Raw genomic sequence first — 135,567 nt, 5'->3', positions numbered from 1 at the left:
TGAGAGCATTTTGATCGATCAAACGGACGAGTACTATGAAATCACACCAGCAAGTACCTTGTTTCAAAGGAATGTTCATTGTCTCGCGATTTGAGTTCTAATCAGCCGATGAAATGCAGGAACCGCTGCCTCCTTTCCAAAGTCAGTCTATTAGAAAGACCCGCTTCTGTTTTGACCGTTGTAAATCTAAAAGCTCATATGTACGAGCTAAAGCTAGGACACGAAAAAAATCAAGCGTGATTGACGACACTTCGGGAAATGAACACATTTTGACACCGGTAACTCATGAGCAGAAATTGTCCATCAGGAGGGACAAAAAGAAGAATGGCGACGAGATTCCCATGTTCGATACCGCACGCACGCATGGAATCCGACATCATACAAAAAAGGGTTGAATCAGGAAGATCAGAGTGGTGAGAGCTTACTGGAACTTCACCATTAATCGCGCATTAAACAAATGTGCAGGTTCGTTTCAGCTCGAGCATGTCTTCTGCAACTGCCCAATTTTGTTCTGGGTGTCTCCGCTTTAGTAATGGGCAAGTGTATGCCGATTTCAGCTCGTGGGAGATGTGGATTTCGGTGTCCTTGTTGAATTGGCTCATTGGTGAAGCTGTTCGATCATATTGAATACGAGTTTGGTGGTTGAAGTATTCGAATTTCGGTAGTTAGAGATAGTGATTCGATACAAGATGGAAATAGGATTCGCATGAACAAACTAGTTCTCATGTAAAATGATTCATCTCTTCTGATCATGTTCGATGTTGCGACGAACTAGTGAATGGTGAATGTTTTCGAATTCCGTTGGGACATGGGAAGAATGGGGCAAGGGTTTGGATTATGTATTGGAAGAGCAATTGCAATTCGGCAAAATTCAATGACGGACACAGTTTTCTCGTTCGAGAGAATAGTAATGTAAGAATCCAAGAACCACATGACATTCTCATTTTGAAGAAGTACCTCTGTAACCATTAATCAAAATATGCTCTTACTCGTTTATGTGAATTGTTAGTGCATGCTTTCCTCGGTGATGCTTATAACAGGTAAGACTACCATATTGAAGATATTAGGAGGGAAGCATTTGGTGGGAGCCTCACATGGTCCGCGTGCTCGGGAGATCGGCATTCCATGACATGGCTTTGGCATCTTCCGGGGATCTCTGTTACCTTGGAGGAGAGGCAAGTTCTCTTCTCTCCTGATCTTGTTGTCGGACCGCAGTTCCTTGTGATGCGGCATTTGAGCTGATGCTGTTCTCTTCTGCTTTGTTCTTTATAAGTTGTATGCTACTGCTTCGCATTCTGCGACTGGGGATTGGAGGGAGAGATTAATCCTGATGTGATTACTATACTTACCTAGTAAACTATGCATCTCCTGATATAATTGTTCCTTTCTTGTTTCCTATTTCATTCCGCAGTGGAGACGAGAAGTTGCTTTTGCGGTCTTTGAAGTTCCGATACAGATGGATGTCTCTGCTGAGAAAAATGATATTCCGGGTCGTAGGTATAGATCCACAAAGAAGAGCTCAGCTAATCAAGGTGAAACAATAACTTTCAGGACAGCAAATGATTCGAAAAATTCCAACGGAAAAAGGGAAAGAAACTCAGATGAAATTTTGAAGCATCTGCCAAATGTATATGATGGGCATTCATGAAGCTTACACCGAAAGCTATATATATATATGCTAGTAGTTCTACCATTTACGAGAAAGTAGCTGGCTTGGTCATTTACTTTCTAAGGTGCTAGACATTGATTTATCCTGGCGAATGCATAAGGTTTCTGATGGCCAGAGAAGGCCGAGTGCAAATTTGTACGGGACTCCTCGAGCCATTCAAGGTGCCTGCACCTTTTAATTCATGCAAGAGATGAGGAACGGCAGAGAAGGAAAGAGAGGAAGGCAAAAGGTCTCCCTGAGTACGAACAGCAAATCGATGGAAGCCGGGTCACCGGTGATCCAGCTTGTGTTGCTGCCCAGCCATTGATTAACGGTTGGGCTGGTGGAAGGTTGCACTCTACCATTCCTGGTGAAGAAAATTACTTCTTCAGCTCAACAGTCAAGCACAGACATCTCCAAAACTTTTCACGCAGAATAATCCCCACATTGGTGGAAGGCCGGCTTTCAGGGTTTCACCGGTTCTTCCTTTTTATCTGTAGTGAGTGATCGTCATTGATCATGAATCAGAAAGGAAGAGCCTTGAGTGGCTTCAGAAGTGAAGAGCACATTGCAGCAAACTAGAGTTTGATTCTTCCATAAAATTCTTAATGCATGATACATAGATTAAACTCCTGGCATTTGCACCAGAGCTATAAGCTCGACAGAGACCGGAAACCTAAAAGACAGAGAAGATGCACGAACACGATCAGATGCCTGAGAACTAGCGAAACTGCATCAAAACTTTGTTGATACCCGACCAAGAAGTCAGATCAAATTGTCTTCTTGTATGCAAAATACTCAATTGTGATCATGTTGACCGTCGCCGCCATTTCCGTGTGCCTGAAACTGCAACTCCAAGTCTTCTTTCTCTCTATTCTTCGCTGCTGCTTCCATCTTCTCGGCGATGTTTGCTTGTTTTACCTCCTTATCCTTTCCCCAGAGAACAGAGTAGAGCCCGGCAATGATCAATACAGACCCCACCAATCTACAATCAAAAGAAATGAAGTACTCTAGGTGAACACTTTACTGCAATTTATAGACAGCTCCAAAATAGTAGAATTTTGTATAGGTAACACGGTCGGATGCGTACGTTCCCACGAACAATTTCTCGCGAAGAAGTGCCCAACTCAGGATAGCCGTGATGACGAGCAATAAAGGGCTGAAGACGGAGGTGTACAAAGGACCCTTCCTCTGGACGCACCAGGTCATAACGCAGAATGCCACGGCCGAACATACGAAACCCTGAATTTGAATTAAAATCAGCATGATTTTTGTCCACAGAATTTCCTAACAAGTTACTGTTGCACAAAAGCTAAACGAGAGCCCTCCATTATTTGCCAAAGTTCTTTCAATATCCACGACACGGTACCGCATAAACAGCTGAGATGAGCCGGATTCCAGATCTTAGTGACCATGCGGCAACACGGTGTTCCACAGCTGCACTGACGGCCGCACACTCGACGCTGGCCATGAGACACATCAATGTTGTGGTGGTGTAAGGAGCTGGAAACTTAGTACTCAGTTTCGCCTAAATGTACACGAAACAAGCATCAGAAAAGTGAAGCGCACTCTTAAACTCTCTCTTCCATGACAATGCTCGATACTCGAATTGGTTTACGAAAAGTGAAGTGCAACACTTGTCCTAGCAAATTTGGACATGAATTAGTTATTTATAGAGACAAGTGCACTGGAAGTCTTAAAACTTGTAACGAAAGCGTAATTAAATCTTAAAAATTTCAAAAAGTGTAATCAAGTCCTAAAACTTATCACGAAAGTGAAATCGAGTCTTAAACTTTTAAAGCGTGCAATCAAGTACTAAAGCTTGTCATGAAAATGCACTCCAGTGTAAAAACTTTCAAAAAGCGCAATCAATTGAAGGACTTGACTTCATTAATCCGATAAGTTTTAAGACTTGATTGCACTTTTTAAAAATTTTAAGACTCAATTACACCTTCGTAGCAAGTTTTAGAACTTCCAATGCACTTATCCTTTATTTATATAATTTGACGAAAAGCATAATTGCAAAATATAAATCTGGGATAGAAGCAAAATAAGTCTTTTCGAAGTTGCTAACTTAAAATTTCAATATGAATATTCAGTATTAATGTTTTTCCTCACTTGGATGATGAACCACAGTGCCCAGGCAGCAGAGCTAGCAAAGAGAAGGAAAGGTCCCAAGAAGAAGTTGCCCTTCTTGGTAGGGTGTTCGTCTGTCATTTTCTCTGCGTACTTCCAGTGGATGGCCGAGCTACCGATTCCGATCTCGGGTCCATGGTAAAACGAGAGTAGCATCGCTCCACCCACGCAGACAAGTGTCCCGATCACTTTCGCCTGCCCCGCCTTCGACTTGATTCCAAGCGATTCTTGTCTATCCAAGACAAATCACGAAAACAGTGGACAGATTGATTTGAGGGCGATTGCATATGGACAAGTAGTTCCAAATGCAGCATTCGAACAACTAAGTTAAGGAGCAAAAAGGACTATGGGACGAAGTAGTGCTATCGGACGCACCTGAAGATCAGTGCAAACAAGAACGTCACGGCCGGGAGGATATTGCCCAGCGCGCACGCGATCGTGGGCGTGGAATTGTTCAGGCCGACGAAATAGAAAACTGGATTCATGAAAGCCCTGCACATTTTTCAGGGAACCTCCAGGTCATGAGCTATAGTTTTTTCGGCAATCTGAATCATGATGATAAATAATGGCACAGGGTGAGTCCTAGTGCAATGTCGGGAAAACTGCAAAAAAAAAATCCTAAACCTTTTGCACTTCCGCCAATTCAGTCCTAATTTTTTTAAATTCGTCGATTCGGTCATCAACATTTCAACTTTTACTGATTTAGTCCTATCGGCCGGAAGTCGCTGAATAAAGATCACATGATTAACTCCAAAATAAGTATTCAAGATTAAGATTCGAGGGATGTCTTACATACCCGGTGAGAGAACACATAAAGATCTGGAGCAGTATTGGGGCTGTGATTTTGGGTCTTGTCTTCCTGTAATGGACCATAAGCAATGTCAATATTCTCGAAATCATTCATTCAATTTTACCAAGCCACAATCGCTCTCCATATTCTTAAATGACGTTCAAGGATCCAAACTAAAATGAAACTCTTGGACATGATAAAACACCGCATTGGATTTTCATAGTTAAAGTGAACTCTTTTCGATAGAGGTAAGAATGGTTTCGCTAGATATGCTAGGTGTTCAAATTACCGGAAACTCATGGTAATTTCATACCCATCTGGGTATCTATCATTTTTCAAGTCCTAGAAGAAATCTATCATATCATGACGTGAGGGAATTTTTGGTCAACAATTAGCGCGCAACTTTCACCATTCTCCGCATCACAATTGGTTTTTCCCTGTGATGCAAAAAATTCGTGTGTCGTGTACGGGGGGAATTTCCTCGTGAAGTGGGAGGTGACGTGGCAGCCATGCAGGCTCACCCAATCAAGCCGTTTCAAAATGGGTCAAGTCATTAAAGGAGCTCGTCCCACTCCTCCTTAATGAGCTTGACTTGTCATGGATGAGGGCCTCTAATTAACTTAGCTTAGGGTTTCGGTCTCACTTAAGCTCCATAGTGAGACAAAAGAAAAAAGATAAAAAAAAAAAACAACACACGAGAAGTTGTACTTAGATACATTCAGATCCATTTAAAATTAACCTAAATTTTCTTTCTATTCCTTATCGATAAACCGACCGTGTTTAATCTACTGTGAGAATAATAGTCTATTTTGACCTAAAAAAAATAAAAAAATTATAAATTATAAATTGTGGTGGGTCCACTCTTTCGAGAGTGCGTGGCTTGCAACATAACGTTGTTTTTATATTCGGTCAAAAATTGTTATGTTATCAAAATTCTGTAATTTATCGGTGCATTTGTTGTTTTTTTTTTTTTTTTTTGCAAACCGCCGTACGACCATCACCTTAAAAGAAGTGGAAAGAGACTCCTGTTTTTGGGGGGTTAATAGACAAAAGAACAAAAGCAAATCAACCTTTCTTAACTTTTTGGGGTTAATAGACAAAACAAAATCTGTGTGTATTGGTCAATTTGAGCAGAAGTTAGAAGCTCTCTCTCTCTCTCTCTCTCTCTCTCTCTCTCCCTAGAGCTTGTGTGACGCTTACGTTAGTCTTGGAGACCCAAACCAGAAGCCATGCATGACCAGATAAGCACTCGAGAAATTACCATGGAAGCTAACGATGCATGCAAGAACTGAGAAGAACGTCATTTTCCACACGACATCAAGATTTTAGTCATCCTTTTGTCGCAGAAGACGGTATGCATCGAAGATGGGGAAAAAAAAAAAAAAGTTTTCTCTCGACGGAAGTCGTTTGAGGTTACCTCTCCAGGATAAGAGCGAAAGGGATGGTGGCGAGGGTGGCGAAGATTTGGCGATAGGTGACGAGCACGAAAGGGTTCATCCCGCTGTCCATGGCCAGCTTAGACGTTATGTTCATCCCCGCGTAGCCAACTTGCACCATGACCATGGCCAACAATGGCATGAAATCTACACTTCCCATTTCTTCTCTCTCTCTCTTCTTCTTCTTCTTAGACTATATGCTGATCTTCTTTGGACAGATTCTAGAGAGAGAGAGAGAGAGAGAGCTTCAATTTAAAGGAGAGAGAGAGAGAGAGAAGATGCAAGTGCAACAGAAAGGTAGCTCTTTTTTGAGTTTTATGGGGAGAAAGAAGAGATGGGTCCATCATAAATGAAAATGAAAGAGAGAGAGAGAGAGGGTCCAAGAAACATGACTTGCAACAGGTGGGCGCATGCAAGGGACAAGGGGCTGCCACTACAATCTAATAAAAGCTATTGCGCCTTTCAGTTAGAATTCCCTTGCTATCCTAACATCCGATGGTCTGAAAATCTCGTATACTAAAGTCATTTGAGCGATACTGATTTGGCCTTCAAACTAGTCGATTCCAATGATAGATTGTCACATCCTCAATCAGTTACATCATATTCTCAACGACACTCTGCCACACTAATACTATGTGTGTATATATATGTGTGTGTGTGTGAATTTCATTAGTCAGTCTCAACGCACACTACCTTTTTTTATATATATATTTTGGAAAAATGACGCAAATGGTCCATCAACTTTGATTATATGTGCAATGTGATCCATGAACCTTTAATTTATTCAATGTGGTCCACGGACTTTAGCTCCAATGTACAATATCGTCCTTTAACTTTCGAGTTGTTCAATATGATTTTTGGACTATTGGTACATGTTTAATTTAGTTCCCCGACTGTAAGAAAATGTTTAATATTATCACGGAACTTGAATTACTAGAAGGGTAGTATAGCTCATGACTAGATTTGAGTATTCACAAAAAATCAGGGACTGCATTGAACAAATTGAAACTCCATATACGACATTGCACGTTAGGCCAAATTCAGGATACATATGTGCTAATCTGGCTTGTCCCACACACAAGCCTTCAAGCAACCAAACAAGGCTTGAGTGCGTAGCAAAATATGTAGCTAAGAAAGGCTGATGATGGAAGTCATCCGTGGGCTTGTGGTGATCTCTCTCGTAGCGAATTTCACGTGAATCGATTACTCATTGCGTTTGCTACGAGTTGTCGTATAAGCTAGCGCGTTTGACAATAAAGTTCATTGCCAATATGAAAAATAATCATGAGGTTTCCAAGGCATTAGCTCTCATGATTGGTGGTTTGATTTAGCTCGTTGCAAGGGGTTGCTCGACCCAATTGTGATGGGGGTGCGCTTAATGCGCTACAGCTCCAGCATAGAGACCAGACATTGGCAAATGAAAAATTCAAGAGAGTTTATTTGTCAGAATATATACCAAATTCCAGAACGTTATCCTCGTGATAAATTTATTCCAAATTAATTATCATCTCATGAAAATGTTCAAAACCAGCACCCCATAACCGCCTTTGTTTCAAATTAATTTGTGTCTCACGAAAAATCCTTAACTGATACCACTAGCTCAAATGTACTCTCCATGTTAGATCGCAAACTGCTAACGGAGCATAGAATTGTCTTGGGGCTATCGGTTTGAAAGTTTTCGGGAAAGGAAAATTAGTTCGGATATAAATGTGTCATGACATGCTAGTTTAGGATTTTTAATGGCATTAACCTAATTTGTTATGTATGCGTGGCCAAAATAAAAAAAAAAATCGTTCCTAAATGTTTGCTAATCCAGAAGAGGGTGCACAAATTTGAAGTTTTGAACTGAAACCTACCCGGTTGGCCAAAGAAGAGAACTAATACCCTACACGGTTCGCTCAAACATCCATCTACTCTGGATTTTGAAAAAAACAAGACAAAACAGCCTTAATTGATGAATTGAACCTCATAATTACTACGTTTTGGGATTCTGGTGCTGCTTCATTAATGGAACATCCTCCACATCGAGTCTCTCAAAACCTGGCTAGAAAACAAAGTCGACCGAACCCAGATCACAAGATCACAATTCAAGTCCCATTCATGATCTCTCTTCCTCACGATCCATCTGTCCCATTCTTGAAAGTAGGGCTCAACAAGTCACTCCCTTCAATGAATACTAATTTCATTTGTAACGAATCTATTATTGAGTTATGTACCTGTAAATTATTACAAACCAAGGCAAATACAAGCCCATAAAATTTTTCTTGTAATAAAAAAGTTGTCAATAGGTGCATGGCTATATGTCAATGGGCACAACAGGGGCTACATAGTATTTTTCATTTTAAGATTTGATATTACTCCACTTCATCTTGCACTACAATTCACTAATAAAAAATGGACTTTGCTTGCACAATAATTTTTGGATGACCGTGAGAATAACAGTATGTTGTTATATATAAAATGAGGATCTCGTTTCTGTTTTCCTCTAGCTCTATTCTAAGTAACCAAAACCGGCCTAAGAATTGATACAACTACACAATAGAAGTATTACATTAACAGAAAATTAGGCAAGTTACTTACCTATGTACTCCACACAAAAATAAACCCTTTGACATTTTTTTAAGCTCGAACTTGACCACAAACTCTCATTCTTGCAATAATATCTCTAACAACATAGACGAAGTCATAATTCAAGCGGTCCTAATAAAACATCAACCGACTCCACTCAAGAAGTACATCCTATTTCAAAATCAAGCTTGGCGATGACTATTCATTCCTTGCTGTGAGTCCCATTAGATTATACTGACGGACTTCAGACGAAAAATGCTGAGCAATGAAGGAAAAATCAGTGTTCAATTAGGAAAGGGTGAAAAAAAAAACACACACACACACACACATTGAGAAGCATCTTTGGTGAGGGCAAAGTGAAGCTCTTCTTTTTCCGCCATAGTGGGTCTATAACCATGCATTGCGTAAAAATTTATCATATTATGGCTCTGTTTGTTTCGCAAAAAATTAAGTTCATTACACAAACAATTTGTGTTCAAACATTTGTGTAAATGCTGGATGTACTTTTTTGTTCATTGATTTTTGTTAGTGACATGAGCGATCATTTTTCGAAATCACTCAATTTTTCTCGAAACAAACGGAGCCAATGTGTGATTTGGACTCCATCGCAATGCTGACAGCTGACAAGCCATGATGGAGATGAAACTCTTTCTTTCTAACGTGTGGTGGTCTCAAATGGAAACAATTCAACTCAGGAACCGAATCGAGAACCAGTTTTTCTTGAGTAGCACGGTTTTCTCTCTTCATCTTTTTTTCCTTTCTTTGTTAAAAAAGATTATACATACGTTGAAGATGGGTTTCAAATGTAGGAAGTTTCGAAATCCATCAACGCCTTAATCACTATGCCACATATTGTTCACACGGCATGTATCCAAAAACAATAGTTGTATGAGTTAAAGTTAGCCCTGATTTCTAGGTCAACCAAGAAAAAATCGGCCAGTTTGGGTTTCAAGCTGGTTCCTAAGGGTGCATATGGTAACGCTCCAGAAACGCGTATGGTGTTCCCAAAGTGTTCCGGGAACACTTTTCAGAAATTGGAACACTTTTGGAGCAGAAACGAGAAACAAAAAATATTTGTTTCTTTGTTTCCGGAACACTTTTTATCAAAGCTTTTGAACACATTTTATAACGCAAGAGGAACACTTTTTGCAACCTTTTGTTCCCGGACTACTCCTTCACACTTTCAAAGACGACGACTTTTTATCAAAGCTTTTGAACACATTTTTTTTTTGTAGTTACCAAACGCGTATCTATTCCCAAAAATCGTAGCCGGGAACAGAAACAGAAAAAAGTGTTTCTGTTCCAAAAGTTGTTCCGGGAACAGAAACGTTACCATACACACCCTAAGAGAACCGACTCTAATGAGGCAAGTTTCAAGATTTTGATTTGGGGCCAACTCATCCTAAAACATATATCATCCCTACCCTTATCCCAACAAATCATTCCTTACCACAATGGTAGTTACCGTTGTCTGACGAGTGACCATTACTTTGATGTTTCCTTTGACGGAGTGAGTGTCGGCATATTGAGATTCAGAGAGGGCAATCACTAGGGGCCCTATACTTAATAGTTTTATATTCAGTTTCTGAGAGGCTTTTATCCAATTCTATCCTATCAATAGATCTGATCACGAGCTTGATGGCTCATTGGGCACTCAGGCCTGAGCCCGCTCATTTAAGCCCGCCTGGCTTAGTAAGACCAAATCATGTTACGAACGAAACGTAGTACATTCATATGATGCTCATGCCCAACTAAATATGCAAAGAGATGAGATCTCAAAGGGGTGTCTTTCAAGTAGATGACTTTCAATGAAGGACTGCTCTCCAATTATGCTGGGATTACTAACTCTTGAGGTGTCAACATGTGCAATCGGTTAGAATATGAGAAAACATGGACCCGGGAAGTCGAATCTTATTTGGATTGTTATTTAAGCGACTCATGAACATCACTTTGGATCTTGCCGGCTTTCGCCGTTTGCGTGCAGATGAAGCTGGGACTCCGAGTCTTCTTTCTCGTGGTGCTTGGCTGATGCTTCCACCGCGTCGTTGATTCTTGCTTCCTCTGCGTCCTTGCCTTTACCCCACAGAACGGAGTAGAGCCCGACAATAATGAACACAGCCCCCACCAATCTGAAATTCAGAAGGAAACAAAGAAATCTCAATTACTGCATCATTGCCAATTTGTAGATCCTCGGAGATTGTACTCCTTCGCATTTTATATATCCTAACTTAATGTTGCCATAGAAGGGATACGTACGTTCCGACATATAATTTCTCACGAAGGAGTGCCCAGCTCAGTAGGGTCGACATAACGAGCAACAAAGGGCTGAAGACGGAGGTATAGAGCGGGCCTTTTCGGTGGACACACCAGATCATAACACAGAAGGCGACCGCAGAACACACAACACCCTAAAATTGAATAACCATCAGTATTACCTTTGTACAAACCTATTTCCCATACTATTGATGCATGAAGAATCACAATAAAGCCACTCGAATATTTGCTGAAGTTCATTCAATATACAAGAAGCGTACAGCGTAGAAAACTGCAATGAGGCGGATCACAGATCTCAGTGACCAGGCAGCAACATTATGCTCACTAGCAGCACCAACGATCAAACATTCGATGCTGGCCATGAGACACATCAGCGTTGTGGTAGTGTACGGAGCCGGAAATTTAGGACTCAATTTCGCCTAAATTTGTTACAAAACAAGCATCAGGAGATTGAAGCACACTGTCAAACTTCCTCATTGAGATAAGTTTGTTCCCCAAGAAGAAAGATGTAGGAAACACTCAAAAAAGTAAAAAAAAAAAAAAAAAAAAAAAAGAAGAAGAAGAAGAAATATTTCACTTACTTGGATGATGAACCAAAGTGCCCAGCTAGAAGTGCTGCAAAAGAGAAGGCAAGGTCCCAAGAAAGAGTGGCTTTTGTGGATGGAGCGTTTATTTGTCATTTCCTCGGCATATTTCCAATGAATGCCGGAGTTGCTACCTGCAATGGTGTGGCCATGGTAAAATGAGAGCAGCATCGCTCCGCCCACGCATAGCAGTGTTCCGATCACTTTCGCTCGCCCTGCCTTTGTCTTGATACCAAAGGACTCTTGTCTATCCAAAAACATTAACAGATTATGCGAAAAACACATTAAAGAGTCAGAACAGAAGAACCCCATTGCATTTTGCTGAGGAGTTCCGAACAGGTTCGAACAAATAGATCAGTACAATACCCGAAGATCAGGGCGAACACAAATGTCACAGGTAAGAGGGTATTGGTCATTGCGCCTGCGATCATGGGACTTGAATTGTTCAGGCCCACAAAAAAGAAAACTTGGTTCATGAAAGCCCTGCACATTTCGGTTGAACCCTCAATTCCACAAACATCTTTTCTATTCCTCTCTCTCAACTCTTGAGGGGTAGAGAAGGGCATTGATCTTCTCGTGCATTAGAACGCTACGTGTCTGCATTTGTGTTTGTGTTTGTATTGTAGCAAACGATGCAATAAGCATTGGCAAATTAGGTTGAACTCGTGATTCCTAGGACATAGTGGTGGATGCTTACTTACCCAGTGATGGAACATAAAAATATATGGAACAGGATTGGCACTGTAATCTTCGGTCTTGTCTTCCTGTAATGGACAATATGAGGAATATGGAATAGCCTCAGAGTCGAAAATCGACTACGTTACGATAATCTGTATAAGGGTATTCATGTATTGAATTTTCCAAAGAGAGAGAGAAAGTTTATGTATTGAAGAAACTGGTACATCTACTGATACCACTAATTCTACGGCAAAGGCACATATTGCAATTGCTGCTTTCAGAACTCTTTTGCCTAAGGAAAGAACCCTAGGACATACACATGCATCTGGTAAAGTAGGAAAAATTCATCAGTATTTCTGTTTTCAGATTTTCACTTTGGTAATGCATTTTTCTTCAAATAGGTAAACAGGTCTATCTCGTTTCTTAATTATGGACATAATGAATATAAAATGAAACTCGAGGAAATGAACACCATTTTTCATTTCTCAGAAAACCCTTTTTCTCAGATAGATAAATTGTCTAAATAGCATTTTTTTCTTTCCATAGCCCAACAAAAGAAGGAAGTGAAAATGAGAGATTTAGCTTGGGTGAGCTTGTCCAATTGGATGCACCATTACCAAGACAAACCACTTATCCATAAGTGGTAAACAAAATTTTCATAAACAAAGATGGTTTTAATTGGTAAATTGGTTGCCAAATCTAGGAAATCTATAATCACTTCAAGTTTGGTGTATTGATTTTTGGAAGAATTGCCAAAAAAAAGTCTCAAATTTATTGCAAATGTGCCAATTCAGTTCTATAACTTTTTTTTTTTGTTAATTTAGTCTTATACCTTTTATATTTGTGCCAATTTAGTCCATCCGATCAATTTTAGCTGGAAATTGCTGATGTGGGCAGCCGGCCCCGACGTTGATAATTTTAGTAATTTTTTTTCCTTGTTTTTCCTTCTTTTTTCCTCTAGGTTCGGTGATCGGTCGGAGGAAGAAGGAAGGGAAGACAAAAAAAAAGGGAAAGAAAAATATTAAAATATTATTAAATATGTCTACATTAGTGCCATGTATGAAACCCTTCTAGGTCAGCGATATCCGACAAAAATTGGTTGGATGGATTGAATTGGCACAAATGCAAAAAGTTAACGACTCAATTGACCAAAAAAAGTTTAGGATTAAATTGACACAAATATAATAGATTTATAAATTTTTTGGAATTTTCCCACTAGTTTTCAAATATAAGAAATCTACGACTTTGTAAGACATTTTTTTTTCAATGGACAAATAAATAAATAGTACACTTCTTTTATTTGTATTTTTTAAAATTATTTTGGTCCCACACCTTATTTAGGGAAAATTCCAAAAAAGGGCCCAAAGTAATTTTGTTTTCTCAAATAAGGGTCCCGAATGAATCCTATTTCAAATAAGAATATAAAATGATATGGTATGTTTCAAATAAGGACCTAAAGTGGTCATAGTGTTTCAAAAAAGGATTTGGCCTAAAGGATATTTTCGTCATTTTCCATTTTGATTTTTTTTTTTTTCATTTTTTTCCTATTTTTTCCTTTTTCTATTTTTTAGAAGTTAAAAAAAAAGGAGCAAGAAGATACAAGCGGGAGGGGGATGCCCTCCCGCTTGTGGCCGCCGCCCTATCGCCGGTGGGGCCACGTCCATGGCCTATGGGGTCACCGGCCTCGCCGACTAGTGGTGAGGGCCTGGTAGCGGCGACCAAGACCCGGCTTTGATCGAGGGCGGCGGCTCGCCCTCGGACTTGGGCAAGGGTCGGTGACCTTGCCCAGATTTGGGAGAGGGCTGCGGCCCTCTCCCGTTTCTGGCAAGGGCCACCGAGCCCTCGCCTGCGGTCGGCGGGATCGCCGGCCCTCGTCGAGGTGGCGAAGACCCCGCTGTCATTGGGGCGACGACCATTGGAAGGAGGGCTTGCCCTCCCTCCTTTGTGTGTGTCTTTTTCTTTCTTTCTTTCTTTTTAAATTTTTTGCTAATTTTTAAGGAAAGAGAAAAAAATATTCTAATAAAAAAGAAAAAAATATCAAATAAGTAAAAAGATAAAAATTCCCTTGAAATCAAGCCATTTTTTGAGATTTTATGATCATTTCAAACCTTTATTTGAAACAATATTCACTTCAGACCTTTATTTGAGAAAGTAATGGCATTTCAAAACCTTATTTGAAATAAAGTTCACTTGAGACCTTTATTTGAGAAAACGAGAGGACTTCGGGCCCTTATTTGAAAATTTTCCCCTATTTATAATGCGATTCCCACACCAACTTTTCCTCTAAAGTGAGATGTGGCGTGGCAGTTGGCACTCATGCATGTGTCAATTCAATCCATTTGGTCAATTTTGGCCTAAAATGCACGGTTGTTATAAGAAATCTTCACGTGGACAGTTTTAATAAATTTTTAATTTATATATATTTTATTTTCTTTGTTTTTCCTTCCTTTTTCCTCTAGGTCCGGCAACCGGTTAGAGGAAGGAGGAAGCGAAGACAAAAAGAACAAAAAATAAATATAAAATTTTAAAAATATTAAAATTGTCCACGTCAGCGTTGTCCGTGCCACGTAGGATGGTCGGTATCCACGTAGGATAGTCGGTATTCACGTCAGCGATGTTCGGTTAAAACTTAGCTGGATGGATTGAATTGGCACAAATGTAAACGATTTAGGATTCAATTAGCAATAGGTTTACGACCTTTTTGGAATTTTCCCATTGGTTTTCAAATATAAGAAATCTACAGCGATTTTGCAAGACAATTTTTTTTTTTCAATGGACAAATAAATAGTACACTTTTTTTATGTGTATTTTTTTAAATTATTTTGGTCCCACACGTTATTTATAATGCGAATCCCACCCCAGCTTTTCCGCTAAAGCGAGGGGCGGCGTGGCAGTTGGCACCCATGCATGGCCACCTTCATCAGCCGTTTCAATTCGAGTCCGTCAGTTCGGCCAACCAAAACATGAAGCAAGTAATTAAGAACTCCTTCACTATTCCTTAAACGACCTCGTACTACTACTACTACTACAGCAAAGCTCTAATCCATGCTTTAATCAAGTTTGAGCAGAAGTCAACAAACAATCCGGAGATCATGCCTAATTGCACATCACATTATAGTAGTGAACTCAAAAAGAAAATATGATCCAAATGGAATGGAGTTGCTTGATTACATTGATTATTTACCTCTCCAAGAGAAGAGCGAAAGGGGTGGTGGCGACGGTGGCGATGATCTGGCGGTAGGTGACGAGCACAAAAGGGTGTATCCCGTCGTCCATTGCCAGCTTCGATATGAAGCTCATTCCCGCGTATCCCACTTGCACAATCACCATGGCTAAGAATGGCATTGGATCGAAATTTGCCATTTCTTCTCTCCCTCTATAGATCCTCTCTGAACTGATCTCAGAGATCAGAGAGAGAGAGAGAGAGAGAGAGAGAGAGAGAGAGAGAGAGATGGAAAGAGACCCTCAATCCGAAGAAGAGCGGGAGAGATGCACAACGCAACAGGAAGGTAGCTCCTCCGGTTTTTGAGTTCCATTGAATTCCGTTCCACTATAAATTAAGGTTAGAGAGGGAGAGAGAGAGATGTGCACTGCAACACTTGTTGGCGTGCATTGGACGAGGGTCACCAGATTCTGAAAATTAAAACTGATGTCATTGGCTTTCAGTCTTGAGTTTTTCTTAGGGCTTTGGCATCTTCTTCTGGCTTGGATTTGCATTTAGAAGCATTGAAGCGACGACATATATCGGCGGATTGTCCAAGTTTAATGGTGGCTTAACGTGGGCGAGTTGATCATCTCTCTCGCATAGCAAAGTTCTAGTGAATGGCTTCATTCCTAGCTCCAAGCGCAGCACCCGTCTCATTACGTATAATGTTCATTTTCTTTTTTATAAAAAAAAAATGTGAAGTGGTGCCTCAGTGGCCACTAGTTCAATACTGGGGTGATGAAATAACGATAGCTGAAATCTGGCTTGATGTGCAATGTAGTCCCTACATTTTGAATTTGTCTAATGTCGCTCTTGAACTTTAGCCATGTGCAATATCACCTACGAACTTGTAATCTATTCAATGTGGTCCTTGGATTTTTAGTAAATGTTCAATTTAACCACCGGATTTTATGAAAATGTTCATTGTTGTCTCCGAACTTGAACTAATGCAAGGACATTATTGAACATTTTCATACAGTGCAAGGACTAAATTGAATAGGTATCAGCAATCGAAAGACTAGATTGAACAAATTACAAGTTTATGGACGACATTGAACATTGGAATGAAGTTCGGGGACCACATTGAACATTATGTTAAAGTTCGGGGACTACATTGCACCGGCCAAAATTCAGAGACCGTTTATGTTGATATTTATCTAATAACATACTTTTTGGGCAATTGTAATCCATGAATCTCTACTTGGTTTTATGTCAAAATTTTAGTTTTATGAAGAGAATAATTTACTTCTCCCTTCGTAAAAGGACAAAAAGAACTTTGCGAAGGTAAGCGAAAGGTCCAGAATTTTTTCCTTCTTTTTTGGTTCTATCATGAAGAAAGTCGGTAACACTGTTCTCAGTCCCCCCATTCAATACGATTTCATATATGTAGAGAATAGGTGAGTTTTTGATGAAAAATGTAAGCAAGCCTTCGACTTGTTGTACAAGGACGCATTTTTCGGTTTCTTGGAGAAGGAGGACTATCCGTATCCCGACCTAACTTGCGCGTGTAGCCAAACACCCCCCCGGGCGGGAACAAGGATTAACCAGTTCAACTCCAATTATCGTGAAATCCAACTCAATCACATCGCATGTTTGTCATTCTAACAATGTCCGTGTCACGTATCTCGATGTCTAAGTCATCTTCAACCTATTAAAGTATGGCGATATAGTAATGTTATGGAGAAAAAGAATTCTAATTTTATGATTACATATCTAGACTTGACATGCGATTTCGCGAATCTTGATGTCACCATGGCCAATTCATTTGTAACTTCCAATTTCGAATTTATGTTGGTGAATTGAAACGTGGGATTAGTTTTTTTTTTTTTTTCAACATTGGTTATTGAACACATTAGTGGATTGGACATATTCATTTCCCGTCACCATGGGCTTGATGGTTTGTCCACAAGAGTTCTGAATTACTTCTGTTCACCATGTCCAGCAGCACAGGATGAAGAAGAACAAGAAGAATACCTTCTCCTCAATGCCTTCAATGCTCCGTCGCAACGACCCTAGAGCAAGCACAGATCCTTCGAGCCCAAACTTCCAGAAGGAAAGGATGTCTAAGAGCGGTCAAGTGTGTGCGAGAGCGAGCAAATCTGTGTGAGAGAATGAGCGATCACTCGCTCATTCTTGACAAAGAAAAGTTCGGAACAGAATCAGGATTGGATTAAAATTTATGATTTTTTTTTAGAAGGAACTAGGCCTATATAAAGAGATCGTTTAGGTAAGATTTTTTTTTTTTGCATTTATAAAAAGGACTATTATATAAATGAGTTGATCATTAATGGATTCGACTTATTAGCGTTTTAAGGACGCTTTTTTCACGCAGTGTGCAACCACAAACTGTAACTCGGTCTTCAGAGTTCGTGAATCGAAATCGATCTATAAAGCTGGTCTCTCTTGCTACAATTTATTGTACCAACAATCGTAATTCACTTCTAGTAGAACTCGCGATCTCTATTGCCTTCAACCGAAAAGTATACTTTACACGAGACAAGCTTTTGATCGGACGGCTGACACAGCACATGATCTAATTGCCGATGTTGACAAAACTAAAGTCACGGGAAGGCATTGTCACCAATTAATTAAGGGGTAGTTTGCTCTATTTACTCGAAAAACTTGTGACATGAGTCTTAAGCTGCATTCTTCGACAATCAATAATATGCCCTTAAACTATTTCGTCCGAACTTTATGACGTCCGAAAAAAATAATCTCTCTGATGGGAAAGATGGACTTCACATCATCTTTGAATGGTTACTATCGAGTAGGCACGTATAGTAGCGACCCGCATTTAGAGTGAGTCGGTGATTCGACTCAATCGACACTTTTCTGGTCAGCAAAAAAGTCAAGTGAGCCACGTAAGCCGCCGAAATTTTCTATTTTTGTGGTGAGCCGACCGGCCCTGTGCCACGTCACCTCCGCTCCGACCCACCTAACTCAGCAACACCCGCCATTTAAAACCGTTCGCCGACGCTGGTGGGGGTGGTTATGGGGGAGAAAATGGCGCCGACCGTGGAAATCAACGGCCTTAGTTTCACGTACCCGGGGATCGACGGCCATCCTCCGCCTGGGTCCAAACCTCTCATCGACGACTTCTCTCTCACCCTCGATTCCGGCGACCGCTGTCTCCTCGTCGGATCCAACGGCGCAGGTTCGTTTCAACTCAAGCATGTCTTCTGCAGCTCCCCAATTTTTGTTCTGGGCGTCTCTGTTTTTGTAATGGACAAGTGTGTGCGGATCGCAGCTTGTGGGAGATTTGGATCTTGGTGTCCCTGTTGAATTGGCTCATTGGCGAAGCTGGTTGATCATATTGAACTTGAGTTTGGTGGTTGAAGTATTCGAATTTCGGTAGTTGGAGATAGTGATTCGATTTAAGATGAAAATAGGGTTTAATTTTGCAAGAGGGGAGAATCAACGAATTCTCATGCACAATGATGTCTCTCTTCTGATCGCGTTCGTGCTGGGATGAACTAGTGAATTGCGAATGTTTATTGACATGATATGCGTTGGGACATTAGAAGATTGGGGCAAGGGTTCTGAAGTGGTAATTGGGAGAGAGTATATGATTTGGCAAAATTCAATGATGGGCACATGCAGTTTCTCGTTCGAGAATAGTGGTGTAAGAATCTAAGAACCACATGGCTGGCACCCTCATTTTGAAGCAGGGGTAAATCTGTTGTAACCATGAATATGAATTGTGCTCCCAGTCATTTATGTGAATTCTTAGTGTATATTCGTCCTCGATGATGCTTATAACAGGTAAGACTACCATATTGAAGATATTAGGAGGGAAGCATATGGTGGAGCCTCACATGGTCCGTGTGCTTGGGAGATCCGCATTCCATGACACGGCTTTGACATCTTCTGGGGATCTCTGTTACCTTGGAGGAGAGGTGAATTCTCTTCTCTCCTGATCTTGTTGTTGGACCGCCCACTTCGTTTTGGTACTGCGTTTGCGCTGATGGTGACTCTGAAAAGTTGTTAATTTGGATTGTAATATCCCTTCTCTTCTGCTTTTTGTGATAAGTTGTATGCTACAGCTTTGCATTCTGCGATTGGTGACTAGAGGGAGAGATTAATTCTGATGTGATTATTATCCTTCTCCAGTAAACTATACAATTCCTGATATAATTGTTTCTTGTTTCCTTTTTCCTTTTCATTCTGCAGTGGAGACGAGAAGTTGCTTTTGCGGGCTTTGAAGTTCCTATACAGATGGATGTCTCTGCTGAGAAAATGATATTTGGGGTGGCAGGTATTGATCCACAAAGAAGAGCTGAGCTAATCAAGGTGAAACAATGACTTTCGGGAGAGAAAATGATTCAGAAACAGTTTTTTTTTTCAAAAAAGAAATGCTGAATTTTAAAATATATACCAAATGTATATGCTGGACTTTAATATGCCTTATGCAAAAATATGTATGCTTTTATTATTATGAGAAAGTAGATGACTTGGTCATTTGATTGTTCAGGTGCTAGACATTGATTTATCCTGGAGAATGCATAAGGTTTCTGATGGACAGAGAAGGCGAGTGCAAATCTGTATGGGACTCCTGAAGCCATTCAAGGTGCCTCCACCTTTAATTCATGCAAACACGGAGCCCGAAGAGTTCTTTATGTTTAAAGAAGATGCCCTGTTATTCCGGTTTTGGATTTTGGAAGTTCTTGTTGTTCACTTTTGCTAGTTTTGCCCTTTCGAGTACTCATGGATTACATCCTTCCAAAAGTAGGTGCTGCTTCTTGATGAGATAACAGTGGACCTCGATGTGTTAGCAAGGGCTGATCTTTTAAAGTTTCTCAGAAAGGAATGTGAAGAGAGAGGTTCGACAATTATCTATGCCACCCATATCTTTGATGGCCTAGATGATTGGCCCACACATCTTGTATGTAGTTATCTATTTCTCAACTTAAGTTGATCATTTCGCTTTCTCTATATCAGTGCTGGGATAAACTATAAAAAGTTTGCATGGCATATTCCTTGTCAAAGCAAATTTATCGCTCCTTTTACTCAGGTGTATGTGGCTCATGGAAAGTTGCAGTTGGCAATGCCGATTGATAAGGTTAAGGAGAGTAGCAAACTGTCTCTGATGGTAAGTTTTCCATTCATAGTGGTCTTGTGTTTTTTTAACTTGGTCAACATAGATGTTTGATCTATCATGACAACTATCTTTGCAGAGGACGGTAGAGAGTTGGCTGAGGAGAGAAAGAGATGAGGAACGACAGAGAAGGAAAGAGAGGAGGGCAAAAGGTCTCCCCGAGTATGAACAGCAAATCGATGGAAGCCGGGTCGCCGGTGATCCGGCTCGCATTGCCGCACGGCCGTTGAATAACGGTTGGGCTGGTGGAAGGTTGCACTCTACTATTGCTGGTGAAGAAAGTTGCTTCTTCAGCTCAAACAGAGTTCTCAGACAGTAGTCAAACACGGACATCCTCGAAACATTTCAAGCATAATAATTCCCTCATTGATGAAGGTTAGCTTCAGAGGTTTCATTGGTTTTGCCTTAGTTTATATGCTGATTTGATAGTCAAACGAAAACCATCCAAAGAGGGGAAAGTGTTCAGTAATATTTTCCCTTTTCGGCTGAAGAAAGCATTCAGAAGCATCTTGCTATTTTATTTGGAGATATTTCGGTTTCTTATTCTTTTCATTTGTTAGTTATATTTTTCCATAAGATGGGCTTTGCAAGTTGTAACAGACCTCTTCCTATTCGACTAGTCCTAATTTGGCGCCTGGGATGAGTTGTACCATCTTGTCTATTGCTGGAAACTAAAGAAAAGTTTGATTATGCATTCGAAAGGTGTTTCGATTGCACTGCTTTGTGAAGTCCCGTCTGCTGTTCGGTCTGATGCAATCCTGATTGGCATTTCCTTGCCAATTGACTTTGGATTTTACATGATCTTTGGTAGTGAGTGATCGTCATTGATCCTGAGAGTAGCCTGGGATGAGTCGTACCATCTTGTCTATTGCTGGAAACTAAAGAAAAGTTTGATTATGCATTCGAAAGGTGTTTCGATTGCACTGCTTTGTGAAGTCCCGTCTGCTGCTCAGTCTGATGCAATCCTGATTGGCATTTCCTTGCCAAATGACTTTGGATTTACATGATCTGTGGTGGCAAGTGATCGTCATTGATCCCGATAGTAGTCAGAAATGGAAGAGCTTTGAGTGGTTTTAGAAGGGAAAAGCACGTTGCAGCAACTAGAGTTGATTCTTCCATAAAGTTCATAGCGTGCTATTTCTTAATATGAGAAAACATAAGTAAACGTGCCTCCGCTTGAGCATGGTCTTCTTCGTCCAAAAAGAATATATAATGGATCGTTTTCTTGTAGGGGTCATAGTCAATTGTGGTCATGTTGAACGTTGCTGCCGTTTCTGTGCCGGAAGCTGCAACTCCAAGTCTTCTTTCTCCCTACACTCCTCTGCTGCTTCCATCTCCTCTGCGATCTTTGCTTTATTTGCGTTGTTCGCTTGTTTTTCCTCCATATCCTTTCCCCATAGGACAGAGTAGAGCCCGGCAATGATCAATGCAGACCCCACCAATCTGAAATCAAAAGACATGACGAAATGAAGAACTCTCGGTGAATGATTTGTTGCGAATTTGTAGACAGTTCTAGCATCAAATGGGATTGCGAAAGCCAAAACCGTGGCACTGTCGAATACGCACATCCCGACAAACAATTTCTCTTGAAGAAGCGCCCAGCTCAGGATGGCTGTGATGACTAGCATCAAAGGGCTGAAGATCGAGGTGTACAGAGGACCCTTTCTCTTGATGCACCAGGACATAACGCAAATCGCCAGGGCCGAACATACGAAACCCTGTGCTCAACTCGCGTTACTTTTTGTCCACAAAATTGCCTAATAAATTATTGCTGCATAAATACTAAACGAGAGCTCTCCATTAGTTGCTATAGTTCGATCAATGTCCCACGACACTTTACCGCATAAATAGTTGAGATCAGCCGGATTCCGGACCTCAGCGACCATCCAGCGACATGGTGTTCAACAGCTGCACCAACTGCCGCACACTCGATGCTGGCCATGAGACACATTAATGTCGTGGTAGTGTGAGGAGCCGGAAACTTAGTATTCAGTTTCGCCTGAGTGCACCATGAAACACGCATCAGGAAATTGAACTCTCAGACTCTCTCTTCGATGACAATGCTCAACACTACGAAATTTGACAAGTGAAGTGCAACACTTGTTCTAGCAACTTTGGCCATGGATTAGTTCCTTTCATGAACTGATGATAGGAACAATTTCAGATAATACTGTAACAGAAGTCAAATGAATGTTTTCCTCACTTGGATGATGAACCAGAGTGCCCAGGCAGCAGAGCTAGCGAAAATCAAAACGGGTCCCAGCAAGAAGTTGCTCTTGTGGGTGGAATGTCTTTCTGTCATTTTCTCCGCGTATGTCCAATGAATCCTAGAGTGACCGATGCCGATGTAGGGTCCGTGGTAAAAAGAAAGTAGCATCGTTCCGCCCACGCAAACGAGCGTCCCAATCACTTTCGCCTGCCCCGCCTTTGACTTGATTCCAAGCGTTTCTTGCCTGTACAAATCACGGCATATGTGAACAGATTGTTGAATACGGATTACAGATTGTACTAGTAGGTCCAAATGCAGCATTCGAACAACTAACTTAAGAAAAAAAAGGGATGGGACGAAGTAGCGCTGTCGGAGGCACCTGAAGATCAGTGCAAACAGGAAAGTAATGGCCGGGAGGATATTGCTCAGTGCGCACGCGATCGTGGGCGTGGAATTGTTCAGGCCAACGAAATAGAACACTTGGTTCATGAACACCCTGCACATTTTTTTTGTGGAAGCCCAGCTCATGATTAGCTCCAAATAGAAGACTTGGTTCATCAAATTTTCTTTTGATTTTACTTCTTACTCACCCAGTGACAGAACATAGAAAGATCTGGAGCAGAATTGGGGCCGTGATTTTGGGTCTTGTCTTCCTATAATGGAACCTCAGGAATGTGAATAAACTCGAATCATTCTTTTGATGATGTTAGAGAATTAAAATCAAATGAAAAGTTCTCGAGATGAAACACAGCCCTAGATTTTTCGATTTTTCAAGAAAACTCATTTTGACGAAGGTAACAAAATTCTCACGAACGCGAGTGGTTTCAATTGATATATTTTGCTTTACTAATTATGGGAAGCTTAAACCCATTTCGCCGGGGGGTACCGCTTTTCGATTGTCAGAAATCTATGGTTATCATATGAGACAACTTTTGTCAACAACGGCACACATGTTGATCTCGTCCTACTACAGCACAATTCAAGTCCAGACAAAAAACTTCCTAGTACAAGGGAGGTGACGCGGCAGCCATGCAGCCCCACCTAATCCTGCCGTTCAATTGGTCCAGTAATTAAGCCTCTAATTAACTTAGCTTGCTTAGGGTTTCTGCCTCCATTCAAGCCCTACAGCATACACTTACCCAGCGACAGGAAAACAAGAGTAGCGGACTTAAATATTTGCAGATCCATTTGAACTATAACCTAAATATTCTCTCTAATTTTCTGTTTTATTTTGGCAAACAACCTTGCCATCATTAATTTAAAAGAAAAGGAAAGAGCATACGCATGACCAAAATGAGCACTCAAGAAATTTTCGCTATCCTTGCTAACAATGCGTGCGTGCATGTTGGGAAAAACGATGAAGAAGAACATCATTTTCGTCGCAAGCCCAGATTTATTCATCTTTTCATTGCAGAGGAAGCTGTGCGCATTGACGATCGGCAAACAAGAGCATTATTGATGGAGTTTTTTCAGAGATACCTCTCCAGGAAATGAGCAAAGGGGAAGGTGGCGAGGGTGGCGAAGATCTGGCGGTAGGTGACGAGCACGAAGGGGCTCATCCCGCTGTCCATGGCCAGCTTCGACGTTATGGTCATTCCCGCGAAACCCACCTGCACGATCACCATGGCCAGGAGGGGCAAGAAATCTACATTTGCCATTTCCTTTGTTTCTCCTGGTTCTCTCTCTCTCTCTCTCTCTCTGAGCTTGTACACTGATCTTCTTTGGATAGATTCCAGAGAGAGAGAGGGAGAGAGAAAGAGAGAGGCTGCGGAAAGATGCAAGAGAGAGGTTCAATATAAAGGGGAGGGAGAGAAAGCTATAGCTCTTTTCGAGTTTCGTGGGAAAGAAGGGAGTGAGATAGAGATGACTTGCAGCACTCGGGCGCATGCATGGGACAAGGCCTGCCACTGTAACTTACTAAAAGCTGTTCCGCCTTTCAGTCATAATTCCCATTGTCTTATTAATGCCGTGTATCACGAAAGATTGCCGCATTAAGCCCTACGATCGAATGTGATTAGACCTCCATACAAAGTTGACCAGTATAATGCATTGTGGCATCATTATTCGATCTAACTCATCCTCGCAATAGTAGTCCGTTACGTTGTCCGATAAGTATCAAATTTATTAATCAGCATCGGCGCGCTCGTTCTTTTTCCATTTGTGATCGTCTCTCTCCTTCCCTCTCTCTCCTCACATTTTCAAGCCTTCGAGCTTGAGTGCATAGGAAGGTATGGCAAAAACAAGGACGTGCCCCAAAAAATCTGCTTCTCCTCGTGTCCTTCTCCATGCATGCATTGTCATTTCACATAGCTTAGACAAGCTTTGATGATAAGAATCATTTCTGTTCATGCAAAAAATAGGGGGTTCGTGGTGATCTCCTTTAGAGCGAATTTCATGTGAATCGGTTATGCATTGCGTTGGCTACAAGTGCCGGATTCGTGTGAGCATGTATAAATTCATTTATGTGAAGAAACATAATTAGTGGCTTTCCATCTTTTGACTTGCATTAAGTTTTTCGATTATGACATGAATGTGGTTCTTGGGTATTAACTCACATGATTAGTGGTCCAATTTTTTTTGGTCGAATTAGTGGTCCATTTAGCTCAATGCAGTTGTAATGGGGGATGGATTAAGAAACCACAGCTCCTATATAGACTAGACAAATGGAAATACCACTAAAACTTAAAAATCGCACCCTCATGCCACATTTCATCTAGCAAAAAAAATGTCAGACGGGTAACCCTAAACGCACTTCAACCAAACTAATTTTCCGTCTTATAATAATCCCAAACCGGTACCCCTTGTCTCCACCCTCCACGTCAGATCCCAGACTGCTGTCGGATGGTAAATTTGGGTCAGGCTGCAGTTTTGGAATTTTTCATCGGACAAAAAATTAATTCAGTGTGAATGAGTCATGGGGCACCGGTTTGAAATCTTTTGCCAAAGCGAAAATCAGTACGGGATAAACATGTCATAGGGCGCCGGTTTGGGTTTTCGTTGCTATCGACCTTATTTTATGCTTGCAAGAAAAGAAAGAAGAAAACAGTGGGTGCACAAGTTTGAAGTCTTGAACCCATGCCTACCTGTTGGCCAAAGGAAAGGGCCAATGTCCTACACGGTTCGCTTAAGTATCCATCTGCTCCATATTTCGGCAAAAAACAAAATACTCTTGATTAAGCAATCCAACCTCGATCCAACCTTATAATTACTACATTTGGTATTCCGGTGCATCATCAATGGAACCTCCTCCTCATCGGGTCTCTCGAAACCTGGCTAAAAGACAAAGTTCACCGAACCCTAAGTCGCAATTCGAAGTCCCATTCATGGTTGCGGTTCGTCATTCCTCTTCCCCCTGATCCATCTGTCTCCCTGATTTCCCCGGGAGATCAATATCTGACGTCCAAGTTTGGTTTAGGAAAGAAGAAAGGAAACGATGAGACTGAATTTTAGGGAAAAAAATCGGGAATAAACATGAGTTAGGAACCAGAACAGGAAGTGACTCCTAGGTTTTCCCTTTTAACTTTGGGCTTGCGTTTTCTACTGGAAGCAAGAGGACGAGAGGGAGAGAGGGAAAAGGAGATATAGAGGCGAAGAAAGTGATAATCCGTGCTTTGGAAGCACAAGTGAAATTGATTTGAAGAGAAAATAGTCGGATTATACTGAGAACAACAGGGAAATTGTCCAAAAAGTTTTAAACCTATTACATTTTCGCCAATTCAGTCCTAATCTTTCAATTTTGCCAATTGGGTCATAAACCTTTTAATAATTTGTCAACTGAGTTCATCTAACTAATTACCCTCGAAAAATGGTTACGTGGATATTATGGGTGATTGGTTCCGGGATGGGTAGTTCCCACCCTAAAATCGAGAACAGCTCGCTAGAGACCAGTCCCGCAAAATGCGAACCGTGAATCACCCGCTAGTTTCATGGATCCACCCGAGAACCAAACCACCGGTCCGGTTCAATTCTCGGATGGATCCATGGTACCCATCTTACCGAGCACCGACATCAATTAAAAAAGATGCATGAGTGAACCAGGATCTAGTAGAAGTAAAACTATGAGAGCCTAGTCGAAATTCAAGGCCTTGATAGGTCAAAATACTTGAGAGATTGAGATATTTTTAGGTGCAAGATCCAACGAAAAATCATTGAATCTATAAAGTACAAAAAAGCTGAGAATATTCCAAGTTGTAGAAGTAAAACTGCTATTCCAATAGTCCTGGGAATCACATGAATCAAAATTTAAGGGAGATATCTTCCATTAAAAAAAAATATATCTATATTATATAAACATGGCTGGTCCGGTTGGATAATTTCCACTTGAAATCGGGAACGAAACCAGTACCCCCGGTTCCAAAGAGATTGGAACCGGTATCTGCCGCTTATCATCCAAAATCAGCTGGTTGGTACGATCTGGTCCGGTTTGGGTGGATCCCCATTTTTTGCTCACCCCTAGTGAATACCTAGTTAGGGTCGACCGTCCGACGTGGCTGGACCGATGTTGATGTGAACACTAAATATCAAATTGACGATGTGTTTCTTTTTTCCTTTTTTAAAGTAGAAAAAGCCTCTTGACCTTTCGCATCTTTTGTCCTAAATCAATTGAAAGCTCTTCTTGCCCCAAATCAGTTGCTCACTCACATTATTGGCTGGATTGGCTCTGATTGGGTATCCATGTAAGCATCTCTCGGGATAAATTGATTGGGTTGACTCAATTGATAAATTGTCAAAATGTTTATGACTCATTTAGCAAAATTGAAAGTTTATGATTGAATTAGTAAAATCGCAATAAATTACATTTTTTTGGATAATGGCCCCTAATAATAACCGCATTAATCTTCTATTAACGTTTATTAAGCTCGGTACACTTTCATGTAACTTGTTAGAGCTTCTACATTTTACGTAGTGCCCCAATTTACGGGTACAAGCATGTCCACGGATGGCGTTAAACTTTTCCAATTTGGTATGATTCTCTCCAACCGAGATCATTAACGCATCCAAATTGTGAATCACGCATCTGTAAATTCTTGTTCATTATGCTTTGGACTTTTTATTTTATTTTATTTTATGTTTGTAGATTATTACAAAGCTAAGCATATTCCTACTTATGAAAATGCATTCACCACTTCACATTTTTCTTCCCATAGAAAGTTGTCAATAGGTGGGTGGTTATATGTCAATATTGGGATCTCATTTTCATTCGACTAACTATTCTAGGTAGCCAAAAGAGGCCATAGGATTCACACAACTAAACAATTGAGGTACTATGTTACTAAAAAGAGAGGGGGGGAAAGACAATTTAGTTATTTATATACAAAATAAGAAGTAAACCCATCGGCACTTTTTAAGTTCAACCTTTACTCCGAATTTTTATTCTTTCAGTGACTCTTCTAAGAAAATAGACGAAATCATAATTCGAGCGACCATAACAATTAGGGATAAATGCACTAGAAGTTCTAAAACTTATCGCGAAAATGCAATTGAGTCCTAAAACTTGCATAAAGTACAATCAAATTTTAAAACTTGCTAAATTGATGCAATCGAGTCCTTCATTAACTCTATTCAATTTGGCTAGTGAAAAATGCTGATGTGGTTTGTTTTGTTATTTCCTCACTCCAACGTAGTGATGACATAACTAAAACATGAAATATAAGGCTAAAAACGACACCGTTTTGGTCCAAAATTAGTTTTTTGATACATAATTACTTTATGTTATATTAAAATAAGTAAAATTTACGCAAAAAAAAAAAAGATGCAGGCAAGGGCCCTCGTCGTCGCCACCCCACCCCCCCCCAACCAATCGCCAGGAAGGGCCGGTGATCGTGGGAAAATGGTTGGCAAGCGAGAGCCCGCGACCAGGGCGGATCGGCCCATGCCCGGGTCTTGCTAAATGCCACCAATGGTGGGGGTCGGTCAATAGTGGCAGTGCTTGGTCGGACCCGGGTGAGGGCTAACAATCCTTGCCTGATCCGGTTGAGGGTTGCAATCTTCGCCGAGATCCGAGCGACGCAGGCCCGGGCCAACCATTCCCCCACTATTGTCGGCCCCTCCCAAGGATGGCGGGACAACGACGGCGATGGCTACAAGCACTTGCCTGCGTATTCCTTTTATTTTGGAATTTTACTTATTTTTTAATAGAACTTAAATAAGATTTGTATTAAAAATCATACGTAGACTCAAAATGATGTCGTTTTGGCGACTTCAGCATGCATAGCATAGGAAAAATATTTAAAAAAAAAAAAACAACGTAGGCATTTTTCGTTAGCCAAATTGGACGGACTTAACAAAATGACTCGATTGTATCGCTTTGATAAGATTTAGGACTTAATTGCATTTTTTGCAAGTTTTAGAATCTAATTGCACCCTCGGGATAAGTTTTAGAATTTCGAATCTACTCATCCCTAATAATTAATGTCAACCACCTCCAAACAAGAAAGACCTCATATTTCAAAATCAAGCTTAAATTTCTTTCATTTTATCGCCATTTGAATTTATTTCCAAAGCTAAGTCTGCAAACATATTCTCTCTCTCCAATTAAAACATCTCGTTTCTTTTTCTTCTTTGCTTGAAAGAAAGAAAGAAAGAATAGATATGTTGGAGATTGGTTTCGAACCTAGAAGCTTAGGAAATTAATCAATGCCTTAATCAAAGATGTGTTTTGTAAGAACAAGAATAACTAAATAAATCATAGAAAAATGAATGAGCGAAACATGAGAGGGATAAACAAATGCACATATATATAGATGAAAAAGGAAGACCAATTCGGATTCTTTAAACGAAAAAGGTCAACCCATACCCATTAAACCGGCCCCTTTCCAGTGGCCCGGATTAGCGATCGGCCCATGAAATTCGATTGAAAGGAAAAGCCCGGCCCCTCCTCTATTTCCCTCTCCTCTTCTATCTCTCTGGTTTTTTTTAATCGATTTTTTTGGTAAATGTAATAGTCTAATTTTTATTTATTTATATGCCATCACTACACGATCTTTTAATAGGATTTTTGTTTAAAAAAATCACAATATGATAGAGTTAAGTACACTGAAAATACTAGGAAGGCGAACTCTTGGACAATGGAGTATAAGTTTGTTTTAGAGGGTGTGGAAGAAGCGCTAGGGTGACAAAAAGACTTTTGAGAGGAGTAAGGGCATTTTTGTCTTTTAGTAATAGTGAAAGGCAATCCAATAGTACGTTAATAAGTAAAGTTCTCTTACTGATGGTATATTTTAGGGTAATATCGTCCATTCAAAATGACAAGGACATCTGTATAGGCGTAAAAACCGAATCAAACTGCGAATCGAACCGAGCTAAAAGTTTGTGCATTTTAGTTCGATTCGATTTTTGATTCGAATAATTGAAAAATAACCATTTTTTTTTGCAGTTCAATATTAACCAAAAATCACCATTCTTTTTTCTTTTTTCTTTCTTTTCTTTTCTTTTTTTCATTTTTAGGGCAAAGAGCACGTGGGGCCGCCAGCCGTGGGCGAGGGGTCGCGGCCCTTGCTCACCCTAGCAGGCCATAGGGAGGGCGGGCGAGGCCGCAACGCCCTCGCCAACCTTAGTGAGTAGCCGTGACTCGTCATCCACGGCCGGCGAGGGCCGTGCTGGTGGCTCACCCGGAACCAAAAAAGAAAAAAAGAAAAGAAAAGAAAAGAAAGAAAAAGGAAAAATAATAATAATAATCAGAAAAAAAAAATCGAAAATCGAACTGGATTTTTTGTTAAGTTCATATTCAGTCCAAGATGAGATTTGGCTTAGTTCAAGTTGACATCCAAATGATTCAATTCGGTTCGATTTTCTTGAAAAATCAAATTGAGTTGAATCATTGACATCCCCAATGTTTGCAAATATATTTGGAATGAAAAACGCACAAGCCCCGAGAACTTACATTGAGATGTGTCTTGGCCAAAAAGGAAAAAAAAAAGTATCATGAGAGACGAATATGCCGCAATTGGACTTATTATGACTACTAATTACCGGAGTACACCCTACAAGTTAACAAGATCTGGGCTTGCCATGGAAAATGGATTAATTCTAACATTACCCTTATATGTGAAGTGCATATTTTGACAGAACCTTTTCCATCATTCAAATATTCAATCGAATTTCTCTGTTTAGAACAAACACATATGAGAAAAAAGGGAGTTAATAAGATTAGTTGAAAAAGGACAAATCAGAGTTTTGGCACCTTAATTTTTAAACCTACAGCAACAAACATGAAATTTCGTCCCCTAGGCGAGACCTAAAGTGACAAAACCAGTTTTGTCTATCATTCTTAGTAACCATTCTTCACCGGCATTTTTTTTTTTGGGACAAAAAATTATCGAAATTTGGCTATTTGGTTCGTCAATCATTCCGATAGCTTCAATTCATGAAAAGCGACAAGTTACTTAATTTTGGGTTTGACAAAAAAAAACTTAAATTTGGATAATATGTGGGGTGGGATCAAATTGCATCACTGTAAGCAAAACAAAACTTAACACTTAAAACGATAAACCTTGGACTTCAAATATGATACTACTACTACAATATCTTTATAGGAAGGGTTAAATCCCAAGCTACTGTTCACAGTATATTTACTCCAAATTTGCCTCACAAGAAATTTCAAACCGATAAATCCCTTACTCAAATCAACGATATCTTTTTCGGAAGGGTTAAATCCCAAGCTGCTATCCCACAATATTTTTATTCCAAATGCTTCTCACAAAAAATTGCGAACCGACATCCATTATCCAAATCTACCATTGGTTAGAATGACGTTCAATATCCCATTAATCTACTCAGAGAGGATTAAGGTGACTCATTTAATAAGATGACTAACACATGCATTATAGTATACACGAGCAATTTGGAGAAAAATATAGCAATGCGGAAATGCATGGAGAAAAAAAATATAATAATTTTATATATATAAAAAATATAATATATCTTGTATTTACATGTATCTATATTTGGTCTCCTATTTAAGGAATCTTGATGTCACTATGGAAAATTCATCATAACTTCAAATTACGAGTTTATGTTGGTGTATTTTTTTTTTTGGTAAATATGTTGGTCTATTTTTTTTTTTGGGTCCAAAAATATGTTGGTCTATTTGAATGTGTGATTAATGAAAAATGTTGAAGAAGAGAAAATTATTCCCACAGAGCGTTGAGATTCGCTAAACAGGATGCCAAATGTCGATATATGTAAAACGAGACATTGATATTATATCCATGTATTTCTGCATTGTCATAGTAAGCGGCCTTCACAGTTGTCATCTTAGTGTGCTTGAACAGCTAAAATATATTATTCCTCATATATGTTTTAGCCATATTACCAAATGAAGCCACCTTATTCCTCCTTAAATAGATTGATTCATCGTGCCTCTGTATTCACAATTCAAAATAAAAAACAAAGGCTACAAGTATGAACTCGTCCAATAGACTTTTAGGGATATTCATGATCATTGCTGCCCTCCTGAAAGCTTGCTCAGGAGAAACCCATGTCGAGACAACAGCTTACCCGGAGAGTAACGCTGACCATTCATTGCAAATCCAAGGATGGCGACGACCTTGGCGTTTAGCAGATCCCTCCTGTTGGCATGTGGGAATTTCATTTTAGGCCCCTATCTCCGAGTCCCGCCCTCTTCTCTTGTAGCTTCCAATGGCCTGGTCAACTTTACTATTTTGATATATATGTTGAGAAAAGAGATGACCCGTGATGTTTTGACAAGTGTCAGTGGTATATACTGCCTACAGGTCCGTGTCTTGAGAGGACAATGTGTGAAAAGTGGAACTCCTGAAATTACCCAGGGTAATTTATGCCTATACCACTCTATAACAATCTGATTATTGAATATGAATAAGATGTGATAAGCTCTCTTTTGGGTGAAATTGTAATATTTGATGGATATCTTTTAATGGTTTTTTTTATTACACTTTTTCATGGTGTTTTTTTGTTTTTTTTTTCACTTTTTCATGGTGTTGATGCGTCAATATCTATTGCCTTCACTTGTTTAACACTCGACAAAATAAAACAAAATAAATCTTAATAGATGTTATCTGAGAGGAGCATGGTTGGTTGGTTCTATCTCTAGCAAAACTAAAACAAAATAAAATGAAGAAAAAAAGGGAAAAAAAAATCTTAAATGAAGAGTGGAACCGATCAAGGAAAATGTAGGCAGTTCAATGTAAAAGGGGATGTCAGAAGCCAATAAAAGCCAATATAACATCGTCGACAGGTGACCATTGAGATTCAGACCAATTCATGCTCCAAACAAAATACAAGACGATTTATATGATAATGAGGCCTCACTAATTATGCAAAGATATGAGATCTCAAAGGGGTGTCATTCAAGTAAATGACTTTCAATGAAGGACTGCCCTCCAATTATTCCAGGAGTTCCAATTCTTGAGGTGTCAACATGTGCAATCAGAATGGAGAAATCACGACCTGAGAAGTCGAATTGGATCGGATCGTTATTCAAGCGACTCAGGAACATCGGTTCGGATCCTGCCGGCTTTCGTTGTTTGCGTGAGGATGAGGCTGCAACTCCGAGTCTTCTTTCTCGTGGTACTTGCCTGCTTCTTCCATGTCGGCAGTGATTCTCGCTTTCTCTGCTTCCTTGCCCTTGCCCCACAGAACGAAGTAGAGCCCGGCAATGATGAACACAACCCCTAACGACCTAAAATCCAAAGGGAAACAAAGAAAATCTCAGTAAATACATCATTATCAATTTGTAGCCGGCCCTCAAAATTTGTTCAACTTCACATTTTGATATATCTTAACCTAACTTTACCATAAAATGAATACGTACGTTCCAACGTATAGTTTGTCGTGGAGTGCCCAGCTCAGGAGGGTCGACATGACAAGCAACAAAGGGCTGAAGACAGAGGTATGGAGCGGGCCTTTTATGTGGACACACCAGGACATGATGCAGAACGCGAGCCCAGAACACACAATACCCTGAAATTGAAAAACCATTACCACACCTTTGTGCGAAACATTTCCCACACTATTGACGCACGAGAGCCACAATAGGGCCACTCTACTATTTGTTGAAGTTCATTCAATGTCTAGGACGCGTACTGCATAGAAAACTGCAATGAGCCGGATCGTGGATCTCAAGGACCAGGCAGCAAAATTGCATTCAGTAACAGCACCGACGATCGAACATTCGATGCTAGCCATGAGACACGCTAGCATTGTGGTTGTGTAAGGAGCTGGAAATTTACGGCTCAATTTCACCTGAACTTGATACGAAACAATCATTAGGAGATTGAAGCGAACAACTTCCTATTTGATATAAATTTCTTCCCGCAGAAGAGAGATATAGAAAATAACCGTAGAAGCCAAAAAAAGGAAATGTTTCATTCACCTGAATGATGAGCCAAAGAGCCCAGCTAGAAGTGCTACCAAAGAGAAGGCAAGGTCCCAATATGGAGTGGCTTTTGTGGGTCGAGCGTTTATCTGTCATTTTATCTGCATAGCTCCAATGAATACCAGAGTTACTTTCTGCAATGGTGTGACCATGGTAAAACGAGAGCAGCATTGCTCCACCCACGCATAGTAGCGTTCCGGTCATTTTCGCTCGCCCCGCTTTTGTCTTCATTTCGAACAATTCTTGTCTATCCAAAAGCATTCATTGATTAGGCGATTGCATTTTGCTTAGTAGTTTCGAACGGGGTCGGACAAATAGATCAAGGATGAGAATATACGGTACTTGAAGATCAGGGCGAGCACAAACGTCACGGCAGGGAGGGTATTGGTCATTGCTCCTGCGATCATGGGATTCGCATTGTTCAGGCCCATAAAAAACAAAACTTGGTTCATGGAAGCCCTGCACAATTTGGTTGAACTTTCAATTCCACGAAATGTTATTATTGTTATTTTTTTGTTTCCTCTCGAGTCTTGAGGTGCGGAGACGAGCACAAATTTTTTACATGCGTCAAAACATTATTTTTTTGGATTTTGCACGTGTTTCTGATGATATGAGAATTAATAGATGAGCTCGAACTAGTGCCTCATTGACAAAGATTCTGATCCAAAAAAGTAATTTTAATTAGAATCGTATTTTCTGATTCTTTTCTTTGGATGATTTTTAGTGAATCAAAACACATTTGGTATATGCACAAAATTTCTGTTCACGAATAGAAATGTGCTTGGTAACTATACAAATTTATATTCCCGAAAACAACCAGGTGGCAAGAATTCTTTTTTTTTTTTAAATTTAAATTTAATTTTTATTTTTATTTTTTTCAAAAATTTTCAATTTTTTTTTTACATTTTTTTTATTTTCCCTCCATTTTTATTTTTTAATTTTTTTTAATTTTTTAATTTTCTTGAATTTTTAATTTCCCCTCCTTTTAAAATTTTTTTTTAATTTTTTTGTTAAATTTTAAAGCTTATTTTTTAGTTTAATTTAAAAAAACTTATTTAAAAAATTAGTTGTTAGTAAATTTTTAAATCTAATTTTAACTTCTTCTTTTTTTAAGTTCAGGAGTTGACTTGGAAGCCCACGTTAAAAGTGATTCTTTTTTTTCCAGAATCAACTTTTTTTATTCTTTTTTTGCTCCAAAATTATTCTTAGGAATATGATCAGAATCAAAATCATTTACGTTACTAAACGTATTTTTTATCTTTTTTATTTCGAGGAGCATAATCAGAAAATTAGAATCGTTGCCAAATAGACTCTTAGTGACTATAGTGCACGACTGAGATTTTTGTTCTTTTTGGTTGAGCACGACTAAGAATAGAATGGTAACAACATAATCAATTCCAAATCAATGCAAAATCAAGAGATGGAAGCTTACTTACCCAAGAAGGGAAACTAAGAAAATATGGAACAGGATTCGCACTGTAATCTTCGGCCTTGTCTTCCTATGATGGACAATAATCATGAATAACAAATAAATTCGAATTCAAATTTGACTATGGTATGATAATCATGATGAGGGTACTCATGTATTCAATTTGCCTAAGAAGAGAAACTTTCTCATGTATTGGAAAAACCTGAACAGGTCTCCTGATAGCACTAATTCTATGCAAAGCCATATTGCTACTTTCAGAACTCCTTTGCCTAAGGAAAGAACCCTAAAATATACATGCGTCTGGTCCAGGAGAAATTCTTCAATATTTTCTATTTTCAGGTATTCACTTTGTTAGTGCATTTTTCCTTAGACACATGCACCCGTTTATTTCGTTTCTTAATGATGTTATATAATACATTTAAAATGAAACTTGAGGAAGTGAACACCAAATTTCATTTTTAGAAAACCCTTCTTTGATGAATAGATAGATTGCCTAAACCCAAAAATAGAAGAAAAGAGAAAAAGTGAGACATTTAGTTGGGGTGATTTTATCCAATTGGGTCCATTATTACCGAGACAAACCACTTATGCATAAGTGGTGAACAAAAATTCCACAAGGTTAGATGGTTTCAATTGGTATATTAATTGCCAAATCTAGGAAATCTATAATCATTTCGCTTCAAGGGAAAAATTGTTCAAAAAATTATAAATTTATTGCATTTTTGTCAATTCAGTCTTAATCATTTTCACGTTTTGCCAATTGAGTCTTTCTAGTCAATTTTGGTCAGAAATCATAAAAATGAACGTCTGCCATTCTACATAGCACGGTTGGCGCTGTTGTGGACAATTGTTAATAATATTTTAACGTAATTTGGAAGTTTCTATTATTTACTATTTTATTTTTCCTTTTTTTTCTTTTCTTCCTCACTTTCTGGCTGGCCACCGCAAAAAAAGTGAAGAAAAAAATAGAAAAAGAAAATAAAAATTCAAAAATACATTAAGATGTTGTTAAAAATTATTCAAATCAACGCCGACCGTGCCACGTAGGACAGCCGATGTTCATGTCGGTAATTTCCAGTCAATGGGCTCAATTGGCACAACGTAATTGAGTTTGAAACTGAATTGGCAAAAATGGGCTAGATTTAGGACTTTTTGAACAATTTTCCTGATTTTCCGGTATAAGAAATGAACAATGTCTTTGTAAGAGACAAGTTGTTTTAAAATAGACATGATAAAGTGTTTTGTATTTTTGCATCATAATTGCTATGTCCCACGTCATTTAGAATGCGAGTCTCACACCAACTTCTCCCCTAAAGTGCTGTGTGACGTGGCACCCATGCACGGCCACCTTAATTAGCCGTTTCAATAAGTCCATGATCATGGCCAAACGTGCGACCAAAAAAAATATTAAAAGAAGAACTTCTTGGCCAAACGAAAGATGAGTCAAAGAACTTCTTCACTACTCCTTAAACGACCTCGTACTACAGCCTCTTAGCTTCGCTCTGCTTTAGGGTTTTGACCTCACACAAAGGTCTCATCCATGCTTTGATCAAGTTTGAGCAGAAGTCAAAACACAATAGTTCTTGCGAACCAAGAAACATGCATGACCGCTGAACACTAATCGTAATCCCCAACCAAAGTTTGACTCACCATCATCACCAGGAAAGCAGTGCAGCACGCAGTCATGTAAAACGGAATTAAAAGAAACATCATTTTTCCAATAAACCCGAGTTTTTCTTCCCGATGGAGAAGCCGGTATATTTTCAGTTGTGTTACCTTTCCAGGAAAAGAGCGAAAGGGACGATGGCAATGGTAGCAATGATCTGGCGATAGGTGACGAGCACGATAGGGTTCATTCCATCGTCCATGGCCAGCTTTGATACCAAGCTCAATCCTGCAAATCCCACTTGTACAAGCACCATGGCCAAGATGGCATCAGATCGAAACTTCCCATTTCTTTTATGTTATCTCTTTCCGTCTCTCTCGCGGGCTATATCAATCTTCTCTGGGCTGACTCCAGAGATGAGAGAGAGAGAGAGAGAGATGCAAAATGCCACGGAAAGGTAGCTCCTACAGTTTCATGAACAACGAAAGAGATGGTTCCACAGTAAATGTATTGTTACAGAGAGACAGAAAGAGGGACCTATTGCAACACCTGTTGGCATGCATGGGACAAGGGTTGCCAGATTGTGAAAATTAAGTGATATTATCGCTTTCAGTTATGAGCTTCTCTTTGGTTGGCTGCTTCTTCTTCTTCTTCTTGTTCTCTGTGGCTTGCATCGGCATTTAGAAGCATCCCAGCGACCAAACAGCTTTGCTAAAATGGAAAAAAGGGGAGAGACCAAAATTGCTTTTGCTATGAATGTGCCACTTCGAAGATGAACCGCAATGCCAAGGCAGCAGAGCTAGCAAAGAGAAGGAAAGGTCCAAGAAGAAGTTGCTTTTGTTGGTGTGCTGGTTTGGTATTTGTTTGTCATTTTCTCTCTGCACACCTCCAATGAATGCCCAAGTTACCGATTCGGATGTTGCGTCCATGGTAAAACGAGAGTAGCGTCCCTCCGCTCACACAAACCGGCGTCTCGATCGCTTTCGCCTTCAGCTTGATTCCAAGTGATTCCTGTCTATCCAAGACAAATCGCCGAAAATGCGAACAGGTCTTTTAAGGGTGAATGTGTAATGACTAGTAGGGTACTTATTAAGCTTGTGAACAGTACTGGATGACTAATTTGATAAGTTGAGAGGCTAGATTGAACAAATTGATAGTTTAAGAACTAAATTGAATATTTAGGAATAATTCAGAGGTCACATTAAGGGAACACAAGCCCAAGGATGACATCGCATATTGGATTATAGTGTAGGCATTATTAGTATCGTTTTCCTTTCAATAAATCCCCTTCATTGATTTCTTACGGAAATATCTATGGTCCCGTTTGGTTAAAAAAGAAGAAAGGAAACAATGAGGATGAGTTTTACTAAGGAAAAAGAATGGGAATTGATTCCTAGCTTACTGTGTTTGGTATTATTTTGGAATTGAATCTATATTATAAATTTTACATTTTGTAAATCCTTATAGACCTAAGCTAATTACATACTTGTGAAATGCACTTACCATTTCGAGTTTTCTTCTCGTAAAAAGCTGTCAATAGGTACATTGCTCTATGTTAATGGAAACAAGGTAATATAATATGCTTTTCATTCAAGATTTGATAGCACACACCTTCATCTCAGGCTACCAAAGACCATTAAGAAATACAGGGGGAAATCGTCAAAAAAGTCATAAACCTTTCATACTTTTTTCAATTCAGTCCTAAACCTATTAAATTTGACTATTCAGTCCTAAACCATTTCACTTGTGCCAATTCAATTCTATTTACCGAAAATCGTTGACGTGGACATCGGCGACAATTTTTAATAATTTTTATTTAAAAAAATCGATTTTTTTTTTTTGGGTTTGCTAACTTTAAGGCTGGTGACCCTTGCCGGATTAGGGCCGGCGGGGGTCGCCGGCATTGAAGCTAACAAGGTAAAAAAAAAAAAGGAAAAATATATTTTTTCAAATAAAAATTATTAAATATTATCCATATCGGCTCCGGCGGTGTCATGTAAGACAGTTGGCATCTATGTTAGCGATTTCCGGCGAATAGGATTGAATCGGTGCAAAGTGAAAAGGTTTAGAACTGAATCGGCAAACTTAAAAGGTTTAGGACTTAATTGGCAAAAGTGTAAAGGTTTATGACTTTTTTGACAATTTTTCCCGAAATACAATCTCGTTTCTATGTTGTGAAATTTTTTTGTGGGACGAAAATTAAATTGCACAAATAACGTGTCGGCGTGTCGAGTACCAGTATCGGTGCTACTTAGGTTGTACCGGATTGGGATTCAACCCGTCCTAAAAACATGTCGTTATCTTAGTAAATTGAAGACCTCTCTTAGGACCAACTGCCAAACCTAAATCATGTCGTAATCATGTTTGAAGTCCAAAAATTTAATCGTTTAACCGTTAAGCTTTGTTTTGCTCCTAGTGATGCAAATTTGGTCCCAGCCAACATTTTATCCAAATTTTGCCGCATTGTCGCTTTTCATGGACAGGAGCTACCCGAATGTCTTTAACGAACCAACACCGCCAAACACAAGATTTAGATAGTTTCTTTTATCTCAAAAATAATTGTCATGACAGGATGGTTATTAAGACTGGTATACGAAATTGATTTACAAAATGAGTCGACACATTTATATAGGAAACCAAAATTTTCAACCAATCTTAGTAAGCTGGGAAAAATTATCCAAAAAGTCATAAACTTATTGCACTTGTGCCAATTCAGTCCTAAACTTTTTATTTGTGTCAATTCAGTCTTAAACCTTTTGACAACTTGTCGGTTCAGTCCTAAACATGTCAATTATGCCAATTTGATCCTAAACCTCTTAATGATTTGCCAAACTAGTTGTAAACCTTTTCACGAATTATCAATTTAGTCATTCCGGCAAATTATTCAAATAATAGGTTTAGGACTAAAATGGCAAAATTTCAAAAGATTTAGGACTAAATTAGTAAAAATTTAAAAGGTTTAGGAATAAAGTGGTAAGTTGTCAAAATGTTTAGGACTGAATCGGCACGATTGAAAGGTTTAGGACTAAATTGGTACAAGTGCAACAAGTTTAGGACATTTTTGGTAATTTTCCAGTAAGTTTAGCATTGCTCGAATGTATTTGTCCTAAATGGAGTGAATGATGGAGGCTTCACTTAAAATTGGTACCTATACCTTATAATTCCATTTTGTGGTTCTTCAAATTTTCTTTTTACAGTGAATATGCGGTAATTTTACACATATATAGCTGCATCTTCAGCATTTACTCCCGCACCATTTCCTTGGCTTAGTTATACTTTACATGCTTCTTTAATTGCTAAAAGTTAATACCGATCCCAATTTATTCAGTATTTGTGATCAAAATAGGAAGAAATTGAATATTCTTTTTCTTTTCCAAGTAACATTTCATTCATTTTTACAAGAAAACGGATAGAAACATCGCAGTCCAATTTCTACAATTGCAAAATAAAATAAGTTGCAAATAGCAATATTAATAATTAAAATAAGGATAGAGGTTATACGCTCAAAGAGAAATCCATGTCTTTAAACCAAAATCGCCAACCGATCACCAAATTCGTCTTCAATAATGAGCACACATCGATCCGTTGATATGGCTTTGCCTTTAGGCGTTGTTATATTGCAATTTCCACAGGTGCAATACTTGGCATTTGCAACAAGATGAAAGATTCCGAGTTCTATAAGATGCTCTTCTTGAGTGATCCGCGCACTACATCCATAGATAATTTCTTTTCTTTCCTTCATTTCAATCCAATTCGGCTGATGCTATTTACTTCAATTACTCTCAAATTCACCTCTTTCTAGAAATTACCAAGGACAATTAATAATAGTGGTTATCAACTTTTCTTCGATTAAATTCCTATATAATTTCGCATTACCAACTCTTTTTTGAGTTATCTACCAATTTTCATTTAGCCTTTTCAATTACCAGCTTCGATCTCTTATTTGAGACGAAAACAAATTTGACTTGTCATGCGCCACCATTCTTTTATCTGTTTTACCAAAGAATTACATTTACGAACCACTATATGAAATTAAAAACCTTTATTGGCACGATTTCCAAAATTTTCCCCAAGTAAGATACCAGGTATCGTTTTGAGTTGCCTTTTCTCATTTGAAAAATAATCTAATATTAATAACCAATAAAATTATTTTATGAAATGGTTATTGAACTTATGATGATTCACACGAAAGATTTTACCGAAATAAGTTTGATTACGAAAGAGTAAAGTTTGCTGCTAACGGTACATTACTACCTGAAGTTATGGTTCATTACTATATGAAGTTACTTAATAAAATTGATAAAATTTACCATGAATCACAGAATCAGTAAAGTTTACTACAAACAAATGATGTTCACACAAATTATGATCTTGATGAATGTGGTACATCACAAAATAGATGAAGTTACTCATAATAACCATACTCTACCACATGAAATTTTATTTAAATTTGTCCGTAAAAGATTTACTAAAAATGAGATGCACTTTGCCTTGGTTTACCACAAATAAATTTCTGAACCGTTACACGAAGTTAGGGATGCCCATGGGCCCCCAGTTAACCAGTAATAAAATAAGACATCCCTACATTTTTTATTATTCTGATTGAACGGAATTAACAGAAAAACTTGATTAAACCAATTTGACAAGTTTCGGAACTTGATTTCACTTTTTGAAAGTCTTAGGACTTAATTACACTTTTGTTTAAGACTTCCAATACCTTTTATCCCAATTCTTTTAATAAAAGATAAAAGTTGCTAACATAAAAGTTGCTCAATTTCATTATAAGAAAATTATTGGTCAAGTGATTATGTTGTTTGTTCATATTAAAACAAGTTTTTTTTTTCTACCAAATATTAAAACTAGTTCAATTGTCGGTGGACGCAAAAGAAATTTAGTTTAAAAGAGGCTTCAAATCCTATTTAGAACCAGCTTCAAACCGGGAATCGAAACTTTCCATAAAATCATTAATTACTATTTACAAATCCTTGTAATTATGCCATTGCCTAAATTTTAGAAAATTGCTCTTTTCAATTCATTTACTAGATCAACAAAAAAAGAAAAAGAAAATTATGCTACCTTTTGTGCATCTGCTAGGAAAACTGCGTCTCACGTGTCACTTTCATGCATGTCACGTGCCGCTTTCATGATAAAAAAAAAAGAATTAAAAGAAAACATTAACTACATACCACTCCAAAGTATCTTGTAATCCAATTTGGTGCCTCGGATTAAAGAGAAATGCTTGGAGGACCGTCACTTTCCGCAAACTTAAAAGATTTTCTCAGGACAAATTTTTGAGGTTTAGAGCGGGTCTTTTCTGTTGACACACCAAGACATAATGCTGAAAGCAAGTGCAGAACACACAACACCCCGTAATGGAATAACCATTAGCACTACTTTTGTGCAAACATTTTCCATACTATTGACGCTCGAAGAGTCACAATAAGCCACTCCCATATTTGTTAAAGTTCATTCAATGTGCATGACACATACCGCATAGACAACTACAATGAGCTGGATCCTGGATCTAGTGACTAGGTAGCAATATTGTGTTTCGTAGTAGCATCGACGATCGCACATTCAGCCAGGAGACATATTACTCTTATGGTCGTGTAAGGAGCTAGAAATCTGGGGTCAACTTCGCCTGTATTTATTATAAAACAAGTATTAGGAGATCGAAGTGAACTCTCAAATTTCCGTTTTGAGATAAATTAGATACCCCAGAAAAAGGATATGAAAAAACATTCATAGAAGCAAAAGAACGAAATGTTTCATTTACTTGGATAATGAACCAAAGTGCACAGTCCGAAACACTACAAAGGAGAAGGCAAGGTCCCAAGAAAGAGTGGCTTAGGTGAAAGAGTGGCTTATGTTGGTGCACCATTTACCTGTCATGTTCGTTGCATACCACCGGTGAGTGTGAGAGCTACTACCCGCTGCAACGGTGTGCCCATTATAAAACAAGAGCACTGTCTCTCCATCCACGCACAGCAATGTTCCAACCACTTTGGCTCACCCTTGATACCAAGCGATTCTTACCTATGCAAAATCATTTCATATATCACGCCAAAAACAAACTAAAGTCAGAACATAAGAAACTTATTGCATTTTGCCTAATAGTTGAGAACGGATTTGAACAAATAGATTAAGGATATTGACGATAAAGTACCCGAAGATCAAGGCAAACAAAAATGTTAGGGCTGGGAGCGTATTCATCATGGCGCTCAAGCTCAAGGGACTTGAAATGTTCGGGGCCATAAAAAAGAAAGCTTGACTCATGAAAGCCCCTACACAATTCAGTTGAACCGTTTCAATTCTCAAGGTGCGGAAAAGAGTATGATCTTCCTATCAATTTCAAATCAATGCCAAATCAAGAGATGGAAGCTTCCTTACGGATGAAGCATAGAAAAATATGGAATAGGATTGCATCGGCTAGTTAGTATAAATTTTTCATAATCCATCCAACTTAGTACAAGTTGTTCACATTTTTGTCCTGGCTAGTTAAGTATATTGCAAATAAATCCTCACCTCACTCCCCCAAAGTTCAATTTCGCGCCCTGATCGTATAATCATAAATGAAAGTGGTACGTGAGATGCACGGAAGTTGCACATGAAATGCACGTGCTCCCGGCCAATGTATAGTATATTTTGTTGTTGATTTGGGAAATGGCTTGAAATAAAATGACATTCTAAACTTTGGGCAATAACATAATTACAAAAATTTGGAGATGGTAATGAAGGAAATTGTGAAAATTGGAGAGACTAGATTGAACAAATTAAAAGTTTCGGGACTAGATTAAACATTTAGCAGTAATTTAAAAAAGTACATTGAATTCATTAAAAACCAAAGAATGAAATAGAATATTAGGCCAAAGATTGAGGACTATTTATATTATTTTACCTTCCTAAAAATATGGACCAGTTTTTCTTCATCTCTTAATGATGGTACATAGATTTGGAATGGAACTCAAGGAAATGAAGACCACTTTTATTCTCTAGAAAAGCCTTTTTCGTCCACAAAATTTGCTAATAAATCAGTGTTGCACAAAAGCTAAACAAGAGGCCGCATAACTGCTCCTTCCATCTTTGATGATTTTGCCTCCATGTCCTTTCCCCGTAGAGTTAGAGTAGAGCCCGACAGGAAAAATTATCCAAAAAGTCCTAAATTTGTACGGCGGCCAATTCAATTCCGAATCATTTGATTGTACCAATTTAGTCATAAATCTTTTAATAATTTATCGATTTAATCTTAAACCTTTTGATTGTATCAATTTAATCCTAGACATTTTCAATTATAAAATATCACTTCATTTTGATTCATTTCCTAGATCAACAAAAAGACAAATTATGCTATCTTTCTCGCATCTGTTGGGAAAACATGCAACTCATGTGCCACTTCCGTGCATATCACGTGGCACTTTCTCGTGCACGTCACGTGCCACTTTCGTGATAAGAAGGAATTTAAAAAAAAAGGCATTATTAACTACGTACCACTCCAAGATTAGAGTGAACGGGTTGGTAATGATGGTGGCGACGATCTGGCGATAGGTGACCAGCACAAAAGGGCTTATGCCATCTTGGGCCTCGGGCCCAAACCATGCATAAACGTAAATATAAACATCATTAACTACGTACCACTCCAAGATAAGACTGATTTTTGTCGTGTATAAACATAAATATAAGAAAAGAAAACATTATGGGCTTTTAAAGGCCAATTCTTGGGCCTCGGGCACGAACCATGCCGTCCCAACTTAGAGCATGCCGAGCCTAGATTGTACTCGTTTTCGACTTTCCGAAAGACCCCCAACCGAGCAAACCATTATGATGGCATCTCGTGCCTAAAACATGCCCATTTTCACTAGTGAATCAAATTGAGAACCATTACGATGCCGTGATAAGACTAAAGAACTAAATAAGTCGATCAACACGTACCAAATGCTCATAAATTTAGAACACACTTTAGTGAGAGCGACAAGAATTACTAGTAATCCTTTTATTATTACCAAATTGGGAGATAATCAATATTTAAATGAAAACAATGGTCTTCTCTCTGTTCATATTTGTTCATATTACATGTGCATGTGTTAATACATTTTGGCCCGGGTCGATCTCGTCTCGATCTTTGCAATGGCGCTCGTTCAACGAGGATACTCGGGAATGGGTATCTTGTCGAAGTTGGCCATGGACGACAGTGCAAACCCACTTGTGCTCGTCACCTACCGTTAAATCGTGTCCACCATCGCCACCGCCCTGTTCGCTCTTCTCTTAGAATGATACGTGTGTTGATGATCTTTCCTTTCTAAATCTTAGATCTTTTGTTGGTGGTCTCACTATGAGTTGAAGTGGGGCGATCGTTTCATGAACACTCTGATCTTCTTTCTAACTCTTATCTTCTGACGTTGTATCTCAAAAACTTTGTTCTTGTGGCAATGAGACTGATTACTCTGTACAGGACAAATCACCTAAGAGGACTCGGTAGATTCTCGTTGTTTTTACCACACGATACGGTCATTAGGTGAAGAAGTGTTCGTGTAAAATTTATGGAGGTCAAGACAAAGTAGTAGTCAAGGGTGGTCTGTAGCCATTGACATACGGTTTTCGACCTCAACGAGACAGTATTAGAGACTTAATTACTTGGGTTACGAGCCAACATTATTATGGCCCATAGGGTTGACCCAAGGAAATACGAAGTCCGCATGTGGGCTTTTTAGGAATCTGGGCTCAGCATGCTCTAGTTGGGACGGCAAGGTTTGGGTCCGAGGCCCATTTTAAAAGCCCATATTCATCAATCGGTTCAAAATGTCTTAAAAGCGGGCCTTGCCATGGGGCCCACGTATTGGGACCGACAAAATGGGCCCATTGGGTTGGTTGGTACGTTTGCTCTACTCATCTTAGGGAACTTCGTATGTTGTCTGTGGCTCTGGTAAGATTCACGGTTGCTCCATTATGCAAAAGTGTAAGCTTGAGCGAGTAAATTGTGTTCATAATCTCTATTATTACAAGTCCAGCCCAAATGCATGTGTGCATTTCGGTTTTTCATTACATAGGAATTTTATCTTCTTTGGCAAATTGAATCCAACAATAACCTTGAGTCGAGTTTTGGTTTCGAGTACATCTGATATTCTTAAATATTGTCCATCACAAGATGACAAGACCAAAGATCACGTTACCAATCCTTATAAGCTTAGTTTGCTCTTTTCATTTTGAAAGAACTACAGGAAGCAGCTTCCGTTTCTCTCGTAGAACTTGTTAATGTGTCGTATTCACTTGACCTCCATTATAAATTGGTATCTTGATTACACCTATCAATTGCAACTGAAACCCCGAAAGGGTGGGAGGGAGAGAGAGGGGGCCAGTGTCTGGTTTGGTTTGAGGTTTGGTTTATTTGGCTCGTTTTGTCCCTATCTTGCAGACATTGTGAGAAACAGAGAAGTTGTCCTGGGGAGAGTACATTATCATCACAAAAAAAATTAAATTGGTAGGACAATTGATAGTAGTAGCAGTAAAGATAAGTTATGAACATTTAATTTTATAAAACCTTATTTAAAATTCGATGCTATAGCACGTATATGTATAGCTCATATATCGCACAAAAATTGCACGTCTATTAAGGGAAATGAAAGCAAGTTTTCTTTATAATTGAATCCAACTAGACTCTGCTTATTAAACTTAAGTGGACGTATTCGTTAAATTGCAATTTATTAGCTTAATTAAATAAGCTATGGATGATTTTTTGGTAATATATATAGTCTTATATTTTCTTATCACCGAGGTTAACTCAATGCTCATTATCACCCTAGCTGTGATTAAAAAGAAAGCGATGTTGGTGACGATCCAGTCGCTAGGGACGGGCACAAGAGGGTCCATGCCAATGTCCATGGCCAACTTCAATGTGAAGCCGATTCCCTCGTAATCCCATTTGCACCATCATCGTGGCCAAGAACATCATCAGATTAAAATTCACCATTTCTTTTTATATTCTCTCTTTCTCGAGCTATGTTAATCTTCTCATAGATGAAAGAGGGATGGGATGGAAAGGGAGAGGTGAGAGATTATAAAGAAATGTCAACCAGCTACTTACGGACCAACTATCAAATTTGGAGCAACAAGACAACAAATGTATCAAAGAGATTATTCGAGAACTTCAAAATCTCTCTAATAATAAGATGGATTAATTAGGAATAAACTTCCACAATAATATCATATCGATAACATAGACTAATAAGAAAATTTCGACTTCTCAATCTTTCAAAATACTTATGAAAATTTAATTCTATAAAATTTTGTTTAGAATTCGATATATAGTGCATATATATGGCCCCTATATTGCACGAATATTGCACGTCTCTTTCGTCGTCGTTGGATTTGCAATGAACTATTAGAGTGGCTCCATCTGGCAAACTGTTGTAGATGATAACATGCGTCCCACCCTGAACAACTCCGACACAGCTAGTTAGCAGCAAAGAACAAATAAACACGAGCTTTGCTGATGAATTCATCGTCCAGGGATATCTTTGCTCCAATTTCAACATCATTAGGCTATTTAAGGAGGAATAATGGAGGATATTGAATCTTGCCAACTTGACATAACCATTTAACCTTTTCAGATCAGAATTTCCATACTGGCTTTCATATTTTCCTTTTCTGCATTGGGATGAATTTCCATATAAGATCAACGACTAATCATGTATAATAGCACGGTGGGTCCCTCATTTCCCATATTACCTTTTATTATTTTGTTCCGTTTTACTTTCGATAAGAATTTGCCATATTACCTTTTAGAGCCGCTATTTCCACGTCTCCATTTGCTTATCCACGCCCTCAAAGTTTAAAATGACTAAACAACCCACGGTGTTAGAAAGTGTTAACAAGCGAAGGCACGAAAGATATCTTCACACGCCACTACCATGAAATGACATCCACTAACCACTTTTATTTCACCCAAAGGAGGAGCTTACAATGTTATTTCATCCATAGCCATACATCACATTGTAACAAACTGGTATGGGCACAAATATCCCCAAGAAAATTTAGGACTTCCATTTTTCACATAGCGTCTTATTAAGACACGGTCCATCAGGCAGTATAGACCACGGACACACATCGTCACATCGCTCAAAATCTCTATGCTCATCATATATATCAAAATAATGAGATTGACCGGGCCATTGAAAGCTGCCAAAGAAGAGGGTACGACCGAAAAGTTGAGGCTTGAAATGAAATTGCCACATGCCACTAGGAGGGATCTGCTGAACGCCGAGATCGTCGTTCTTGGATTTGCAATGAACAGTTAACGTCACACTTCCGGGTAAATTGTTGAAGATTTGGACATGGGTTGTTCCACCTATGTATACACCTCCGGAGCAAACTTATAGAAGGACATGAATGATCATGAATACCACAAGAAGTCTAACCGATGAGATCATATTTGTAACTTTGATTTTTCTTTTGAAATATGAATGCAAAGGGACGGTGGACTGATCAATTTAAGGAGGAATAAGGTGGCTTCATTTGGTAAGATGGCTAAAACACGTATGAAGAGTATACACCAGCTATACATATTTTTTTTTGGCAAGTATACACCAGCCTTTTTGTTTTTTTGGGCAAGTATTCGCTAGCTATTCAAGTGCTAAGATAGAATCTTAATTTATTTAGCAAACCTTAATTTTATGGAAACTTTAGAACCCAAGAGAAGGGCCTGAACATCATTCTAAATACGATGCCAAGTATGGATATATGCAAAACACAATATAGATAGAGACCTTTTCTCCATTCATTTCTACATTGTCATATTTCCATGACCTTCTCATTTGTCATCTTAGCGCTCGAATAGATGGTAAATACTCCTCATACATGGTTTAGCCATCTTACCAAATGAAGCATCTTAATCCTTTTTAAGGAGATTACATTTATGAACACATGTCTACATGATGTGGACATCTCAATTTTCTCGACAAGTCAGACTTAGAAAAACTGGAGATTCGAGATCCCTAATTGTGACAGGAATTGTTTGTTAAAAGAAAATTGACCAAGCATTTGTAGCATCTCAATTGCATGTAGAAGTTAGAATCATTGTATTTCATTAGTAATTAAGCACAATTTGTCACTAAGTCAAGAGTTGATTTCTAGGTTGACTCGTCAATCAAAACATAATTGCCATACAGAGTAAAAATGTTGAACGAGCACGGATCCGATAGTCAGAGTGAAGCCTTCAAGAAGCTCCTCCAATCTCCTTTGAAACTGGATTGCGATTAAAGTGATGGTTGGATTTTCAAGATAAATTCAACTCGTGCATTTTTAGTCAAATTAAGGCTAACATTTTAATTAAATCCAATTTAGGCAACCCGAGGGAATTTGAAAAATAAAAAACATTCGTGAGGACCCGGGTCAACCTTTCTTGACTGTGATTGATCCGATCCTATAGAGCCCAATAATATCGGCCCATCGAGGATCAAACCCAAGCTCATATCCCATCAAGGAGTCGGCCCCTACACCCCATATTTCCAAAATTCCCACCTCGTCAAGTAACTCTTTCTATTACCAATGAGTCATTTCCTTGATTACAAGAGAACCAGGACCCACTCATCTATTTATGTTCTCTCTAATTCTTTATCATCATTGTCTAACCAATGGGATTAGAATAAGAATATTTTCTCTCTTCTCTCACTAATGAGATTTCACCTTGATCCCCAAGACAAAACGTAGCCATAGATCAATTAAAAATCAAATGGTGGAGATTAGGCGATAAAAAATAATTCCATTTCTCCTATAGAAAAGGTTGGCGGAAACACACATGGGGATATACACATTTGCTCTGAAGTTTTCGAATTAGAAAAAGCTCTCTCAAACTCTTTAAACTCTTTATCTCGCTCTCTCTCGGTACCTCGCGGTTGTGGCTCCTCTGCAGGGATTCCTTTAATTCTGGTAGCCGTCAGTCACTATAAAGGCATGTCCTCCTTGCACCGATGTCCTTAGCTCGGTTAGAGCTCCTTCATGTCGGTCGATCGCTCGTTTGTCCGCTGGAAAACTTTTTAGTCAACTGTCTTTTATTCCGTTCAATTCAAAAGTAGGGTTTTTTGATTGATTGAAATAATACTTATGGGATCATCCGATTATCCTATCTCAATCATAGTGCAAAATTTAAGAGCAGTATTCATCTATTGTTGATTTCAAGGATAGGAGGTGATGAGATTTTTGAAGCACTACGTCAATTGACGATGAATCTCTTCTAGCATGACCTTCAGACTGAGAAATTGTTGAAGAATCATGGTTAGCACACATAGGCTTGATGATTCCTTACCAGCCGAGACTATTCTTTTATTTTCTTGCGCTCATTTTGCCTGGACTTTGATGATGAAACTTCGCACATGCCTTAAATTTGTAGATTAGGATGAATTAATTCCAATTCTGAAACGTGTTGTAGAAATTCGTTCATATAAGATGATGATGTTTATGAATGTCTAGGCTTATATGAGCTTTATTTGATGATTAGAAGACGTGTGGATGAGTTTGGTAGCATGTTAGTGCTAGGCATAAATTCGGAATTCTTTGAGGTGCTCTCCATTTTTACGCATAGAAAACTTAGATATCTGGAAAAACAGTTAACTCATGAAAAGTTCCTAAGGTCAAAGCTTCATTTGAGATATCGTGGTTAAATTTTGAGTATCATTTGCTGGAACAAACCAACCTAAAAAAAATTCAAAAATAAAATATATATTATTAAAAAAATTTCATGTCAAGATCGGCCAGCTAAATAAAATGAATTATCACAATTGCAAAATGTTTAGGACTCAATTGAAAGAAAAAAATTTTAAGACTGAATTGACAAATTGGGCAAAAGATACCTAGAGTGCTAATAATTGTGTACGACGCTCACTTTAATGGCACAATATATATATATTGGATCACTAAGATGGCCATTTTTTGAAAAATCATTATTTCCATGCTAAGTCTGACGAGGCTTGGCCGAAATCATGCATGACGCATACTTGACTCGCCGGAGATCCCAATCAGTAAATAAAAAAGCCAAAAATTAATTAAAAAAATTCCACCTAATGAGGTAAAAATTGAAAAAAAAAAGCTAAAAAAAGTATCAGAATTCAGCATTTGTATTTGGAAAATTAACTAAATAAAAAAAAAAAGTAAAAAAAAATCATGATAAGCTACAGCGGCGAAGGACAACCCTCGCCGCCGCAATGCATCGCTCTCTTTTTTTTTTTTTTTTTAGGTATTTAGCTTTTTAAAAAATTAATTTAATTTCGTTAAAAGCATTATAGCTTATTTTGTAAAAACATATTACATGTGATGTCGACTAATTTTTTTTTTAAAAAATTGCCATGTGGATGCCATGTAGATTGACTTTTCTTTAAAAAATTCCACATAATATTAAAAAATCAATAAGAAATGCCATGTGTACTGTTTGGTCGGAATTGACACTTAAGTAATAGTTTTTTGCCAAAATGGCACCCAAATAATCATTTTTCTCGGATTTGACATTTAAGCGATCCAAAAAAAATATTGACATTAAAGTGAGCGCTTTCACAAATATTGACACTTCAGATATTTTTTTGCAGACAAAAGTACAATAGGTTTAGGACTTTTATGGTAATTTTTCCAAGAAGCAAGACCAAAATTTAAGTGTAAATCGCCTATTGGGCTTATGTTATTTCTTAAAAATCTTGCATATGTCTTCATGCTCCCATGAAATAAATAGACTAATTATGGATTATGCATGATTTGTATTCGTTTTGTGAGTGTGCTATATAGGTTGACTTTATAGTGACAAAACATAATTATTTAACTTAAATGAAAAAAAATTGGTAAGAGAAATTGTTTTCAGTAATAGAAATGTTATACAATTACCAAGCGCATTTCTGTTTCGAAAATAAAAATTTTATGCAGTTACCAAACGCGTTATAATTTTCTAAAGGTCATCTAGGAAACAAAATTAGAGAAAAACAATTCTGATCATAAATGATTTTTTCGATCGGAATCGTTGCCAAACACACATAAACATTTGAAGAGGACATCATAGACTTTCCTATGAACTTAATCTTATCCAAATCTAAGTCCCTTTGGTAGGTTATTTGATTCTTGGAAGAATCGGTTTTGATTCAGTGAAGTTACAAAGCATTGATCTTCTTGGTATAACGATTTTTGAAGATTACATGTTGAATATGTTTTTTTTTTTTGGTGAAATACATGTTGAATATGTTTGAATCTGGAAAAGTGAAAAATCTAAGAACTCCTAGAAGACAATTCTATCAAAACTAGAAAATCTTATAAATTTAAAGTTAGATTGATGGGTTAGTCGAATTTTAAAGATCGGACCTACAAGCTGTCGGTAGTAGAAAACTAGTATTTGACCGCCAGGTTATAATGTAAACATTCAATAAGTTTTAGACCAAACTTGAAAATGGGTTAAAAAAAAAAACTGTAGAGGGTATTATGAACTATTAGACTGAAAAGTTTCATGAAACATGTAGTACTTTGTTCGACTTGTACAGGGTTAAGCTAACGAAGGATCATGTCTCGCGGCTTATAACACGGCCTTGTAATAATCTCAATCCGAATCTGTAGTGCGTTATTTTTCGCACTTTATTTACTTGTTTCCGCTAGAGTTCTTGATATGTGTTGTTTCTATTCTTTTATTTGCTTGATTGGTCTTTCTTGGTCTAAGGAAGGGTTAGGCTAAAATATTGTGATCACAATGAATACGCAAAAACATGGTTAATTACCTAATGGTTGAGAACCTACTCATAATTAAAAAAAAGAGATTGCGTGAAAACTTAGATAATGATAATCAACTCAAGGTACCGGAAGGGCATTAGTTGAGCAACTAGTGTACTCAAGTCATCAAGCGACCCTCGCTCGAAAAAAGGGCATTATCTTACTACAAAATATTTACATTTCATCAATGACACTGCATATGTGGTAAATTTTCATTTGTAATCTCTATGTTAGCATGAAATATCTGCCTGGGAAGTACAATCCCTTGCTACTTACATTGACTACATATTAAATATTTGACACCTCTTGCAAAATTTTCATCGCCATAGGGTTGTCAATGACGACAAAAGATACTATTTTTGTTTCAATTGAGTAATTTATTGCCTTAAATTGCAGTCAATGGCGACCAAACTTACTTCAATAGTCCTAGGTATACTCAAAGGTGATAAAACAAAAATGGTTTTTGTCGCCTTAGAGTAAATCAAATCCGAGAAATTCAAAGATTTTGGTCTATCAAAGGCTTCAATCGACCACATACTAATTTTCTTGTCTTAGGGTTGATCGAAGGCGATAAACTCATAAGTTTGTTGCCTGCTATGATAGCCAAATCAATTTTGTGGGTTTAGATCATCCTTAAAGGCGATGATTCTTTTTTTTTTTTTTTTTTTTTGCTTTAGATCTACCCTAAGGCCAGGGAATTATGTTTTCGTGGTCATATGTTTGAAATTTTCCCTTCCCAATTCCAACGAAGTTTTAGCTTTTACGTTTGGGCCTGAACTTAAGGCAACAAAATCATGATTTTGACACATTAGGACTAATCTAAAAGGACAAAATTTCATGTTTATGATTGTCGTAGCTTCAAAACTTAAAGCCACGATTCCAACCCAAAACAAAAACTTAAGGCCACAACATTTCATGTTTACATTGTAATAGTGAAATTTAACTGTAGGTTACATTTGGTTATCCATGTTTGAATTGAGATTGGAAAGGACAAAGTGACACTATAAATCTTTAGAATACTTTCTGGATTGTGAAAAATCTCGTCACATATTTTGTACTACTTAACATAGGATTAAAAATATTTGAAAATCCTCCAAATATTTCCCCTCCCTCTCTCTATACCACTCTTTGACACCTTCATGGTTTTGCTATGGGAAGCTCCTCTCTCCTATAGCCCCTTCGGCGAACCAAACCTAGCAATTGTGACCCCTCCCGCCCTTGGCTCGACTTCTACGGCTCCACTGTCCACTCCGCAATACCATTTCGCCTACCTATCCCTCGCTGACATCTCCACCGCATTCACTCTCCGCACACCAACTGCCTCATCTGCGGCTCGCTCATCATCCATGGTGATGAAAACAACAATGGGGGAGGAGCAGAGGAAGTCACGAGGGTCATGGTCAGGTGGAGGAGGAGGAGGATGGGGATGGTTTCAGTGAGAAGGTTGGTTTCATTGGATTCTCCATTTTGGATAATTGAATCGCGTGGAGGTTCAGAATCCCAATCATCCATGTGTGCACGAATGAGTTGAGAACAATTGAGGATTCCTCAATTGATCGTGCCAACACAAGCGTGGTCGCTCTCATGGAGCGGAAGGTTTGTCATGCCAACACATAATAATAACAGTTAGGATCTGATCAAAAGTATTTGAAATGTTAAGACAAATATAATATACCTAAATGATATGACATATATGCAGTCCTATTAGGGCTTCTAAGGTCATGTGACCTAACAATAAGATTAGATATATCGCAGTTAAAAGAACATTACAATCAATATGAACCGTTGATGTTTGAAATTGCTGATCAGGTTGACCATTATTCTTGGTAAAAGCTATTTTATACTTAGTAGACATACTCATTATATAGGAAATAATTCTCATTTGTGGTATTATATTAACGTATGGTAAAAAAAAATCATTTAGTAAAAACATAGATTTCCAGTAATATCTCCTTTTTCATGAGAATACCAGACAAAATCAATCACCAAACCTAATAATGGTAAATTAACTCGTTAAGAAAAGCCAAAAACAAGCTAGATAATTCAAAAAACTTGTTTTAACGGGAATCGTGCAGCCTTTGCCACTGCTGTGATATATATATTTTTTTTTATGGAAACAAAATACAGAGAGACACTTATTTGGGGAATTAAAAGAAGGCTAAACTTCCAGAATTATAGGGTGGTAAACCTGATGGGAACTGTGGGTGGCTTGGCTGTAATGTGTGATGAGAGAGCTGAAATCATCTTTGACTCCCTTTCGAAAAATTTCTTGAACTTTAAATGTAAAGATGTGGCAAGCGGCAAGAAAATGAGGGTTACCTTTGTCCATGCTCCTTATACTTTTCAGAAGAGACTTCAACTTTAGGAGGAAATTCGAGGCACTTGTGACACGAATAGGCTACTTTGGGTGTGCTTGGGGGACTTTAATGAGGTATTGTTCTATTGGGAAAGAATGGGCAAGCGTATGGTTGAAAATTCTCGAATGGCGGCGTTCCAAGATTTTATGGATAAATGTTCTCTTATGGACATGGAAAGTAAAAGTTGTGCCTTCACAAGGTCTAACAACCGAGAGGGGGAGTAAAACGTAGAGGAGCGTCTGGATAGGGTATCGTGCAATTTTGAATGGAGAATGGCATTCCCTGAAGCTGAAGCTTTCACTCTCCCTGCAGTAGGGTCTAACCATGGTCCTATAATGCTCTCTCTTCAGCTTAACAGAAGGAAAGGAAAGAGAGAGTTGAAGTCTGAGGCCTTTTGGCTTGATAATGCAGAATGCGGAGAGGTTATAAAGAAAGCCTGGACTTCCCCTTTGCTGGCCGAGAAGAATCTGGCAGAAAAATTGAAGGCTGTAATATTGGCTCTGTCAAAATGGAGCAGAAAAACCTTTGGGAATGGAAGAAAAAAGGTTCAAATCTTAAAACAGGATCTACAACAGCTCACTAACAGCTGCAACAAGCCATATGAACAGGAAGAAGTAAAGAAGATCCAGGGAGAAATTGAGATGTTATGGAGGCATGGGGAGATGTATTGGGGGCTTAGATCTCGGATTAACTGGATGAAATGGGGGACAAAAACATCAAGTTCTTTCATGCGACAACAATTCAGCGGAGACAGAGAAACAGAATCTATATGATCAAAGGGCCTGATACAACATGGATATCAGAACCAAAACTGATTAAGCAAGAGGTAATGACTTGCTTCAGCAACTTATTTAAATCAGAAGGTACCAGAAATTTCTCCCATATTCTAGAACAATGCCCAAAAATAGTTATTGAGAAGATGAATTTAACCTTGCTGGTTGATGTAAATATGGAAGAAGTAAAAATGGCTACCTTCCAACTTGGGGCTATAAAAGCTCCGGGCCCTGATGGTTTAAATGGGTTGTTCTATCAGTAGAATAGGGAAACCTTAAAAGTTGAAACTAATGAAGAGGTGAAAGAATTTTTCGGAGCTGGAATGATGATACCTGCCCTTAATAGAACTCAAATCTCTTTGATTCCAAAAGTCCAAAATCCTGAGAAATTAGAATAGTATCGTCCTATTAACTTGTGCAACTTTGGCTACAAAATCATTGCAAAAATCTTGGCAAATAGGCTTAAACCTTTGCTGCCGGAAATTATAGCCGAGGAGCAAAGTGTATTTGTGAGGAGAAGGCAAATACAAGACAATATCTTCGTGGTGGTTTAGGAGGTACCACATCAAATCATAATCAGAAAAAGAAGAAGAAAATTCCACGCAATCCTGAAACTTGATATGAAGAAAGCATATGATCTGGTAGAATGAGATCATTTCTTAGAGGCATTAGATAGGGGGACCCTCTATCCCCCTACCTCTTCATCGTGGTGGCTAATGTGCTAACTTCTCTTATGAGGAAAGCAATGGAAGATGGGAGTATAAAAGGGATCAAACTAAACAGATGGTGCCCTACTCCATCTCACCTCCTTTTTGCGGATGACTCCATATTTTTTCTGGACGGGACAACTTTAGCATGCCAAAACTTAGCATCGATTCTAAACCAGTATTGCATGGCATCTGGACAGGAGATAAATTTAAACAACTCGGGAATTTTCTTCAGCAAGGACTGCCCCCAGAGTTTGAAGGAGAACATGGCAGGGGCATTGAGAGTGCCAATCATAGAAAAGACTGGAAAATACCTCGAAATCCCCTCGGACAGAAGGAAATTCAAAAAAGTAAATGTTTGCTTGGATTTTAAGCCGTGTCAGCACAAAATTGGAGGGCCGGAAGGAAAAACTTTTCTGCAAAGTAGGGAAAGGGCTTTTGATAAAACGGTGGTACAAGCACTTCCCAGTACACAATGTCAATATTAAAAATTCCAATTTCAGTTTGCAAAGCAATAGAACAGAAAATTGCCCAAATCTGGTGGAGAACAAGTGACAAAAAGGTAGGTGTTCATTGGAAGAAAGGAGATTTAAAATTGATCTCTGCTTTGTCTGCACTGATGACTGAAGCCATGGCGATGCTTTAAGCCCTCAATTACACCCTCTCTCCTCAAGAAGGTATAGCCGAAGCTCCTGCTCTCTCTTTTGACCCCCAAAGGGACGACCTGATATTTTTCTCAGATTGTGCACTGTCGATAGAGGCCTTGTCAAGCCCATTAACCATCTCGGGGGAAGCCCGTGCTCCTGTATTATTTTGTAAAGAACTGCTTGCTAATTTCCCTAAAGTGAAGGTACTATTTTGTCCTAGAGAGAACAATACGGTGGCAAATTGGGTAGCCAAGATGAAAAATAAAAAGGAATTACCTCGAATTGGATATCCTTGCCACCTCAAGCTCTATGGGAATTACTATGTACTGAAGCCCATCTTTCGGGTTTCTTCGGAGAACTTTATCAATAGAACATATCTATTTCAACAACAACAAAAAAAAAAAGCACATAACAAAGCACGGTTTGCAGCTAACAGCACACTTTCATCCGTCAAGAACAGATCTGTCATAATAGATGTTTGACAGCCAATCACCAGACTTAGTAATGGCTTGCGGTGCACTTTTAAGATCAACGCTCTCATCACTATCGCCTTGAAGAGATGCCAACATCAATATGTTGGAAGAACACAGATCAAATATTTATAAAGAACTCCCAAATCTATATTTTGATCTAGGTAGGGGGAGTAAAACCTTGATCCAAATCTAATTCGAGAGAGGAGAGTAACCTAATCTTGGAGAGGTTGTGGAGCCACGTCATGAACATCCTTGTCGTTGGTTGTCAATTAGATGAATGGCCAAACCGATCTTTACGTCCACCCAAGATCAACTGTAGAAATTTATTAACAGACACAAACTTCCAAAACATATGGGGAGAGAAAAGAGAGACAAATGAAAGAAAAATTAAGGAGAAAACACGCTATGAAAGAGAAGGGAGGGAGCTCTCAGTCCCTAGCACACAAAGAGAGAGAGAGAGAGAGAGAGAGAGAGAGGTGAAGGGGGAGCATATAAGGGCGTGCATGGCAACACTTCTGTTTTAGAAATCAACTTTTGGCCAGAAATTGATTTTTTAACTTTTGCTTTTGAGCATAAGTTGATTTTTTCACTTTTACTTCAGAAGTTGATTTTTGATCAAAGAAAAACGTTTAATAATAAGACAAAATTTATTCTTCCGGAATAGAAATTCTTTTGGCAATTGTGGGCGGCGGCGGTGGTGGTTGGCAGCAAGAGGAGCGGCAGTGGGCGGCGGCGGCGATGTGGTCTGCTATGGGTGTCGGCAGGCGATGATGGTCGTTGGTAAAAATTAAAAAAATAACGATTTAGAATTCTCTAAAAGAAAATAAAAATTATAAATATAACATAAAAATAGAATTAAACAAAAATGAAAATAATTAAAAAGAGTGCAAGGTGGAAAGTCAAATCCGATTTTTCTATACCGAACGGCGAAAAAGTATTTTCCAGTTCATTTTTCAGGTTTTAGCCGAACATCGAAAATTATTGTTATTTTTCTATGAAATATGATTTCCTGAAAAAAAAAATTCGGAAACAATTTATTTTTCAAAAAAAACGAAGAGAGCCCAAAGGTAATACAAATCCTAAAGGAAACTAATGTGAACCTTCCAGGTTTTCCAATCCGCTTCCATGGCTCGGTTTCCTCAACAATCTGAGGCCGACATGGTCCGGTGATGCTACGGAAGATGAGTGTAGGATTTAAGACAAACGGATTAGTTCCGAGGTGGACTTGACCTCACAAAACAGTGCTCAAATTTTTTACCACCACCTATCAAGTGGAAGCTTAGGATATTTTGGATCATTTCATTAGTTCAACATTTTGTCGACATTTTGATGTTTGGATCATCAAAACAAGTTCAAACAACCTCGAATCACTCCTAATTTGGCATACTACAACATCATGAACAAGATCCATCAAGCGCGAACAAATTCTATACAAACGTGCGCCGAAATTGAAATCAACTGTAAATTTTTATTTTTATTTTATTTTTTGGGGGTCTGAAAATCAACTGTAATTACTCAAGGGAGACACGCATGCGATTTCATAGACAAAATTCACATCAATATTAACATAGAGATCGAATTTCTACCTCACGGACAACAAGCTCGACTCGGCCAATACTCAATTCGTAGCGTGATTCTAAGTCAATTCATGTAAGGGAAATGCTAGGCTTCAGTCAATATTCAATTGATTGTCCTAATTTGAGCTAAATCACTTCATTCTATCAGTTACCATTGTATCCTACCAGTCTAATAATTCAGAGATTGAGGTTAGACCTCAACTTTCAACTACGTATATCATTGGAATCATGGGAGGATGCTCACTTGAATTTCCCTCTAGAATTACGCCTACCTTGGAAGACGGAAAGGGATCAACTCCGGCAGTACAAGAAAAGGAGCTTGCAAGCTCGATTGCCTTCAATAGAAATGGAAACAGTATCCGCGACAACAAGCTTTAGATTGGACGGCTAACAAGACATAAGATCCAACTATCAATATCAACAAAGCTTAAATGGCCGATGAAGGCGTCGCAAATTTTTCATGTATAAAGTCAGGGAAAAGCAAACTGAAAGATTGAAATAGGAAAGTAGAGGCATTTAGCGGAGTTAGGGCTGGGCGCATTCCGCCTCTTCCGACATTGTTGCCTGCTCTCCTTCCTTGCCCTTACCCCACAGAACGGAGTAGAGACCGGCAACGATGAACACAGCCCCAACCAATCCGAATTCGAAAGGAAACAAAGATACATGAGTAAAAGGCATAATTTCCAATTTGTAGAGGGTTTTTTTTCAAATTGCATACAAAAAAAATTTTATTTACCAAATAAGGGGAAAAAAAAGGTAATTACCGTTTAGGGGTTTGCTCGGTAGTCTTGGTGCCGAGCAAGAAGCATGCAGAGAGAGAGAGAGAGAGCAGAATTCTGCTCTCTCTCTGCACGCTCTCTGCACGCTTTAGTGCAGAGAGAGAGAGCGCAGAATTCTGCTTTCTTCTCTCTCTCTGCAAAGCGTGCGGAGCCAACATGTGGAGAGAGAGAGAGAGAGCAGAATTCTGCTCTCTCTCTCTCTCTCCACATGTTGGGTCTTGCTTGGCACTCACAGTGCCGAGCAAGATAAAAGCATGCAGAGAGAGCAGAGAGATTCTGCTCTCTCTGCATGCTGGCCCCTACCGCGTCGCCAGCGCCTTTAATCAGACGTTGGCGGACGACGTGAAAGGTGCTACAGCACCTTTCACGAGTGCTATAGAGCCTTCGGCTCTGCTTTAAGCAAAGCCGAAGGCTCTCCGTTGATAAGCTCATCCACGTGAGCTATTTTCTCTGCATTTCGCTCCTCCAAGAAAGCTCATTTCTCTGCATTTCGCTCTTCCAAGGAAGCTAATCGCTCCTTTGCATTTCTGCGTTTCGCCTCTCAGAAGCTCATCTCTCCTCCGCATTTCGCCTCCTCTCAGAAGCTCATCTCTCCTCCGCATTTCGCCTCTCCACAGAAGCTCAACTTTCCTCTGCATTTCACCTCTCCACAAAAGCTCATCCCTCTTTTACTGAAGCCTCCTCCACAAAATCTCCGATTTTAAGTGATCTGGATATTAAGTGAACAGAGTGTGAAGTCCGTTGGGAGCCCTTCCCTCGCTTTGATTAACTTCGGCGAGATTTGTTCTTAATATCCCGACCAAGTTTTAATCGGACTCTCTAAGACCTCATTTCTTGTTTTCTTCTATATAGGCGACGAAGATTTTCTCATATCCCCCTCTCCTCGGGTGCCTTTATTGATATTAGGGTTTTATTTTATTGCAAATATTTTTGTCATGTTTAAATTAAATTGGGACTTTTTTATTTTTGCGGAAGTTGAGAGAAAAGTAAAGCCGACTTTCTTACTAGTTTGAGGTAAACCTTGTTATAGTTATTTTTTACAGTTTCGTAAATATTGTTTTATTTATTTAATTATTATTTGTAGACTGAATAGTTGTAATGTTTACGAATTGCGGTAAATAAAAAGAATGACCATAATCTCATAAAAACAAATTTTCAGGACTCGTTTTTGCAACTACGTCCATATTTATTTTTACGATTATCAAAATATAAAAAAGAAAATTAGGAGTGTAAAATGATTTTTTACGAAAATAAAAAAAAAGTTGATCAGATGGCCCGAGAAGCGGGGGCGGGGTTTGACCCGGTCCGAAAAATATTTTTTTAATAATTTCAAAATTCGAATAATAGGAAATTAGAAAATACAAAATGGATTAAAAATAAAGAAAAATCATAAAGACTTTCAAAAAAATGAAGGAAAAATATTAAGAAATTTGAGAAAATGGGAAAATAGCCACAATGAAGTGGCTATAGATTATGGCCACAATCAACTGGCTATGAACGATTGACGGTATTCTTTGGATATACACGTGAAACTAAAATTAACTCACAATAGGTGTCTTTTGACGTAACGTCAACGTTTAGCATTGGAATCCCAATATTAAGCATACTTTTGATAAGAGAATTACTAGAATGGATGGTCTTCTGATAAATTGCCCATCTGCATGCCAAAGAATGAAACCGCACAAAGACTGTCATGGCTAGTGGAGGAGTTACACCCTACCCTACCCTACCCTCACCCTCTCTCTCTCTCTACACTTTTTTTGTCCTTTCTTTTTAATATTGCGCTTGATGCCACATCAATGCCACTTATATGATAAATAAAAGATTAGTGAGTGCAAAAGCGACATTCCAATTTTTCGTCCAAGAAAAATTGGCAAAGTCAACAAAAGAACTAATTATAAGACTGAAATAATGGATTGGCGCAAATTTTAAAACTTTCAATGATATTATGCATTATAAGTTATAGAGACCGTCATAAAATCATATCACATGCACTCTTATCATAACCACGAAAAGTTATTGTGAATGTCCGAATTGCAATAAATTCAATGAGAAACATCTTTATGAAGGAAAATTGGTGTTGTGATAATTCACCAAATTATTAGTGCGCACGGTGTAATACAATGATTTCGGGATTGTCGTGATAGAGAGGTGACAACCGCAACGGCGATTATAGAAAGAAGGGTCGAGGAAATGGATCCCCTAACATTGCCAATTCAATGTTAGGGGGCGACATTGATCAAATCGGGCCGTCCAAATCAAAATGGACGGCCTAATTTAATCCATGTCACCTCTTAAAAAAGAGAGGGAAAATTTTGGGCAGAAATTTTTAAAAATTTTGAAGATGTAATGTGGATCAAATTCGCTCGTCCAAATTTTGGACGGCTCGATTCGACTAATGTCACCCCTGGCAATGTTAGGGGATCCGGATCCTTGTCGATGTCTGCTAGCCGTACCCAACACTTGCGACAAGAGGACACGTGTTTCCATGTCTTGGAAAGGACCATCCGTATCCCGAACTAACTCGCTCGTGTAGCCAAACACCCCCCAAACTCCAAACTACAAATCTATCCAACCCGATCGCGTCGCGCCTTTGTCATTCTAACCATGTCCGCTTCACCTGTCCCTCTCCTCTTCTTCTTCGTTTCACTCTCTTTGCTACGCTCCGATGCCTCCGACTGCAGTGGGAATCGGCCGGTCATCTTCAGCTTCGGCGACTCCAACTCCGACACCGGCGGGCTCGCCGCCGGCCTTGGCTTCCCGGTCAATCCTCCGAACGGCCGCTTGTTCTTCGGCCGATCGACCGGCAGGTTGTGCGACGGACGGCTGGTGATCGACTTCCTCTGTAAGCGCCACTACATTTCTAGGTTTTTGCTTCGGGGAACCCTGAGTAGTCACTTGCCTTTACCGTTTTCCTCTCCGTGTTGGTAGCTTGATTGTTTTATCTAGAATTTGCGGTGATTAGGAGCTCATAAGGCAGTACAGTATGTCAAAATCTCATAGCTTAAGCGTGTACTCTGGATTAGAAGTAATGAGTACAGTATTTGCCTCCGTGATCGTGAATCTGCTGATACTATCGATCTCTTTTGGTTGAGTGAAAGGATTATGAATCACGCATGGAGTCTGTTGTGAATGATTAACATGTGAATCTGCTGATATTGTATAATATTGATCGGGGAACTTGTCATTTTCTTTATTGGATTGGGATTTGAGATGAAGGTTTTGTCGGCATTATACTATTTTACTAGTCAGACAATGGCGACAGGGGTAAGAGGGGGCCCACTATTGCAGTGCTGACGAGGATACCTCTTTTGGTCACGAGTAATTTTTCTAATTGCTGCTTGTTATACACTAATATGGATAATTAGTCGATGAAATCATCGGGAGCTACATACAAGAATGGGTAAGTAACAAATCTAAAGCTCTTGGTCTTTCTTACGAACTTTAATTTGTAAAAACAAATTGTACCGGTGCGTGATTTTTCTAATATAACACTATTTTTAAAAAGGTATTATGTGGGTAATGGTACCAGGTACTAATGTACGAATTTGCGGCATTGATTTTATTTCAACTAGATATCTAAATGTTTGAGATCCCAACTACTGACACTGCTTTGAATTTCCTTAGAGTTGTTTTTGACGTTTTAAAAAACGATCTCCTCCAAGATGGCTAACAAACCAGATTACCCTGTGCATAGGCACATCATCTTAGTTTTGACATATGGTATTCCTCAGGCTTCATTTTAATATTAGATATATCAGGTTTTGAAAAGAAGTGAGTATAATTGCTTTTGTCTTGGATTCTCCTAGCATGGAGGTATCATATTTGCATATCATCAGATATGGTTTGGAGATTGTCTTGACAAACAGGGGCTAGGAAACAGAGAAGAGAGCATGTTTAGAGATTGACATAGCAAGAGTTTGCAGAGCATAGTTACTAGCTTGCCATTTAAGTTCAGCTTTCCGAACATTGATGTTGTATGTGTTTAGTGGAAGCGGTAATACATTTGGTTGGGTGATAACTTTATGTGAAATGACTGGTATATTATGTATAAGCTAACTAAAAGGATGGAAGTTATAAGGGACAAAGTCGTGAAATTCCTTTTAATGCTTGTTGCATACAACTTTCATGCCGATAAAGTAGGGGTTGAAAATTCTTTTGTTGGCCAATATGTCTAATCTTGCAGGCCAAAGTTTGAATACTAGTTTTCTCAATCCTTACCTTGACTCTCTGGCGGGGTCCAAGTTCACAAATGGCGCAAACTTTGCAGTTGTAGGCTCGTCAACACTCCCTAAATATGTTCCTTTTTCGCTGAACATTCAGGTCATGCAGTTTCTCCATTTCAAGGGACGCATCACTGAACTGGCATCCGCAGGTGTGAATAATGAATTCACTCATCGATTCAATGGTTCCCTCGGTAGATTAGCTAACCTTTGCAGATGAAAGCGATACTCTTTTTTGGTATTAGTAACTGTGCTGCTGTCTCCCTCAATAAACAAAAGTTCAGAAAAGAAAATTAAATTGTTCAAACAGAATGATGACCATGTATGATTAAATAATCTGCAGGTTCAAAAGTTCCTTTGAGCGTTGATGAATTTAGCAAAGCACTTTACATGATCGACATTGGGCAGAACGACCTTGCAGATTCATTTTCCAAAAATCTCACCTATTCAGAGGTGATCCAAAGCGTTCCATCTATCATTGCAGAAATTAAGACTGCTATTAAGGTGAGTTCATGCTCTTAAGTGGATAGATTATCTTAAGAATTTCTTAATAATATTCTTAAGTTTCTTTTCTCAAGTTGTTGGTTTTTATTCAACTGGGTAAGCCCAGCAAATGCTGCCTGAAATTTTTGATCCCCAAGTCTGATGTGACTCGCGCCAGTATTGGTACTCTTGTTACCTGCACGGCGACATGTCATCTATGGACATCTAATTATGGAAAGCAGAAGCTTTTTGCTAAATGATGCCCAGAGTGCTTTTTATCAGTATCTATATCCAACAATCTATGCAGACATTGTATGACCAAGGTGCGAGAAACTTTTGGCTACATAATACTGGACCATTGGGTTGTCTTCCTCAAAAACTTTCATTAGTTCAGAAAGAGGATCTGGATGGAAATGGGTGTCTTTCAAGTTATAATTCTGCTGCCCGAATTTTCAATGAAGGACTACTGAAATTTTGCCAAGAGATAGGATCTGAGCTGGCTGATGCTACTATCACATACGTTGACATCTATTCCATCAAATATGATCTCATTGCTAGCGCCTCTAAATATGGTAAGCTTGTTAGTGTCACCCATCTCTTTTCCATTGAATCATTTGAAAAGCTAGTGAGAGTTTTCCGATTTTTCAAAAAGCAGTATATTAGCGTAATGATGGTAACTGCTCATCCAAGCAATGCATGTAGCTGGTTTTTCCTAATCCTTCTTTGGTTTTAAATTTAATAAGATTCTACCATCAGCAAGCCATTTTGAATGTGAATCTAGCAATCATTTTCAGGAAGCAATGACCACTTATATCCCTCTGCAGGTTTCTTGAGTCCACTAATGACTTGCTGTGGTAATGGAGGACCTCCATATAACTACAATGTCAGGGTCACCTGTGGTACACCTGGCTGTGAGGCATGCACTAATGGATCCCAATACGTCAGTTGGGATGGCATTCACTACACAGAAGCTGCTAACTCCCTTATAGCCTCGAAAATATTGTCCACAGCTTATTCAACGCCACGAACTCCACTAAATTTTTTTTGCCGAGGATGATATGTTCGGGTGAAGCACAATTGAGTGCACACCACACTTCCCTGTGCTTTATTGTAGCAATTTTTCACCTTATAGCTATGAGAAGATGGTAACCTTGCATTGCCTGTAAAAACAGTTAATGGATGAATAAAGAAGATTGCTTCGCTGAGCAGTGATTAGACAGATTTAGTTCCTTGCTGAAGCTAAATTGGGTGGCGAAGCATCTTAAGTGGCGAACTGGAAGAGTCGGAGTATGCGAGAGCATATGTATGCTTTAGGATCACTTGTAGTCACGTATTTCAAGTGCTCATGGATGGATGTGATTAGTCGCCAAGAAATATGTCTGTTGTGAGTCTGCTATTCTCCTGCAAGGTTCTTATGTTGTGCTTGTCTATGGTTTTTGCTTTCTTAGACATGGGTGTTGTAGTTTTGTACTGTTTTGAATCGAACGTTTCTTCTCCGGTTAAGTGGCGTGAATGTAATGTCGTTCACAATGTGTTTCTTCAATGGTGCCCATACATTAATTTTAGAGGAAGCTCCATGCCTCGACTTCAAGAATCACAGGCTTTACAGGTATTAACTGTAACCATTACCGTGACATGTACAGGTCGAGTTATATTTCAGTTTTTCAGTTATTCGATTATGGAATTGCTATTTTGGACCAAAAAAGAAAAAAGATTATGGAATTGCTATTTAGCTCTCCAAAAAACATGAGGTCTCCCGTTCATTTCTGTTTGCACAATCTCTTCAGAGACTTGCGTCACGAGAGGATAAGGGGTCATAACTTTTATACGGTGTTCATTTGAGTGTTATAATTTTTTTTAATCAATTGAGGGCCAAGACTTCCAATTAATCATTCGAATGTCGTAATTGTTTGAAAACAGTCATTACGAGTTTCATGGCAAGTTGAATTTCCAACATTGTGGTGTTTTTTTTTTTTTTTTGAAAAAGTTTGTGAATTTTTAGAAGTCATACCATTATGGTGATAAGAAAAAGTATTTATGGCACTTAGCGAGCTGTACGAAAATTATGACACTTGAGCTTCGTTTGTTTCGCAAAAAATGAAAAAATTTAAAAATATTATAGTAAAAATAATCGTTTATATCAATTGAAATAATTAGTCAATGTAAAATGCTTTCATTATTGGCAAATTTAAATCTAAATATTTTAGTTAACAAAGGAAGTATTTTTTTCGTTCATTTATTTTTATAAGAGATGCAAACGAATATTTTTGAGAAAATATTTTTTAAATCATTCATTTTTCGTGAATTACGAAAAATGAATTGTTTGAAAAATATTTTTCTAAAAATTGTTACTTGTATCTCTTCAAACAATAAGTCAATGAACAAAGTTTTTGTTATAAAAAAAATAATTCATACCTAAGTATTTTCGTAGATGGTGAAAATAATTTTTGTTCATTCATTTTTATAAACAATATAAATAATTATTTTTAATAAAATATTTTCTAATTCATTATTTTTTACGAAACAATCCGACTTGCACGGTGTTTTGTGTTTTCTCCGTCACGAGGAAGTAAATATTTCTAGCAGTAGAGAGTGTCGAAGACTCAAGAGAGTTCATCTAGCAAAAAAGCCATTTCATGCCTAATCAACCCTCGAAGTCTTCGACCAAAAAAAAAATACCTGTAAGTCTTCGACCCAAAAAAAAAAAAAGGGTCGAAGTCCGAAGTCCTCTCCATCAAAATATCGGCCCATGCATGGAGCTCGTGTTGTGTCCGCTAGACCGTTCAGTCGATCTCATCTGGGTAGCGAGCTTAACTATTTCGGGCCAAGACCTGCATTTTAAGTTAATCGATGCTTAGGTAAGTGGAAAAACCACGCATCGGCTGAAAGAGAGAAAAAACTCCCAACTTTTACGGTCTTGGAACTTCGTCTTGTAGATTCATATGCGGACGAAGTTCGTAACGGTCCCATGTCGTGCTTTCTGTACTCAAGCAGCGATCTCCGGCACTTCCCATATCACCCGACTCGCGCGTCTAGGACAAATTGATAATGCGCGAAGGGTGTTCGACCAACTGCTTCAGAAGCCTATTGCATCATGGAACGCGGTTATTGCCGGGTACTTCCAGAACAGCAGGCCCCATGAAGCGCGGAAGCTGTTTGATAGAATGCCTGAGAGGAACACGGTTTCGTGGAATGGGTTGGTTTCTGGATACGTTAAGAATGGGATGATCGATGAAGCCAGAAAAGCATTTGATGTGATGCCCGAGCGCAATGTTGTTTCGTGGACGGCAATGGTGAGGGGGTATGTGCAGGAGGGGATGATATCCGCGGCTGAATTGCTTTTTTGGCAAATGCCTGAGAAGAATGTTGTATCATGGACTGTGATGTTGGGGGGCTTGATTCAAGATGGTAGGATTGATGAGGCCCGTCAGCTCTTTGATATGATGCCTCTCAAGGATGTTGTCGCTAGGACTAATATGATTGGAGGGTACTGTCAGGGAGGACACCTTGATGAAGCGAGGGAAATTTTTGATGAGATGCCGGATAGGAATTTAATCTGCTGGACGGCCATGATCACTGGGTATGCACAGAATAATCGGGTGGACATTGCTAGGAAGCTTTTCGAAGTGATGCCAGAAAAGAACGAGGTGTCCTGGACAGCAATGCTGATGGGCTATACCCAGTGTGGGCGGATAGAGGAGGCCTCAGAAATTTTCGATGCGATGCCAGTGAAGTCGGTTGTTGCCTGTAATGCAATGATCCTTGGATTTGGCCAGAGTGGGGAGGTAGTTAAAGCAAGGCAGGTATTTGATATGATGAGAGAGAAGGATGATGGAACATGGAGTGCAATGATTAAGGTGTATGAGCGGAAAGGGTTTGACTTGGAAGCGTTGGACTTGTTTGCTATGATGCAGAGAGAGGGGGTCAGACCGAGCTTTCCTTCCTTAATTGGTATCCTATCTGTTTGTGCCAGCTTGGCATGTCTTGATCAAGGCAGACAGGTTCATGCCCAGTTGATCAGGTCCCACTTTGACTTTGATGTGTATGTTACCTCAGTTCTCATCACAATGTATATTAAGTGTGGAAACCTTGTAGGAGCAAAACTGGTGTTTGATCGGTTTGGTGTTAAGGATGTGGTCATGTGGAATTCTATAATTACAGGTTATGCACAACATGGTTTAGGAGAAGAGGCTTTGAGAGTATTTAAAGAGATGTGCTCTTCAATGATTCCTCCAGATGAAGTTACCTTTGTGGGAGTTCTCTCAGCATGTAGCTACACTGGGAAGGTAAGTGAAGGGCTAGAGATTTTTGATTCGATGAAGAGCAAATATCTAGTGGAGCCCCAGACTGAACATTATGCTTGCATGGTTGATTTGCTTGGCCGGGCTGGCAGGTTAAATGAGGCCATGAATCTAATAGTGGGGATGCCAGTGGAAGCTGATGCTGTAGTTTGGGGTGCTTTGCTAGGTGCATGCAGGACATACATGAACTTGGATTTGGCAGAAGTTGCAGTGAAGAAACTTTTAGAACTGGAACCTGAGAATGCTGGACCTTACATCTTGTTGTCAAATCTTTATGCATCAAAAGGTAAGTGGACTGATGTTGCAGATTTAAGGAGAAAAATGAGGTCAATGAGTGTAATCAAGTCACCTGGCTGTAGCTGGATTGAAGTGGAAAAGAAAGTACATATGTTTACTGGAGGAGACTCTAGGAGCCATCCTGAGTATGTTGGTATCTTGAGAATGCTGGAGAAATTGGGTGTGTTGTTGAGACAAGCGGGTTATTCTCCTGATGGTAGCTTTGTGCTTCATGACATCGATGAGGAAGAAAAAGTGCATAGCTTAAGGTATCACAGTGAAAAACTTGCTGTAGCTTTTGGGCTTTTGAAGATACCAGAAGGCATGCCTATCCGAGTAATGAAGAATCTTCGAGTTTGTGGTGACTGTCATTCTGCAATCAAATTAATTGCAAAAGTCACCAGAAGAGAGATAATCTTGCGGGATGCGAACAGATTCCACCATTTCAAGGATGGCTCCTGTTCCTGCAGAGACTATTGGTGATGACTCTTAATGTTGATGCTATTAGGAGAGAATTATACCCAAGCTAAAGTTTACTGCGTATCCTGGCTCATTCAACTGAAAGATGAGATGAGGCAATCCTTCTTTGCTCTGAAATTTGAGCATGCCAGGTGCCAACGTGTAGGTATTGTGTCTATACCCTATTGGCAGAATAATAGACTTGGATGGGTACGGAATTGAACATTACTTATGGACTCTCTAAAAAGGAAATTGGAATATGAATTGATTGACCTATACCAACTTCTTTGTTCACACAATGTCTGAGGCAGGTTTTGTTGATGGGGATCTTGCATAATGTGTGCAACTTCTTTTATTTCAAATCTTACCTAGAAATGCACGAATCAATGCATAATTATGCTTAAAGATACATATAAGTGGAAATTATACCATCTATATATCCTCTGTTCACTGCGAACTGCTTCCTTTCAGTGACATGAAAAATTCGAAGATGAATTGGCTAGATGCCAGAATTGGTTGGAGGACTACACCGGCATCAACCAACAGAGGAAAACAAATCAAGGTCTCATATTGGGTATCTAAGCTTTAAGCAAATAGACTTTGTTGCCAGCAAAGGGTATTGAAATTGGGAAGCTAGAGTTTGTACTGTCTGCTCTGGTTGTACTTTGGCATGGTGGTTTTGCCCCAGAAACCTAAGATGACACCTCCCACATCTTTCTAGTCTTTAAGTCTTCCTACTTTCACGTTATCACTTGTTGATGCACCAGCCTCCGGGGTGTTATGGAAGTATCAGTTGCAACAATCTTCGAAATATCAGAGTAGCTGGTCAAAAGTAGGTTGGTTGGCCCCATGGAATCTTGGAGAACAGGCGGCGTCCATGCTGTATCATTTGGTATTGTGCATTTGTTCTAACATATCCAACGCGTCAACTTTGTTGCTTTTCCCTTTTCATTGAAATTAACTCTCCTCCTTTTCCAGGTGATGCTACTGATTCGACCTTGATGTTCTTGGAAGATGCCAGATGTTCTGCCGCTGCAGTGAGTGGACTCTTGACCTTCCTGATCTTTGTTTCAGTCTCACCTTGGAGTGATCAAGTGCTGGAGTATTATCTATGTTATCTGTTTCTTAATGTCAGAGTTTTTGAGTCTTTCCTGTTAGTTGGCTAGAACTTCTACTTTATTTGCTATGAAACTTTTTGTGGATAACAATGGTACTTTGAAGGCAGTGCAAAATGTTGGATGCTTCAGATAATTTCAGTAGGCGCAACTTCATGATCGACCTCTAGGATTTTTTTGTAAAATGCATCAGTGATGTTTAAACCTAGAACTGCAGGTTAAAGAAATGTTCCTATCTTCTGTTTCTTCTCAGGATATCTGAGAAACAGACATGATGGATTCTGCTTGCTTAAGTGTGGTGAAACTTATCTCATTGCTTATAATGCCTTCTGCTGCATAGTCATTCGTCTTTTGCGTCGGATGGTTCATCGCATGGTCCTGAGCAAATGGGAGGATGTTGTATAGACTCATTTATTGGACTGGGCTAATGATACCTTACAATTATGGTTGAATCCCCACAGGACTCCAAATAGAAAGTTACAGGCTTCGCCTGTTTCGTGCAATGCGATCGGTTCTATCTACATATGGGTGATAAAAGGAGTTTGTGTGATGATTTCTCCCTCCCTCTGCTGGAACCAATGTTCTCCAACCACATTCAGAATTCAAAATATTTAAGTGGAACCCTCGTTCTGGGATGTCATGTCCTCTTGGATGTGTCCCATGACAATGTTTGATAGTGAACCAACCGATATATGCATGTCCTCTTAGATGTGTCCCATGACAATGTTTGATAGTGAACCAACCGATATATGCGTTTATCTTACATATCACCGCAGCAACAATGATGGGTTGGCCTGTCTGATGTCATGACGTTTTACACGGCGGTCGGCCACTACCAATGCCTGGAGGGGGCTGGTCGAGGGTTGCCCTAGCCTCACCTCACGAGGGCCTACGCGAGGCGACCCTCACCGTCAGGCAAGAGCAGCCCTCGCTCAGCCCTCTTTGGGCATTGCAGGTAGCTTGGCGGCCATCGGCGAAATGGAAAGAAAAAGAAAAGAGAAAAGGAAAAAATTAAAAAATAAATGACGAAGATGCCCTTGATCAGATTCTTACTCAAGAAAATGAGGATATTTTATATTTTTATTTAAAATAATGTTCACTTCAAGCCCTACTTAAATAATGTCCATTTTGGGCATTTATTTGAAAATTTTCCTTCTTTTCGCATTGAAATTTTAGACTAACAAATTTATATAGATGAGAAAACCCCAGCTCAGAAATAAAACCCAACCCATCACGAAAACCCAATATTTCCGGATCCGGGTCCGAGAACCCGACTGCATTTTTCCTTCCCTCCTCTCTCTCTCTTCTTCCTCCTCTTCTGTTTGGCGCCGACCGGGCTTCCACTCTTCGATTTGCAACGCAAAGCTATCAAGAAAAAGAAGGTAAAATCGCTCGCTTCACAAATTTTCGAGCTCAAGACGAGGCGGGACAACCCCGACGTCAGCAACCTCCAGAAGTGCGCCGACTTCGTGCAGGGCTTCATGCTCGGGTCCGACGTCCCGGACGCCGTCTCGCTGCTGCGGGCTGGACGAGCTCTACGTGGAGTCCGTCGAGATCAAGGACGTGAAGACCCTGCGGGGCGAGCACCTGTCGCGCGCCCATCGGCAGGTTGTCGGGCAGAGGAGGCAAGACGTAGTTTTGCTATCGAGAATGCGACAAAGACGAGGATCGTGATTGCGGATTCTAAGATCCGCAGATTGGGTTCTTTTGCCAACAGTTCTGGTCTTCGTTAGCGCGCCAGGAGCTGACACGGTTATTGAAAAGCTCAGTTAGCATTTGCGGGTGACATGTTTGTTGATCCATGGTTAAGGAGAAGGATGATCTGGAAGTAGGTCATGGCCATGATGGTGGCCATCTACATAAGATTGAGGAACACGCCGGTCCCTGGCGCGGTATAGATCTACCGGCTCATTTAGCAATATGGTGTTGGTCCACCTAGATTAAGTCTATGCGATAACTCTTATCACGCCATCTAAATTTATCGCGGGTCCTTTTCATGTGAATAATGACGCGATATCTTAGGCGCAGTGGAGTCTTAACTAATTTGTATGAGACTCAAAGCTTTCAAAAAATTGATATCAACTATTTTTCTTTTCTACTTTCGTATGTAGAAGTGAAAATCTGCCTCTGAAGAAGCTCCAAAGTTCTTGCATGAAGCAGTAAAGACCTTTCAGTGCTCCTCAAAGTTCAGGGCTTTAGGAACAAGGTGGATATGTAGCGAATTGTCTTGATTTGCATGTGTCCAAATCCATCTCGACCAATGAATTTTGTAGGTCTCGCACGGGGTCCATCAATGTTTCGGTCGATTTATATGTACGAGGTCCATGTATTTTTACTGTTAGATAAGATCAACATTAAGAAATTATTTGGATGTAATACAAGTATATGTGCATTATATTAAAGTTGGTGCAAACAGTACCTAGCTCAATGCAAAAGGTTGGATAAGTTTAATAAAGTGAATAGGACTTTGGTCCCTCAAGCAAAGGAGGGGTATAATTTTTTCAAGGATTAGGTATCGCATTGGAGATTTGAATCTCTTTCTTGTGAACAAAGCAGCATTTCATTTCTTATTTTCCAGGAGTGAAGCTACTGTCCCAATAGGTGAATGATCTAACCCTCTAACAGAGGAACCAGATCTGACATAAGCGATTGGAAGATTTGGTCTTTCTTTGAAGATCGGTCCAATTGAAGTTGAAGTAAAATAAAGAAGTTGGGGTTATAAAAGAAATCAATGATTGTCTTGTCAACTTAAGGTCAACTTCCTTATTTTTATTTTAATAAGATGATTGGGCCCTATAGTGGTATGACCGGGTGAGCCTCTCTCCTATAGGCCATTCAAACATAGAGAGATCAGGGACAAAAAATGCCCTATGTATACGCCGCACACTTTAGGGAAAAAAAAGAAATTTGTGGACCGGTTGATGGTAAGCTACTACTATGACCTTACTTTAGGAAAAAATCAAATCTTTTGATATGGCCCTGTTCATGAGAAGCTACTATTATGAACTAGAAATCCCCTACCCCACCCTAAATGTTAAATTGTTACGTGAAAATGGGTTTGAGTCGGGTCTAGGTCTATATGTATCTCTAAAGATCATTTCATATAAAAAAAATAAATAAATGGATATGGTTCAAATGGGTCAGTTTGGATTCAACCCATTTTCATCCATCAGTTTAACAAGTCAAATCACAATTAAAAAAAAAAAAAAAAAAAAGTATGCCTTATAAATAGTGTGTGAAAGTTCTCAATGGACCCCAAATTTGCCTTATATGCAGAGGCCAAATTGAAATATAGCTCTTGCTCAGCCTCATAATCTAGAACAGAATTCTATTGTTACCTCTTCCTTTTCTCTTGCCTTACACCTCGTTTTGATTTTTCCATTCTTAGTAGGATTGATGTCATTATCACCATCTTCACCGTTGTTACTATTATTGACACGGGTTCCCTTAAAAAAAAAATGCACAAATCAAACACAGAAACAAGAATGGAAGCATATAAAAATCGAGTCAAGTGGCCACCACAAGGTACATATCGAGAAGACTCGTTCGCATTTCATTAAATGCGGACGATGAACGAGCCTTAAAAATCCACCAGGATGGAGTTAGCAAAAGATTCGAACTTGTTCAATATTAAGTTGCAATCTCAAAGGAGATCTCACTGAATTGACTAGAGAGAAAGCTTCAGATCCAAGTCATCGTCTTCTTTTTGCTTCTCTCGTTTTGCTTTCCCATCTTCTTCTTCTTCTTTGGAGTTGGAAGGGCCAGCTTGAACTCCAGAAACACTCCCACTCAGAGACTTGTCGTCTCCCGCGAAATCTTCCGGCCGGAACATCGGAGTCCAGACCGCCACCTTCTTCGCCCGCTCTTCCTCGTCCAGCCTCGCTCTCTGGCGGGCGGTCTCTCTCGCGACGCTCTGAAGCACCTCCTTCGAGCTCCGTATCAGAGCGAAGAACGTCTCCATCTTCTCGTCTTCACCTGCGCTATCACCACCGTCCCCGTCTTGACCTCCCTCTTCACTCCCAATCTTCCTTCTCTTTCTGTCTCCACCATCCATGGATTCTCTCTTTCACTGTAACGTAGCTGTGAAATATGTATGGAAAGCTTGACTCCTTGATATAGGGCTACGAGGCCATGCGAAGGTTGTGAAAAAACGAAAAAGACCATGGCAAAGTGGATCGTTGACGCGTGGGAACCGAGAGTTCCGTGGTAAATTCGCACTGCCCGTGGCAGTAGCAAGAAAAGACCAACTTTCCCTTCGTCACTGCCCGTGACGTAAGCACTCCTGCAATGGAGTGACGTCGCCAAGTGATAAATGCGGTCAAACCGTTGACTGACCTGGCCTCTTTGGTCTGCACTTCACTTCCTCCGTTCACTTTGGGTCAAACCAGCTTCATTCCCTCGTGTATGTTGGAAAAACACGATCGAATGGAATGAATAAAAGAATCCGACTCTTGAGACGTGATAGAAATTTTTTTTAAAGAATTATTTATCCCATATTATTGCTAATGGTTACCGGTAAAAATCCTTTAGAATACAATAGAGTCTCAAGCGAAAATATTAAATAGCAATTCTAATACTTCCTCGAGAACTTTCTAAAAAACAATTGGAAACGAAGGCTGTATTTTTCTTATTTGGAAAAGAAGAAAATTGAAATTAGCAGAAGAGAACAATGAGCAGAATAATTGAATATATAATGAGAAAAGAACATATTTTTTCGCATTCGAAAAAGTATTAATTCTCATGCACTTTTTCATTGTTCAAAGCAGTCTTTTTATTATTTAAAAAAATTGCAACTCTTCGTGTCCAATAACGGATAGTTCGGACGTACATCTTCATGTTCAAAACTGTACATCCAATCACACCTTTTCATGTTAGTTATTTCCAAACATACATAAACACTCCAAAGGTTACAAGAGTGCCAGCTTTATAGTTATATCTCAACAGACATAAACCTTCCAAAAGATGTAAGAGTGTCTTATGTCCATGAACAGTCGCACTGTTCCAAAGAGTCACGAAATTTATTTTTATAATAATAATTTCGAAATAATAAATAATAAAATATAATTGTTGAATAGAGCCAATGCAAGTGTGCAAAATGCATCTAATAATCGCGTAATCACACGCGAGTATAATGGGGTATAACCCATTTGCTCATTTCTTTCTTTAAAAGACTATATCAGCCTTTGAACTAATAAAGTAAATTGCTCTCTACCTTTCATCCTACGTGGAATGCAAAAAAATGTAATATTTTATTTGCTTTTCAAACAAACTTCAACAGTATCTGCCCAAACGTGGGTACTTGTTAATTTTTACTGAAGCTGCAACTTCCGCAGGGTTCACATTTGATCATATACATCAACAAGAGGGCATCTCTTTCTTTTTTACCCTCTTCTCTTGTTGGGCACCTCTGGGATGGATAAGCTCACTAGTCGTCGACCCCCGAACCCCGTGTTTGGCCCAAAGATAGTAAGCTCCGACGGGACCTCGGCTGCCCAATTCGTACATCTCCGGCGCAATATTCCTCTGGTCTACCTCTTGTAGAACCGGATTGCGTGTATTCCACGCGGCCGCAAGCTCGTCGCTCCTCACGAACAGATGGTTGCCTCCATATATGGAGGAGAAGATGCTCCTATGAATCGGGCACCTCAACGTTATACCTAACACGATCCATGCCAAAACCATCATCATGAAGTGAACTAGAATGGTACAGTGTGGAGAGATCTTGTATCCAGGACTTGCTTGTCCTTGTAAGACAAATTGAGTTCAGAAGCATCTAAGTGCATTCCCAACCCAGGCATCTTATTGTTCACTTTGAGTAGGATGACTTCATCAGGTAAGTCGTCAATAGTGGCGAGGTCTAGATTATGCCCCAGATATACCCAAGAAAGAAAATACATGGACCAACCCATCGTCTGCACCCCATAGGAACTACGAGATCGCCCCTGGATGCCGAAGAAAATGTTCCATATGATTTACTTCAATTTTGGCCTGCCCCCCAAACTCGTATACGTATAAAACTCCGTCGAATTGATCGATTTCTAGGTTTCATCGTAAACCTAATTGGTTACTTCCAATTACGTAAATCAATAGTTCAAAACGCATTCAAAGGTAAGGCATTTCCCATTTTTATAGAAACTTCTATACCAGAAACAATGGTATCTCCAATTATAGACCCTCTAGAATGTAAAACATATCTCTTCTTACCATCCCCATAGTGTATGAGACAAATGGAAGCATTTCGATATTCTTTTCTACCAATTGGGGCTCTCCCTTCACCACTCCCAAGTAAGAACTCCAATACTTATTGAGACTCGAATTCATAGGTTAGAAAATCCATTTATGGATGGAATCAAATATGCACTCCCTTGATTGGGGGCTATACCGCCCTGCCTTTCAATCGATAGAGACCAACGATTACGTGAATTGCTTAAACAATCTCAATCAGCCCCTCCCATTTTTATGAGGATATTGAATAGTTACAAGTAAATGATTTAAGTGGAATAAGGTAATCATGAACCCTTGACCATAGAGGAATACATAGAGTTGAACATAGTAAAATAAGAAATTGAAAGATTTCGTTGAAATCCGGGAACATGATGGAACTGTATGCGTATCTCCACCCTGCAAAACATGGATCGTCACAGCAAATATATCACTGAGGTGTAGAATGATGGACCAACATTACAGAAATACGAAAAAAGCAAAGTTCACAAACCTTTAAGCGATGAAGGTTCGTCTCTAATTCCACTGCGTAGAAAGAAAAGTCAATCACTACAAAGCAACTATGAATGAGTCTGAACTGTACTTGATCACTCCCATGCCAGTCCTGACCATGAAGGGCACACCATCCCATCTTGAATTATCGATAAAAAGTGCGGCAGCAAAGAACGTCGGTGTCCAATCATTCAGGTATAGATCAACATTCCAGAAGTAGTTATGTATTGACCAAGAATCGCACCATTGAGCTCTAACCTCCGTATTGATCTCAGAACCTTGACCTGGACAAGAAGATCCTAAATCAGCATGTACAGATGGCTCTTATTAGGTGGATAGCATGCAAATCTGCCAATGTACCTTTTCATTTCGAATATCCTCACCATCAAGACTTACTGGGGGTTCCATGGCAAACAATGCTACCATCTGAAGGATATGACTGAGTACAATGTCGCGGATCATCCCATAACCCTCAAAGTACCTGCACAAGGGTGAAAGTTACTAGGGACCTACATATTCAAGTCTAACATACAACGATCATTACATACTTTCCTGCTGCCACAACTGAATCTTCAGATAAGATGACCTGCAAAGTCATTCGATGGCATATGACTACTTCTAGCGCATGGCCACATCCCAAGAAATTTCAATGTATGAAGCAAATGGAGAAAACTATATATTACCTGTACATGATGTATGTATTTTCGGCTCCAGAACGGCTCGAATACTAGATTGGAGGACCTTAAAACTGTAAGATTCTCAATTAAGTTCCTTCCTAAGAGATGATCGATCCTAAAACAACATAAACTGATCAAAGTTCATAATAGGAAAACCTTTCCTTGCATTCTCACTATAAGGAATACAATGCACATATCTGCAATAGAAGATGAATGTAATCAGTACCTGTATATTTGATTCTCCTCATACTTAGAAAGAAGAAACTGCGACAGCCGATTAGAAGATGGTGCATCAAAACCAAATGGTTTTTCAGTGATTCCAGCCTTTCTGGGTTTGGGCATAGTTTGCAAGGGTTAATGTGACATCTACTAGTGCTTCGTGTGGCACAGACAGACAAAATATCCTGTTTGCTTCAGAGTTCCCCTGAGGTAGATAAGCTGTTAAATAAATGTCAAAGAAAGTGAATTTACATAACCAAAGTAAAATGAGGTCCATAAGAACATGAAGAAGTCCAAAAGACTACACTATCCAACTTTACCTCAAGCAGCTCCATCCTGGCATCAAGTTTTGACATCCCTTCTTTGTTGTCATATCCGTCATAAGATAAAATGTTTTTCCAAGGAAACTTTCCATCTTCTCTGCACAGTTTTGCCTAGAACAGTATGCATACATGCAATGACGGTCAGTGAAGGATCCAGACCACAATAGCTTACGAGGAAAAACTGAAATGTAACAACCATGGTAAGAGTAACCTAATCTTTATAAGATATTACTGGATTTGCAGCCCTGATTGAGATAGAAAAACACTGTATGTCTTTTGAGAAAAGTCGAATCTCTCCCGTACTATTGGAGGGATTCTGATGGTGGCTTAAAAAACTATCAGGACAGTTTGAAACCAGCGAACAATGAGCCTCCTAAGTAATTTTGAGAAAGCTCTAATCAAGAGATCAGCTCGAATTTTGTCAGGAATGTCATCCTATAAACAAACTTTCTTAACAGGAACAAGAAGTAAAAATTTGCATTGCAAGGTTAAAGTGCCATACTGATGATCAATTCGGCAAGTCAAAGTTGAAGATATCATCGATCTCAGGTCTTCATCTGTCAAATTTGTTCTTGAATAACCAACAATATAGACGTTCTGTATGCACGGAAAACAAAAGAACTTTAGAGTTACAACTTCATTCAATTCTGCTCACAAAAGGGTCTTATTATACCCTACTTTCCTATAAGGTGGTCTAGTTAAAGCAGGCAACAATCCACTTGAACAGATAGAGGAATCTCATTTGTATTTTATCACCAAGAACATCTTTTTGATTCCTCTTTTGTGTGACAGCCAATATGTAATAAATAGCTGAAGAATAAATGACATACAAAATCAGAGACTTGAGAAAAGTAGAATAACTAATGAATGAACAAAGATATAGTCGTTAGTGACACACAAAAAATGAACATACAGAGGACAAAAGCAAACCTCTTCCTGCTACGAAGAGTTGACGACGACAAAGCCTTATGGAGTTTCACCATGATAAATACCGACTTAAGTGCACCAATTAATGAACAAAGATACAGTTGTTACTGACACAAAAAAAAAAAATGAACAGAAAGAGGACAAAAGCAAAGCTCTTCCCGCTAAGAAGAGTTGACAACAACAAAAGCCATATGGATTTTCACCATGATAGATACCGACTTAAGTGCACCAATCTCTCAAACAGCATTATACCTCAGGAAGGAAGCCACTATAGAGCGCTGGAAAAATCTTTCTCTTTGCCAGCTCACCTGTAGCTACTATAACTGCAATGCAGAGTGATGATTCTCCATCACCCTTTACAGAGAAGCTGCAGGAAGACACTTGTTGCAGGGATGAAATGGATTTTGCCGAAGCGGCCACGCTCTTGTCAGGAGGAGGCTTAACATACTGTAAAGAAGTTCCCTCGGGCTGTAAGCTGTCATGAGCTGCTTCTCCAGTGAAATCTGTGAGTTGCCTAGTCACCAACATCTTAAAAGGTAACCCAAGAAGTTCAATTACAATGCAGTAGTTCAAACTTCAAATCATGAAAGAAAATAAATTGCTGACCATAGTTCTAGTATAATTCATCCAATCAATCAATAGGCTAGAAAAATAGGATTCACCGCGTTACGGCTTACCATCATGCAATTTTAATGTGGATACTTCTTCAGGTGTCAAGGCTGATTGAAAAGGATCTGCACCTCAATCTTTCTCTTGATCTTTTATACCTCCAAATTTGTTTACTGTACCAATTTTTGCAGGTCCTGGCTGAAGCTTCAACCTCTGGAGTATGCACAGTTTTGGACCACAAAATCTTTTGCAGAGACTTGTAGCACCTCCATATATAATACAATGCCGATGAAAATTGCATGCAGGAAAATTTTCGGAACCTAAAAGCACCATGAATAGATACTCAGTTCACATGTCCGAGAACATTCCTCTGCTCTATTGTTCCGATATCTTCAGGAATCAACTCCTAGTGATAACCATACAAACTTGCTAGCCAAGCACAAAATCCATTTCTTTAAAAGCATCTTCCTATTTAGTAACACAATGTTATTTGTCCTAAGCAAATTCATTAGGTTCATCAGCTTTTTACAGCCTAGAATTCCATTGATTTGCTGAAAACAACTACAAATAGTTGTCTAATTGATGCAGATATTATGATATATGCATAGTATAGCTATTAAATGCCAACGTTGACTCAATTAATCCTGTCCTGTTCAATCCATTGTTAGCACACCGGTAACACGCATTTCATCTCTTTTCAAAATCAGGGAGTTCTTGTGGCAGACAAAGCATATGAAATGATGCATTCACCAGCACTACTTAAGACTGAAATTCTATCCCAGATTGCTCAAAATCTCTACATGTATTGGCAAGCTCATGCCTATCATCCGATCTGCTCATGTGGGTTCTCTGAAACTACTCAAAAAGTTCCAAAATCTGAACTACAGATATGTCCTCTTCTAGAAAGATTTACTCGCTTGCAGCCACTTGTTATTGATCCTAAAGCACACCCATTTGAGCATCATAAAGAAGAAGCAACGCGACTTGTAAAATTTTCCATCTTCATAGTAGAGCTACGGTTGCACAAAGTAGATAATGGGAAACATGTATCGGAGAGAAAGAACTCACGGTCGAGAGTGAAGCTATCGGTCCCGCCATTGAAGATTCCGAGTGGAGTCAAAATGACATCTACATCAGATGGTCTGATTAAAGCTTGAGCCTTTCTGTCGTGTTTGTATTTCGGACAAAGGAAAGTTGACAAATTTTTCAAGAAAAAAGGGTTCCTCACCCTGTTTTTTTTTTTTCCTTCGGTAATTCGCAGATTGCTCAAGCCTCGAAGTGAAAGGAGGAATCCGTGGGTCGGACCTGACTGTGATCCTGCGGGTTGTGGCCATGGTTTTGGAATGGATACCGGCTATCGGTCGGAGGTGTTGAATTTCCTTTTGTTGATTGTCATAATCTGTTAAGTCAAAGTGTTGTTATCATACTTAGCTTGTATAAGTGGGTTTTATCCCACTCTGCCTTCTCCATTATTCACATATAAATTCAATAAAACCACTTGAGCTTATCTCAAATCACAGCAAGATACAAACATTGATCACGAAGATCTCACCTTTCTTGTAAAATTGGCTCCCATTTTCCTTTAATTCACTTCAAATATGGTCCATATCCATTCACTTTAATCATGCTCATAGCTCAATATTGTTCTTAGGGTCGGTTGTCGAGAATCGGTAGAAGTGACGGGTCTCGAAATGGATAGATCTCGGATCAAGAATTTAAAACCTAGTCGGTTTTTAAGAGTACCAATCTGAAACCGAATATGTGGATTTCAAAGATCAATATCATTACAAGAAACAAACCAATTTAGGATGTCACCTCCTTTCAACTTCAACAAATCTACGTCTCGAGCAAGATTTTTCTGTGGGCAAGAAATTCCAAAGTTCGGCCCTTTCTGGTTCTCTTAAGCCATCTTGTTAACATTCACACCTATTTCAACGAAGTTTCTACCACATGGTCACTTCATATTTAAAAATTACTAAAAGATAACCTCTAAAAAAGCAACAATGCACTGGTATAAAGAAGTGGCTTAATAGATTTTCTCCTAATCACCTAACAAAAGTCGGTCTATCAATCATCAATAATCATGTTGGGTGGGCTCGTACATTTTATTAAAAGCTTTTGAACCAGAAGAAGGAGAAAAGAGAAAGGAAAAGTTGAAGGCTATGTTTCAATTCATGTTTGCTAATTCTTATTGAAATGATTGCACGCCAACCACACGGCACAAACTTCTTCTAACCTGCACAATTGCCACATTAAAAATCACAACTTTTTAATCGAACAATAGAGATAAGAATCCAAGAACCTATATAGAATCGATTTTCAAAGCGATTTTACTAGAACGGATTCTTTTTGGATGCTCGAAAATAATTCATTTTTCTTTTTTTGTGGTTACCATTTTCCCTTGATATTTCATCTGATCATTCTTCGAAGAGGAGAATTTAAAACACCATTTTGATGGAAGAAGGTGTACAGCGCTAGAACGACAATTTTTTAAGAAAATGTAGACAGATTTGTAAGAGAAATCGACGCCACGCCTTCGCAAACCCGAACGATGGGTCCATTCCATACCAGAACAAACACAAAAACAAGACGCTCTTCTTCGTCCTTTTGACAGTGACCCACCAGCGGCACGTTCCTTGTATTAGGATAGCATCCGTCTCCGATTTTTCTTTGTTTCTTGTGCTGAATCCCCTCTCTCTCTCTCTCTCTCTCTCTTTCCGTCTCGGTTTCCAGAGTTGAAAACCATCTTCGCTCTCTGATAAGATAGAGACCGGCCTTTTCAATTCAATCATTCTCTCCTTGGCCTGAAGGTTACAGGTTCTCGTTGTTCTTATCTTTGCTGTTTAACTTTTCAATCCTTATAGGGATAGTCGTCTCAAGTCTTGAAATTTTTGAGGTGGGTCTCGCGGTTTGAGCTTGCCCGATCATTTGGGTCATCAGCGAAGGGCGACGGGCGATTGGGTTCGATCTGTCAGGACTCTGATTGGACCGATAAGTTTTGGGGTTCATGTTGGTCGGAAGAAAGATAGCTTTTTGACGATTCTCTCTGTTTCTGGCGTGGTCCGTCAATTTAATCAATTTATGCTCCAAATAGGTCTTCTCTTTCTGTTGTCTCGAGGTGATAGTTGGGTGTGTTGCTCTCATACATTTCCTGGGTTTCCCGCTGATGACAGTTACTGAATCAGTGTATCAACAGAGCTTCTAGTAGACTATATTGAGATAGTGCTAGATTGAACACCATCATTGACTTTGCCCGTTAATTGATAGACTTTGCAGCTGGACTTAGAGTTGGCACGCCATGTCTTGCAGCTATGCTGTAATCTCATGGCGCGCGAGTTTTAGACAGATTATTGCGAGATCTTTTTGTCACTTGAATTTGCGATCAACTACTTTTCAAGGAAGTGCTTGACTGGTGCTTCATTATAGTCTAAATAAATCGGGCAAAAGTATAGGATGGAGCGCGTTTTTAGCGTCATTTTCTATCTGAGATTGTATCTGCTGAAGTGATAGTCTACTAATGGTATCTTCCATCCAAAACAGGTGTTTGAAGGTGAGCTTCTATCTCGACGCGATAACGAATTGTTAATTTATAATTCAGTTGCAAGAAAATGGGTTCGGAAGGGCCTCCAGCTGTGACAATTCACATAACTGGTTTTAAGAAGTTCCATGGGGTTCCTGAGAACCCAACAGAGACAATTGTGAGCAATCTAAGAGAGTATATGAATAAAAGGGGTATGCCAAAAGGATTGACTCTTGGAAGTTGCAGCATTCTCGAGACAGCTGGACAGGGGGCAGTGGCTCCTCTCTATAAGATTTTACAATCGGCCTTAGAGGAAAATGATTCCGAACTAACAAATTCGAGACGAGTTATCTTGGTGAGTTGCTTCACCCGCGAAATACCTTGTCTGTTTTAATTTCTTTTTGGTCTTCCATGATCATTTATCAACAACACTATTTCACAACACATCCCATCCCAGCCTTTGCCGAGTCGCATTAGTGGAATCTTCAGAACTTAAATGATTGTGTGTTGTCAACATACATTCTCTGATATCGATCTTCAGGTACATTTTGGGGTCAATAGTGGTGCCACAAAATTTGCTATTGAGCATCAAGCTGTCAATGAAGCTACTTTTCGCTGTCCGGATGAGATGGGATGGAAGCCTCAGGTGTATACACATAACGCTTTCCTTCTTTTGTGCCTATGTTTTGTTAGGGTTCGTCCTTCATAAGTTATACTGTTTGTTCAACGCCTTCTGATTCTTTATAATTTGCAGAAAGTCCCCATTATCCCTGCAGACGGTGATATTTCTCAAACACGTGAGGTAGAGCTGATTTTCTTCTCTTTTTGTTTTTTGGTTCCTTCTTTGTTTATGTTGGACTGAAGTTAGTCAGCTGCAATTTCTGTACTTTTAGCATGGATGTATGTTCTTAGTTCTTCTATTGAAATAGAGAAGATGCATGTAATTTATGACTCGGTAGCAGGATGTGTTTTTGTGATTGAAACAAATTGGAGCATATATTTGCATACTGTTCGTTGCCGATTCTGTGATATGTGCCCGAAATAACTCATGGGGTCATTTTGGTTTCTTTGATGGTATTAAACATCCAAATCCTTTCCTGCATTTGTTGTCATGTCTCTGCATAGATGTAATGTTCTCCCAACAATCAACTACTCTTGTCTACTTTGTACTTAAGGAGTCTCTTGTGGGTTTTTGTATTCCTCTGTGTTTACCTAATTATGAATCATCCATACTAGTTTCATCTTGAAGAAACCTATACAAAGTTTGGCAGGGTGGTGTGTTCTACCTTGGGAGCTTCCCTAATTCCAACTGTTATGATTTTCCATTATATCTTCATAGCACTCGCGTTCCTATGTTTCTTGCTTTAGATTATTTCTTGTTCAAGAGTTTCCTGAGTTCTTGCGGATGGGAACCGTTTACGCTGTCATTTACTGAGCATAGTGTGAGCTGTTTGCTGAAGCGACTCGACCGGACTGTATCTTTTCAAACATCTATTCAGACTAAGGTTTCGAAGAAGCCTTTGACTAATGATCTTGCTTAGCCATTAAAAAGATAATATTGTACCTCCTCCTGTTTCTTCTGGGTCTGTTACTCTGCAATCATTAACTTAAGAATCAAGTTCAATATATGCTAATTTTTTGCTGGTTTAAAGGACATGGACATTTAAAGTTAATGAACACAAAATCAGTAACTTAAGAATCAAGTTCAATATATGCTTATTTTTTGCTGGTTTAAAGGGCATGGACATTTAAAGTTAATGGACACAAAATCATTAAAATTGAGTTCTAATAGTAAGATATTGCATCGACGGAAAATTCAAAAAGCAAGTTGGTGAACATTCAGTTTGGTTAATACTCCATGAAATATGACTAGACAAAAAAGTTCAGGAAATAGCTTCTTCGTATGGAAAAAAATGCAAACAATGATTGCAAATAGTGTATGGTTGACTAATGGCTGTTGGTGTTCTTGGATTCACCTTCATGTTGATTCTTCCAGCTAGCTTTGCTATCAAGTTAAGCTAAAAATTGAAAGTTCCCTTGCATGTGGTGATTCTTAATTGTATTGCAACAGTGACAGCAAGTGTTTTCCTGCTGAGTGGGTCCACTACATAGATTTTCTTGCACAATCGCTCTCTATTTAGATGGCTTGTCTTCAATAAGAGCCAAACAATGAAGATCTTCCCTTAAGTTCTTTGGGCTTGGGTGTTTTAAATTTTCCTTTACCTAACCCATGTTCTTGTCATGAAGTTGTGTCTTCTCAGGAGCCTCTGAAGGTCGTCTTTTCATTATATCCAGAACCACCTAACAAATGTCCTTTGCTAGTGTGAAGTCAACTTTTTCTAGGTTATCCTCATTTCTAGCTCTATTTCTTTTTCCTGGTGGCGGCATATCGAGTGAGGCATATCGAGTGAAGCATTCTCGTTTGTGATCAACTAGTTGGTCGCACTTATTCATACTTAACTGCCTTAGTTTGACAGAAGTTGCCCTCAAGTTCGAATGGCAGTTTTCCGTTGAATGGATAGCAATTCTTCTTGTCAGATGTATTATTAATGATTGTGGATCATTTGGACTTCATGATGATTCTTTTCTAGTATTCTTTTTCATTTTCCTACTCACACTGCTGCAGTATCTAATCTTTAAAGCTGAGGTTATGATATTAATTTTTGCTTCAAGTATCCTGCTGTGTGAATACTGGGATCATTTAATGTCATGTATTTGACATGGAATGCTTTTGTGTTGTTCTACTTCGTGCAGACCTCTCTACCCATTCAGGAGATAGCAAAGGCCCTGTCAAGGAAGGGTTATGACTTCATGATTTCCGATGATGCCGGTAGATTTGTGTGCAACTACATCTATTATCATTCCCTTCGCTTTGCAGAGGAAAACAGAATCAAATCCCTCTTTGTCCATGTGCCTCTCTTCTTCACCGTAGATGAGGAGACCCAAATGCAATTTGCTGCCTCCTTGCTGGAGGCTCTTGCTGCTTTTGGTTAGCAGTTGCTTTAGAACATCCACCCATTTTATTTTGGTTTGCCATCAGTGTGAAGGTGGATGGGTGTAAAGAAGGAATGTTTATGCACAGTCGGTTCATGCAGAATGGAAAAACCGAAAAAAAAAAAAAAAAAGTTATTGTGGGACGCCATTCTCGCTTGTTTGTTCACGCAGAACAGAAAAACCAAAAAAAAAAAAAGTTATTGTGGGACGGTGTTTGTTTGCCTTGATGTTTGTCGGAAGGGTTTCGATCACTTCCAAATGTAAGTGATCTTTGTGTGGGGATGTCAATAAAGGCCTGATTTGCTTGCATCTGAACATATTTGCTCGTAGGTCGATACTATTGTCATAGTAGAATATGTTGTCTACACTTTTGGAATACCGACGTGTTCCGGCATGCATGCTATCATCAGTCTTGCTCAAACTATGATGTATTATTGCATTTGAGGCGTGGAAGTGACTGGAAAGAGCCAGTGCACCTAATTACCGTGTTCTATATTTGCTCCCCTTCTTTTTGATAGCTAAGAGATCTATGATGGAACTCTGCTTGGTCTCGTACCGGTTTGTTCTGGTGTAGTTTAACTGGGAATGGTTATGTATCATTCTTACTATCATCTGAAGGTGGTAAAAGTCTCAGTTTCATATGTCAAGTTTCTGGCGTGGTACAAAGGATTGAGGACAAGTTTGCGGGGCTTTTGTTAATCTGTGATGGAGAAGTGGATTGATCTTGTGACGGGAATGATAGCGAGAAGACGACCGTGGGGTTTGCTGCATTCCCAATGGAAGCAGGTTATAGTAACCGGATAAGTCTGCTAGGGATTGATTGGTTTGCTTCGATGCCGTCGCCCCCCTTCCAGTCGAAAACATTGCAGCATTTAAGCAAAGCCCCTTTTCCAGGAGGTTGGTACTTCTACATCTTCAACATTACTCATACATCGAGTAAGGCAATCATCGCTTCTAGCTGGGTCGGCTGAACCTCAAGAAGTCGCCAAGCAAGGTCGGAACCGTCCCGAACCCGACTCAGGTTACTTTTCCGCGGCGTTCGGTCCGGTCGTAGACCTTCCAAAATTCGTCAGCTCGACTTGCCTTAACACGAAATAAACAATAAATTGTTAGAATAAGCAAGACAGGAACACGAATTCTCACTTGTAGAGTATTCTTACTTTTATGAAATGGAATTATAAAAATGGGGATCATCATCGAGTTTGATATCTGATGTGGAGAATATTCTGACAAAGTCGATCGCTTTTAGAGATCTTTGGCACTAACTATGGTGAAGCTGACGCCTCTGTCCGCCTCCATCTCCTCGATCTTGGTCTCTTTTATTAAACTTAGTACCAAGATGAGATGCAATACCTTGAACACGTCTGAGTATAATCCCAGTTTGAGATTAAAATAAGGAAAAGCTGTCTTCTGGCTGTGGCTGTGAGTGGAGCTGTTAGTTTTGACATAAACTAAGGTCTCTCTCGTGCATCGACCGGCCCTTTTCTTGGTCTCAAGTCATCGCTATAGAAGAATGCGGGAAAAATTATCCAAAAAGTCCTCAATTTATTCGGTCTTAAATTTTTCAATTGGACCAATTTAGTCCTAAATTTTTCAATTAGACAAATTTAGTCTTAAACATTTTAATTGTACCAATTTAGTCTTAAACCTTTTAACGATTTACTAATTTATTCCTAGACCTTTTGCCAATTGGTCAATATAGTGCTAACTTAGTTATAAACCTTTTCATGATTTACTAATATATTTCTAGACCTTTTGACAATTGGTCAATATAGTACTTTCAATCAATTATCCAAATAATAGGTTTAAAACTAAGTCGACACAATTCAAAAATTTATGACTAAACTGACAAATCTTCAAAAGGTTTAGACTAAATTGGGAAATTGACAAAAGGATTTAGGACTTTTTAGACAATTATCTCGCAGAATGCGTATGCATACCTTTGGCTTTCTTTTGCTTTTCGTGTGTAGACTTGAGAGAGAGAGGGGGAGAGGGATAGTCTGAGCCTCAAGTTCTGAGTAGACCCCCACAAAAGCGCAAGCCGTCCTTGAGCACTTGGGACTTCGTCCATGCCCCAAATCTTCTGAGTGGACTTAACTGGAGTGGAATGTCTATTTTGGTCATGTTTTGATCTCTCTCCCCCCCTTTTAACCTCCTCTCATTTCACCTCCATATTTACATCTTCTCTAGCTAGGTAGACCATAACTTTTCTCACGCTTTTCAGATTATTCCCACTCCTATTATGGGTCGTCACAGCGCCAATGATAAGTGAAAACTCGCTCGCTCTAAGTCAGCACAGAAACCGAGCAAATGATAGCTGCATCGGCTGCCCTGTCGTCGCTGTCGAGATGCAATGTAGTGATTATTGTGTCGGGACCCTCGTGTTACTTCCGAGACACAACACATGGACACGTCGATGGCCTCTTCGGAGAATCCGGGCTCGTCAAACTCGACCTCGTAGAGGGGGGGGGAATACTTCCGGCGAGGAGCGGGTGCTGCCGGATCCTTTTTCCAAAACCGAAACGGATAGCGGCTTGCTAGGCATAACGAACAATTTGAGTAAACTCACATACTGAATTAACTCCCTGGGGGAGTTCGGGTCACTTCAATTTCCGGTGTAACAACTAGAGACCAACACAAGTGGACTTCACATTCTGAGGTTTGTCACCCTCTCGAACGGCAAAGAGCCCAAAAGCTCTCCCTTTTACCTTTTTCTCTTCAATTGTTCGTAATGATTTTTCTGTCCCCAGTTGGCCATTCACTAGTCCCCAGCAGCTAAAATTAGGGTTGTGGCGTCATCTGACATGGCTCTAGGACCAACTGCTATTAGGAACAAATTCAATTTAATGTTCTTTTCGATTCCTAGAGGTGGCTCTTTATTTTATGGTCCCCAGCTCAAGAATTTTTCCAAATAAGAGCCCACATTGGTCCATTCTTCATTTTGTTTTTGGCAACGTATGCAATTATCTTTTGCCCTTTGCAACCCGCCCCCCCCTCCCCAACCAAAAAAAAAAGTCAAATTATTCCCCCACCTCCCCATTCAACATATAGAGCCAATCCCGCATGCATGTTATTAATCTCCTTCCGCAATTTCTTCTGTAGTGGTCTATCCACGTCTCCATCCTCTTTTGCTTGCATGTTTGAGCATCTCTCTACTTAAGTACAAAATATGATTACCTGACAAGTACTTAGGTTAAGATTGATTAGAAAGACATAAGTCGAACATGTCGCATCGCTGTTGTACTCATCGGTTTGGATACATCGGACGACAAGTTATATGCAACACACGAAATTATTCGGCTGCAAACACTGGAATTTCATGTAATTACATCACTTTAGGCACTCGTTCATAAAATATCGACTTACAGTCGATCTATTGTCGAAACATATGATCGCACCGTGTGACGGTTTACTGATTTATTTAGTCATGGAAATCTATGTCAATCGGTCAGGTTAGTAAATTAGGTTTTCTCTAATTTTGGTTAGGGCCCAACTACTATAGCCATTTGGTATAGGCTGAATGTTGCCCACAGGATCATGGGAAATTCTCTTTCAGCATGGGATAGTTGCATGCTAATGTCACAATGTCATTTTCCTATGGATATCTGACCCTAGACCTCGTTCTAGGACGCATGTGAAAACATAGAATTCCTCCCATGTTGCACCGTTCAATGCATGCCTTCGACAATTGACCTAAACAATAAGCATGCGATTTATACTTGAGTCGAAAAACTTTGGACGTGCTATACGATTTGCGAATCTAATTAAGAGCAAAAGACCACTATAACCTATTAATCTTTCTTAATTGATGTTCCATTAGTCTAAACAATAACATATATATTAACCCCACATGGATCAACAATGATCAACATCAGTCTGTATTATCTTCTCTGGCATTCCCTCTACCAAGCACATAGCTGGTGGGATTGTGAGTGTCTCCATAGTCCCATAAGCGTTCCAGCAAAACGGGTTCAGGACATATTCCCCTCGCGCCGGAAGCAGCTCGATGTCCGAGAGCGTCAAGTTGGTGCACGGGATCACGTCGCTGCACCCAAAATGCATCGGCGGGCTTCGGACATCGTACGTGCCCTTGATGTTGGAGTAGGAGATGTCGGCAACATAGACCGCCGAGGTTTGGTTGGCGCATTTCTTGGCGAGGCAGTAGTATTGGTCGATGATGATCGGGTTCCGAACCGTGTCCATGTGGATGTTGTTGAAGGTCACGTGAGAGACGGAGCCCGAACCGCCCTGCCATGTCTTGATTCGAACCCCGTTGTCCGAATGCCTGATCACGGAATCTGTCACGGTGATTTTCGAGACGCAGGCATGGGAGTTGCGAACGCCGAGACTGCCGATGCTGCACGAGTGAAAAGGAAACTGATAATTGGAGCAAAGTACATACATTGAAGCCCCCAAGTCGTAAGTTATATGAACTGATGTTCAACAATAGTGGCTAGGAGTTAGATGGAGGGAGACAACTATGCTGTAAAGGAAAAAGGCGGTTCAAAATTTTAAATCACCACTAATCTGTACCTTTTGTCGCCTATTATTCGCACCTTTTAAGTGTTAATTCTTGCTTTTTCATAAAGCTTGAAGCACTATTCAGATGCAGGTTTTATCATATCATCACTTGCTGTACCTTATTCCATGACTAGGACCGCAAGTTATGTTTCTTATATCGACGTCATAGCAACCCGTTCCGATGGATACGCAATCGTCACCTACAAATGCCAGTCGATTAATGAAACAGCTTGTATTTAATCCAATGTTGTGATAATGTGACAGGATAAGCCCATTCGTTCCGAAACTTCTGATTGAGCATGTTACCATTAGAGATCATCGAATTGTATATTCCCACGTTATTAGTGTTCTCTACGTGAATTCCGTCTGTGTTTGGACTCTGATAAGGCGCCTTGATGGAGAGCGATTCGATGAGGACGTCCCGACAGCCGTCGAACCGGAAATGGAATTGAGGGCTGTTCTTGATTTTAAGTCCCTGAACTGTCAAGTTGGAGCTCATGAAGAACCTGATGGCCTGCATTACAGAAAGGTCAATCATAACTTAATAAATTTTTCCTCGACAAGGTAAACGAATCTTGTCCGGAAAACTTGCAGTGCTTCTGACTTACAACTGGGCTGTCACAAGGACCAGGCATGGTTGTTCCATTTATTCCCTGTTCCATTATGCAAATAATATGAGTGTATGTACTAGAAAATTAATGTATAAGTACAAGAGAAATAGAGATTTCTGCTAGCTTCTAAAGGCACTGCCTTTGTGTTGTCAATATGTTTTCTGGTTTAGCTTACTTTGTGTGGCTTACAAGGAAGATTCCACCATTTCTCTCCTCTCCCATCTATTAGCCCACCTCCTTGCATTGACATTCCATTGATCCTGTAAAAGACCAGCCACTGCCTCTTGCTTATGCCCTGCGGCCACGAGTCGGGCCCGTCCGGTGGCATTATAGTTCCGTCAATCTGCGAAGCGTGAATTCAAATACGCGGCCAGTGTTAGATAAATTGAGTACTTGCTGCCAAGGGCAACATCCGTTTCTTCATAGAGGACATCATCAACAATTACCTGGAAAACAAAGTTGGCTTTGCAAGGCCCTGTGAAAATGGTGGACTGTATCATGAAGGAATGGCCGCGAGGGACGAGCAGGGTGGCCGACTCAGCACCGCAGGCCGCGTCCCAGGCCATCTTGAATGCATCCGTATCGTCGGTCACTTCATCGCCTTTGGCACCAAACTTTCGCACGTCGAACACGGAGTCGGAATCTGCATCTCTGCCATTGTAACTGGGGCTCGCAGCATTGCCGGGCTCGGGCGCCAGAGAGGGCGGCACCGAGATCTGAGACACGGCAGGCAAATGGTTCTTCTCCGTGTGGTGTCTGTGAGTCCTGCCATCAATTGGAGGAAGCAACAAGGAGAGTGCCAAGAAAGTGAACACAGCAAGAGAAGCTAGCGAGTGTGTCATGGTGAAGAGGTTTTGCAAACCAGGGGAAAGATGGAGTGATTAAGGTGATGGGAGGAATGTGTAGATATTTAAAGTGGCCACAGAACTATCACTATCCTAGAACAGGCTCTTTTCTCCCACTAGGGCTTAGCAGTAGCCGCAAATTCGAGTTCACGCTCAATAATTCCTCGAATTCAAGGATCCTGACTCAGATTATGACAGGGGTTTGTGCTTTTCTGCACTGAACAAAGTGGCCGTAACAAAGATGAACCCACGTTTTGGGAAGTCCTGAAAGAAAACCAAGTTGTGTGGAGCTATACAGAGTCTGAGAGTGATGACCACTTTGGGATGAGGGCACTAGGACAAGTTGCGTGGTTGTTCTTCCACACGCGCACACATGCATACATATGCACAGTGGCTGGTTTTCGGGAGTTCAGAGTATGGTGGTTGAGAGACTGCCGGGAGTTTAAAGCCGGGTTTTATACTAGGAAATGATCTGGTTAGTGGGGAGGTTACTTTTCTGAAGGGTCGGTCCTCGTGCGAGGATTACAATAATGACACAGGACCGACCAATTCCACCACAGGATTGGCTTTGGTTGGTGGCTGAGATTAGTGGAGCGTGCGCATAGAATTTGGTCATGCAAGAGAGAGAGAGAGAGAGAGAGAGTAAAGTCTGGAGGAGAATATTTGGAGTTTGTCAGATGTGGGTTGTGTGGGAATTTGCATTGGGAAGGCCAAGCCTTTCTGCAGAGTCAGTTCTAGCTTCGTTCTCTTCAGTTGCTGTTGGGCCAAAACAAGTACAAAAAAGTAGTTCTGAAGCATTTCCGGAGAGCCAGAGGTTCCAAAAGCAGGCAGCCACCCAATAAAGGTGGATGTTCTTCTCACTTGTAAGTGAGGACTGAGGAACACATGCACTTTTCTGCGGTACCATCATGATTCACCCAGTCCCCAAGGCAGTTTCTAACTATGAGTGGCCTGGCCTTGCATGGAGGGTCCATAAGTTTTGTAGTTTTCGCATTCTCATCGCATGAAATTAAATTAGTCGAGCTATGTTTGGTACTTTAAGAAGGTATAATATAACGGGACATAACGAAGGATGTGATGTGGCCATTGTTGAGAAAACTTCTTAATAGATTTTGAAGCTGATAAACAATCCTTGATATTTTTAAATTTGATAAATGCATCTGAGCATTCGTATGCATACAGGTGATATCAATGCTGCTTATACTTTCAGACTCTATGCAACTATAGCCTAAAGCAGTAATTTCGTGGATGTTATCTTAAATGACGCATGGATATTTTCATAAGTCAAGTCCTATATATGTTAAGGAACTAGAACACAACTATTCTCAAGGCATTTGATAACTTCAAATTCAATTTTGAGTATCACACTCATACTTAGAGTCATATTCTATTTTGAGTATCACACTCAGATTTAGAGTTAGACTCATATTCAAATTCAAATGCGGACAACTAAGTATCAAACTCACATTGAGACAAAAATTACTTCTATCATAATGGCTAGTGATCCGGCTTAGATTTCAATTTGAAGATTGTTTCATGATGCAAATATTATTGCAAGACATCCCGATTGATTGGAGAAAAAAGATTTATTTTCAAATGAATAACTCTACTTATGAAAACCTAGATTTAGTGGTAAGAGCGACTAAATCAACAACCGATTCCGATCTCATCTTTCAATGGCTACTTAAATTTTTTTTTGGCAACTCTGTTCAACTAGTTGATAGGAGAATAATACTCTGAAGACTGTCCAATAGGTAGATTGAAAGTGGAAGAGTATAAAAGGAGACTGAGATACGGAAGAGAAAGAGAGCCCAGAATTTGAAATTCGAAAGTTCAAAGAGAGCTTCGACACTACACACTTGTCTTTCTCGAGCTATAAATTATAATCCTTTTGAGGCTTTGTTAGAGTGATTGAGTGTGAGATAGTGTGGTCTATCAACTCGATTGCCATCAGTCATTGTGACCTCCGATAGATTGACTAGTGAAATATAGCCAGGTGACTATCGGCGTGGAGAGTGGACGTAGGCTTGATCTAAAGCAAACCACTAGAAATTTTGTGTGCAATTTTCTCTATCCGTTAACTCTTAGTTCTAAACTTAATAGTTCAAATTCTGTATTAATTTACCAAGTTCTTTAAAATCATCTATTCACCAACCTCTAAGTAATACTGCTAGAGACAACAGCCGTTGATCTCGTGACAGAGTGACCTCAACACAAAAGCGACAGGCATTTTTTACCGTCACATCAAAAAATTATAAAAAAAATTATAAATATGTTTAACAAAACTAAGATAGAAAGTAAAACCTTAAACTCTCCAAGTGTTGGCATGTTTATGGTTGTAGTTTAGTGAATCAAAACAAATGTAAAATAGTCCGACTCGAGTCTTGAGTTAACAAATCTATTTTGGAATCAGTTATTAGCTCATGGAAAGATCCTAAACGTATATCAGGTCGCCTAGGAGATAACCATTTCATAGCTCATAATTAGATAGGTTGACTTATCATACAGGTCAGTGGCTGAGGGCATTCTCCACCTCGGACGGCTTCTCTCACAACAATGTTGTAATTGTGAGGGGCTATCATATAACTAAGGAAAAATTCCAAAAAAAGGGCCTAAAGTGCCCTTATTTTCTCAAATAAGGGTATGAAGTGGGTCTTTTTTTCTAAATAAGGGCGTGGAGAAGCCGAAAGGGCTTTATTGTCCTTTATTTTATTTTTTTGAATTTTTTTCTATTTTTCTTGCCTTTAATTTAATTTTTTTATTTCTCTTTTTTCCTACCTTTTATTTTTTTTCTTTTCTTTTTTCTCCCCTCCCCTCTCGAGGCCATCGCCGACCTCAAGCGAGGGCCGTGCCTGCCCGAGCCAAAGTCGGGTGAGGGCAAGGGTAGCCCAATGCCTTGCCTAGGGTCGCCCTCTCCCGACACCGGCCCGGGCGAGGGTAGCCCAACACCGCTTAGGCAAGGGCAACCTGAGGCCAGCAATGGCTTGGGAAGGGGAAAAAAAAAAGCAAAAAGAAAAAAAGAAAATTAGAAAAGGAAAAAAAATTTTAAAAAGTAAATGCAAAAAGAAAAAAGAAAATTAGAAAAGGAAAAAAACTTAAAAAAGAAAAGGATGAAAATGCTCTTCACCCAGGCCTTTCTTTGAAATAACTTGAGCACTTTAAACCCTTATTTGAAACATGATCCACTTTAAGCCATTATTTAAGAAAACGAGAGCACTTCAAATCTTTATTTGAAATTTTTCCTATAACTAATTTAGGCTAAGCCCTACACGTAAACGCAGAAAAATGAAGAGTGATTTCATCGCTCGCGCGCGCGCGCGTGTGTTTTTTGGGTTTTTTTTGGGGGGTTTGGGGTTGGGGAGGGGAAGGCAAAAAAGTCCCTCCCTTTTTATGGCACTTTTCAACTCAAGCTCTTTGGTTTCCTTTTTATTTAAAAGAAATTTCTTAAGTGTCATAATTTCTAAAAAAAAATTCACTTAAGTGTCATAACTTTTAATCAATTATTTATATCCTGAAAAATTTTAAAGGCCTTCACCAAAGTGTTGGAAATCATATGTGACATAGCAATTGTGATGAATGTTATTAAAAGTTTCACTGAAGTGATTATTTGGAGAAAAATTATCAAAATAATCCTAAATCTATTGCAATTGTGTTAGTTCAATCATAAGCATTTATTTTTGTCAATTGAGTCTTAATCATTTTGTATTTGTGCCAATTCAGTCCATCCGGCAATTTTTTGTTGGAAATCACCGACATGGACGTCAATCATCCTATGTGACGCAACCGACATTGACATGGACAATTTCTAATAATACTTTAATATTTTTTTAATTTCTTTTTTTTTTCATTTCTCTTTCTTTTTTCTTGTCTTCCCTTCCTTCTTCCCGCAGCCGGTCGCCGGACCTCGATGATCGACCATAGGTGAGGGCCAGCAATGTCGACCTCGTTAGCCGCTAACGATGTTCGTCCGCCCCTGGATAAGCTCAACTTGACCGTCACCGGGCAAGGCTCAACCTCGCAAGATCTTGCCATGGCTTAGTGAGGCCGACCTCACCTAGTTACGATGAGGTCAACCCTTGCCATGGGCTGGCGAGATCGACCTCACCCAATAACGGTGAGGTCGAGCCTCACCAGAGGCGGGCGAGGTTCACCTTCACTAGTGGCCGGCGGGGCAAGCTTCGCCAGAGGCCGGCAAGATCAAACTTCCCAACCCTCACCTCCGGCCGGTCGCCAATGTCCAATGACCAGCAGGAGGAAAAGGAAGGGAAGAAAAAAAAATGAGAAAGAAAAGAAAACAAGTAAAAATAAATAAATAATTTCAAAAAAATAAATACTATCTAAAATTATTCACATCGGTGCCAACCGTGCCATGTAAGACAGCCGACATTCATATCAGCAATTTCCAGCCAAAATTAATCGGATAAACTGAATAGGAACAAATGCAAAAGGTTTAAGATTCAAATGCAAAAAAAAAAAAAAAACCTTAGGACTGAATTAGAACAATTGGAATGAGTTTAGGACTTTTGCGGTTATCCTCCCAATCAATTGCAAAGTTATATGGCACTCAAGCTATTGAAGAAAAATTTACAGCCTCAAGCAAGCCCCGTACATAAGCTATGGCAGTCAAGTGATCCAAAAAAGAAATTATCACTTTTAAGCGAGTGACATACGTAAGTTTTAGCATTTGTGGTGTTCTATTTCCAACTAAACTGATCCTCATCAGTATGTAGTTCTACTCCAGGCGATAAATCTGATGAAAGTTATCGAACAAAGATAGAAAACTAGTAGGGCAAAAATTTTAAGGGACGGAAATGTAGGAGAATCAAGATGTACCCTTTTTCATAAGCCGGTCATATACGTCCCAGGAAGATTAGTCTAGTGGTGTGCCGCTGTCAATCGTTGTTCCTGACTCATCTCCATAGTTAACGGGAAGAAAACATCACCGCCCATCGTAACGGCCTTCATGGCCACATTGTAATGTGCCCCTAAGGTAGTTGATTGGAATGGAATCATAGCTTGTAAGGTGAGACCTAACCTGAATGAGTTCAGAGTGAAGGCATAAATACACTTCAAGTGCCAATATTTGTGTATAACGCTCACTTTGGTGCCAATATATTTTTTTTATCACTTAAGTGCCAAATCGAAAAAAAAAAACGATCACTATAGTACCAACGAGGAGAAATTCCGGCGACCTTACTAAAGTTGGCACTTAAATAATTATTTTTCAAAAAAATTAGCACTTGAGTAATCCTCAAAATGATCACTTTAGTGCCAAATTGAATAAAAAAAAGATCATTATAGTGCCAACGGCGAAAAATTCTAGCGACCTTACAGATTTAGCACTTAAATAATCGTTTTTCAAAAAAATTGACACTTAAATGATTCAAAAAAATATATTGGCACTAAAGTGAGCGTCGTACACAAATATTATCGGTTGAGATGTCCTTTTACCCAGAATAAACATAGAGTAAAAGATCAAATCAGGAACAGGGAGTTCAACTGCAGTAGCTGCAGATCAAACTATTTCTCACTAATCCATAGAGGTAGGAACCGAATCATGGCCGACCGAGATTTATATGTGCCTTTCGTCCCATGAAAGGGACATGTAGAACAAATTCATGCTTGATTCATACTTAAGCCACGACGGCTGCAGATGTTTACTGAATTCGATTTAAATAATTCATTTACCAAACGACATGAAAGAATGTTATTGGCTGTTGAATATGGCCCGGCCACTTTGCCGTCCACCGCATGGGTCGGCATAGGTGTTGAGTAAACAAGTGTTATTACACCTAGTGATGTTTAACAAAGTTATTCCTGTGACCATCTTCCTCCTTCCATATCTTAAACTCAAAGAAGTATTTCGAAGGGTTTTGCCTCACATCGGAGTCATCAAAATCTCACCACAAAATATATCCGCTTACTGTCCGAAAAAGGAAAATAATTGGATCTTTTTTTTTTTTTTGGTCAGAAAAAAAAAATAATTGGATCTAAGAAGCTCCATATGCGCAATGTCAATAATTTACTAATGAAGTCCTTTTTTCCCCGCCAATTTAGGAAAAATTACCAAAGAAATCGTAAACCTATTGTACTTGTGTTAATTTAGTCATAAACTTTTCGATTGTGCCAATTCAGTCCTAAACCTTTTGACAACTTGTCAATTCAGATCTAAATCTTTCAATTATGCCAATTTAGTCCTAAACCTTTTAAAATTTTGCAAATTTAGGCTTTGTTTGTTTCGCGAAAAATATTTTTTCCAATTTCCGGTGTTTGGGGGGCTGAAAATGAGTGGTCAACGGAAAATATTTTCCGGTCAACAAAAAAACCTTCTAAAAATAAGGAAAATGATTTCTTCATTTTGAGAAGAGAAAAACATTTTCCGCACTTTTCATTCCTCCTCTCTTTCAACTATTTTTTCTTTTTAATTATTTTTTTTCTTTCTTTTGTTTTTTTATTTGTTTTTTCAAAATTCAAAATTTTTATTTTTTATTTTTTGGATAAATTTTTTTTTAATTTACTTTCTTTATTTTTTTTCTTTTTTCATATTTTTTTCTTTATTGTTTTTTAGTATTCCTTCTTCTCCCTCGGCCGATCGCCGACCATGGCCGTAGCCGGTGGCTCCGGGCTCGAGCAAGGAAAGCTATAGTGAGGATCAGAGCCGTGACGTCCGTCCCGAACTCCTCGTGCTCCACGTGGAGCTCGGCGGCGGACTCGCCGTGCGGGACGACGTCGGCCTTCCCGGTCTTGAGGCTCATCACCCCGACGTAGTTGACGTCAACGAGTGGGTCGGTGAGGCACTCGACGACCGATTGCGAGTCACCGCCGAAGGTGGCCTCTAGGAGGTGCTGCGAGACCTCCGCGGCGCGATCAACGGGGACCACCTGCTTCCCGGTGAACGTTGGCCGCATCATAGGTCGGGGCGGGGCCAAAGCTCCGAGCATCGTCGACGGGGACAAAAAGTGTTCCTCGCAGCGTGATTTTCGTGATATCACTGCAGGCCGGGCTATTCTCATGTTCTCCTACGAGAGAACTGCGAGGAGGGTCCGAAAGGACAGAACCTGACCTCGAGAATGCACTTCTAGTGCTACTGCTTCATGGAATTTATCATCAATGATACAAATTAGGAAAATACTCTTAACACTGTCAAGGACCAGGCTATATGACCTAAAGTATATAGCTTGCTTTTACTTTAGTTTTGTCAATTTTCTTACCAAAAAATGGAAAATATTTTCCGAAACTTTTTCAAGTTTTTGCCAAAAATCAGAAAATGAAGTCATTTTCCCAGAAAACATTTTCCGGAAAGATCATATTTTTCGCGAAACAAACGGAGCATTAGTCCTAAATCTTTTGAAGTTTTGCCATTTTAGTCCTAAACCTATTATTTGAGTAATTTGCCAAAAGGACTAAATTGGTAATTCATGAAAAGGTTTAAGACTAGTTTGACAAATCATTAAAAGGTTTAAGACCAAATTGGCATAATTGAAAGATATAGGATTGAATTGTTTAGGATTAAAATTGACAAGTTGCCAAAAGGTTTATAACTAAATTAACACAATTGAAAAGTTTAGGATTGAATTAGCACAAATGCAATAAGTTTAGAACTTTTTGGACAATTTTCCCACCAATTTACTAAGCCATTTTTGCAACCAAAATGTTTTTGACAGGCTTCATTTGTTTCATGGAATGTTTCAAAAATCACTTTCTATAAATAATCGCTTTTATCACTTACAAAAATGAATGAATTAAAAAAATTTCATAGTCTACGAAAATGTTTAGATACAAATTATTATTGATAGTGAAAACATTTCATTAGTTAATTATGTCAAGTGAATCATTTGTCGTTTGTGAAACAAATGAAGCCCAAACTAAAAGTGAATGTTTGCGGCCACTATTTTGATTGCCATTTACATTTTTTTCCCCCGAATTAATCAATACTATTTGCATCTTTACACTTCAAAGTTATGAATGTTACCTTTGGCTCATCTTATGTATTGGTTCCCCCTTACAAAAATAGAAAGCAACTTCAATATAGTGCAGACAAATAAAGATGTCACATGTGACCAAAATATTTCCATCTTCTTGTCCCTACTCATTCCCACATCTTCCACGTGGCGACTCATTCACTTGGAGTTGACTTCTCTCTCTCTCTCTCTCTCTCTCTCTCTCTCTCTCTGAATATCATAACAAGGACGGCTTAGCAACTTCAATATAGTGAAGACAAATAAAACAAGTTTTAATACTTTACATTCCAACATGACTATAGTTTAAGTCACATTTGATCCGACCAAAAAAAAAAAAAAAGTCACATTTGAGGTTTCCTTGGGTCATTTAAGGACCGTCGTCTTCTCTGCTTGTCAAGACACCAAAAGAAAGACTAGCTTCAACCTCTGGTGTTTCAGAAACGCTCCATCTTTCCATAGCCGAAAAAATGGCAAACAATTCTCCGGTGAGCCCGCAGCCGAACATGATGTGGTGGGCACAAGAAGGCAGCGCCACGAACAACGTCGATGCGCAGAGGCCCTCCTTCCCCAGTGAGCACACGGTGAGAAGCGACGCCGCCAGCGTGATCACTTTGCCAGCCCCGGGGAGCGCAGCCCCGATGACGCCCGTGACTCCCCGCGGGGCAGCGAGGTTCTTGGGCCGGTCGTCCCCAGACGTGCGGAGGAAGATAGAGAGCGCGTCGCCCAAGACCGCGAGGCAAGTGGCGCTGAGGATGTACGAGAGCTTGAAGAGGAACGGTTTGAGGAGCGAAGCTGGAAGAGCGTTTGCCGGAGACGTCGGAGGCGACATGGAAGAGATCAGAGACGAAGGAGATGAGAGCGCGAGGAAGAAGTCGGAGGAGCTTATGGGAATGGAGTACTTGCTGAAGGATGGTTTCGTGAGTTATTTGCGGGACATGGCCAAGATCACACCCCCTATCCCGCAGCAGGTGAAATACAGCGTGACTCTCTCTTTATGTTCTTTTACATGCCATACATAAACCATGCAATGACATGCGTTACAGACTACAGTCTCTTCTCTATATAAATAGTTCATATGTTTAAGCTTGAATAAGAACGTTGATTGATGCCATATAGATCAAGAAGAATCAAGAAGTGATCTCGACCACCCTTTACGAAGTTCAACAGCAAATATTTCCTTCCTATTACAAACAATAAGAACATCATTGAAAAGTACGATACTTTCTTAGGAAAAATTATCACAAAAATCCTAATAATGTTGCACTTTTGTCAATTCAGTCATAAACCTTTTAATTTTATCAATTGAGTCCTAAATCTTTTTCTTGTTTTGCCAATTGAGTTCATCCGATCAATTTTGGTCCGAAATCGTCGATGTGGGCGCCGACCGGCCTACGTAGCACGGCCAGATCTGACGTGGATAATTTTTAATAATATTTTAATCTATTCGATTATTTATTTATTTTTATGCATTTTTTCTTTTCTTTATTTTTTTTCATAATGTGACCAGTGAAGATCATCAAGCCCTTGCCAGCCACTAGACAATGGTCATCGAGCCCTCACTCGGTCTTGCCTAGATTAGGGCGAGGCCATCGCAACTGCAGCAAGGCAACCATGCCTAGATTTGGGCGAGGCCATCGCAGCTGTAGGCAAGGCATCCAGGCCCAAACTTGGGCAAGGGTTGCCCAGCCCTCACCTACAGCCGACGAAGGCCCGACGACTCTCACCGACTACAATAAGAAAAAGAAATAAAATAAAAATATTAAAAATTGTCCACGCAGGACTGTTGGCATTAAGATCAGCGATTGACAAAAGTAAAAAATTTAGAATTGAATTGGTAAAAGCAGAATAGGTAGGAAAAGTACACTTTTAGGACTAAAAGTTGTGTATGTAGATAACTTTAGTGCCAAAAATTTCAGTTGGATCACTTTAGTGCCAAGTTTTTTTGAAAAATGATCGTTTTAGTGACAAGTCCAATTTGTTCCGCTAGAAATCCGATGTGGCATTATTTTATTATTATTTGAAATTGACGTGGCAATGGCGAGGTCCAATCAAGATATAACAAGGTAAAAATAAAACAATACTAAGAATAAAAATAAAAACTTGATTAGCTTACAAAAATAAAAAAAAATACAAATTGTTTTTTTCAAAATAATTTGAAAATTTAGGTTAAAAATTAAAAAAAATTTAAAAAAAAAAAGGGTGAATGTTTGAAGGCGGTGAGGGCTTTGCATAGCCCTCGCCGCCCCCGCCCCACGTCGCCGGCAATGGCTAGCGGTGGTGGGGCATGGCCGGCAGGCGAGGCCCTCACCTAGATCGAGCAAGGGTCGCCGGCCTTCGCCTAGGTCCGGCCGAGGGCCGCCACTAGCAACCAACCCCCCCTCCTAAGTGGCGGTCCTCGGCGGGGGCCGGCGACCCTTGCCCGCGGTTGGCAGGGGTCGTCGGCCCCTAGCCGAGGCTCGGCTACTCCCGCGGGCCATGCCCCATCACCACTAGCATTACTGACAATGGTGGGGCTTAAGGTTCGCTGCCTAGTTCTCCACCAAATTTTTTTTTTTAGCTTTAATTTTTTTTTAAAAAAATTAGCTTATTTTTAATGAATTTAATTTTTATCTAATTTTTAAATTTGAATTTTTTTTATTTTAAAGTGCAGAAGTCCACGTGGATTTATTTATTTTTTAAAATGTCATTTTTTATTTAAAAAAATAATTATTAATGACACGTAGCAATTTTGGCCGAAAATTCTCGCCGTAAGCACCAAAATGATCCTTTTATCTCCGACTTGGCACTAAAGTGATCGGATTGAAACTTTTGGCACCAAAGTGATTTCCGTACACAACTTTTGACACTAAAAATGTATTTTTCCCCAAAATAGGCTTAGGACTTTTTAGAAACATTTTCCTACTTCCTCGTCACCAACATAAGAAACATGTAATTTCTAAACATAAAGTCATGATCATAGCCGGCTGACGTGATACGAAAAATTGGAGAATCTTACTTGTTGTTTGGCCGGAGCTCCTCTATTTGTCCTTTTCTCTTCCTGATTGTGATAGACTTTTCCATATCAGGCCCCAAGCTTTGACACTAATTTTTTGGGTCCTTCAGTCGACCATATCAAATACAAGAAGAGATTGACGTTCAAGTTGACCCTTGATTAAGATCTTCACCTATCCTTTTCAGATGGCTGTCCACTCATTCATACGTCATACATGGAATGAAAACAAGGTTCTGTCTGAAAAATTTCCCAAAAGGTGCTAGAACTTTTTATGATGATTTGCCCATTCAGTCTTAAACCTTTTACTTGTGCTAATTTAGTCCCGAACCATGTGACGATTTGTCAATTTAGTCCTAAATATTTCAAATACTTCAATTTAGTCTTAAACATTTTGAAGTTGCCGATTTAGTCCTAAATCTTTTGAAGTTTTGTCAATTTAGTGCTAAACTTATATTGGCAAAAAAGACCAAATTGACAAATTATCAAAAAATTTAGGACTAAATTGACAAATCTCCAAACGGTTGAAAACTACATTGGCCCAACTAAATGTTTAGGACTGAATTGGCTGCGGTATAATAGGTTTAGAATTTTTTGGACTATTATCCCTCGTTTTATTACCCAAAATAAAACGAAAAACCCAGTATATATTGTTGATAGCCATGTCATTTTCCATTGAAAATATGCATAGCGAGCTAATGATCGTTTCTTTTGACCAAAAAAAAAAGGCTAATGATCATTCCTGACTACACATGGGATGTACCCAAAATGATAATGCCATTACGATACAGAACTAATTGCCGGAAACAGAACATGAACATAAGGTAAACATACATCATTCCGACAGTTAACCAACGTAAGCAGTATCTAAGGTTCAGCAAAAATCGAACTGTCTTGCAGGTGGTTCGGTTCTTCGGCATTAGATATTCCAGAAACTGCGAAATCTCCTCGGGAGGCTATGCAACCTTCGGGAACAAATTGATGGGATGCCTCCTTGGGCCAGTCAAGACTATACTTCAGAGAAAAAGCTCGATTTTGATGCGTGTCCTGGAGGGAGTGGACGGGTACATCATGCCGGGCTCGATGACTCTGTTGCTAGGACCTCCAGGTAGCTGAAAATTTCCTCTAGTACAGCAATGATACCTGTCGAAATGATAAATCTAAAGAGGCCACCTCTAAAATCGATAAGCCAAGTAATGTTGATAGTAGCAAACTTTTCTGTCAAGTGACTGATCCATTGGATATACAATTCTGCAGGAAGCGGAAAGAGCACCCTCCTAGAAATCCTGGCAGGCAGAGCTAAAGTAACTCCAAACTCAAGTTTGGAAGGCTCAGTGATGTACAACGACAAATCCGTCACTGATATATGCCTTAGCAGATTCATTGCGTACGTTAATGGCCAACTTAACGAGTGAGTCCTCTATCGCCTGAACACCGACATTCTGTGCAGATTAGGCGAGGCTTGCGATTGAAATTTTGTCTAGTCTTTGATAAGCACACGGTCACGTCCTTAACACTTTTTCTGGAAATCTGCAGACACATTCCATTTTTATCGGTTAGAGAGACACTTGAGTTTGCAAGGGATTGCACCCAGGGTCTCCGGCCAGAGAACTTCACTCCTCAGATGAGGAAATTCTTTGCACATGCACTTGTGGAAGGACAAGATCCGTTCCTGGAATATGTTTTAGCAATTCTAAGTTTGAAGGAAGTCGAGCACAAGCTCACCGGAGAAGGCTTCTCCGATTTTGATCGCCAGAAGCTCACAACGGCTGAATTGGCACTCGGAACATACTCCGTCATGATTTATGACCAACCATTTTCAAGTTCTGATCTCACAGCCACCTACGACCTGGTGGACACCCTACGCACCATCAGCAGAATTGAGCAATCATCTGCAATTGTGTCGCTGACCCAACTCTCCCAAGGGATATTCGATCTTTTCGACCGAGTTATACTGCTGAGCAATGGCCATGTTCTCTTCCAAGGCACTCGCCATGACGCCATCCCATACTTCACGAAACTCGGGTTAGTATGCATCTGAGTTTGGGACATACTATTAAGCGGTGTGACAATTTTTGCCAACATAGAGCTAACATTATGTCACTGACATCACAAGCAGGTACATAAAACCATTGCTTGTGGAATCAAATGAATTTCTTGAAGACATAGCAGCTGGAGATGGGTCCAAGTATGTGGCACCAGGAGCGACATCCTTGACTCTAGAGGAGCTTATTGAGTGCTACAACGCTTCAGATCACCACAAAGACATACTGAGGATTGTGCATGAAGATGAGGTAAAGCATACCTACTGGGTAGAGAGCGAGCCGGGACTTGGGTTGAGTCTCAAGACACCATCTAAGTACCATTGCACAGTGGATGTGCAGCCGAGAAAAGAGACAGGTAAGCCGCTCTAGATGTTGCAAGACATAACTATTAGGCCTGTTCATGTCAATGAACCAATATATGCCAAGTTAACAGGCTAAAGTCGAATGTCGGACATTTGAGGAAGCCTAAGAGATGGGTGACTATTGTTACTTTGCTGCAGAATTGGTGGTTGCCAAGCTATCAAGCAAAATAGGGCATTCAGGGGGAATTGAAAGCACCGGAAGAGTTCAGGTCGGGGATGTGGTGACTGCGATATCCATAAACAACGATGAGATGCAATATCTCTCAGTTAGACCCCAAAAGATGCAACATGAGCGATCCTCACACGTATACTCCATGCTAAAGCAAGCAAGAGGCCATATCCGTCTCCAAGTTGAGCGTTACAAAGAAGAGGTATGAGAGACATCTTTTGCAACTTTGGCTTTTTTGTCTTCCTTTCTAAGAGGGTTGGGAGGCAGCAAGATAAATGCGATGAAAAAAAAGTATCATGGATGGGATGAAAAAAGAAACTTGAGAAAGTTGAGCATGAGATAAAGAAAGAAGATGACTAGCCTGGTCACAACAGCTAATGATTTCTCACCATGCAGGAAGATGAGTACCAAGCTCAATGGAAGCAATTCCAGAGGCCGTTCGTCCAGACATGGTGGAAATCTACTCAAACACTCATCAAGAGGCAAATCAAGATCACGAAGAGGCTACATGCTTTTATTAAACTGAGGCTTTTCCAGGTCACAAACTTATGCTATCAGAAGATTCTAGTACAGAGAGCCAAGTTCACAGAACGACCGAAACTACATAAGATCCGCTTTTCGCGTGAAGTTTGCTTCATTCAAGAAATGAGCGGCAGATATGTTCATTTTGCAGGCAATTGTACTGGGCTTATTTGCGGGAACACTATTCTACAAGCTTGGCGGCAATTACAACCAACAGCAGATGAACTCAGTAAGGGCCCTTGGATTCGTATCCACCATGAGCATTACGCTCATAAATTTGGTGCAGCTTCCTCTGTATTTGCTCCAGAGGCCAACCTTCTACAAGCACAAGGCTCAGAGATTTTACAGGGTCTCCTCATATGTCATCGCCCATTGTGTAGTCAACCTACCGCAGACCCTAATAGAAGTACCACACTTAGTTTGTTTCCTCTTCAAATTAGATATCGTTGCGAACCTAGATAAAACTCCAACATATCTATTGCCTTTTGCAGGCAACAGCATATACAGTTAGTGTCTATTTCCTGGCTGGGCTATCATCAACAGGAAATGGAGCACCATTTTTCCAGTATTTACTGCTCTTATTCTTGGTCGCGTACTTTGGATCGTCGGTATTTTTCTTTCTCAGTGCCATTTCCGCGATCCCAGAAGTTGGGAATGCCCTGGCAGGTATATCATCTCCTTAAAGAATCAGAATCACAATGCTTATGAGGTCATTTTGCATTGTTTAAACAAATCCTGCATCAAGTGAGAATAGCTGACAAAAATTGCATCTTTTTGGCAGGCCTACTAGTTTCAATCTTCCTGCTGTTCAGTGGTTTTGTGATTTACCCATCCAATGTGCCGGTATACTGGAAATGGCTAGTCCAGGTGAACCCAATCCACTGGGCCAACGTATTATTTTGCAGGATTCAATTTCAAAATGACTATCAAGATCCTTGCTCCAGTTACCAAAGCCAGCTTGCCTTCTGCGATCAATTCCCTAACATGACCGTTGGAAAAGTGTACCTCGCATTCTATCAGCTATCTGAAGATGCCGAAAAGCGCTGGCTACCTTACATCGTTCTTATTGGGTGGACTTTCATCGCCAACTTCCTCGGATTACTAGGGCTAAAGAGGATAGAATTCACAGGACCCAGCCAATCCTTGCCCTCTATCAGATGGTCGCCGACAATCAGAAACCTTAAAGAGGACATGGAGAGTGGTTTTCAGTCACTGGAAAGTCCCAATGGACAAACCGATAGTTTCAAAGCTTCCAGATACTCTGGACGACAAAGATACGGAAAAATAAGGGACAACGGCGGAGTTGAAAAATGGATAGAGGAGTTCAGGGTTGATATGGAGAAGAATGGACCAGGCATTCCACTAGAGCCAATAACTCTCCTTTTTGAGGATCTATCATTCATGAGGTACATCCTATCCTCATGGAATTTTCCTTCCACGTATTTCCATGCAATGTTGACTGTATGAGTGTGCTTGCTTTATCCATTTGCACACTGTCTAACACCCTACTCTCCCTAAATAAGGTACGATGAAGACATGGAAGAGGGTACTTCAATTTTCAGCAACATCACGGGTTACGCTAGGCCTAGGAACATGCTTGCTTTAATGGGCGGTTCGAAAGGAAGTCAATCTACTCTTCTGAAATGCCTGGCTGGGAGGGCACCTTCAATTGGCAGCCTCAAGGGCAACCTCCAGGCAAAAAGTTGGCAAAAGGGTCCTGCCTATTCTAGACTTATTGGCTATGTAGAGAAGCTCGATGCACACCAACCTTATCTATCAGTGCGTGAGACCCTTCATTTCAGCGCTGCACTCCGTCTTGGTCAAACAATCGGTTCTGGGAATTGTCGCATCCATGTGGAGCTAGTCCTTGACCAACTTGATCTATTGCCTTACTCAAATCAACTAGTTGGTTCCCTTGGTGATGCTACTGGGAAAACATTTGAGATAGCCAAAAAGATAACCATTGCTGTTGAACTAGCTGCTAATCCAAGTATTCTCTTTCTCGAAGAACCGGTATCAGGACTGGACAGCAGAGGTACGTCAAGTATCCTCAACATTCTATCTCAAGTTTCCAATTCAGGGCGTGTTATTGTTGCCACTTTAGCACACCCTAATGCTCGCACACTTGATTTCTTCGACTTGGCCCTAATTTTGACACATGAAGGGCAGCAAGCATTCTTTGGCCCAATCGGACCCGACTGCAGTGACCTGCTAGATTATTTCTTATCAGTTCCAAAATTTCCCTGGTATTCCAAAAGAGCGAGTCCAGTTGGTTTTGTCATGGCAACTCTCGGATTAGGCATAAAAAGGAGAGCGGCACCAATGATAAATTTTGCAGAGGCCTACCAAGCTAGTTCCCTGCATGAAGTGAACAACAGAGAAATTCGCAGCATAAAGAGTTTAACTGAGGATAGGAATTACATGGTTTCGTCTTCTGTTTATCCTGCTCCACACACACTGCAAGCCATAATGGTACTGCTCAGAACTCAAAGATTCCTGTGGAGAAATGTACAATACACATTTGGCAGACTAACTGGGTGCATCATGATTGGTCTTCTCATGGGTTCCCTATATTGGAAGATTGAATATGAGGACGTATATGGCCTGACTTCGCGCTCGCTCTATATATATATGCAAGCAATTCTCATAGGAGTCATATCAGCAAATAATGTCATTCCTCAGATTGGCACAGACAGATTAGTGTACTTTAGAGAGAAGAGGGCAGGGATGTACCATCCTATCTTTTATCCACTGTCGTGGGCACTGGCAGAAATTCCGTACTTCTTCATTGCAACACTCACATTAGCAGGAATCGGGAATGTTATGGCTGGAATTGGAACTGGTTCCATCCATGAGTTCATGATGTACTGGACTGTGCTCTTTGTGTTCACAATTTGCATGACATACTTCGGAATGATGATCACTTTCCTAGCACCAGTGCCTACACTGGCTGCATTTGCTGTGTCGATTGTGACATCACTTTGGGTTTCGGCTTCTGGAATAGTCGTTGTGCTATCAGACATAAGGTTCTACCGGTGGATGTATTGGAGCAACCCTTTCCAATATGCTATGAATGTGATGACTTCAATCAGTTTCTACTGCAACACTAAAGAGTGCGCATCAGATTGCAGTTGCCCAAAACTGCCAGACGGTTCTTATGTATGGGATAGGTTGGCTTCGGTGAGAAGTTTGAGCTATGACAGGACAGGAACCGACATGGCCATCTTGTCCGTGATGTCCCTCTTATTTGCTTGCCTGGCCTTCCTCTTCTTTGTCGTCCTGAAGCACAACTCGCCCCCTCAAATGTAGCTATAGATTTTTTGCACATCATCTGGACATCACAGGGGTGCTTGAGAAGAGTATGGCTGGGGTCAGATGTAGATGAGCATTTAGATGTTCAGTTTTATATTCTTTCGAGTCCTCGATGTATAAAGTGCAATATTTCTAAATTAGGTGTACCGTTAGACGAGCCAGGCAAATTTTCACAGTGCTATTACTGTGTGGTTATAACCACATCTATATGATACAAACGACTCGGTTACACACTCTCAGCGAACTCGAGTAAGCTAGTGTTACAAACTAACCGAAGCTAGCCACCGAAAAGTTCTGTATACGTCAATGAGCATCAAGGACTATGGAGTCTACTCAGCCGATCTTGCAGTTTTACTGCTTGTGAGTGTGCGTGGCTTGATAAGGCTGCATATCCATGTCCCAAAACATACAGAGGCAGCGAATCTCCTATTGTCAATGCTCAAACTGGAACAGATGACCAATATCAAGCTAAAGGAGCTGTGCTTTCATGCACGAGAGATTGGCTTGCCAAGCAAACAGAATCGTGCAGTTTCTCCCATAGTACTTCTGGAACCTACACTTCCATTTCGATCAACAGTATTGTGCTTTAGAGGACAATTTGCATTTTTATTCATCAGTTCTTGTGAGACATCTTCAATTCTATCAACCCTATTCCATTCTAGAATAACGAAAAACGAAAAATGATCCCAAGTCTCACCCATCTTTCAACAATAGAAAAACAAATCAAAAGAGACTTCAAATTACTATGACAATGATATGACAATCTTTCATCGTGGACATGTCAAACAGAAGGCAACTTTGGTCCTGTCTGGACCAAGTGATACAGTAAAACAGGTATCTAACAACAAAAGCTGCACATAGAAAAGAACATAAATTAGAATAGGACACACAAGACATGAGAAATCATAACTTTAAAATAGAGAAACAACAGTCGTTATAGGTACACTTCACATTTCATTACAACCCTACAGAGGCACACTGCTTCCTAGCATGCTCCGGGATCAACTTTGACAACACCTCAGCTGGCACTCCTTTTAGTTCTGATTAGAAGCAGCAAAAAGCACTCAATGAGAATATCGCACCATGTTAAGAGAAAACTCAAGATTGATTTAAGAAAAAAACCATCACACCATTAGATTTAAAGTTGAACAGTGGTGGAAGAGATCTTCCATTTGGCAAGCGGGCATTGGGATCGCACAACTCATCAAAGAAAGGATGGATTAAGGCATCCAGCTGCAAGGTATGTAAGGAGGTACTCATCAACTAGGATCTTTTCAAAAAAGGAAGCCAGCCTCATGGAATAGGTTAATACCCTGAAGTACTAATTCAGAGGCAATCCAATATCCAATATTTACCAGACTCAATCTCCATAAAGGAATAGAAGCAACTTCATTGTGTTTACATGCAACTAAAGCAGAAACAGGTACACTTAGATTAAAGACATTTAATTGGACAATAAGAGGCTTAAGGTACATGTCTCAGACATCCAACCATGTGTATTAATACTGCATAGCATGAGATACCATTCTATTTCTATCCCAGGAAGAACCACTCTATTACTGCATGCTCTGAGACGTCATTCAATTTCTATCCAAGGACTATGCCAAACTATTGACCAGATGCAGAACCGATAGATAGTAGGCGTTTACTAATGCCACTCATCCATGAACACAGGGTTATTAATCACCGGAATACTTGATGTCAAATACACATCTTCAGAAAGAGCAAGCTACTGCAATCAACTAAGTGTGAAGCTCTATCCATCTTCTTTTAATTGGGTCCTTGTCATAACCCATGAAGCACCGACACGACAAGCGACAAGACACGACACGACATGCCGACACGTGATTTCTCAAAAAATAAAGAATTCCGACACACTGAGGCACATTGTGTATTAAATATATACCTTTATTTATACATGAAACTTATCATGCATATATAAAAATATCAGTAGTGAATTTCTTTTTCTTCTATCACGGATTCACGATTAGGTTTCTTTTGGGTCGGGTGGGCATATTAATTTTGGGGTGACTGGGTATATGACTCATGTATACATAATCTTGATAAATTTACATTTTGACCCCTAATTTACTGAAAATGCTTAAAAATTGACCCCATGCATGCAGAAATGGCGTGTCGGGATGCTAAATTAGCATGTCGCTGGCATGTCTAGAACGCTGACCATGTGCCGTTCGCATGTCGAAGAGCGTCTAAGAGTGTCGGACTCGACATGACATGGAGGCCCCCCAAGAGTGTCGATGCTTCCTAGGTCATAACTAGTCCATTTTGCAATTACTAATACTTTTCCATTCTGTTCTATTTTTGTTATCAGCAAGTTTTCCCGTTACAAAATTTCGACACCCAAGTGCAAATTGATTCCAGTTCTCATCCCAAGCTCCCTCCCCACACACAACCACCCCCCCAAAAAAAATAAAAATAAAAATAAATAAGAGCTAAGCAAACAGATAATTGATACTCACAGCTGTGCACCGTAGGTTCGGAGAATACTGGAGTAATCTTGAAACCAGATCAACAGCTTCAGGAGGCATGCGTGTGTGGAATATCTGACAAACAAAAGAAAAGTAAAGGTCGTATAGATATTAACTATACGGCAGATTACAAACTACACTCAAGTCTATATACCTTGTGCCATGGGTGAGCTTTTATTTGGGGGAATTTGAACTCTGTATAATTAGGATTCATACACTTGATTTCTTCTCTAGTTGGGGTGCCTAGAACCTGCAAAACAGTTACCCAAAAACACACAGGAAAAACGGATGCCTCAACCAAATGCAGACCAAAGTATTCCAGGGTCTTCAAATGCATGTGAACTTTGACTACTGAAATTGAAGGAAACTCCAGCACCTTGATAATCTCAACCAGCTGATCCACTCCACTCTCACCAGGAAACAGAGGCTGCAACCAAGTTAGTGATACAACTAAAATTCCCAGCGAATTTGAATTGCATAGAGAAGCAGAAGTGGAACATGGAAAGCATTACTTGTCCAAGTAGTAGCTCAGCCAGAACGCAGCCGGCAGACCAGATGTCAATAGCTGCTGTATATTCAGTTGCTCCAAAAATAAGCTCAGGAGCCCTATAGTACCTCGAGCAGATGTATGATATATTTGGCTCCCCTTTTACCTATAAAAAAACAACATAACTTAAATTTCTTTATACCAAACAAGGGAGGGGATATGCTGGTTGCCTATTGAATAGCAGGTACGTACCAATACTTTTGCACTTCCAAAATCACATAGCTTGAGCTGGTGCGTGTGAGGATTTACCTGCAGAGGGAGTAAAGAAACTACCTTCATGATTACAGAGCCAAACGAAATATATCTTAAAGCACCCTCCATTGGTTCTTAATGAGGACATAAAATGATATGCTATAGCCAGAGAAGAACCATCGCCCAAATGTGTATCTTTCTTCGATGATGAAGGAACTTAGAAAAGAAACACACTCCTAAATGCCAAGCCAAAGGATTAAGTACTTTAGAGCATCAAAATTGTACTAGCTGATGAACTCACTAAAAGATTTTGAGGTTTGATATCCCGATGACACACTCCGATACTGCGGTGAATGTAAGACAATGCCCTGAAGATCTTCCACATTCCAAGAACAGTAACATACACCAGCAACAGGGAAGATACAGTTTGGTCAGGAAAGATAAATAACAGGACACATATCACTGGAATGCTCAAGTTGGGATCATTGAAATCCAGCAAACTAGTAAGAGAAAGTCAAGGAAACACTATCCCCATAACTGGGACCGGACCACAGAGTGCTTCTCCATATTAACTGGGTAATATTGCGGAAGTGATATAAGAGCCAAAGCAAGAATATTGATAGGATACCTGGTATGCATAAAGTTTCACATAAATTAGAGGCATCCTTTGGTTAAGCTTGTTGTAGTGCTTGATCACACGGTGAACTGTTTCGGGTACATACTCCAGAACAAGGTTCAGATATAGCTCATCCTTTTCACTCGTTGAGAAGAAGCAATGCTTCAAGAACACAACATTTGGGTGGTCAAGGAGACGCATTGTTTGCAATTCCCGATTCTTATACCTCTTATCTTGAAGAACCTTCTTAATAGCCACTGTTTCACCTGTCTCTAAGCATTTTGCCTATGTAGAAGCAGTCTAAATATTAACAATCTTTCCTATAAAATTCAAATGTATTGGCAAGTTTTTGGTACCAATGAATTACAACACAAGCAACAACGACATACCTGGAACACCACTCCAAATGATCCCTGTCCAACCGCTCGCTCAGCCATATAGCTTATTGTCTGAAATTATAAAAACAAAAGGTACCCGCAACAGAGATATATGATCAATGGGGAGGAAAATTGAGGCAGAAACAAGCATCTCACACACATTTCAATAACACATAGACGATAATGACAGTAAACTATATTTTCATCATTACTCCAGAAATGTAGTAACCAAATTATGGCCAACTGAGATTATATGTGCCTCTTATCCCGTAAAACAGACATGTAAAAGAACAAGTTCATGCTTGATTGTTTATACTTAGCTAATAGATGTCTAAAGCATGATATTAATTGACCATGTTCATTTTATACAGATCTCATCATCAGCAAATCACTTCTTAATATTGAGCCACGAAAATGAAACCAAAACTTTAAGATACGCTGGAAAAAAGTCATTAGTTCATGGTTCGAAGGAGAAAAACTAAGAATGGACCATAGAAGCATGAGTTCTGAACTCCAAACTGCATAGACGTGGAGACAGAAAAGACCCCCAAACATGAAAAGATGCCATTCAACGAGAAGATCGATACACAACTAACAGAATGTGCAAAATGCTTCAGAAGAATGATCATTATAAAAGAATACAAGCATGAATACCTGCTTGGGCTGGCCATTTCTACCACCAATAGTTGTCACTATAATATGACCTGTCTCCGTCCCATTACCGTTAATAACCGTTGCTTCCATCTCCTAGAATTCATCAAGGTGCAAATTTCCGATGCTCAAGATCAGCAGAAACAAGCATAAGGATAACAAAAACAACATAATTGCTAGGAGTGGCATTAGAAATACAAATGTAACTATCAAGGTAATAAAATAACTCAAGAACATACTTTTTCATCCCTAATTTTCATATCATTCATCTCTTCTGGCAACCTATCTGCGCCAAGAGCATATCCACAAGTATCTCTCAAACCAGAAGCAGGTGGGACACCTACTGATGCCATTTGCTCCCACAAGCTTCCTCTTAAGCTTGTAGATTTTCTACCTGTACAAAGCGGCTTTGTTCATCGACCTGCTGAAATTGGAACAACAAGATCAACAAAGATCTTTAGTCTTACAGAGGAACTCACAGAGAAAGAAAGCAATTAACATGCACCATCCCTTGCCCACCTTCATCCCTACTAAATGGCGACATACTGTTCTAGCTAAGTAATGAGAAACTATTTCCAGTGTCCAAGCCCTTGGAATTTACAACTCAACCCAATGATCAGTGATCACTAGTGACCACGAGTGCATTTCCGCAGCTTTCTGACCAAACAGGACCCGAGTCTAACACGAACAAGAGTGAAATTACTAATAGGAAGGTAAATCTAACCTGATGTCTATAACAATAACTCCAAAGTGAAAAGGACACCCCTTTAAGAAACTTTACATGTTTTCATTCAATGTGAACCAAATATTTATCAAATTTGCCACTTCGTGAGCTTTTTTGAGTTGTTGAGATCAGGGGTACCTGTCATAGGTACTCCAGAACTACCTTAGCAGAACACAACAACGGCACCACAAAAATGACATGAAACACCAAAGCAACAAAACGAAACCCTGTGATTTTGCGCCTCCCACGAAAAGTATACTTAAAGAGGACAGAGAATGAAAGCAAACAACTTTCAACCAAGAACACTACAGGGCAAGCGCATTAAGACCGAGCATCGAAAACCAAGACCGAAAAAGGACGAACCTTCATCAGCGCAAAATGCCCCCATAATCGTTTCCGAAAAGCGTTGAAAAGAAGGTCAGTCCGATCCAATCCAAGCTCAAAGCTTGAACTCGCTCGAAAGAGCTAACAATGCGTAAACGGAACGACAGCTACATCGAAACGAACCAGCTACCTGTGCTGTAAGTGCCGAGAACCAGTGGTCAAACGGAGGCTCTAATGGCGATCAAGAAACGAGACATGGAGAGAGAGAGAGAGAGAGAGTGGCAGATCCATTTTGTTTGTTCACAGTGCCCATGCTTTTTCTCTTTCCTTTCTGTTTGTTCTTTGCGTTGTAATAATGCGGCTATAGTCGAGGAAGAACGTGAGAAAGAAACCCCGTCAAAATACAGTTGAATGTTCCTAATTTTGGCTCGTGTTCCAAGCAAATATGCTAGCTTGGAATTTAATTTTTCATACAGGTGTTGTGTCATTTACAGTTTAATCTAAATTAACAGCGGGTCTCTCATGATTGTTTTTCGGAGTTTTTAAAGTAATTATTAAGCACACAATTATTGTTTGAATTTAATTTGTTAATTTACTGGTCCTAAGACTTGTAAATTTCGTATAGTTCAATTTCAAGAGTTTTTTTTTTCTGTTTATTTATTACAATTTTCATGCACTTTGATTCCTTTCTTCTTGACTCAACTAGATTTTTTTTGGTCTCGTTTGACTCATCTGGATCAAATTTACAAATTGAAAGACTTAAATTTGATTCAGCTGTTCTAAGGGATTTTCAGCCTTCAAAGTTCAAGGCACGCCACAAGTCCTTGGGGGAAAAAATTAGGCGTTTGGTTCAGCTTTCAATTCGGTATTTGGCTAAATTCTGGTCTTAGCAAAGCTGAAAGCCCAAGATAGGTCCCCACCTACACCTGCTTTTGCTTTTAGCATTAGCGGGATGTCATTTGTAGGATTTAATGATTTTTTTTCCAAAACTAACCTCACTATTTTTTTCTTCATTTTTCTGTTTTGCCTTTGTTGTTACTGTTCATCTTTCAGCATTTCTTGTTACTATTCATATCCTCGGCAAGACCAGATTTGGTCAATGTGAGGCCGACAATAACCTGGGGTCACACCTCCTTAGGAATTGGTCGCTTGGGTTCCTGCAACCTCAAGCGGCCCTCACCTAGGATCGCGCAACCCCAACGAGGGCCTCTTGAGGTCATGACCTAGACTGTTCTGATCGAGGTCGCAACACCTCCACAAGGGGTTGCCTTAGGTTGCAACCACTCACAAAAGATCACGCTACCCTGGCGAGGGTAGCGTGGGCCGTGTGACCCTCACCAGGAACCGCCCAAGGTTGGGCGACCTCAAGCAATGGCCGCCAACGTCGGATCCGACTCGCCGGCTCCAACGAAGGTTTAAGATTTTTTAACAAAAAAGTAATAAAAAAATGCAACCCTCCCTTTGCAAGTTGGACCCAAAAAAAAAATCATTTGCAAGAAATTTTTTTACCAAATGCAATTTATTTTTCCCAAAGGGATTTAGGTTTTTAGCATTTGCATTTTCTCAAACCTCATTTCCAAAGCCGAACCAAACGTTGCCTAAGACTTAAAAGGCACAAAGTTGATAAGTTTTATGACTTACAATAATTATCCCCTTTTGAATTGAATGACTTTTGACATATTGTTTGTTGGCAAAATTCCATGCAGCAAATATAAATTCCTTGACTTTTTATCGAATTGCCATATGGAAAGTTATGATGAAATGCACAAGAACTTCCGATCACCATTTTGTGCGAGATATATGGACAATTTGGGTAAATCATTGTCATGTTTTTCCCAGTATCCTTCACTTTATGCAGGATATAAAGTCAAAAGATGGACATATAACTAAGTTGCACGATTGATAGTCATTGGGATTTATCTACTTATACAGAAACAACAAAGCATAACTTGTTGCATTGGGAATGTAAACGTTGACCAAAGTATAATCTCATGAGCTTGCATTGTACCTCTAAATTATTAAAACATACAGATACCATGTTGATTGATCATTTTCGACAACCTTAGCATTATCGGTACGTCGTACTAACTCCCATCTTCTCTTTCCAACAAAGGACTAATGAAGCATTTTAATCCATCGATCTTTGGATGCCAATCAATCTGTACACACCCTCTATGCTAAGGTTCTTCACAATACTCCACTTCCACACACAGGCAACAATCATTCATCACCTACAAAAAGTAAAAAAACAAAAGAGCAAAGAAGAAGTAGAAGCCGAAAACGAAAAAACAAAAGAATGATCATGTCCCTTCCCAAACCACATGCCTAACAATCACCATCTCATTGGGAAAATGGGGAAGAGAAGTATCATGAATACTGCCTCAGCTCTGGGTTCCCCATATGGGACAAGCAGTTCGTGTAGATCCGCTTCTTTCACGTTCGCAGATACGCTTTGCTCTCTGATCTTGAACCTGGGCAGTCGCTCCGATCCGTGTCGGAGTTTTCCCTTTGGGAATCCATCTCTATGCTGCCACCTCCTTGAGTTCTGCGGTGCCTTCTATCCTGAAACCACGGATGCGATACTTCTTAGGAGGAACAAAACTGGAACAATGTCTTGATATCCGATGAGATGTATGGATTGGAAAAGTGCAGCGTTTGATGGAAGTTCCGACGGGAATGCTTTGCATGAGGTACGTGATAGAATTTAGTACTGTGATGCTTGTCGGAAGAAGAAGGATCAGCTGGAAGCAAAACTAGAGATTGATGGACACATCTTGTGATGCGCACTATGGAGGTTACCAAGCTGAAGATTTGGTGAGTAGGTCAGCATACCGTCGCCGTCACCCTATGGATAGTATCTTTTTTCACTTGAAAGTATCAATCCCTAGCTGAGGTGTTGTGTGGCTGTGAGGAAGTATATCTCTTACTCTCAGCTCGGAGTACAATATGTGTGTTTCATCAATGACAATCAATCTCCAGTCAAGGAGTTTGGACAATGCTTCGAATAATAGAAATGCCCCATGAAATGGGACATCTGAGATAAGGGTACTTGAAATGAGGCAGTCAAGTTGATATGAGACAATGGGAACTCTACAAAACACTCTTACTATGCATTACTGAAGGGAAATGCAGACCGTGAAGGGAGCAGCAGGAAAATGGAGTGGATGTCATTGAGAGGTCCACTACAATGAAATTTGATCTACAAGATCCAATTGGAAAAGAGGTAAACATAATCAGAACGGCTACCTCTCTTGGTATTGGATACTCCTCAGATTCAAGCATTCGGACAACTTGGCCCATCTTGGGTCTCTTTTCATGATCTGGGTCAACGCACCTCAAAGCTGTCAAAAGGGCTCGTTTCAAGGCTCTAGTTGGGGGCCTGACCTCAATATTAGGATCAACCACCTCTTCTGACCGGCGGGTGCCGACCATCATTTTCAACCAATCAACCAGATTCACCTGAAAAATAATGACTTATTGATCAGACTTGTCAGGATGGAAATGTTCATTAAGTAGTTCAACAGAGATGAAACAGGACTGCTGAAAGCACAATAAAAGAAATGAGGATGCAGAATATAAAGGCACCGTGCGATGATAAAAGACCCTTTTGGAAGCAAATATCAGTAACTTTTAAGTACAGATTTTTGCAATCTAATGCTAATGGGGGTGGACAAAGTGAGCAGAGAACTTCAAAAATGGAATGCTGAACAGAAGACTCTACAGATATAGTTCTACCACTAGGGATAGCCAGAGTCACTAAATTCTTAGGCCACATAAATTTTCTCAGAAGGCGACTTTTTTTGCAGGAAACTATCATATATTTACTGCAGACGTATCATTTTTGTGAATGTGACAAATGAAGAAGCAAAACAGCTATTGACAAACTTAGGCTTTGAGAGAGAACCGCATGTGCCATATGATAGCAGGATGCAACCAATTGTAACTGATGAAATGTTACGCCAAGGTAATAGCACCTTATTTATACGAATCAACCAGCACAGGCAAATACAGAGAAACCACCTAAAATTGATGAAGTGAAAATTGAACGAAGTTTTGCAGATAAACTGGCACGAGGTCAGTCTACATAAATTCCTAAAAAGAGCAAGTACCCTACAAGAGTTCCCCCAAGCAAATTGTAGAAAGCATGGAAGAGACCAACTGAACTCATAAATCCAAGTCTAACACAATGGCATGCTAATGGCAAAACTTGACCCAACAAACTTCTAATTGGAGAAATGTATAGTAGATAGTGGAACATACGGTCAATTATTCGCACTCAAACTGTATAGGTTTCCGCATTTTGAGGGACAACTACAACTACGGCTTATCCATAAGCAAAGCAAGGGGGGACTTGGCCCGGCAAGGGGAGAGTGGCCGAGTGCAGGCCGCCACCTTCAGTGACCGGGGAGACTAGAATAGAAGAGTCCATCGACTCTTTCTAGAAGATCAAAACATAATATACGACATACAACATTGTAGACTAAGACTTGGCCAGTTGACTCGAACATGCAGTCAATTATTTTGAACAGTTCTCTAATAGAAAGTATGAACAAGGATGATCAATTACTTCAAGGATGACAAGGAAGCAGGAGACAGCTCCTATTGCTATGCAAAAGCCCCTAAAACTCCAGAGGCTTACTATGCTTTTTCTCAAAAGCATCCTGGAATCGAGAAATAACTGGCTTTCCAAAGCCTTATATGTGTTCTCCAACATAGTTTACACATGATCACCTTGTTAGCCGGTACAGTCGCAACTTTTGTATTGCTGTTGCAGTACAGAGAGGAAGTGATCTAGAAAAACAATGTCTTACAACCAAAAATCTAGAATCAGTTTGCCAGAAGCAGCTGAAACATGCATATTATGCATGTCAAAAACTTGAGAAATTTTAGACAATTTGTATATGCTATTCCAATGGCATGATTGTGTACCTCACTGGTTGGACGTCCATAGTCAACAGGATCTCTACCAGTGATTGCTTCAAGTACAAGCACACCAAAGCTGTAGACATCGCTCTTTTCATTTAAAAGGCCAGTATTTGCATACTCAGGAGCCACATACCTGATAGAATTAAGATGAAGAGTCAATCACGGAAATAGTTTTACCAATTAAGTCCAATTTTTCCTTGGGGAAAAAAGGAAGATCGGGCATGCGAGGGAAGAATGACTATACTGTCAAAAAAAGAAAGATCTCTTATGTGAGGGATGACTGACTATATTGTCATAGAATAAAAGGAAAGAAGGAAACTAACCCAAAAGTTCCCATAACTCGAGTTGTGACATGACTTTTCCCTTCACCTAGCAACTTGGCCAAACCAAAATCAGATACCTTGGAATTGAATTCATCATCAATCAATATATTGCTCGACTTAATATCTCGGTGAACAACTTTAGGCTCTATGGCTTCATGAAGGTAAGCTAGACTGCAAAATCATGAACTTCAGCTTAAAACTAGAAAGAAACCACATGAAATTTGTAGAAGATATACAGAATGAACCTACGCTTTAGCTGTGCCAAGCAGAACCTTTATTCGAGCTTCCCAAGTGAGATATCCCTGCTGGCGCATAGCTCCGTGAAGCCACTGCTCCAGGTTCCCATTGTTGACATACTCATACACCAAAATCCTATGAGTTTTCACACAACGGGTACAATTTAGCACCAAGGAAACCACATTATAGTTGAAGCAAAATCAAGCTACTGTGCTACTCAGATGCGAACATGGATTCTGTCTTATTTGGTGAAGTAAATTGGGTTCTACGTAATGATGGCATAGTATTTAATTGTTTTTAGTATGAGCTACCAGCTTATCCATAATCCATCACGCCTAAAGCAACGTTCTCAGTTCAATATTTCTCCACTATTGATCTTACATGCAGCGCTTTTGTTATTCCACCAAATTTTCCTTCACATTGCACTTTTTGGTTGCACAGTGGTTCCATACTTCAACTTATTGTACACTGGAGATCGTAATCTACCAGAAGACTCGAACCACCATGAAGAGGAGCAGTACCTATGTGTCCCTTCAATGCAGTACCCAAGAAGACGAACCAAATTCTTATGGCGCACATGCCCAATGGCTTCGACTTCCACTCTGAATTCTTTCTCTGCTTGGCCCCTATCACATAGAGTTTGAAAAAACAAATTTCCTTAGGAATCCAAGTCAAATGTTAAAGGGACCAAAAACAAATAGTGTCAACCCTATGAGTTGTACTGAAAATGTAAACTTACAGGTTGTTCAGAAGCTTCTTAACTGCCACGGGAGTCCCATTAATAAGACGGCCCCTGTAAACAACTCCATAACCTCCCTCACCAAGGACATTTTCCTTGGAAAACCGGTTTGTTGCTAGCTCAAGATCCCTCAACGTAAACCAGTGACCCCAGCCCAAGTGCGAAAACTCAGGCAAACCAGACAAAGGTGAAGGAGTGGTTGTTGGGTGTGACGAAGAAGGTTTGAAAACAGTTGCAATGCCCGAGTTTGATTCGTCTCCTGATTGGGATCCATAACCATCTCTGTCCACATGATGAAATGACCCGGACTGGCTGCTATTATCTCCTTTGTACAGTTTCTCCATGCCAAGATGCACAAGCACTTTATCCGATTCTTTGTCACTGGATTTGTCCTGAATAGTGAGAAGGATGCCATCGCGGGGAGCGAATGCACTGGTTGACACTTGCTCCACCCTAACTTCTTTGATTTCCTTCGAAACAGTCGGAATCTGGCTGAGGGGCAGTTTGTCTGGCGTTCTTCTCGATTTTTTCTTCGACATTAAGCACAGCGATAATACTGAGAGAATGATTACGATAAACAAACCCACGACGATTCCTATGACTTGCCAAACCTTAAGGTTGAAAATGGCAGTATCCTTGGATAATTCAGCATTGAGATCTGCGGCCATAATTTCAGTGCCTACAAAATGTGTAAAAGAACTTAGCAACTTCCTCAAAGCGCAGCCTTGCACTAGTAGGATCATCAACTTCCATTTCCAGATTCACAAATAGTTTCAGGCATCTTAGAGCATCAGAGAAGCTACGCCTAGTCATAATGGCAGTCATCAAAATGCCCACATTTTTATTTCCTAAAACACCGGAAAGACTGCAAAGTGATTGGCTAATCAATACCACAAACGAGAAAGCAAAAGCCTACACCGGCTTGTCAATGTCATCATTAGATCGAGACACTGCAGAAGATAAAGACGAAACTAGCATTCCTATCAATGTGTCTTATTGACAATCTGACCAGCATCCTAAAACAAAAGAAAATTTTGCTATTGAACCAGCACAAAAATTGACACGACAGAGGCTAAAACGAGGAAAGACAATTCATCAATTTCTCACCTTTCTCAGAGGGGCTTCACATCCAGACTTCTAGATCTCCGACAAACACTTAATCTTGCGAGGAGAGCTCAATCCCACAATCATAGATCTCTCCAAAAGGAAACCAAGCAACCCATTTTCAGCTCATAAAAGACATTTCAAGAAACTTGAATCAGCCACGGCTTGTTCGAGAAAGCCAATTATATATGCACAATGCAAAACCTGGTTTTTCCCATCAGCAAGCTTAATGTGAGATTGAATCTAAGCTGAAATGTAGCTTTCTCTGAGACCCAGAAACGCAAGGGAAGGTGGGGAGGTTTGTTGCAAAGAGAAAACGGGAAATAAAGGAATATCAGAGATGAGTTGGTTTGGTTTGTGTCCTGGGGATAAACAAAGAAGAGGGGGTGGAGTTATCAGTGGTAGGTGCTCTTACAGCTTCCCATCAATACAGTAAAAGAGAAGGCAAATGAATTTGTGCATGTAAAAGAGCTACCATAACCTCATTGAGATTTGATTCTCCATCACGATCTGTCATGGACATCGACTGTCCATCAGAAATCCACTGAAAAAGTCTCGAATTTTTATTTTCGCTCGTCTGGGCAAAATGCAAAATCAGACCAGACGGCATTAAACAAATGACAGGTTTTGTTGGGTTGTGCACAAACGTCTTCAATCTTAAATCTTTTTCTTGGGTTTCCTTGGCTGCATTAAACTATGCATGTGGAGTTCGGCCAAAAAACAAACACTATGCATGTGATGGTCAAACACCCCAATTGAAGATGAAGTGGGTGATGAAATCTTATGATTTTGATGGTGGAGTGGAGGAGAAAATAGACTAGCAATTTAGTCTGATCCAGGGATTGGTTTATGGGAAAAGCAATAGGAAGGAAAAAGTTTCATTTTCTGGTTTGACAGTCTTCCCTCTAAAGGGACAAACAAAGAAAACCTCCAGAGGACAAAACTGGCCGCTTGAGCTGTGCAAAACTCCCATTCACACAATCACAGCATGCCTCGCCAAGTTCATAGATAGTGTGTGTGGGGGCCGGACTCAGACAGACAACATTCTCACTGCCCCCTGAGTCCCTGACAATGTATCCTTAAAGCTACTGTAAACCCATATTAATATTGTTCTCAATTGTACATTACTGAGGGAAAAAAAAATTATAAACATATGCCTGATTCAATGGCTGCTGTTGCTACTAAGAAAAGTTGAAACATCATTTGACCAGAACCATGATACAATACAACAAAAAAGGGAGCCATTTTTATTTTTTTTTCAATTTTCCACAACATCCATGGAGTCTATGGCCCCCCAGCCATTGGGCTAAAGGTGAAAATGAGTGGCTACATGACAATGAATCTGAAGAACAGAGGTGATACTGACCAGTGGGTTTCATTCACCTTCATCATTTATGACTGAAGATTGTCCTAAAAAAACATTTAGGACCAGGGTGGTCCCCCCTGGAAATTCAAGTCCTTCAACTAATGGACGACAGAGTCAAGTACAGTGGATAGCCACCGTAATTTAGGTGGGTGTCGCTTTTAGCAATCATAAACGCAAGTTGTCCTTAAAAAAAAAATGATGGGTGCCCCCCCCATTAAAATTCAACTCCCTCTACTAATGGATGAAGTACAGTGGAGAAGTTACCTAAGGACCGTACAAAGAGATTTCACCAACAAACTGTCCATAGTTTATCATACGAGCTACCCATTTCCTGTTAAATGTCAATCCACGACCAGCGGACCAAGTTCGCCCCCCTACTTCATCCTTGCATGAGAGAATCCGTAAGTGATCACTCTCTCGTCACTAGCCTCGTGCCGAATCGAATTCGATGATCTTTGTTCTCTCGACCGCCCGAAACAACCCGAACCTTTCGCAATATCTCCATTCAGCTGCTCGGTTTCCCCTTTTGGTCCCCCCCCCTAGAAAATGAATGATTTGTGCAAACCCTAACGTGCAAGTACAACTTTATGTTTTTGGCCCTTATCCAGCTAATGGCTAAGGCCAGCATCATCTTTTTTGGTCGAAGCAGGCCAGCATCATCTCGGAGTGTGCTCCTTCTCATCATCTTTGGGGACCATGTTGCTGAGCTGTGCGTGTGCCAGGTCGCCTTTGCGGTGCGCACAGCAATGACATATTTATGGGAGTAGGCTGGTTATGGTTATGGTTATTTTATTTTTTTCTCCCGAGTCATCAAACTTCAAACCATACACTGCCATCTTAGGGAGAGCCAGCTTGTTGCTTGTATATACAACAACTACGTGGACCCTTCCAATTTTCCTTGTTTCAGCCAGATACAAAAATAAAGAGTGATCGGTTTTCGATCCGATCATGTCCAATCTCTTTCGAAAATCGGATCGGACAGAACGACCTGGTCTGATGGAATCGGTGGGTTATTACTTATTAGTAAGAGCGAGCAATACGAATTTTTATTTTCGCATATTAATTAAAATTAAATTTATATTTAAAAAGTAAAAAAAAAAAAAACAAGTGAATTATTATGTTTGCATTTGAGAAATAATAAGAAAATAATAATCGGTTCAATCCGGTTCTCCTTTGTTACTAGCAATCGGACCAGCACTCCTGTGAATCTAACCGAATCGGCTAGTTCGGTCCGATCGGATCCGGGCAGTTCTCGATTCGATCGGTCCGTCTCACTGACCCCTAAACAAAAAGGCCAGATAAGAAAGAAACCCTAACTGACCCAAGTCATCAAAGAAGTCTGTCCACCTCTTCTTGTTTAAGATTAATCAGCAGGGGTCCACGTTCACTTGGCAAATGGGTCATACCCCTTTCGAGTTCTGGTCGTGATCCACGGTCTCGTAATCAGATCGTGCTGTTCCTCGGCCTAAATCGATCTCTTTACAGCGATAGGGTCGCGATTTTCATCAATTATAAGTGAGATTCGGGGTTGATTATAATCATCTTAAGGAAAAGATTAAGGATGCTGGCACGCACAAACAAAAATCTACCTGAGACCGATCCACTTGCATTCTTGATTTTTTTTTTTTCCTTAACGCCAGATATTATATATATATGCAATAAATAATTAATAATCTTGAATTAGTTTATGATTCTTTTAATAGCTAATTAATAGTGCAAGTGGAGAACTCCCTCCACTCCAAGGGATCCCATGCATGAATGCATGCAGTGCGGCCTTTAAGGGCGCGCATGGTAACACTTATGCTCTAAAAATCAATTTACGGACGGAAGTTGATTTTGTTACTTTTGGAGATAAGTAATATTTTTTTTTTTAACTTCTTCAAGTGGCTCCAAAATTATTTCTGAAGTAAAACGATGCTCTAGAAGTAGAAAAATGAAATTGCGTAACTAAACGGATTTCCGCTCCGAAAGTTACGTTACTAAACGGATTTCTGCTCCCCAAGCACTTTTAGTAGAAAGTATACTCCATAAATATTGTCATGTGCACCCTGACTTTATGTTTCTTTCTTTTTCTGTTTTTTCTTTTTGCTTGCCCGAAATTACCAAGATCTTACACAAAGGGCGATTTTTTTCGCAGTTTTGCGCATGTTTAAAACAAAAATTAATTGTGCGCATATAATGCCGTACCTATCGTGCACATGCTCGATGTTAATATCTATTGCCCAAAGCTGTTTTTTTCCAAAAGAAAAGTTGATTTGAATTATTAACTTGGTAGGGGTCCAATCATTAGGGCAAGAAGCAAATCAAAGAAGAAGACGGTGATACCTGAAATATATTAATCCCATTATTTAATTGGAGCCAAGAAATTTGGTCGTGCTTTTCTCTGGTGCTTGCCCTAAAAAATGGGACGGCATCGAATAAAAATGTCAAGCAATCTGTCACATTTATTAACGTAAGTCACACTTCAACCCACGACTATTAACAGCTCATGATCGGTATCTTTCATTACATAGAATCAAAGACCAAATCGTTCTTGCTCCATAAGGCGTGAGATGTTAGTTTGCCTCACACACATGATCTATTCCTACTCTTCAAACACATTTTTTAATATTTTTTTAATTGTTTTTTTCTCTTTTTTAATCATTCCGTTCTTCTTCTTTCACATTGGCTGGCGAAGGTAGCCGGCAACCCTCGCCGGCCGGTGGACAAGGGCCGACCAGCCCTCATTGGCCACCGGCAAGGGCAGGTTAGCCTGCGGCCGGCAAGGCCACGGTGGCCCTAGGCAAGGCCATCGCGGCCTCAAAAGCCCTCACCTAGGGCCTTCTTGGCCGCAGGCGAGGCAACTCTCGCCAGATTTGGCAAAGACATGTGCATCCAAAGACATCGCTTGTGGCGAAACGAGTAATTCAAAAAGAAAAAGAAAATAGGAATCCACGCGAAGGCTAGTCAAGTGAGGACGGAAGATATTCCGGCGTGATTAAATGAGTTTAAACCGTCCGTACGAAAACGTCTCTAAAGTTAACTGTTATGGCCGATCGAAAACAGCGAGATGGTATACGGTACATCGTATAATCTGATTTATCAATATAAATGCAGGCTAGCCATGCGAGGTTTGAGAGGATTCTAGGGAGCATATGGATGTGATTGATGAGCAGAATAATATGTGACATAGGACTAGGTTTTGGACCATAGTTTGCCCAAGGTTTTTCCGTAGTTGCTCTCAATTGATTCGCAAAACTGGCAGCCCTTCACGGGGCTTGAAAGGGAAAAAGAAGACATTGGCCTCGTGACTCGACATTAATGTACCTGTTAAGGATTATAAGATAGGCTTCCATATTTGATTATCCAATACAAATAATGAAGTCACATGTTATGCGGATACACTTGAACTTTTTGAGTCTTTTATTTTTCGGAGGAAACAAATATCGTCATTTTTAGCTGCCGCCCTGGACAAGTGGCATACTTTCTAGTTGACTCCAAATGACCCGCTTGTAAAACTTAAGCCGCCGCCATGGCGCCAGATGCCATCCCCTCTATCTCCACCGCACCACCGCCTCCTCATCTCCGATCCAAAAAGCTAGCATTTGGTGGAGAGAAGATAAGGCGCGTTGATTTATCCATGAATTCAGTCTCTTCCCGATAACAAATTATCTAAGCCATTAGCCTCAATAACGAATCGTCTCTCTCCTTCGCCTCATGACGTTCCCTCTCTCCCCTCGTGCGGATTTCAAACTTCATCATCCTAAATGCAGGGAGAGAGGGAGAGGGCACCTTTCTCATCGTGGCAAAGCAAGCCGACGGCGGAGCAAGTGAGGTGGGGGATGCGCAACGGTAGATCCATGGTGGTGGCCGCCAGCCGGAGTGGGGGGAGGGGGTTGGGCGGGGTTGGCGATTTGGGCTGAGCAAATGATTTGGGCCCATTTAGTGGGGTCCAGTTGATATTTGCATATAAGACGTGGAGATTTTTTTCTCTATGAACGGAAATCTCCATCCTAGCGACATAAATTAAGTAGAGACAATTCCATTTTTGGTACTATAACTCAGGTGATTGTGCAATCGAGTCCCGGAACTCTTAATTTGCATAATTAGATCCTGTAACTTTAGTCCACTATCCAATGTAGTCCTCCGGGTGTATGCCATGCAAATCAAATTGATACCTTTGGCTTATATACATAAATGTATGTTTTAAAGAGGACATGGGAGTTGCGAAATAGACTTGGACTGACATCTCTCTATATCGACTGATGTTCTTCTTCCAATCAGAAGAAGTCCCCGGAGAGGAATACATGGGGGGGAAAAAAATCAAAAGCACAGAAAAGAAAAGAGCAATTTGATCGGAATTTCATATCTCCGGTAGCCGGAGGACTACACTGAACAAGGGACTAAAGTCACAGGAGTCGGGATGCCTATGGGAAAGATGATTTTTGCGTTTCCCGAAAATCCGGCTCAAGGTGTATTTGCTCAAACCAAATGTTGTTTAGCGACTTTTGGTGTAATTTTTTCGCAAAGTAACTTTGAAATTAAAAGGAAAACGAAAGGGCTTATTGTTCATCGTCTCCATCGTGGAAGCAAAGAGCCACAACAATGTTAATATTGAAGAAGATGGACATTTTTTTTTTATGAGGACCATTTTGGGAAGGAAAAAAAAAACCGTCATTGACCCCGAAAGTTGCCTTATGTTAATGTTGCAAGTCCAAGGCAAATCTCTACCTGCCGGAGCTTTCAGCATCGCCAATGCTGGTTTTCACTCGATACTCTCTAACAATTATTTGCCAAATGCCCTAATTTTTTGTTCAAAGAATTTTAGAAACCCAAAGTCCCTTGAAAAGCCCGAACCAAACGCAATGGTTGCATGAATTAAGAGTTTCGGGGACTTGATTGCAAAATTAACCTCAGTCCTAGGACTGAAAATGGAATTTCCCAAATAGACACGCCTCTCTCAAAATCCACTGCTCTTCCAAAGCCTTGGATGCACTGAAGGGGCAGAGTCAGGAATGAGTTCGATATACTTATGGCCCTTGTCGTCATGTTCATTCCAACGCGAAACGAGGACAGAAAAGCAAACATCAAAAGCCACGACAACCTCGTAGAAAACTTGTCTGAGTATGCCGGGCCCATTTATTTTTTCCTCTGTTCCGGGCGAAGAATGTTCCGCAGGGTTCTTCTTCAATGCTCAACACTGATTCCATGGCGCAGGTGCTTGACCATGTGGCAATGAAGTACTGCTTCTTGTTCTTGGCCTCCTCTGTTGAGAAATCTGGGTTTTGTCTTTGGGCTCGATCCCAAGTGAGAAATGTCCAAGTTCTGCTCTTGAACAGCAAGGTGCCAAGTGAATTTATGCACAGAATCTGTAAAGAGGTCTTCAAGGTCAACTCAGCAGCTTTTCCAATCCTCCAAAGAAAAGCCAGAAATCAGGAAAATCATATGGTAGGTTCCAAAAGTTGCAGACACATTACCCATTACACATCACGGTAGGATGTCATGAATTCTCTCCACTTTCCCTTGAGTTTATCTTCGGTACACGCTACACATGGACAGATCAGGAAAAAGGAGCAGACCGGGGGCACAGTTGGTCATCATTCCACCTTGGATTGCAAGAACAGAACAGTGTGCATAAGTGTGCTAGTGCAGATGCTTTTCATTTCTGTATCTTTTCTTCTTTCAGCGGTTCTGGATTACCTGCCCACCATATCACCACTCTAGATGGTCATGTGTTTGCTTTCGGCTTTGTCGTGTATTAGAGAGAGAGAGAGAGAGGGAAGGCGCTTTTAAAAGAGAGATGAGGTAGGAAAAGATAAATCCACATGGGCTTTGTCCCCACTCGTGTGTTTTTTCTACATTAACTTGGCGGAAAGAGATTTCAATTTGAAAGAAGAGCAGAAAAAGGTAAATCTCTTCTCTTTAATGTATGAATTATGTCTGCATCTATACCGAGGATCCATGTATGTAGCAGCACCAGCAATCAGCAGACCATGTACATACATGCACATGAGGACCTGTTTCGCATGTTTGTCCTAATAAACCGAACTATGAGTCCCGTATTTCATTGGTCCAGAATGAGTCTACATAACATCTTTCTCGACGCACGAGGTTATAGGGGTCGAGAAAAACCCGATCTTTCGTTTAACAATGTCTACCAAAAGTCAATTGCCGTGATGGATTCGAGAGCATGTTATGTAGTCACGAGTTGCAGACTTCTAGCCAGATGCATTAGAAGAACAGGCCAAAACATTTTCTTTCAAGCTTAAACAACTCTATGGAGACTTCTCCAATCTATTTTTGTCCTGTGTCCATTAAGAGTACTTATTATTCACCAAGGAGTAATGGTATTTGATCATGCTGAGCTGGGCCCTTTGCATCTTTTTATCCCTCCTTTTCTATTGGCCAACTGGCTTCATATTAGAGAGATTCTTATCAGGATAGTAAGATGGGTTGCTGACGACATTCATCCACTGATGGATATGATTTTATCTGATATTGAGGAGCAGTTTGGAGCGAAAGTTCATATCATTAACTTCCTGCTCAGGCTAGTCTAGAGCATATCTTTCTGTCAAACGGGGGGAAAAAGAAAAAAAAAAAAAAAGAGGAAAAAGAGCTTTAATTTGTTGAAATCCATGAATCTTTTGGACTTGTAGCAGAGGTTGTCCTCCATGTTTTTTCTTGAACAATAAAAAATCAATCCTTGCTTATCTTTGGAAATGAAAAAGAAAAAAGCACATCTCTTGATTAGCTTATCATGCCAAAATCTGAATTCTACACAAAATTCGCAGAAATCATTTACTGCACGACGTGAATCTCCAAATATCTGCTAGCTTTTTCTTTTTCTTTTTTTTTATTTGTCCGGTTCTATCTTATCCTATTCTACTATACAAATCACACTGTGTGCGCTCTGTACAGTGTGCAGGTCTCACCCCACTCCCCTAGAAGGTTGGGATTCGAACTCTCCATCTCCCTCTTCCCAAGTGGGAAGAGTGGCCACTAGGGCAATCCCCCAGTTGTTAAATATCTGCTGGCTTAGCTACTTTAGTTTTTCCGGTAATTTCATGGTCGGTTCAGGATACGAAGGATCTGGGAATATATGCCACAGCCATGACACTACATGATGCTTCTTCTGGGAACCAGGCAATTTGGCATGTCCCAGTCATCCATGAATAATTGAAGCCGTCTTTGGAAAAAGCAAAAGAAGCAAGAAAAAGAGAGCTGATGATGTTTTGATTTTCTATGTTTTTTTCTTCTTCTATCAGAAGGAGCAGTAGCAGCACCATTGCCTAGCCCATCCTTCATGACAAAGAAATATCTTTTTTCCCTTAAATTACTTATTTGCATGCAGCACAGTCGTCTTCATCCTCCCTTTGCCCCTTTTCTCCTTTCCCTCTTCCCTTTATCTTGAACGCCTTTTCTTGGCCCCACTTCTCTCACCAGTTGGCTTCTTTTTATTCCCAGTTCATATCGTGTCTTTTGAGAACCGCCGGTACGCGAAACGCATTGAAAATCTACCTGTTGCCTCTCCTCCTAGACTCAGGAAACACATCTCAGAATAATGGCCAGAGGATCCTCCAAATGCCTCTTCTTATTCCCCTTGTCTCTTCTCATCATTTGTTATTCTGGTAAGTGAAGTGACCCCAGTCTGTTCTCCTCTCTGAATATGCTTTTTCTTCCAAACAAATTAGTGGAAATCATACAGTGTAATCATTTGGCCTTTTGGAGCTGAAATGAAAGTCTGCATCCTGTGCATTTAATGAACATGGTATGTGAAATCGACAACTAGTACTCTTGTGCTTCACCGACGGAAGATGAACTGCGATTGCCCTTATCGGTTATCAGAACCCTTTACCCTGTTCTTTTCTTGTTCTTCTGTGTTAGTGATTGCTTCAAAACACAGTATGCCTTGGTGCACAGTCTCTGATCTTTGTCATATCAACCTTGACAGGAACTCTGGTGGGTTTCTATTACCATGCAAATGCGAAGACTGCGGATTCATCGAGTATTAAAACTTCAACATTCTTCAAGCTAAAAGAGGTTGCTCCATCACAGATCGAGACATTTGCTGCTGATAACCAAGGTTTAAGTTCTCTCACCAACTTTGGGGAACCAGTCCACCTCTTCCTAAATGCAGACCAAATTAAGAATGTTCTGCATTCTGAACCATCTTCTATTTCATTGCTCAAACTCAAAGCCCAAACACTGGCGTCTCATCCTCAAGCAAGATTAGAAGGCATAATACTAGAATTTGGTTATCAGAATGTGGGTCGAACTGAGCTGCGCAAGATCTCATCCACCTTGGCATTAGTCAATGGTGTCATGAATAGTGAGAAAAAGATGAAGGTTTCTGTGGCCTTTCCTCTGGCTTTCTTAGAGAGATTGGGGAAAGATGGTTCAGAAGAGCCGCTGCATAGGTTATTCAGTTCCATTGAGAAGTCGGCACCGATGGTAATCATTGAAGACAATATCGCAAGTGAACCAGGTGACAGAGATAAGGTTGTTCGCTCTGTCATTCAAAGAGCACTTCTAGCCGGTTCTCTTTTCTCACCCAATCATATTCCTCTAGTCCTGTCCCTCAAAACACCAGTTTTTCATAGCACAGCAGAAGCGGCTCAGTTGATTGATAGTGTCTTGAAATCATTAGAAAGCAACGGTCAGACCAAACCTGGCAAGATAGTGGAACTCTATACAGATGTATCAGACATGCAAGAACTCAGGTATCGAGATGTTCAACACAAAAGACCAGTTTCTTTCCACAGAGAACTCCTGAGCCACCTGAAACACAGTCTGCGCGACTTGGTTACCTCTCCGACAACCACATTCCCAGTGACTCCGGTATCGGCAACACCAGTCACCACTCCAGATACCTCCGCACCCACCATCATCACCGTGCCTTCTACCACCCCAGTCACGGAAACTCCAGAGAATCCTCCGGCAACACCTATTGTCTTTCCCCCGACAAATCCTGTTAACCCTCCCGTGCCAGTCACAAATCCGGCGGCACCTATCATGCTTCCCCCGACAAATCCTGTTAACCCTCCCGTGCCAATCACAAATCCGGCCGCGACACCAATCGCAGTCCCTGGGGCCCAGCCGGTAACTAACCCCGTGACAACATATCCGTCACCACCAGGGGGCGTTCCTGTTACAACACCCGTCACAAACCCAGTCGCACCTCCGGCGACTACAAATGCACCTGCAGTCCCAGGACAGAGTTGGTGTGTAGCCAGGAGTGGAGTATCGGAAACTGCACTACAACAAGCACTGGATTACGCTTGCGGCATCGGGGGAGCAGATTGTTCGCAAATTCAGCAGGGCGCAAGCTGTTACAATCCGACTACTCTTCAGAACCACGCGTCCTATGCTTTCAACAGCTACTATCAAAAGAATCCAGTGGCTACGAGCTGCGACTTCGGGGGGACTGCCGTTGTTGTTAATGCCAATCCAAGTAAGAATCCTTTCAGCATTTCTGTTAACCTTTCTTTTCCTCTAATCTTAGTAAACGTCTGTAATGCTTTAGAATATCAGTTCAACGTTTTCCAATGTTCGTACAGGCGTTGGTTCTTGCATTTACCAGACCTATCCATTATCATCTGCACCAGCAACTACCACGACACCGACACCAACACCAACAACAGCATCTTTGTCTCCTCCATCGACTGGGGTGCCCATGACAAGGTAAAATATCCTGTCCTCCAGATATATGAATCTTTTCTTTCATGTTTTTCGAGAAAATACTCATCCCTAGTTACAGAGAGATAATGTCATTGGTTCTATTCCATGATATGGCAGCTCCGGGACTCCACCTGCTGTGGTAAACCCTGTCTCCACTAGTCCCACTGGTTTTACCTTGGAAAGCCCTCCGGCCGTCAATACATCGACCTCGGCCTCGACTAAATTGCAGCCTTACAGTTACACTGGCAATATTGTCGTTCTAACGACCTTAGTCGCTGCAAGATTGATGCTCGCAAGGTAGGATCCCTGTTCTTCGTGTAGAACATCCTGGGTCCCGGTCTGGTGTCTTGTTTCCTGTTGCATCAACCATGCACAGGCTCATCATTGGAGCGACAAAGAGCAACTTGGTGTCGGTAGCCATACCAAGCAAAAGGTGACATCATTTAAGCCCGTTAGGTTCTCCGGACTGCATACATGCGCTAGGCTGTCTAATAGAGATGCTTGTTAGAGTAGACACTGTCCAAATCCTGTATCATAGCTGATAGCCGAGATAGACCTAATATCATATGTTTCCTTTGGGTCGGTAGAAAGTAGCAATCTAGGACTTTAGTTCAGAGTTAGGAGAAGATTGCTGAAGAATGTAATAGCTGATCCACACATGTTTGTTGTCTATGTGCAGCTAAGTTTGAATCCATTACATGTTCATTTGGACTGATGTCTTACGTATTCACCTGAAAACTAATTTGAAGCTCTTAATAATTGACAGTTTTGCAAGAATGCAGACTGCACAAATTAAAACTGGGCACACCCAACTTGAAATCACATTGCTGGGAATTTGATATTTCCGAATTGCCTTTATCTTTTGCAACCAAGGTTCAAACTTTCCTATTGTGATGTGGTGATGCTGACTCATTTCATGAGCAATCCAATGTAGATTTCCCTGAGGTGGGGTAGGATTGATTGGAAGGTTGATGGCAGAAATCATGCCAGAGGCATCGTAACGGACACCTTTATGACGAGCCACCAAGTTCAAAAAAAAAGTTGGGAAACCATAAAGCCGCGTGG

General features: G+C 40.0%; 13 protein-coding genes and 2 pseudogenes across 24 annotated transcripts; 7 read left to right on the top strand and 8 right to left on the bottom strand.

Annotated features, from left to right (window-relative positions):
* The first annotated feature begins 808 nt into the window (after window positions 1–808).
* LOC115740294 lies at window positions 809–2,155 on the top strand (annotated as a pseudogene).
* Window positions 2,156–2,418: 263 nt separating this feature from the next.
* Window positions 2,419–6,185, bottom strand: LOC115740293 (WAT1-related protein At1g09380-like). The gene is made up of 7 exons (XM_030673777.2): window positions 5,992–6,185; window positions 4,581–4,643; window positions 4,160–4,276; window positions 3,767–4,016; window positions 3,018–3,176; window positions 2,739–2,890; window positions 2,419–2,633 (listed from the first exon to the last, which is right to left on the bottom strand). Exons 1-7 carry the CDS (start codon window positions 6,168–6,170, stop codon window positions 2,447–2,449), a joined length of 1,107 nt encoding a protein of 368 aa, XP_030529637.1. The 5' UTR covers window positions 6,171–6,185; the 3' UTR covers window positions 2,419–2,446.
* Window positions 6,186–10,523: 4,338 nt separating this feature from the next.
* LOC115740292 (WAT1-related protein At1g09380-like) lies at window positions 10,524–15,477 on the bottom strand. Its single transcript, XM_030673776.2, has 7 exons — window positions 15,299–15,477; window positions 12,138–12,200; window positions 11,803–11,919; window positions 11,434–11,683; window positions 11,113–11,271; window positions 10,835–10,986; window positions 10,524–10,707 (listed from the first exon to the last, which is right to left on the bottom strand). Exons 1-7 carry the CDS (start codon window positions 15,475–15,477, stop codon window positions 10,524–10,526), a joined length of 1,104 nt encoding a protein of 367 aa, XP_030529636.1.
* Window positions 15,478–18,282: 2,805 nt separating this feature from the next.
* Window positions 18,283–21,142, top strand: LOC115740270 (ABC transporter I family member 20). The gene is made up of 7 exons (XM_030673755.2): window positions 18,283–18,473; window positions 19,082–19,215; window positions 19,490–19,609; window positions 19,791–19,886; window positions 20,049–20,201; window positions 20,331–20,408; window positions 20,494–21,142. Exons 1-7 carry the CDS (start codon window positions 18,311–18,313, stop codon window positions 20,731–20,733), a joined length of 984 nt encoding a protein of 327 aa, XP_030529615.1. The 5' UTR covers window positions 18,283–18,310; the 3' UTR covers window positions 20,734–21,142.
* Window positions 21,143–21,631: 489 nt separating this feature from the next.
* Window positions 21,632–24,293, bottom strand: LOC115740291 (WAT1-related protein At1g09380-like). Its single transcript, XM_048285206.1, has 8 exons — window positions 24,103–24,293; window positions 23,214–23,276; window positions 23,003–23,119; window positions 22,618–22,867; window positions 22,255–22,413; window positions 21,981–22,132; window positions 21,783–21,857; window positions 21,632–21,743 (listed from the first exon to the last, which is right to left on the bottom strand). Exons 1-8 carry the CDS (start codon window positions 24,279–24,281, stop codon window positions 21,665–21,667), a joined length of 1,074 nt encoding a protein of 357 aa, XP_048141163.1. The 5' UTR covers window positions 24,282–24,293; the 3' UTR covers window positions 21,632–21,664.
* Window positions 24,294–33,090: 8,797 nt separating this feature from the next.
* LOC115740290 (WAT1-related protein At1g09380-like) lies at window positions 33,091–37,345 on the bottom strand. The gene is made up of 7 exons (XM_030673774.2): window positions 37,185–37,345; window positions 35,416–35,478; window positions 34,322–34,438; window positions 33,977–34,226; window positions 33,688–33,846; window positions 33,416–33,564; window positions 33,091–33,283 (listed from the first exon to the last, which is right to left on the bottom strand). Exons 1-7 carry the CDS (start codon window positions 37,328–37,330, stop codon window positions 33,091–33,093), a joined length of 1,077 nt encoding a protein of 358 aa, XP_030529634.2. The 5' UTR covers window positions 37,331–37,345.
* Window positions 37,346–62,633: 25,288 nt separating this feature from the next.
* On the top strand, window positions 62,634–66,290 carry LOC115740111 (GDSL esterase/lipase At1g09390-like). The gene is given in 6 exon segments (XM_030673491.2): window positions 62,634–62,898; window positions 64,240–64,428; window positions 64,620–64,780; window positions 65,067–65,331; window positions 65,584–65,802; window positions 65,805–66,290. Coding segments are annotated over 6 exon segments (1,176 nt in total). The 5' UTR covers window positions 62,634–62,660; the 3' UTR covers window positions 65,909–66,290.
* A 1,239-nt stretch (window positions 66,291–67,529) lies between these two features.
* Window positions 67,530–70,989, top strand: LOC115740109 (pentatricopeptide repeat-containing protein At1g56690, mitochondrial-like). 4 transcript variants are annotated; one of them, XM_048271620.1, is made up of 4 exons: window positions 67,530–69,961; window positions 70,267–70,411; window positions 70,563–70,687; window positions 70,774–70,989. In XM_048271620.1, exon 1 carries the CDS (start codon window positions 67,702–67,704, stop codon window positions 69,817–69,819), a length of 2,118 nt encoding a protein of 705 aa, XP_048127577.1. In that variant the 5' UTR covers window positions 67,530–67,701; the 3' UTR covers window positions 69,820–69,961; window positions 70,267–70,411; window positions 70,563–70,687; window positions 70,774–70,989. The 4 variants fall into 4 exon arrangements, with proteins under 4 accessions (XP_048127577.1, XP_048127582.1, XP_030529345.1 ...); XM_048271625.1 differs by lacking the exon at window positions 70,267–70,411; XM_030673485.2 differs by having other exon boundaries at window positions 70,267–70,687.
* Window positions 70,990–76,193: 5,204 nt separating this feature from the next.
* LOC115740113 lies at window positions 76,194–81,735 on the bottom strand (annotated as a pseudogene).
* A 1,291-nt stretch (window positions 81,736–83,026) lies between these two features.
* On the top strand, window positions 83,027–87,208 carry LOC115740112 (pyrrolidone-carboxylate peptidase). Of its 4 annotated transcripts, none has more exons than XM_048280621.1 (5): window positions 83,027–83,189; window positions 83,920–84,254; window positions 84,441–84,545; window positions 84,654–84,701; window positions 86,654–87,208. In XM_048280621.1, exons 2-5 carry the CDS (start codon window positions 83,988–83,990, stop codon window positions 86,891–86,893), a joined length of 660 nt encoding a protein of 219 aa, XP_048136578.1. In that variant the 5' UTR covers window positions 83,027–83,189; window positions 83,920–83,987; the 3' UTR covers window positions 86,894–87,208. The 4 variants fall into 4 exon arrangements, with proteins under 4 accessions (XP_048136578.1, XP_030529352.1, XP_048136585.1 ...); XM_030673492.2 differs by having other exon boundaries at window positions 83,030–83,196; XM_048280628.1 differs by having other exon boundaries at window positions 83,102–83,275.
* Window positions 87,209–90,736: 3,528 nt separating this feature from the next.
* LOC115740110 (polygalacturonase At1g48100-like) lies at window positions 90,737–93,279 on the bottom strand. Its single transcript, XM_030673490.2, has 6 exons — window positions 92,472–93,279; window positions 92,201–92,368; window positions 92,023–92,067; window positions 91,721–91,928; window positions 91,533–91,614; window positions 90,737–91,250 (listed from the first exon to the last, which is right to left on the bottom strand). Exons 1-6 carry the CDS (start codon window positions 92,865–92,867, stop codon window positions 90,749–90,751), a joined length of 1,401 nt encoding a protein of 466 aa, XP_030529350.1. The 5' UTR covers window positions 92,868–93,279; the 3' UTR covers window positions 90,737–90,748.
* Window positions 93,280–101,269: 7,990 nt separating this feature from the next.
* LOC115740287 (ABC transporter G family member 36-like) lies at window positions 101,270–110,227 on the top strand. The gene is made up of 11 exons (XM_048276595.1): window positions 101,270–101,799; window positions 104,721–104,928; window positions 105,078–105,231; window positions 105,357–105,845; window positions 105,940–106,220; window positions 106,366–106,598; window positions 106,793–106,933; window positions 107,070–107,324; window positions 107,410–107,584; window positions 107,700–108,324; window positions 108,442–110,227. Exons 1-11 carry the CDS (start codon window positions 101,299–101,301, stop codon window positions 110,225–110,227), a joined length of 4,848 nt encoding a protein of 1,615 aa, XP_048132552.1. The 5' UTR covers window positions 101,270–101,298.
* Window positions 110,228–110,943: 716 nt separating this feature from the next.
* LOC115740121 (shaggy-related protein kinase alpha-like) lies at window positions 110,944–116,470 on the bottom strand. 5 transcript variants are annotated; one of them, XM_030673512.2, is made up of 13 exons: window positions 116,349–116,470; window positions 115,342–115,526; window positions 115,106–115,198; window positions 114,464–114,523; window positions 114,087–114,359; window positions 113,760–113,834; window positions 113,459–113,515; window positions 113,232–113,372; window positions 113,096–113,146; window positions 112,874–112,969; window positions 112,711–112,794; window positions 111,361–111,463; window positions 110,944–111,270 (listed from the first exon to the last, which is right to left on the bottom strand). In XM_030673512.2, exons 2-13 carry the CDS (start codon window positions 115,453–115,455, stop codon window positions 111,188–111,190), a joined length of 1,230 nt encoding a protein of 409 aa, XP_030529372.1. In that variant the 5' UTR covers window positions 115,456–115,526; window positions 116,349–116,470; the 3' UTR covers window positions 110,944–111,187. The 5 variants fall into 5 exon arrangements, with proteins under 5 accessions (XP_030529372.1, XP_030529371.1, XP_048130545.1 ...); XM_030673511.2 differs by having other exon boundaries at window positions 115,342–115,529; window positions 116,349–116,465; XM_048274588.1 differs by having other exon boundaries at window positions 115,342–115,501; window positions 116,351–116,446.
* Window positions 116,471–118,252: 1,782 nt separating this feature from the next.
* On the bottom strand, window positions 118,253–124,005 carry LOC115740120 (probable receptor-like protein kinase At5g18500). Of its 2 annotated transcripts, none has more exons than XM_048274571.1 (8): window positions 123,483–124,005; window positions 122,376–123,157; window positions 122,158–122,262; window positions 121,649–121,771; window positions 121,400–121,570; window positions 121,080–121,209; window positions 119,397–119,609; window positions 118,253–118,712 (listed from the first exon to the last, which is right to left on the bottom strand). In XM_048274571.1, exons 2-8 carry the CDS (start codon window positions 123,116–123,118, stop codon window positions 118,584–118,586), a joined length of 1,614 nt encoding a protein of 537 aa, XP_048130528.1. In that variant the 5' UTR covers window positions 123,119–123,157; window positions 123,483–124,005; the 3' UTR covers window positions 118,253–118,583. The 2 variants fall into 2 exon arrangements, with proteins under 2 accessions (XP_048130528.1, XP_030529366.1); XM_030673506.2 differs by having other exon boundaries at window positions 122,376–123,054; window positions 123,483–124,004.
* An 8,176-nt stretch (window positions 124,006–132,181) lies between these two features.
* On the top strand, window positions 132,182–135,213 carry LOC115740261 (mucin-17-like). The gene is made up of 4 exons (XM_030673745.2): window positions 132,182–132,452; window positions 132,776–134,275; window positions 134,382–134,505; window positions 134,620–135,213. Exons 1-4 carry the CDS (start codon window positions 132,386–132,388, stop codon window positions 134,801–134,803), a joined length of 1,875 nt encoding a protein of 624 aa, XP_030529605.1. The 5' UTR covers window positions 132,182–132,385; the 3' UTR covers window positions 134,804–135,213.
* Window positions 135,214–135,567: the final 354 nt, after the last annotated feature.

Source organism: Rhodamnia argentea, chromosome 1 (assembly GCF_020921035.1).
Source record: "Rhodamnia argentea isolate NSW1041297 chromosome 1, ASM2092103v1, whole genome shotgun sequence".
In the NCBI taxonomy this organism is placed as follows: Eukaryota; Viridiplantae; Streptophyta; class Magnoliopsida; order Myrtales; family Myrtaceae; genus Rhodamnia; species Rhodamnia argentea.
This window is presented reverse-complemented; position numbering and strand designations above follow the sequence as displayed.

Excerpts from the sequence above, each read along its gene's own strand:
- LOC115740293 (XM_030673777.2), bottom strand. The coding sequence starts at position 6,170 with ATGGGAAGTGTAGATTTCATGCCATTGTTGGCCATGGTCATGGTGCAA. Across the intron at positions 4,644-5,991 it reads TTCGCTCTTATCCTGGAGAG|GAAGACAAGACCCAAAATCA; the intron begins GTAACCTCAAAC and ends GGTCCATTACAG. Across the intron at positions 2,891-3,017 it reads TCATCTCAGCTGTTTATGCG|GGTTTCGTATGTTCGGCCGT; the intron begins GTACCGTGTCGT and ends ATTCAAATTCAG.
- LOC115740292 (XM_030673776.2), bottom strand. The coding sequence starts at position 15,477 with ATGGCAAATTTCGATCCAATGCCATTCTTAGCCATGGTGATTGTGCAA. Across the intron at positions 12,201-15,298 it reads TTCGCTCTTCTCTTGGAGAG|GAAGACAAGACCGAAGATTA; the intron begins GTAAATAATCAA and ends TGTCCATTACAG. Across the intron at positions 11,684-11,802 it reads GTGTTCGCCCTGATCTTCGG|ACAAGAGTCCTTTGGTATCA; the intron begins GTATTGTACTGA and ends GTTTTTGGATAG.
- LOC115740270 (XM_030673755.2), top strand. The coding sequence starts at position 18,311 with ATGGGGGAGAAAATGGCGCCGACCGTGGAAATCAACGGCCTTAGTTTC. Across the intron at positions 19,610-19,790 it reads GAAGAGCTGAGCTAATCAAG|GTGCTAGACATTGATTTATC; the intron begins GTGAAACAATGA and ends TTGATTGTTCAG. Across the intron at positions 20,202-20,330 it reads ATGATTGGCCCACACATCTT|GTGTATGTGGCTCATGGAAA; the intron begins GTATGTAGTTAT and ends CCTTTTACTCAG.
- LOC115740291 (XM_048285206.1), bottom strand. The coding sequence starts at position 24,281 with ATGGCAAATGTAGATTTCTTGCCCCTCCTGGCCATGGTGATCGTGCAG. Across the intron at positions 23,277-24,102 it reads TTTGCTCATTTCCTGGAGAG|GAAGACAAGACCCAAAATCA; the intron begins GTATCTCTGAAA and ends GTTCCATTATAG. Across the intron at positions 23,120-23,213 it reads TTTCTATGTTCTGTCACTGG|GGTGTTCATGAACCAAGTGT; the intron begins GTGAGTAAGAAG and ends AAAAATGTGCAG.
- LOC115740290 (XM_030673774.2), bottom strand. The coding sequence starts at position 37,330 with ATGGTGCTTGTACAAGTGGGATTTGCAGGATTGAGCTTGGTATCAAAG. Across the intron at positions 35,479-37,184 it reads TTCGCTCTTTTCCTGGAAAG|GAAGACAAGGCCGAAGATTA; the intron begins GTAACACAACTG and ends TGTCCATCATAG. Across the intron at positions 33,284-33,415 it reads GACAAACTATACGTTGGAAC|GTCGTTAGGGGTTGTGTTCA; the intron begins GTACGTATTCAT and ends TTTGGATTTTAG.
- LOC115740109 (XM_048271625.1), top strand. The coding sequence starts at position 67,702 with ATGCGGACGAAGTTCGTAACGGTCCCATGTCGTGCTTTCTGTACTCAA.
- LOC115740112 (XM_048280621.1), top strand. The coding sequence starts at position 83,988 with ATGGGTTCGGAAGGGCCTCCAGCTGTGACAATTCACATAACTGGTTTT. Across the intron at positions 84,255-84,440 it reads ATTCGAGACGAGTTATCTTG|GTACATTTTGGGGTCAATAG; the intron begins GTGAGTTGCTTC and ends ATCGATCTTCAG. Across the intron at positions 84,546-84,653 it reads AGATGGGATGGAAGCCTCAG|AAAGTCCCCATTATCCCTGC; the intron begins GTGTATACACAT and ends TATAATTTGCAG.
- LOC115740110 (XM_030673490.2), bottom strand. The coding sequence starts at position 92,867 with ATGACACACTCGCTAGCTTCTCTTGCTGTGTTCACTTTCTTGGCACTC. Across the intron at positions 92,068-92,200 it reads TTCCTTGTAAGCCACACAAA|GGAATAAATGGAACAACCAT; the intron begins GTAAGCTAAACC and ends ATAATGGAACAG. Across the intron at positions 91,615-91,720 it reads CAATTCGATGATCTCTAATG|GTGACGATTGCGTATCCATC; the intron begins GTAACATGCTCA and ends TGGCATTTGTAG.
- LOC115740287 (XM_048276595.1), top strand. The coding sequence starts at position 101,299 with ATGGCAAACAATTCTCCGGTGAGCCCGCAGCCGAACATGATGTGGTGG. Across the intron at positions 104,929-105,077 it reads TCTGTTGCTAGGACCTCCAG|GAAGCGGAAAGAGCACCCTC; the intron begins GTAGCTGAAAAT and ends ACAATTCTGCAG. Across the intron at positions 108,325-108,441 it reads GAGGATCTATCATTCATGAG|GTACGATGAAGACATGGAAG; the intron begins GTACATCCTATC and ends TCCCTAAATAAG.
- LOC115740121 (XM_030673512.2), bottom strand. The coding sequence starts at position 115,455 with ATGGCATCAGTAGGTGTCCCACCTGCTTCTGGTTTGAGAGATACTTGT. Across the intron at positions 114,524-115,105 it reads GAAATGGCCAGCCCAAGCAG|ACAATAAGCTATATGGCTGA; the intron begins GTATTCATGCTT and ends TTATAATTTCAG. Across the intron at positions 114,360-114,463 it reads CATTTGGAGTGGTGTTCCAG|GCAAAATGCTTAGAGACAGG; the intron begins GTATGTCGTTGT and ends GCTTCTACATAG.
- LOC115740120 (XM_048274571.1), bottom strand. The coding sequence starts at position 123,118 with ATGATCCTACTAGTGCAAGGCTGCGCTTTGAGGAAGTTGCTAAGTTCT. Across the intron at positions 121,772-122,157 it reads TGCATTGAAGGGACACATAG|GATTTTGGTGTATGAGTATG; the intron begins GTACTGCTCCTC and ends GAAAACTCATAG. Across the intron at positions 118,713-119,396 it reads AGTATCCAATACCAAGAGAG|GATAGAAGGCACCGCAGAAC; the intron begins GTAGCCGTTCTG and ends CCGTGGTTTCAG.
- LOC115740261 (XM_030673745.2), top strand. The coding sequence starts at position 132,386 with ATGGCCAGAGGATCCTCCAAATGCCTCTTCTTATTCCCCTTGTCTCTT. Across the intron at positions 134,276-134,381 it reads TGTTGTTAATGCCAATCCAA|GCGTTGGTTCTTGCATTTAC; the intron begins GTAAGAATCCTT and ends ATGTTCGTACAG. Across the intron at positions 134,506-134,619 it reads ACTGGGGTGCCCATGACAAG|CTCCGGGACTCCACCTGCTG; the intron begins GTAAAATATCCT and ends ATGATATGGCAG.